Source organism: Schistocerca americana, chromosome 7, assembly GCF_021461395.2.
Source record: "Schistocerca americana isolate TAMUIC-IGC-003095 chromosome 7, iqSchAmer2.1, whole genome shotgun sequence".
In the NCBI taxonomy this organism is placed as follows: Eukaryota; Metazoa; Arthropoda; class Insecta; order Orthoptera; family Acrididae; genus Schistocerca; species Schistocerca americana.
The window spans coordinates 8258179-8402357 of record NC_060125.1 but is presented as its reverse complement, the minus strand read 5'-3'; positions in this window follow the sequence as shown (position 1 = coordinate 8402357).

The following is a 144179-nucleotide window of genomic DNA, read 5'->3' as shown; positions in this document are numbered from 1 at the left end:
CGATGCAATTTCTGTGTTTCATCGTCAATATGAAGGTCAGATTGATACAGTAAACCTGAGGTGAAGCATCGGATTCTATAACTAGTGTCACAGGAATGGTTCAAAACATAGACAGTAAGATGAATCAGTTTTCTTGTACTTAAGTCGGCATTGTGATTTTTGTATTTAATTCCGATGCAATTTCTGTGTTTCATTGTCAATAAGAAGGTCAGAGGGATACAATAACCCTGAAGCGAAGCATCGGAATCTATAACTAGAGTCACAGGAATGCTTCAAAACAAAGACAGTAAGAAGAGTCAGTTTTCTTGTACTTAAGTCTTCATTGCGCGTTTTCTATTCAGTTCCGATGCAATTTCTGTGTTTCATCGTCAATAGGACAGTCAGAGGGATACAGTAAACCTGAAGAGAAGCAACGGAATCTATAACTAGTGTCACAGGAATGGTTCAAATCATAGACAGTAAGATGAGCCAGCCTTCTTGTACTCGAGTCGGCATAGTGCATTTTGTATGTAATTCCGATGGAATTTCTGTGTTTCATCGCCAATAAGGAGGTCAGAGTAATAGAGTGAACCTGAAGTGAATCATCGGAATCTATAACTAGTGTCACAGGAATGGTTCAAACATAGACAGTAAGAAGAGCCACTCTTCTTGTACTTGATTCGGCATTGTGCCTTTTGTATTTAATTCCGATGCAATTTCTGTGTTTCATCGTCAATAAGAAGGTCAGAGGGATACAGTAAACCTGAAGTGAAGCATCGCATCGGAATCTATAACTAGTGTCACAGGAATGGTTCAAAAGATAGACAGTAAGAAGAGTCAGTTTTCTTGTACTTAAGTCGGCATTGTGCCTTTTGTATAGAATTCCGATGCAATTTCTGTGTTTCATCGTCAATAAAATGGTCAGGGGGATACAGTAAACCTGAAGTGAAGCATCGAAATCTATAACTAGTGTCACAGGAATGGTTCAAAACATAGAAAGTAAGAAGAGTCAGTTTTCTTGTACCTAAGTCGGCATTGTGCCTTTTGTATTTAATTCCGATGGAATTTCTGTGTTTCATCGTCAAAAAGAAGGTCAGAGGGATACAGTAAACCCGAAGTGAAGCATCGGAACCTATAACTAGTGTCACAGGAACGGTTCAAAACATAGACAGTAAGAAGAGTCAGTCTTCTTGTACTTAAGTTGACATTGTTCCTATTGCATTTAATTCCGATGCAATTTCTGTGTTTCATCGGCAATAAGAAAGTCAGAGGGATACAGTAAACCTGAAGTGAAGCATCGGAATCTATAAATAGTGTCACAGAAATGGTTCAAATCATAGACAGTAAGAAGAGTCAGTTTTCTTGTACTTAAGTCGGGATTGTGCCTTTTGTATTTAATTCTGATGCAATTTCTGTGTCTCATCGTCAACAATAAGGTCAGAGGGATACAGTAAACATGAAGTGAAGCATCGGAATCTATTACTAGTGTCACAGGAATGGTTCAAAACAAAGACAGTAAGAAGAGTCAGTTTACTTGTACTTATGTCGGCATTGTGCCTTTTGTATTTAATTCCGATGCAATTTCAGTGTTTCATCGTCAATATGAAGGTAAGAGGGATACAGTAAACCTGAGGTGAAGCATCGGAATCTATAACTAGTGTCACAGGAATGGTTCAATACATAGACAGTAAGATCAGTCAGTTTTCTTGTACTTAAGTCGGCATTGTGATTTTTGTATTTAATTCCGATGCAATTTCTGTGTTTCATATCAATAATAAGGTCAGAGGGATACAATAAACCTGAAATGAAGCATCGGAATCTTAAACTAGTGTCAGAGGAATGGTTCAAAACATAGACAGTAAGAAGAGCCAGTTTTCTTGTACCTAAGTCGGCATTGTGCCTTTTGTATAAAATTCCGATGCAATTTCTGTGTTTCATCGTCAATAAGAAGATCAGAGGGATACAGTAAACCTGAAGTAAAGCATCGGAATCTATAACTAGTGTCACAGGAATCTTTCAAAACATAGACAGTAAGAAAAGTCAGTTTTCTTGTACTTAAGTCGGCATTGTGCCTTTTGTATAGAATTCCGATGCAATTTCTGTGTTTCGTCGTCAATAAGAAGGTCAGAGGGATACAGTAAACCTGAAGTGAAGCATCGGAATCTATAACTAGTGTCACAGGAATGGTTCAAACATAGACAGTAAGAAGAGTTGGTTTTCTTGTACTTAGGTCGGCATTGTGCCCTTTGTATTTAATTCCGATGCAATTTCTGTGTTTCATCGTCAATAAGAAGGTCGGAGGGATACAGTAAACTTGAAGTGAAGCATCGGAATCTGTATATAGTGTCACAGGAATGGTTCAAAACATAGAGAGTAAGAAGAATCAGTTTTCTTGTACTTAAGTAGGCATTGTGCCTTTTCTATTGAATTCCGATGCATATTCTGTGTTTCGTCGTCAATAAGAAGGTCAGAGGGATACAGTAAACCTGAAGTGAAGAATCGGAGTCTATAACTAGTGTCACAGGAATGGTTCAAATCATAGACAGTAAGAAGAGTCAGTTTTCTTGTACTTAAGTCGGCATTGTTCCTTTTCTACTTAATTCCGATGCAATTTCTGTGTTTCATCGTCAATAAGAAGGTCAATGGGATACAGTAAACCTGAAATGAAGCATCGGAATCTATACCTTGTGTCACAGGAGTAATTCAAAACATAGACAGTAAGAAGAGTCAGTTTTCCTGTTCTTAAGTCGGCATTGTGCGTTTTGTATTTAATTCCGACGCAATTTCTGTGTTTCATCGTCAATAAGAAGGTCAGAGGGATACAGTAAACCTGAAGTGAAGCATCGGAATCTATAACTAGTGTCACAGGAATGGTTCAAAAGATAGACAGTAAGAAGAGTCAGTTTTCTTGTACTTAAGTCGGCATTGTGCCTTTTGTATAGAATTCCGATGCAATTTCTGTGTTTCATCGTCAATAAGAAGGTCTGAGGGATACAGTAAACCTGAAGTGAAGCATCGAAATCTATAAGTAGTGTCACAGGAATGGTTCAAAACATAGACAGTAAGAAGAGTCAGTTTTCTTGTACTTAATTCGGCATTGTGCCTTTTGTATTTAATTCCGATGCAATTTCTGTGTTTCATCGTCAATAAGAAGGTCAGAGGGATACAGTAAACCTGAAGTGAAGCATCGGAAACTATAACTAGTGTCACAGGAATGGTTCAAAACATAGACAGTAAGAGGAGTCAGTCTTCTTGTACTTAAGTCGGCATTGTTCCTATTGCATTTAATTCCGATGCAATTTCTGTGCTTCATCGCCAATAAGAAAGTCAGAGGGATACAGTAAACCTGAAGTGAAGCATCGGAATCTATAACTAGTGTCACAGGAATGGTTCAAAACATAGAAAGTAAGAAGAGTCAGTTTTCTTGTACTTAAGTCGGGATTGTGCTTTTTGTATTTAATTCTGATGCAATTTCTGTGTCTCATCGTCAACAATAAGGTCAGAGGGATACAGTAAACCCGAAGTGAAGCATCGGAATCTATTACTAGTGTCACAGGAATGGTTCAAAACAAAGACAGTAAGAAGAGTCAGTTTTCATGTACTTATGTCGGCATTGTGCCTTTTGTATTTAATTCCGATGAAATTTCTGTGTTTCATCGCGAATAAGAAGGTCATAGGAATACAGTAAACCTGATGTGAAGCATCGGAATCTATAACTAGTGTCCCAGGAATGGTTAAAAACATAGACAGTAAGAAGGGTCAGTTTTCTTGTACTTCAGTTGGCATTGTGCCTTTTCTATTTAATTCCGATGAAATTTCTGCGTTTCATCGTCAATAAGAAGGTCAGAGGGATACAGTAAACCTGAAGTGAAGGATCGGAATCTATAACTAGTGTCACAGGAATGGTTCAAAACATAGACAGTAAGATGAATCAGTTTTCTTGTACTTAAGTCGGCATTGTGATTTTTGTATTTAATTCCGATGCAATTTCTGTGTTTCATTGTCAATAAGAAGGTCAGAGGGATACAATAACCCTGAAGCGAAGCATCGGAATCTATAACTAGAGTCACAGGAATGGTTCAAAACAAAGACAGTAAGAAGAGTCAGTTTTCTTGTACTTAAGTCGGCATTGCGCGTTTTCTATTCAGTTCCGATGCAATTTCTGTGTTTCATCGTCAATAGGACAGTCAGAGGGATACAGTAAACCTGAAGTGAAGCATCGGAATCTATAACTAGTGTCACAGGAGTAGTTCAAAACATAGACAGTAAGATGAATCAGTTTTCTTGTCCTTAAGTCGGCATTGTGCCATTTGTATTTCATTCCGATGCAATTTCTGTGTTTCATCGTCAATAAGAAGGTCAGAGGGATACAGTAATCCTGAAGTGAAGCATCGGAAACTATAACTAGTGTCACAGGAATGGTTCAAAACATAGACAGTAAAAAGTGTCAGTGTTCTTGTACTTATGTCGGCATTGTGCCTTTTCTATTTAATTCCGATGCTACTTCTGTGTTTCATCGTCAATAAGAATGTCAGAGGGATACAGTAAACCTGAAGAGAAGCAACGGAATCTATAACTAGTGTCACAGGAATGGTTCAAATCATAGACAGTAAGATGAGCCAGCCTTCTTGTACTCGAGTCGGCATAGTGCATTTTGTATGTAATTCCGATGGAATTTCTGTGTTTCATCGCCAATAAGGAGGTCAGAGTAATAGAGTGAACCTGAAGTGAATCATCGGAATCTATAACTAGTGTCACAGGAATGGTTCAAACATAGACAGTAAGAAGAGCCACTCTTCTCGTACTTGATTCGGCATTGTGCCTTTTGTATTTAATTCCGATGCAATTTCTGTGTTTCATCGTCAATAAGAAGGTCAGAGGGATACAGTAAACCTGAAGTGAAGCATCGCATCGGAATCTATAACTAGTGTCACAGGAATGGTTCAAAAGATAGACAGTAAGAAGAGTCAGTTTTCTTGTACTTAAGTCGGCATTGTGCCTTTTGTATAGAATTCCGATGCAATTTCTGTGTTTCATCGTCAATAAAATGGTCAGGGGGATACAGTAAACCTGAAGTGAAGCATCGAAATCTATAACTAGTGTCACAGGAATGGTTCAAAACATAGAAAGTAAAAAGAGTCAGTTTTCTTGTACCTAAGTCGGCATTGTGCCTTTTGTATTTAATTCCGATGGAATTTCTGTGTTTCATCGTCAAAAAGAAGGTCAGAGGGATACAGTAAACACGAAGTGAAGCATCGGAACCTATAACTAGTGTCACAGGAACGGTTCAAAACATAGACAGTAAGAAGAGTCAGTCTTCTTGTACTTAAGTTGACATTGTTCCTATTGCATTTAATTCCGATGCAATTTCTGTGTTTCATCGGCAATAAGAAAGTCAGAGGGATACAGTAAACCTGAAGTGAAGCATCGGAATCTATAAATAGTGTCACAGAAATGGTTCAAATCATAGACAGTAAGAAGAGTCAGTTTTCTTGTACTTAAGTCGGGATTGTGCCTTTTGTATTTAATTCTGATGCAATTTCTGTGTCTCATCGTCAACAATAAGGTCAGAGGGATACAGTAAACATGAAGTGAAGCATCGGAATCTATTACTAGTGTCACAGGAATGGTTCAAAACAAAGACAGTAAGAAGAGTCAGTTTACTTGTACTTAAGTCGGCATTGTGCCTTTTGTATTTAATTCCGATGCAATTTCAGTGTTTCATCGTCAATATGAAGGTAAGAGGGATACAGTAAACCTGAGGTGAAGCATCGGAATCTATAACTAGTGTCACAGGAATGGTTCAATACATAGACAGTAAGATGAGTCAGTTTTCTTGTACTTAAGTCGGCATTGTGATTTTTGTATTTAATTCCGATGCAATTTCTGTGTTTCATATCAATAATAAGGTCAGAGGGATACAATAAACCTGAAATGAAGCATCGGAATCTTAAACTAGTGTCAGAGGAATGGTTCAAAACATAGACAGTAAGAAGAGCCAGTTTTCTTGTACCTAAGTCGGCATTGTGCCTTTTGTATAAAATTCCGATGCAATTTCTGTGTTTCATCGTCAATAAGAAGATCAGAGGGATACAGTAAACCTGAAGTAAAGCATCGGAATCTATAACTAGTGTCACAGGAATCTTTCAAAACATAGACAGTAAGAAAAGTCAGTTTTCTTGTACTTAATTCGGCATTGTGCCTTTTGTATAGAATTCCGATGCAATTTCTGTGTTTCGTCGTCAATAAGAAGGTCAGAGGGATACAGTAAACCTGAAGTGAAGCATCGGAATCTATAACTAGTGTCACAGGAATGGTTCAAACATAGACAGTAAGAAGAGTCGGTTTTCTTGTACTTAGGTCGGCATTGTGCCCTTTGTATTTAATTCCGATGCAATTTCTGTGTTTCATCGTCAATAAGAAGGTCGGAGGGATACAGTAAACTTGAAGTGAAGCATCGGAATCTGTATATAGTGTCACAGGAATGGTTCAAAACATAGAGAGTAAGAAGAATCAGTTTTCTTGTACTTAAGTAGGCATTGTGCCTTTTCTATTGAATTCCGATGCATATTCTGTGTTTCGTCGTCAATAAGAAGGTCAGAGGGATACAGTAAACCTGAAGTGAAGCATCGGAAACTATAACTAGTGTCACAGGAATGGTTCAAAACATAGACAGTAAGAGGAGTCAGTCTTCTTGTACTTAAGTCGGCATTGTTCCTATTGCATTTAATTCCGATGCAATTTCTGTGCTTCATCGCCAATAAGAAAGTCAGAGGGATACAGTAAACCTGAAGTGAAGCATCGGAATCTATAACTAGTGTCACAGGAATGGTTCAAAACATAGAAAGTAAGAAGAGTCAGTTTTCTTGTACTTAAGTCGGGATTGTGCTTTTTGTATTTAATTCTGATGCAATTTCTGTGTCTCATCGTCAACAATAAGGTCAGAGGGATACAGTAAACCCGAAGTGAAGCATCGGAATCTATTACTAGTGTCACAGGAATGGTTCAAACAAAGACAGTAAGAAGAGTCAGTTTTCATGTACTTATGTCGGCATTGTGCCTTTTGTATTTAATTCCGATGAAATTTCTGTGTTTCATCGCGAATAAGAAGGTCATAGGAATACAGTAAACCTGATGTGAAGCATCGGAATCTATAACTAGTGTCACAGGAATGGTTCAAATCATAGACAGTAAGAAGAGTCAGTTTTCTTGTACTTAATTCGGCATTGTTCCTTTTCTACTTAATTCCGATGCAATTTCTGTGTTTCATCGTCAATAAGAAGGTCAGAGGGATACAGTAAACCTGAAGTGAAGCATCGGAAACTATAACTAGTGTCACAGGAATGGTTCAAAACATAGACAGTAAGAGGAGTCAGTCTTCTTGTACTTAAGTCGGCATTGTTCCTATTGCATTTAATTCCGATGCAATTTCTGTGCTTCATCGCCAATAAGAAAGTCAGAGGGATACAGTAAACCTGAAGTGAAGCATCGGAATCTATAACTAGTGTCACAGGAATGGTTCAAAACATAGAAAGTAAGAAGAGTCAGTTTTCTTGTACTTAAGTCGGGATTGTGCTTTTTGTATTTAATTCTGATGCAATTTCTGTGTCTCATCGTCAACAATAAGGTCAGAGGGATACAGTAAACCCGAAGTGAAGCATCGGAATCTATTACTAGTGTCACAGGAATGGTTCAAACAAAGACAGTAAGAAGAGTCAGTTTTCATGTACTTATGTCGGCATTGTGCCTTTTGTATTTAATTCCGATGAAATTTCTGTGTTTCATCGCGAATAAGAAGGTCATAGGAATACAGTAAACCTGATGTGAAGCATCGGAATCTATAACTAGTGTCCCAGGAATGGTTAAAAACATAGACAGTAAGAAGAGTCAGTTTTCTTGTACTTCAGTTGGCATTGTGCCTTTTCTATTTAATTCCGATGAAACTTCTGCGTTTCATCGTCAATAAGAAGGTCAGAGGGATACAGTAAACCTGAAGTGAAGGATTGGAATCTATAACTAGTGTCACAGGAATGGTTCAAAACATAGACAGTATGAAGAGTCAGTTTTTTGGACTTAAGTCGGCATTGTGCCATTTGTATTTATTTCCGATGAAATTTCTGTGTTTCATCGTCAATAAAAAGGTCAGAGGGATACAGTAAACCTGAAGTGAAGCATCGGAATCTATAACTAGTGTCACAGGAATGGTTCAATGCATAGACAGTAAGAAGAGTCAGTTTACTTGTACTTAAGTCGGCATTGTGCCTTTTGTATTTAATTCCGATGCAATTTCTGTGTTTCATCGTCAATATGAAGGTCAGAGTGATACAGTAAACCTGAAGTGAAGCATCGGAATCTATAACTAGTGTCACAGGAATGGTTCAAAAGATAGACAGTAAGAAGAGTCAGTTTTCTTGTACTTAAGTCGGCATTGTGCCTTTTGTATAGAATTCCGATGCAATTTCTGTGTTTCATCGTCAATAAGAAGGTCTGAGGGATACAGTAAACCTGAAGTGAAGCATCGAAATCTATAAGTAGTGTCACAGGAATGGTTCAAAACATAGACAGTAAGAAGAGTCAGTTTTCTTGTACTTAATTCGGCATTGTGCCTTTTGTATTTAATTCCGATGCAATTTCTGTGTTTCATCGTCAATAAGAAGGTCAGAGGGATACAGTAAACCTGAAGTGAAGCATCGGAAACTATAACTAGTGTCACAGGAATGGTTCAAAACATAGACAGTAAGAGGAGTCAGTCTTCTTGTACTTAAGTCGGCATTGTTCCTATTGCATTTCATTCCGATGCAATTTCTGTGCTTCATCGCCAATAAGAAAGTCAGAGGGATACAGTAAACCTGAAGTGAAGCATCGGAATCTATAACTAGTGTCACAGGAATGGTTCAAAACATAGAAAGTAAGAAGAGTCAGTTTTCTTGTACTTAAGTCGGGATTGTGCTTTTTGTATTTAATTCTGATGCAATTTCTGTGTCTCATCGTCAACAATAAGGTCAGAGGGATACAGTAAACCCGAAGTGAAGCATCGGAATCTATTACTAGTGTCACAGGAATGGTTCAAAACAAAGACAGTAAGAAGAGTCAGTTTTCATGTACTTATGTCGGCATTGTGCCTTTTGTATTTAATTCCGATGAAATTTCTGTGTTTCATCGCGAATAAGAAGGTCATAGGAATACAGTAAACCTGATGTGAAGCATCGGAATCTATAACTAGTGTCCCAGGAATGGTTAAAAACATAGACACTAAGAAGGGTCAGTTTTCTTGTACTTCAGTTGGCATTGTGCCTTTTCTATTTAATTCCGATGAAATTTCTGCGTTTCATCGTCAATAAGAAGGTCAGAGGGATACAGTAAACCTGAAGTGAAGGATCGGAATCTATAACTAGTGTCACAGGAATGGTTCAAAACATAGACAGTATGAAGAGTCAGTTTTTTGGACTTAAGTCGGCATTGTGCCATTTGTATTTATTTCCGATGAAATTTCTGTGATTCATCGTCAATAAAAAGGTCAGAGGGATACAGTAAACCTGAAGTGAAGCATCGGAATCTATAACTAGTGTCACAGGAATGGTTCAATGCATAGACAGTAAGAAGAGTCAGTTTACTTGTACTTAAGTCGGCATTGTGCCTTTTGTATTTAATTCCGATGCAATTTCAATGTTTCATCGTCAATATGAAGGTCAGAGTGATACAGTAAACCTGAGGTGAAGCATCGGAATCTATAACTAGTGTCACAGGAATGGTTCAATACGTAGACAGTAAGATGCGTCAGTTTTCTTGTACTTAAGTCGGCATTGTGATTTTTGTATTTAATTCCGATGCAATTTCTGTGTTTCATTATCAATAAGAAGGTCAGAGGGACACAATAAACCTGAAATTAGGCATCGGAATCTTTAACTAGTGTCAGAGGAATGGTTCAAAACATAGACAGTAAGAAGAGCCAGTTTTCTTGTACCTAAGTCGGCATTGTGCCTTTTGTATAGAATTCCGATGCAATTTCTGCGTTTCATCGTCAATTAGAAGATCAGAGGGATACAGTAAACCTGAAGTGGAGCATCGCAATATATAACTAGTGTCACAGGAATGGTTCAAAACATAGACAGTAAGAAGAATCAGTTTTCTTGTAATTAAGTAGGCATTGTGCCTTTTCTATTGAATTCCGATGCAATTTCTGTGTTTCGTCGTCAATAAGAAGGTCAGAGGGATACAGTAAACCTGAAGTGAAGCATCGGAATCTATAACTAGTGTCACAGGAATGGTTCAAATCATAGAGAGTAAGAAGAGTCAGTTTTCTTGTACTTAAGTCGGCATTTTGCCTTTCCTATTTAATTCCGATGCAATTTCTGTGTTTCATCGTCAATAAGAAGGTCAATGGGATACAGTAAACCTGAAGTGAAGCCTCGGAATCTATAACTTGTGTCACAGGAGTGGTTCAAAACATAGACAGTAAGAAGAGTCAGTTTTCCTGTTCTTAAGTCGGCATTGTGCGTTTTGTATTTAATTCCGATGCAATTTCTGTGTTTCATCGTCAATAAGAAGGCAGAGGGATACAGTGAACCTGAAGTGCAGCATCGGAATCTATAACTAGTGTCACAGGAATGGTTCAAAACATAGACAGTAAGATGAACCAGCCTTCTTGTACTTGAGTCGTCATTGTGCCTTTTGTATTTAATTCCGATGCAATTTCTGTGTTCATCGTCAATAAGAAGGTCGGAGGGATACAGTAAACCTGAAGTGAAGCATCGGAATCTATAACTAGAGTCACAGGAATGGTTGAAAACATAGACAGTAAGAAGAATCAGTTTTCTTGTACTTAAGTAGGCATTGTGCCTTTTGTATTGAATTGCGATGCAATTTCTGCGTTTCGTCCACAATAAGAAGGTGAGAGGGATACAGGAAACCTGAAGTGAAGCATCGCAATCTATAACTAGTGTCACAGGAATGGTTCAAAACATAGACAGTAAGAAGAGTCAGTTTTCTTGTACTTAAGTCGGCATTGTGCCTTTTCTATTGAATTCCGATGCAATTTCTGTGTTTCGTCGTCAATAAGAAGGTCAGAGCGATACAGTAAACCTGAAGTGAAGCATCGGAATCTATAACTAGTGTCAGAGGATTGGTTCAAAACATAGACAGTAAGAAGAGTCAGTTTACTTGTACTTATGTCGGCATTGTGGCATTTGTATTTAATTCCGATGCAATTTCTGTGTTTCAGCGTCAATAGGTAGGTCAGAGGGATACAGTAAACCTGAAGTGAAGCATCGGAATCTATAACTAGTGTCACAGGAATGGTTCAAAACATAGACAGTAAGAAGAGTCAGTTTTCTTGTACTTAACCCGGCATTTTACCTTTTCTATTTAAGTCCGATGCAATTTCTGTGTTTCGTCATGAATAAGAATGTCCAAGGGATACAGTAAACCTGAAGTGAAGCATCGGAATCTAAAACCGGTCTCACAGGAAAGGTTCAAAACATAGACAGTAAGAAGAGCCAGTCTTCTTGTACTTGAGTCTGCATTGTGCCTTTTGTATTTAATTCCTATGCAATTTCTGTGTTTCATCGTCAATCAGACGGTCAGAGGGATACAGTAAACCTGAAGTGAAGCATCGGAATGTATAACTAGTGTCACAGGAATGGTTCAAAACATTGACAGTAAGTAAAGTCAGTTTTCTTGTACTTAAGTCGGCATAGTGCCATTTATATTTAATTCCGATGCAATTTCTGTGTTTCGTCGTCAATAAGAATGGCCAAGGGATACAGTAAACCTGAAGTGAAGCATCGGAATCTAAAGCCGGCCTCATAGGAAAGGTTCAAAACATAGACAGAAAGAAGAGCCAGTCTTTATGTACTTGAGGCGGCATTGTGCCTTTTGTATTTAATTCCGATGCAATTTCTGTGATTCATCGTCAATAAGAAAGTCAGAGGGATACAGTAAACCTGAAGTGAAGCATTGGAATATATAGCTAGTGTCACAAGAATGGTTCAAAACGTAGACAGTAAGAAGAATCAGTCTTCTTGTACTTAAGTCAGCATTGTGTCTTTTGTATTTAATTCCGAAGCAATTTCTGTGTTTCATCGTCAATAAGAAGGTCAGAGGGATACAGTAAACCTGAAGTGAAGCTTCGAAATCTATAACTAGTGTAACAGGAATGGTTCAAAACAGAGGCAGTAAGAAGAGTCAGTTTGCTTGTACTTAAGTCGGCATTGTGCCTTTCCTATTTAATTCCGATGCAATTTCTGTGTTTCATCGTCAATAAGAAGGTAGGAAGGATACAGTAAACCTGAAGTGAAGCATCGGAATCTATAACTAGTGTCACAGGAATGGTTCAATACATAGACAGAAAAAAAGAGTCAGTTTTCTTGTACTTAAGTAGGCATTGTGCTATTTGTATTTAATTCCAATGCAATTTCTGTGTTTCATCTTCAATAAGAAGGTCCAAGGGATACAGTAAACCTGAAGTCAAGCATCGGAATCTAAAAGTGGTCTCAAAGGAAAGGTTCAAAACATATACAGTAAGAAGAGCCAGCATTCCTGTACTTGAATCGTCTAGGTGCCTTTTGTATTTATTTCCGATGCAATTTCTCTGTTTCATCGTCAATAAGAAGGTCGGAGGGATACAGTAAACCTGAAGTGAAGCATAGGAATCCATATCTAGTAGCACAGGAATGTTTCAAAGCATAGACAGTAAGAAGTGTCAGTTTTCCTATAATTAAGTCGGCATTGTGCCTTTTGTATTTAATTCCAATGTAATTTCTGTGTTTCATCGTCAATAAGAAGGTCAGAGGGATACAGTAAACCTGAAGTGATGCATCGGAATCTATGACTAGTGTCACAGGAATGGTTCAACAATGACAGTAAGAAGAGTCAGTTTTCTTATACTTAATCCGGCATTGTGCCATTTCTATTTAATTCCGATGCAATTTCTGTGTTTCGTCGTGAATCAGAAGGTCCAAGGGATACAGTAAACCTAAAGTGAAGCATCGGAATCTATAACTTATGTCACAGGAATGTTTCAAAATATAGACAGTAAGAAGAGTCAGTTATCTTGTACTTAAGTCGGCATTGTGCATTTTCTATAGAATTCCGATGCAATTTCTGTGTTTCTTCGTCAATAAGAAGGTAAGAGGGATACAGTAAACCTGAAGTGAAGCATCGGAATCTATAACTAGTGTCAGAGGAATGGTTCAAAACATAGACTGTAAGAAGAGTCAGTTTACTTGTACTTAAGTCGGCATTGTGCCTTTAGTATTTAATTCCAATGCAATATCTGTGTTTCATCGTCAATGGGTAGGTCAGAGTGATACAGTAAACCTGAAGTGAAGCATCGGAATCAATAACTAGTGTCACAGGAATGGTTCAAAACATAGACAGTAAGAATAGTCAGTTTTCTTGTACTTAACCCGGCATTGGACCTTTTCTACTTAATTCCGATGCAATTTCTGTGATTCGTCGTGAATAAGAAGGTCCAAGGGATACAGTAAACCGTAAGTGAAGCATAGAAATCTAAAACCGGTCTCACAGGAAAGGTTCAAAACATAGACAGTAAGAAGAGCCAGTCTTCTGGTACTTGAGTCTGCATTTTGGCTTTTGTATTTAATTCCGATGCAATTTCTGTGTTTCATCGTCAATCAAACGGTCAGAGGGATACAGTAAACCTGAAGTGTAGCATCGGAATCTATAACTAGTGTCAGAGCAATGGTTCAAAACATAGACAGTAAGAAGGGTCAGTTTTCTTGTACTTAGGTAGGCATTGTGCCTTTTCTATTTAATTCCTATGCAATTTCTGTGTTTCGTCGTCAATAAGAGTGGCCAAGGGATACAGTAAACTTGAAGTGAAGCATCGGAATCTAAAACTGGTCTCATAGGAAAGGTTCAAAGCATAGACAGTAAGAAGAGCCAGTCTTTTTGTACTTGAGGCGGCATTGTGCCTTTTGTATTTATTTCCGATGCAATTTCTCGGTTTCATCGTCAATATGAAGGTCAGAGGGATACAGTAAACCTGAAGTGAAGCATAGGAATCCATATCTAGTGTCACAGGAATGTTTCAAAGCATAGACAGTAAGAAGTGTCACTTTTCCTATAATTAAGTCGGCTTTGTGGCTTTTGTATTTAATTCCGATGTAATTTCTGTGTCTCATCGTCAATAAGAAGGTCAGAGGGATATAGTAAACCTTTAGTGATGCATCGGAATCTATAACTAGTGTCACAGGAATGGTTCAAAACAATGACAGTAAGAAGAGTCAGTTTTCTTGTACTTAATCCGGCATTGTACCATTGCTATTTAATTCCGATGCAATTTCTGTGTTTCGTCGTGAATCAGAAGGTCCAAGGGATACAGTAAACCTGAAGTGAAGCATCGGAATCTAAAACTGGTCTCACGGGAAAGTTTCAAAACATAGGCAGTAAGAGGGGCCAGTCTTCTTGTACTTGAGTCTGCATTGTACCTTTTGTATTTAATTCCGATGCAATTTCTGTGTTTCATCGTCAATAAGACGGTCAGAGGGATACAGTAAACCTGAAGTGAAGCATTGGAATCTATAACTAGTGTCACCGGAATGGTTCAAAACATAGACAGTAAGAAGAGTCAGTTTTCTTGTACTTAAGTCGGCATTGTGCCTTTTCTATGTAATTCCGATGCAATTTCTGTGTTTCGTCGTCAATAAGAGGGGCCAAGGGATACAGTAAACCTGAAGTGAAGCATCGGAATCTAAAACCGACCTCATAGGAAAGGTTCAAAACTTAGACAGTAAGAGGAGCCAGTCTTTTTGTACTTCAGTCGGCATTGTGAATTTTGTATTTAATTCCGATGCAATTTCAGTGTTTCATCGTCAATAAGAAAACCAGAGGGATACAGTAAACCTGAAGTGAAGCATCGGAATCTATAACTAGAGTCACAGGAATGGTTCAAATCATAGACGGTAAGAAGAATCAGTTTTCTTGTGCTTAAGTAGGCATTGTGCCTTTTGTATTGAATTGCGATGCAAATTCTGCGTTTCGTCCTCAATAAGAAGGTGAGAGGGATACAGGAAACCTGAAGAGAAGCATCGGAATCTAATACCGGTCTCACAGGAAAGGTTCAAAGCATAGACAGTAAGAAGAGCCAGTCTTCCTGTACTTGAGTCTGCATTGTGCCTTTTGTATTTAATTCCTATGCAATTTCTGTGTTTCATCGTCAATCAGACGGCCAGAGGGATACAGTAAACCTGAAGTGAAGCATCGGAATGTGTAACTAGTGTCACAGGAATGGTTCAAAACATAGACAGTAAGTAAAGTCAGTTTTCTTGTACTTAAGTCGGCATTGTGCCTTTTATATTTAATTCCGATGCAATTTCTGTGTTTCGTCGTTAATAAGAATGGCCAAGGGATACAGTAAACCTGAAGTGAAGCATCGGAATCTAAAACCGGCCTCATAGGATAGGTTCAAAACTTAGACAGTAAGAAGAGCCAGTCTTTTTGTACTTGAGGCGGCATTGTGCCTTTTGTATTTAATTCCGATGCAATTTCTGTGTTTCATCGTCAATAAGAAAGTCAGAGGGATACAGTAAACCTGAAGTGAAGCATTGGAATATATAGCTAGTGTCACAGGAATGGTTCAAAACGTAGACAGTAAGAAGAATCAGTCTTCTTGTACTTAAGTCGGTATTGTGCCTTTTGTATTTAATTCCGAAGCAATTTCTGTGTTTCATCGTCAATAAGAAGGTCAGAGGGATACAGTAAACTTGAAGTGAAGCATCGGAATCTATAACTAGTGTAACAGGAATGGTTCAAAACATAGACAGTAAGAAGAGTCAGTTTTCTTGTACTTAAGTCTGCATTGTGCCTTTTCTATTTAATTCCGATGCAATTTCTGTGTTTCATCGTCAATAAGAAGGTAGGAGGGATAGAGTAAACCTGAAGTGAAGCACCGGAATCTATAACTAGTGTCACAGGAATGGTTCAAAACATAGACAGTAAAAAAGAGTCAGTTTTCTTGTACTTAAGTAGGCATTGTGCCTTTTGTATTTAATTCCGATGCAATTTCTGTGTTTCATCGTCAATGAGAAAGTCAGAGGGATACAGTAAACCTGAAGTGAAGCATAGGAATCCATATCTAGTGTCACAGGAATGTTTCAAAGCATAGACAGTAAGAAGTGTCAGTTTTCCTATAATTAAGTCGGCATTGTGCCTTTTGTATTTAATTCCAATGTAATTACTGTGTTTCATCGTCAATAAGAAGGTCAGAGGGATACAGTAAACCTGAAGTGAAGCATCGGAATCTATAACTAGTGTCACAGGAATGGTTCAAAACATAGACAGTAAGAAGAGTCAGTTTTCTTGTACTTAACCCGGCATTGTGCCTTTTCTATTTAATTCCGATAAAATTTCTGTGATTCATCATCAATAAGAAGGTCAGAGGGATACAGTAAACCTGAAGTGATGCATCGGAATCTATAACTAGTGTCACAAGAATTGTTCAAAACATAGACAGTAAGAAGAGTCAGATTTCTTGTACTTAAGTCGGCATTGTGCCTTTTGTATAGAATTCCATTGTAATTTCTGTGTTTCATCGTCAATAAGAAGGTCAGAGGGATACAGTTAACCTGAAGTGAAGCATCGGAATCTATAACTAGTGTCACAGGAATGGTTCATAGCATAGACAGTCAGAAGAGTCAGTTTTCTTATACTTAAGTCGGCATTGTGGATTTTGTATTTAATTCCGATGCAATTTCAGTGGTTCGTCGTCAATAAGAAGGTCCAAGGGATACAATAAACCTGAAGTGAAGCATCGGAATCGAAAGCCGGTCTCACAGGATAGGTGCAAAACGTAGACATTAAGAAGAGCCAGTCTTCTTGTACTTGAGTCGGCATTGTGCCTATTGTATCTAATTCCGATGCAATTTCTGTGTTTCATCGTCACTAAGAAGGTCAGAGTGATACAGGAAAACTGATGTGAAGCATCGGAATCTGTAACTAATGTCACAGGAATGGTTCAAAACATAGACAGTAAGAAGAGTCAGTTTTCTGGTACTTAAGTGGCATTGTGCCTTTTGTATTTAATTCCAATGCAATTTCTGTGTTTCATCGTCAATAAGAAGGTCAGAGGGATACAGTTAACCTGAAGTGAAGCATCGGAATCTATAACTAGTGTCACAGGAATGGTTCATAGCATAGACAGTAAGAAGAGTCAGTTTTCTTATACTTAAGTCGGCATTGTGGATTTTGTATTTAATTCCGATGCAATTTCTGTGTTTCGTCGTCAATAAGAAGGTCCAAGGGATACAGTAAACCTGAAGTGAAGCATCGGAATCTAAAACCGGTCTCACACGAAAGGTTTATAACATAGACAGTAAGAAGAGCCAGTCTTATTGTACTTGAGTCGGCATTGTGCTTTTTGTATTTAATTCCGATGCAATTTCTGTGTTTCATCGTCAATAAGAAGGTCAGAGTGATACAGTAAACCTGAAGTGAAGCATCGTAATCTATAACTAGTATCACAATAATAGTTCAAACATAGACAGTAAGGAGAGTTAGTCTTCTAGTCCTTAAGTCGGCATTGTGCCTTTTCTTTGTATTCCGATGCAATTTCTGTGTTTCATCGTCATTAAGAAAGTCAGAGGGATACAGTAAACCTGAAGTGAAGCATCGGAATCTATAACTAGTGTCACAGGAATGGTTCAAAACATAGACAGTAAGAAGAGTCAGTTTTCTTGTTCTTAAGTCGGCATTTTGCCTTCTCTATTTAATTCCGTTGCAATTTCTGTGTTTCGTCGTCAATAAGAAGGTCCAAGGGATACAGTTAACCTGAAGTGAAGCATCGGAATCCATAACTAGTGTCACAGGAATGGTTCAAAACAAAGACAGTAAGAAGAGTCAGTCTTCTTGTAATTAAGCCGGCATTGTGCCTCTTGTATATAATTCCGATGCAATTTCTGTGTTTCATCGTCAATATGAAGGTCAGAGGGATACAGTAAACCTGAATTGATGCATCGGAATCTATAACTAGTGTCACAGGAATGGTTCAAAACATGGACAGTAAGAAGAGCCAGTCTTCTTGTACTTGAGTCGTCATTGCGCCTTTTGGATTTAGTTCCGATGCATTTTCTGTGTTTTATCGTCAACAAGAAGGTCAGAGTGATAACGTAAACCTGAAGTGAAGCATCGTAATCTATAACTAGTGTCACAGGAGTAGTTCAAAACATAGACAGTAAGGAGTGTCAGTCTTCTAGTACTTAATTCGGCATTGTGCCTTTTGTTTGTATTCCGATGCAATTTCTGTGTCTCATCGTCATTAAGCAGATCAGAGGGATACAGTAAACCTGAAGTGAAGCTTCGGAATCTATAACTAGTGTCACAGGAATGGTTCAAGGCATAGACAGTAAGAAGAGTCAGTTTTCTTATACTTAAGTCGGTATTGCGCCTTTTGTGTTTAATTCCGATGCAATTTCTGTGTTTCATCGTCAATAAGAAGGTGAGAGGGATACAGTAAACCTGAAGTGAAGCATCGGAATCTATAACTAGTGTCACGGGAATGGTTCAAAACATAGACAGTAAGAAGAGCCAGTCCTCTTGTACTTGAGTCGGCATTGTGCCTTTAGAAATTAATTCTGATGCAATTTCTGTGTTTCATCGTCAATAAGAAGGTCAGAGGGATGCAGTAAACCTGAAGTGAAGCATCGGAATCTATAACTAGTGACACAGGAATGGTTCAACACAAAGACTGTAAGATGAGCCAGTCTTCTTGTACTTAAGTCAGCATTGTGCCTCTTTTATATAATTCCGGTGCAATTTCTGTGTTTCATCGTTAATATGAAGCTCAGAGGGATACAGTAAACCTGAAGTGAAGCATTGGAATCTATAACTAGTGTCACAGAAATGGTTCAAAACATAGACGGTAAGAAGAGTCAGTCTTCCTGTACTTAAGTCGGCATTGGGCCTTTTGTATTTAATTCCGATGCAATTTCTGTGTTTCACCGGCAATAAGAAGTTCCAAAGGATACAGTAAACCTGAAGTGAAGCATCGGAATCTATAACTAGTGCCACAGGAATGGTTCAAAACTTAGAGAGTGAGAACAGTCAGTCCTTTTGTCCTTAAGTCGGCATTGTGCCTCTTGTATTTAATTCCAATGCAATTTCTGTGTTTCATCGTCAATACGTAGGACAGAGGGATACAGTAAACCTGAAGTGAAGCATCGGAATGTAATATCGGTCTCACAGAAAAGGTTCAAATCATAGACAGTAAGAAGAGCCAGTCTTCTTGTACTTGAGTCGGCATTGTGCCTTTAGAATTTAATTCGGATGCAATTTCTGTGTTTCATCGTCAATAAGAAGGTCAGAGGGATGCAGTAAACCTGAAGTGAAGCATCGGAATCTATAACTAGTGTCAATGGAATGGTTCAACACAAAGATTGTAAGAAGAGTCAGTTTTCTTGTACTTAAGTCGGCATTATGCATTTCTATTTAATTACGATGCAATTTCTGTGTTTCGTCGTCAATAAGAACGTCCAAGGGATACAGTAAACCTGAAGTGAAGCATCGGAATCTAAAACAGGTCTCACAGGAAAGGTTCCAAACATAGACAGTAAGAAGCGCCAGTCCTCTTGTACTTGAGTCGGCATTGTGCCTTTTGTATTTAATTAAGACGCAATTTCTGTGTTTCATCGTCAATAAGAAGGTCAGAGGGATACAGTAAACCTGAAGTGAAGCATCGGAATCTATAACTAGAGTCACAGGAATGGTTCAAAACATAGCGAGTAAGAATAGTCAGTCTTTTTGTACTTAAGTCGGCATTGTGCCTTTTGTATTTAATTCCAATGCAATTTCTGTGTTTCATCGTCAATAAGAAGGTCAGAGGGATACAGTAAACCTGAAGTGAAGCATCGGAATCTATAACTAGTGTCACAGGAATGGTTCAAAACATAGAGAGTAAGAATAGTCAGTCTTTTTGTACTTAAGTCGGCATTGTGCTTTTTCTATTTAATTCCGATGCAATTTCTGTGCTTCATCGTCAATAAGAAGGTCAGAGGGATACGGTAAACCTGAAGTGAAGCATCGGAATCTATAACTAGTGTCACAGGAGTGGTTCAAAACATAGACGGTAAGAAGAGTCTCTCTTCCTGTACTGAAGTCGGCATTGTGGTTTTTGTATTTATTTAAGTTGCAATTTCTGTGTTTCATCGTCAATAAGAAGGTCAGAGGGATACAGCAAACCTGAAGTGAAGCATCGGAATCTATAACTAGTGTCACAGGAGAGGTTCAAACATAGACAGTAAGAAGAGCCATTCTTCTTGTACTTGAGTCGGCATTGTGCATTTTGTATTTCATTCCGATGCAATTTCTGTGTTTCATCGTCATTAAGACGGTCAGAGGGATACAGTAAACCTGAAGTGAAGCATCGGTATCTATAACTAGTATCACAGGAATGGTTCAAAAAATAGGCGGTAAGAAGAGTCAGTCTTCCTGTACTCAAGTCGGCATTGTGCCTTTTGCATTTAATTAAGATGCTATTTCTGTGTTTCATCGTCAATAAGAAGGTCAGAGGGATACAGTTAACCTGAAGTGAAGCATCGGAATCCATAACTAGTGTCACAGGAATGGTTCAAAACAAAGACAGTAAGAAGAGTCAGTCTTCTTGTAATTAAGCCGGCATTGTGCCTCTTGTATATAATTCCGATGCAATTTCTGTGTTTCATCGTCAATATGAAGGTCAGAGGGATACAGTAAACCTGAATTGATGCATCGGAATCTATAACTAGTGTCACAGGAATGGTTCAAAACATGGACAGTAAGAAGAGCCAGTCTTCTTGTACTTGAGTCGTCATTGCGCCTTTTGGATTTAGTTCCGATGCATTTTCTGTGTTTTATCGTCAACAAGAAGGTCAGAGTGATAACGTAAACCTGAAGTGAAGCATCGTAATCTATAACTAGTGTCACAGGAGTAGTTCAAAACATAGACAGTAAGGAGTGTCTGTCTTCTAGTACTTAATTCGGCATTGTGCCTTTTGTTTGTATTCCGATGCAATTTCTGTGTCTCATCGTCATTAAGCAGATCAGAGGGATACAGTAAACCTGAAGTGAAGCTTCGGAATCTATAACTAGTGTCACAGGAATGGTTCAAGGCATAGACAGTAAGAAGAGTCAGTTTTCTTATACTTAAGTCGGTATTGCGCCTTTTGTGTTTAATTCCGATGCAATTTCTGTGTTTCATCGTCAATAAGAAGGTGAGAGGGATACAGTAAACCTGAAGTGAAGCATCGGAATCTATAACTAGTGTCACGGGAATGGTTCAAAACATAGACAGTAAGAAGAGCCAGTCCTCTTGTACTTGAGTCGGCATTGTGCCTTTAGAAATTAATTCTGATGCAATTTCTGTGTTTCATCGTCAATAAGAAGGTCAGAGGGATGCAGTAAACCTGAAGTGAAGCATCGGAATCTATAACTAGTGACACAGGAATGGTTCAACACAAAGACTGTAAGATGAGCCAGTCTTCTTGTACTTAAGTCAGCATTGTGCCTCTTTTATATAATTCCGGTGCAATTTCTGTGTTTCATCGTTAATATGAAGCTCAGAGGGATACAGTAAACCTGAAGTGAAGCATTGGAATCTATAACTAGTGTCACAGAAATGGTTCAAAACATAGACGGTAAGAAGAGTCAGTCTTCCTGTACTTAAGTCGGCATTGGGCCTTTTGTATTTAATTCCGATGCAATTTCTGTGTTTCACCGGCAATAAGAAGTTCCAAAGGATACAGTAAACCTGAAGTGAAGCATCGGAATCTATAACTAGTGCCACAGGAATGGTTCAAAACTTAGAGAGTGAGAACAGTCAGTCCTTTTGTCCTTAAGTCGGCATTGTGCCTCTTGTATTTAATTCCAATGCAATTTCTGTGTTTCATCGTCAATACGTAGGTCAGAGGGATACAGTAAACCTGAAGTGAAGCATCGGAATGTAATATCGGTCTCACAGAAAAGGTTCAAATCATAGACAGTAAGAAGAGCCAGTCTTCTTGTACTTGAGTCGGCATTGTGCCTTTAGAATTTAATTCCGATGCAATTTCTGTGTTTCATCGTCAATAAGAAGGTCAGAGGGATGCAGTAAACCTGAAGTGAAGCATCGGAATCTATAAGTAGTGTCAATGGAATGGTTCAACACAAAGATTGTAAGAAGAGTCAGTTTTCTTGTACTTAAGTCGGCATTATGCATTTCTATTTAATTACGATGCAATTTCTGTGTTTCGTCGTCAATAAGAACGTCCAAGGGATACAGTAAACCTGAAGTGAAGCATCGGAATCTAAAACCGGTCTCACAGGAAAGGTTCCAAACATAGACAGTAAGAAGCGCCAGTCCTCTTGTACTTGAGTCGGCATTGTGCCTTTTGTATTTAATTAAGACGCAATTTCTGTGTTTCATCGTCAATAAGAAGGTCAGAGGGATACAGTAAACCTGAAGTGAAGCATCGGAATCTATAACTAGAGTCACAGGAATGGTTCAAAACATAGAGAGTAAGAATAGTCAGTCTTTTTGTACTTAAGTCGGCATTGTGCCTTTTGTATTTAATTCCAATGCAATTTCTGTGTTTCATCGTCAATAAGAAGGTCAGAGGGATACAGTAAACCTGAAGTGAAGCATCGGAATCTATAACTAGTGTCACAGGAATGGTTCAAAGCATAGGCAGTAAGAAGAATCAGTTTTCTTATACTTAAGTCGGCATTGTGCCTTTTGTATTTAATTCCGATGCAATTTCTGTGTTCCATCGTCAAGAAGAAGGTCAGAGGGATACAGCAAACCTGAAGTGAAGCATCGGAATCTAAAATCGGTATCACAGGATAGGTTCAAAACATAGACAGTAAGAAGAGCCAGTCTTCTTGTACTTGAGTCGGCATTGTGCCTTTTGGATTTAATTCCGATGCAATTTCTGTGTTTCATCGTCAACAAGAAGGTCAGAGTGATACAGTAAACCTGAAGTGAAGCATCGTAATCTATAACTAGTGTTACAGGAGTAGTTCAAATCATAGACAGTAAGGAGAGTCAGTCTCCTAGTACTTAAGTCGGCATTGTGCCTTTTGTTTGTATTCCGAAGCAATTTCTGTGTCTCATCGTCATTAAGAAGGTCAGAGGGATACAGTAAACCTGAAGTGAAGCATCGGAATCTATAACTAGTGTCACAGGAGTAGTTCAAAACATAGTTAGTAAGGAGAGTCAGTTTAGTAGTACTTATGTCGGCATTGTGCTTTTGTTGGTATTCCGATGCAATTTCTGTGTTTCATCGTCATTAAGAAGGTCAGAAGGATACAGTAAACCTGAAGTGAAGCATCGGAATCTATAACTAGTGTCACAGGAATGGTTCAAAGCATAGGCAGTAAGAAGAATCAGTTTTCTTATACTTAAGTCGGCATTGTGCCTTTTGTATTTAATTCCGATGCAATTTCTGTGTTTCATCATCAATACGAAGATCAGAGAGATACAATATAGCTGAAGTGATGCATCGGAATCTATAACTAGTGTCACAGGAATGGTTCAAAACAAAGACTGTGAGAAGAGTCAGTTTTCTTGTACTTAAGTCGGAATTGTGCTTTTCTATTTAATTCCGATTCAATTTCTTTGTTTCGTCGTCAATAAGAAGGTCCAAGGGATACAGTAAACCTGAAGTGAAGCATCGGAATCTATAACCGGTCTCACAGGAAAGGTTCAAAACATAGGCAGTAAGAAGAGCCAGTCCTCTTGTACTTGCATCGGCATTGTGCCTTTTGTATTTAATTCCGATGCAATTTCTGTGTTTGATCGTCAATAAGAAGGTCAGAAGGATACAATAAACCTAAAGTGAAGCATCGGAATCTATGACTAGTGTCACAGGAATGGTTCAGAACATAGACGGTAAGAAGAATCAGTCTTCCTGTACTTAAGTCTGCATTGTGCCCTTTGTATTTAATTAAGATGCAATTTCTGTGTTTCATCGTCAATAAGAAGGTCAGAGGGATACAGTAACCCTGAAGTGATGCATCGGAATCTATAACTAGTGCCACAGGAATGGTTCAAAACATAGACAGCAAGAAGAGTCAGCTTTCTTGTACTTAACACGGCATTGTGCTTTTCTATTTAATTCCGATTCAAATTCTATATTTCGTCGTCAATAAGAAGGTCCAAGGGATACAGTAAACCTAAAGTCATGCATAGGAATCAAAAACTGGATTCATGGGATAGGTTCAAAACAGAGACAGTAAGAAGAGCCAGTCTTCTTGTACTTGAGTCGGCATTGTGCCTTTTGTATTTAATTCCGATGCAATTTATGTGTTTCGTCGTCAATGAGAAGGTCAGAGGGAAACAGTAAACCTGCAGTGAAGCATCGGAATCTATAACTAGTGTCACAGGAATGGTTCAAAGCATAGACCGTAAGAAGAGTCAGTTTTCTTATACTTAAGTCGGCATTGTGCCTTTTGTATTTAATTCCGATGCAATTTCTGTGTTGCATCATCAATACGAAGGTCAGAGGGATGCAAAAAACCCGAAGTGATGCATCGGAATCTATAACTAGAGTCACAGGAATGGTTCAACACATAGACAGTAAGAAGAGTCAGTTTTCTTGTACTTAAGTCGACATTGTGCCTTTTCTATTTAATTCCGATGCAGTTTCTGTGTTCCGTCGTCAATAAGAAGGTCCAAGGGATGCAGCAAACCTGAACTGAAGCATCGGAATCTAAAACCGGCCTCACAGGAAAGCTTCAAAACATAGACAGTAAGAAGAGCCAGTCCTCTTGTACTTGAGTCGGCATTGTGCCTCTTGTATTTAATTCCAATGCAATTTCTGTGTTTGATCGTCAATAAGAAGGTCAGAGGGATGCAGTAAACCTGAAGTGTAGCATCGGAATCTATAACTAGTGTCACAGGAATGGTTCAAAACATAGACGGTAAGAAGAGTCAGTCTTCCTGTACTTAAGTCGGCATTGTGCCTTTTGTATTTAATTAAGATGCAATTTCTGTGTTTCATCGTCAATAAGAAGGTCAGAGGGATACAGTAAACCTGAAGTGAAGCATCGGAATCTATAACTAGTGTCACAGGAATGGTTCAAAACATAGACAGTAAGATGAGTCAGTCTTCTTGTACTTAAGTCAGCATTGTGCCTCTATTATATAATTCCGATGCAATTTCTATGTTTCATCGTCAATATGAAGCTCAGAGTGATACAGTAAACCTGAAGTGAAGCATTGGAATCTATATCTAGTGTCACAGGAATGGTTCAAATCATAGACAGAAAGAAGAGCCAGTCTTCTTGTACTTGAGTCGGCATTGTGCCTTTTGTATTTAAATCCGATGCAATTTCTGTGTTTCATCGTCAATAAGAAGGTCAGAGGGATACAGTAAACCTGAAGTGAAGCATCGGAATTTATAACTAGTGTCACAGGAATGGTTCAAAACATAGACAGTAACAAGAGTCAGTTTTCTTGTACTTAAGTCGGCATTGTGCCTTTTGTATTTAATTCTGATGCAGTTTCTGTGTTTCATCGACAATAAGAAGGTCAGAGGAATACAGTAAACCTGAAGTGAAGCATCGGAATCTGTAACTAGTGTCACAGGAATGGTTCAAAGCATAGACAGTAAGAAGAGTCAATTTTCTTATAATTAAGTCATCCTTGTGCCTTTTATATTTAATTCCGATGCGATTTCTGTGTTTCATCGTCAATAAGAAGGTCAGAGGGATACAGTAACCCTGAAGTGATGCATCGGAATCTGTAACTAGTGTTACAGGAATGGTTCAAAACATAGACAGTAAGAAGAGTCAGTTTTCTTGTACTTAAGTCGACATTGTGCCTTTTCTACTTAATTTCGATGCAGTTTCTGTGTTTCTTCGTCAATAAGAAGGTCCCAGGGATGCAGGTAACCCGAACTCAAGAATCGGAATCTAAAACCGGCCTCACAGGAAAGGTTCAAAACGTAGACAGTAAGAAGAGCCAGTCCTCTTGTACTTGAGTCAGCATTGTGCCTTTTGTATTTAATTACGATGCAATTTCTGTGTTTGATCTTCAATAAGAAGGTCTGAGGGATGCAGAAAACCTGAAGTGAAGCATCGGAATCTATAACTAGTTTCACAGGAATGGTTCAAAACATAGACGGTAAGAAGAGTCAGTCTTCACGTACTTATGTCGGCATTGTGCCTTTTGTATTTAATTAAGATGCAATTTCTGTGTTTCATCGTCAATAAGAAGGTCAGAGGGATACAGTAAACCTGAAGTGAAGCATCGGAATCTATAACTAGTGTCACAGTAATGGTTCAAAACATAGACAGTAGGAAGAGTCAGTCTTCTAGTACTTGAGTCGGCATTGGTCCTTTTGAATTTAATTCCGATGCAATTTCTGTGTTTCGTCATCAATAAGAAGGTCCAAGGGAAACAGTAAACCTAAAGTGAAGCAACGGAATCTAAAACCGGCCACACCGGATGGGTTCAAAACATAGAGAGTAAGAAGAGTCAGTCTTTTTGTACTTAATTCGGCATTGTGCCTTTTGTGTATAATTCCAATGCAATTTCTGTGTTTCATCGTCAATACGTAGGTCAGAGGGATCCAGTAAACCTGAAGTGAAGCATCGGAATCTATAACTAGTGTCACAGGAATGGTTCAAAACATAAACAGTAAGAAGAGTCAGTTTACTTGTACTTAAGTCGGGATTGTGGATTTCTATTTAATTCCGATGCAATTTCTGTGTTTCGTCGTAAATATGAAGGTCCAAGGGATACAGTTAACCTGAAGTGAAGCATCAGAATCTAAAACCGGTCTCACAGTAAAGGTTAAAAACATAGACAGTAAGAAGAGCCTGTCCTCTTGTACTTGAGTCTGCATTGCGCCTTTTGTATTTAATTCCGATGCAATATTTGTGATTGATCGTCAATAAGAGGGTGAGAAGGATACAGTAAACCTGAAGTGAAGCATCGTAATCTATAACTAATGTCACAGGAATGGTTCAAAACATAGATAGTAAGAAGACTCAGTCTTCTTGTACTTAAGTCGGCATTGTGCCTCTTGTATATAATTCCGATGCAATTTCTGTGTTTCATCGTCAATATAAAGGTCAGAGGGATACAGTAAACCTGAAGGGAAGCATCGGAATCTATAACTAGTGTCACAGGAATGGTTCAAAACATAGACAGTAAAAAGAGCCAGTCTTCTTGTACTTAAGTCGGCATTGTGCCTTTTGTATTTAATTCCGATGCAATTTCTGTGTTTCATCGTCAATAAGAAGGTCAGAGGGATACAGTAAACCTGAAGTGGAGCATCGGAATCTATAACTAGTGTCAGAGGAATGGTTCAAAGCATAGACAGTAATAAGATTCAGTTTTCTTATAATTAAGTAGGCATGGTGCCTTTTGTATTTAATTCCGATGCAACTTCTGTGTTTCATCGTCAATATGAACGTCAGAGGGATGCAGTAAGCCTGAAGTGATGCATCGGAATCTACAACTAGTGTCAATGGAATGGTTCAAAACATAGACAGTAAGAAGAGTCAGTTTTCTTGTACTTAACCAGGCATTGTGCCTTTTCTATTTAATTCCGATGCAATTTCTGTGTTTCGTTGTCAATAAGAAGGTCCAAGGGATACAGTAAACCTGAAGTGAAGCATCGGAATCTAAATCCGGTCTCACAGGAAAGGTTCAAAACATAGACAGTAAGAAGAGCCAGTCTTCTTGTACTTGAGTTGGCATTGTGCCTTTTGTATTCAATTCCGATGCAATTTCTGTGTTTCATCGTCAATAAGAAGGTCAGAGGGATACAGTAAACCCGAAGTGAAGCATCGGAATCTAAAACCGGTCTCACAGGAAAGGATCAAAACATATACAGTAAGAAGACCCAGTCTTCTTGTACTTGATTCGGCTTTGTGCCTTTAGTATTTAATTCCGATGCAATTTCTGTGTTTCATCGTCAATAAGAAGGTCAGAGTGATATAGTAAACCTGAAGTGAAGCATCGTAATCTGTAACTAGTGTCACAGGAATAGTTCAAACCATAGACAGTAAGGAGATTCAGTCTTCTAGTACTTAAGTCGGCATTGTGCCTTTTGTTTGTATTCCGATGCAATATCTGTGTTTCATCGTCATTAAGAAGGTCAGAGGGATACAGTATACCTGAAGTGAAGCTTCGGAATCTAAAACTAGTGTCACAGGAATGGTTCAAAACATAGACAGTAGGAAGAGCCAGTCTTCTTGTACTTGAGTCGGCATTGTGCCTTTTGTATTTAATTCCGAGGCAATTTCTGTGTTTCATCGTCAATAAGAAGGGCATAGGGATACAGTAAACCTGAAGTGAAGCGTCGGAATCTATTACTAGTGTCACAGGAATGGTTCAAAACATAGACAGTAAGAAGAGTCAGTTTTCTTGTTTTTAAGTCGGTATTGTGCCTTTTCTATTTAACTCCGATGCAATTTCTGTGTTCCGTCGTCGATAAGAAGGTCCAAGGGATACAGTAAACCTGAAGTCAAGCATCGGAATCTAAAACTGGTCTCACAGAAAGGTTCAAATCATAGACAGTGAGAAGAGCCCGTCTTCTTGTACTGGAGTCGGCATTGTGCCTTTTGTATTTAATTCCGATGCAATTTATGTGTTTCATCGTCAGTAAGAAGGTCGGAGGGCTACAGTAAACCTGAAGTGAAGCATCGGAATCTATAACTAGTGTCACAGGAATGGTTCAAAACATAGACAGTAAGAAGATTTATTCTTCTTGTACTTAAGTCGGCATTGTGCCTCTTGTATCTAATTCCGATGCAATTTCTGTGTTTCATCATCAATATGAAGGTCAGAGGAATACAGTAAACCTGAAGTGAAGCATAGGAATCTAAAACTAGTGTCACAGGAATGGTTCAAAACATAGACAGTAGGAAGAGCCAGTCTTCTTGTACTTGAGTCGGCATTGTGCCTTTTGTATTTAATTCCGAGGCAATTTCTGTGTTTCATCGTCAATAAGAAGGTCAGAGATATACAGTAAACCTGAAGTGAAGCATCTGAATCTATATCTAGTGTCACAGGAATGATTCAAAACATAGACAATAGGAAGAGTCAGTTTTCTTCTACTTAAGTCGGCATTGTGCCTTTTGTATTTAAGTCCGATGCAATTTCTGTGTTTCATCATCAATACGAAGGTCAGAGAGATACAATATAGCTGAAGTGATGCATCGGAATCTATAACTAGCGTCACAGGAATGGTTCAAAACAAAGACTGTAAGAAGAGTCAGTTTTCTTGTACTTAAATCGGCATTGTGCTTTTCTATTTAATTCCGATGCATTTTCTGTGTTTCGTCGTAAATAAGAAGGTCCAAGGGATACAGTATACCTGAAGTGAAGCATTAGAATCTATAACCGGTCTCACAGGAAAGGTTCAAAACATAGGCAGTAAGAAGAGCCAGTCCTCTTGTACTTGAGTCGGCATTGTGCCTTTTGTATTTAATTTCGATGAAATTTCTGTGTTTGATCGTCAAAAAGAAGGTCAGAAGGATACAATAGACCTGAAGTGAAGCATCGGAATCTATAACTAGTGTCACAGGAATGGTTCAAAACATAGACGGTAAGAAGAATCAGTCTTCCTGGACTTAAGTCTGCATTGTGGCCTTTGTATTTAATTAAGATGCAATTTCTGTGTTTCATCGTCAAAATGAAGGTCAGAGGGATACAGTAACCCTGAAGTGATGCATCGGAATCTATAACTCGTGTCACAGGAATGGTTCAAAAAATAGACAGTAAGAAGAGTCAGTTTTCTTGTACTTAACACGGCATTGTGCTTTTCTATTCAATTCCGATGCAATTTCTGTATATCATCGTCAATAAGAAGCTCCAAGGGATACAGTAGACCTGAAGTCATGCATAGGAATCAAAAACTGGATTCACGGGAAAGGTTCAAAACATAGACAGTAAGAAGAGCCAGTCTTCTTGTACTTGAGTCGGCATTGTGCCTTTTGTATTTAATTCCGATGCAATTTATGTGTTTCGTCGTCAATAAGAAGGTCAGAGGGAAACAGTAAACCTGCAGTGAAGCATCGGAATCTATAACTAGTGTCACAGGAATGGTTCAAAGCATAGACCGTAAGAAGAGTCACTCTTCTTGTACTTAAGTCGGCTTTGTGCCTTTTGTATTTAATTCTGATGCAGTTTCTGTGTTTCATCGACAATAAGAAGGTCAGAGGGATACAGTAAACCTGAAGTGAAGCATCGGAATCTGTAACTAGTGTCACAGGAATGGTTCAAAGCATAGACAGTAAGAAGAGTCAGTTTTCTTATAATTAAGTCGGCCTTGTGCCTTTTATATTTAATTCCGATGCAATTTCTGTGTTTCATCGTCAATAAGAAGGTCAGAGGGATACAGTAACCCTGACGTGATGCATCGAAATCTGTAACTAGTGTCACAGGAATGGTTCAAAACATAGACAGTAAGAAGAGTCAGTTTTCTTGTACTTAAGTCGACATTGTGCTTTTTCTATTTAATTGCGATGCAGTTTCTGTGTTTCGTCGTCAATAAGAAGGTCCAAGGGATGCAGTAAACCCAAACTGAAGCATCGGAATCTAAAACCGGCCTCACAGGAAAGGTTCAAAACATAGACAGTAAGAAGAGCCAGTCCTCTTGTACTTGAGTCGGCATTGTGCCTTTTGTATTTAATAACGATGCAATTTCTGTGTTTGATCTTCAATTAGAAGGTCAGAGGGATGCAGAAAACCTGAAGTGAAGCATCGGAATCTATAACTAGTGTCACAGGAATGGTTCAAAACATAGACGGTAAGAAGAGTCAGTCTTCCTGTACTGATGTCGGCATTGTGCCTTTTGTATTTAATTAAGATGCAATTTCTGTGTTTCATCGTCAATAAGAAGGTCAGAGGGATACAGTAAACCTTAAGTGAGGCATCGGAATCCATAACTAGTGTGACAGTAATGGATCAAAACATAGACAGTAGGAAGAGTCAGTTTTCTTATAATTAAGTCGGCCTTGTGCCTTTTATATTTAATTCCGATGCAATTTCTGTGTTTCATCGTCAGTAAGAATGTCAGAGGGATACAGTAAACCAGAAGTGAAGCATCGGAATCTATAACTAGTGTGACAGGAATGGTTCAAAACATAGAGAGTAAGAAGAGTCAGTCTTTTTGTACTTAAGTCGGCATTGTGCCTTTTGTATTTAATTCCAATGCAATTTCTGTGTTTCATCGTCAATACGTAGGTCAGAGGGATCCAGTAAACCTGAAGTGAAGCATCGGAATCTATAACTAGTGTCACAGGAATGGTTCAAAACATAGACAGTAAGAAGAGTCAGTTTACTTGTAGTAAAGTCGGCATTTTGCCTTTTGTATTTAATTCCGATGCAATTTCTGTGTTTCATCGTCAATAAGAAGGTCAGAGGGATGCAGTAAACCTGAAGTGAAGCATCGGAATCTATAACTAGTGTCACGGGAATGGTTCATAACATAGACAGTAAGAAGAGTCAGTCTTCCTGTACTTAAGTCGGCATTGTGCCTTTTGTATTTAATTCCGTTGCGTTTTCTGTGTTTCATCGTCAGTAAGATGGTCAGAGGGTTACAGTAAACCTGAAGTGAAGCATTGGAATCTATAACTAGTGTCACAGGGATGGTTCACAACTTAGACAGTAAGAAGAGTAAGTTTACTTATACGTAGGTCGGCAATGTGGCTTTTGTATTTAATTCCGATGCCGTTTCTGTGTTTCGTCGTCAATAATAAGGTCCAAGGGATACAGTAATTATAAAGTGAAGCAACGGAATCTAAAACCGGTCTCACAGGAAAGGTTGAAAACATAGACAGTAAGAAGAGCCAGTCCTCTTGTACTTGAGTCGGCATTGCGCCTTTTGTATTTAATTCCGATGCAATATCTGTGATTGATCGTCAATAAGAGGGTGAGAAGGATACAGTAAACCTGAAGTGAACAATCTGACTCTATAACTAGTGTCACAGGAATGGTCCAAAACATAGACAATAGGAAGAGTCAGTCTTCTAGTACTTAAGTCGGCATTGTGCCTTTTGTATTTATTTCCGATGCAATTTCTGTGTTTCATCGTCAATAAGAAGGGCATAGGGATACAGTAAACCTGAAGTGAAGCGTCGGAATCTATTACTAGTGTCACAGGAATGGTTCAAAACATAGACAGTAAGAAGAGTCAGTTTTCTTGTACTTAAGTCGGCATTGTGCCTTTTGATTTTAATTAAGATGCAATTTCTGTGTTTCATCGTCAATAAGAAGGTCAGAGGGATACAGTAAACCTGATGTGAAGCATCGGAATCTATAACTAGTGTCACTGGAATGGTTCAAGACATAGACAGTAAGAAGAGTCAGTATTCTCGTACTTGAGTTCTCATTGTGCCTTTTGTATTTAATTCCGATGCAATTTCTGTGTTTCATCGTCAATAAGACGGTCGGAGGGATACGGTAAACCTGAAGTGAAGCATCGGAATCTATAACTAGTGTCATAGGAATGGTTCAAAACATACAGAGTAAGAAGAGTCAGTCATTTTGTACTTAAGTCGGCATTGTGCCTTTTGTATTTAATTACATTGCAATTTCTGTGTTTCATTGTCAATACGAAGGTCAGAGGGGTACAGGAAACCTGAAGTGAAGCATCGGAATCTATAACTAGTGTCACAGGAATGGATCAAAACAAAGACAGTAAGAAAGGTCAGTCTTCTTGTACTTAAGTCGGCATTGTGCCTTTTGTATTTAATTCCGATGCAATATCTGTGTTTCATCGTCAATAAGAAGATCAGAGGGATACAGTAAGCCTGAAGTGAAGCATCGGAATCTATAACTAGTGTCAGAGGAATGGTTCAAATCATAAACAGTAAGAAGCGTAAGTTTTCTTGTACTTAAGACGGCATTGTGCCTTTTGTATTTAATTCCGATGCAATTTCTGTGTTTCATCGTCAATATGAAGGTCGGAGGGATACAGTAAACCAGAATTGGAGCATCGCAATCTATAACTAGTGCCACAGGAATGGTTCAAAACACAAACAGTAAGAAGAGTCATTTTTCTTGTACTTAAGTCGGCATTGTGCCTTTTGTATTTAATTCCGATACAATTTCTGTGTGTCATCGTCAATACGTAGATCGGAGGGATACAGTAAACCTGAAGTGAAACATCGGAATCTATAACTAGTGTCACAGGAATGCTTCAAAGCATAGACAGTAAGAAGAGTCAGTTTTCTAATAATTAAGTTGGCATTGTGCCTTTAGTATCTAATTCCGATGCAATTTCTGAGTTTCACCGTCAATAAGAAGGTCAGAGGTATACAGTAACCCTGAAGTGAAGCATCGGAATCTATAACTAGTGTCACAGGAATGGATCAAAACAAAGACAGTAAGAAAGGTCAGTCTTCTTGTACTTAAGTCGGCATTGTGCCTTTTGTATTTCATGCCGATGAAATTTCAGTGTTTCATCGTCAATAAGAATGTCAGAGGGATACAGTAAACCTGAAGTGAAGCATCGGAATCTGTAACTAGTGTCACAGGAATGGTTCAAAACATAGACAGTAAGAAGAGTCAGTTGTCTTTTACTTAAGTCCTCATTGTGCCTTTTGTATTTAATTCCGATGCAATTTCTGTGTTTCATCGCCAATTTGAAGGTCAGAGGGATACAGTAAACCTGAAGTGAAGCATCGTAATCTGTAACTAGTGTCGCAGGAATGGTTCAAAACATTGACAGTAAGTAGAGTCAGTTAACTTGTACTTTATTCGGCATTGTGCCTTTTGTATTTCATTCCGATGCAATTTCTGTGTTTCATCGTCAACAAGAAGGTCAGAGGGATACAGTAAGCCTGTAGTGAAGCATCGGAATCTATAACTAGTGTCACAGGAATGGTTCAAAACATAGACAATAAGAAGAGTCAGTATACTTGTACTTAAGTTGGCATTGTGCGTTTTGTGTTCATTCCGAAGCAATATCTGTGTTTCATCGTCAATAAGAAGGTCAGAGGGATACAGTATTCCTGAAGTGAGGCATCGGAATCTACAACTAGTGTCACAGGAATGGTTCAAACCATAAACAGTAAGAAGCGTCAGTTTTCTTGTACTTAAGACGGCATTGAGCCTTTTGTATTTAATTCCGATGCAATTTCTGTGTTTCATCGTCAATATGAAGGTCAGAGGGATACAGTAAACCAGAACTGGAGCATCGCAATCTATAACTAGTGTCACAGGAATGGTTCAAAGCATAGACCGTAAGAAGAGTCACTCTTCTTGTACTTAAGTCGGCATTGTGCCTTTTGTATTTAATTCTGATGCAGTTTCTGTGTTTCATCGACAATAAGAAGGTCAGAGGGATACAGTAAACCTGAAGTGAAGCATCGGAATCTGTAACTAGTGTCACAGGAATGGTTCAAAGCATAGACAGTAAGAAGAGTCAGTTTTCTATTAATTAAGTCGGCCTTGTGCCGCTTATATTTAATTCCGATGCAATTTCTGTGTTTCATCGTCAATAAGAAGGTCAGAGGGATACAGTAACCCTGACGTGATGCATCGAAATCTGTAACTAGTGTCACAGGAATGGTTCAAAACATAGACAGTAAGAAGAGTCAGTTTTCTTGTACTTAAGTCGACATTGTGCTTTTTCTATTTAATTGCGATGCAGTTTCTGTGTTTCGTCGTCAATAAGAAGGTCCAAGGGATGCAGTAAACCCAAACTGAAGCATCGGAATCTAAAACCGGCCTCACAGGAAAGGTTCAAAACATAGACAGTAAGAAGAGCCAGTCCTCTTGTACTTGAGTCGGCATTGTGAATTTTGTATTTAATAACGATGCAATTTCTGTGTTTGATCTTCAATTAGAAGGTCAGAGGGATGCAGGAAACCTGAAGTGAAGCATCGGAATCTATAACTAGTGTCACAGGAATGGTTCAAAACATAGACGGTAAGAAGAGTCAGTCTTCCTGTACTGATGTCGGCATTGTGCCTTTTGTATTTAATTAAGATGCAATTTCTGTGTTTCATCGTCAATAAGAAGGTCAGAGGGATACAGTAAACCTGAAGTGAAGCATCGGAATCCATAACTAGTGTCACAGTAATGGATCAAAACATAGACAGTAGGAAGAGTCAGTTTTCTTATAATTAAGTAAGCCTTGTGCCTTTTATATTTAATTCCGATGCAATTTCTGTGTTTCATCGTCAATAAGAAGGTCAGAGGGATACAGTAATCCAGAAGTGAAGCATCGGAATCTATAACTAGTGTGACAGGAATGGTTCAAAACATAGAGAGTAAGAAGAGTCAGTCTTTTTGTACTTAAGTCGGCATTGTGCGTTTTGTATTTAATTCCAATGCAATTTCTGTGTTTCATCGTCAATACGTAGGTCAGAGTGATCCAGTAAACCTGAAGTGAAGCATCGGAATCTATAACTAGTGTCACAGGAATGGTTCAAAACATAGACAGTAAGAAGAGTCAGTTTACTTGTAGTAAAGTCGGCATTTTGCCTTTTGTATTTAATTCCGATGCAATTTCTGTGTTTCATCGTCAATAAGAAGGTCAGAGGGATGCAGTAAACCTGAAGTTAAGCATTGGAATCTATAACTAGTGTCACGGGAATGGTTCATAACATAGACAGTAAGAAGAGTCAGTCTTCCTGTACATAAGTCGGCATAGTGCCTTTTGTATTTAATTCCGATGCGTTTTCTGTGTTTCATCGTCAGTAAGATGGTCAGAGGGTTACAGTAAACCTGAAGTGAAGCATTGGAATCTATAACTAGTGTCACAGGAATAGTTCACAGCTTAGACAGTAAGAAGAGTAAGTTTACTTATACGTAGGTCGGCATTGTGGCTTTTGTATTTAATTGCGATGCCGTTTCTGTGTTTCGTCGTCAATAAGAAGGTCCAAGGGATACAGTAAACATAAAGTGAAGCATCGGAATCTAAAACCGGTCTCACAGGAAAGGTTGAAAACATAGACAGTAAGAAGAGCCAGTCCTCTTGTACTTGAGTCGGCATTGCGCCTTTTGTATTTAATTCCGATGCAATATCTGTGTTTCATCGTCAATAAGAAGATCAGAGGGATAGAGTAAGCCTGAAGTGAAGCATCGGAATCTATAACTAGTGTCAGAGGAATGGTTCAAAACATAAACAGTAAGAAGCGTCAGTTTTCTTGTACTTAAGGCGGCATTGTGCCTTTTGTATTTAATTCCGATGCAATTTCTGTGTTTCATCGTCAATATGAAGGTCAGAGGGATACAGTAAACCAGAATTGGAGCATCGCAATCTATAACTAGTGTCACAGGAATGGTTCGAAACATAAACAGTAAGAAGAGTCAGTTTTCTTGTACTTAAGTCGGCAATGTGCCTTTTGTATTTAATTCCAGTGCAATTTCTGTGTTTCATCGTCAATAAGAAGGTCAGAGGGATGCAGTAAACCTGAAGTGAAGTATCGGAAACTATAACTAGTGTCACAGGAATGGTTCGAAACATAGACAGTAAGAAGAGTCAGTTATCTTGTACTTAAGTCGGCATTGTGCCATCTGTATTTAATTCCGATACAATTTCTGTGTTTCATCGTCAAAAAGAAGGTCAGAGGGATACAGTAAACCTGAAGTGAAGCATCGGAATCTATAACTAGTGTCACAGGAATGGTTAAAACATAGACAGTAAGAAGAGTCAGTTTTCTCGTACTTAAGTCGGCATTGTGCCTTTTGTATTTAATTCCGATACAATTTCTGTGTGTCATCGTCAATACGTAGATCGGAGGGATACAGTAAACCTGAAGTGAAGCATCGGAATCTATAACTAGTGTCACAGGAATGGTTCAAAACATAGACATTAAGAAGAGTGAGTCTTCTTGTACTTAAGTCGGCATTGTGCGTTTTGTATTTAATTCCTATGCAATTTCTGTGTTTCATCGTCAATAAGATGTTCAGAGGGTTACAGTAAACCTAAAGTGAAGCATCGGAATCTATAACTAGTGTCACAGGAATGGTTCAAACATAGACAGTTAGAAGAGTCAGTTTACTTGTACGTAAGTCGACATTGTGCCTTTTGTATTTAATTCCGATGCAATTTCTGTGATTCATCGTCAATAAGAAGGTCAGAGGGATACAGTATACATGAAGCATCGGAATCTATAACTAGTGTCACAGGAATGCTTCAAAGCATAGACAGTAAGAAGAGTCAGTTTTCTAATAATTAAGTTGGCATTGTGCCTTTAGTATCTAATTCCGATGCAATTTCTGAGTTTCATCGTCAATAAGAAGGTCAGAGGGATACAGTAACCCTGAAGTGAAGCATCGGAATCTAAAACCGGTCTCACAGGAAAGGTTCAAAACATAGACAGTAAGAAAAGCCAATCTTCTTGTAATTTAGTCGGCATTGTGCCTTTTGCATTTAATTCCGATGCAATTTATGTGTTTCATCGTCAATATGACGGTCAGAGGGATACAGCAAACCAGAAGTGAAGCATCGGAATCCATAACTAGTGTCACAGGAATGGTTCAAAACATAGACAGTAAGAAGAGTCAGATTTCTTGTACTTAAGTCGGCATTGTGCCTTTTGTATTTCATGCCGATGAAATTTCTGTGTTTCATCGTCAATAAGAATGTCAGAGGGATACAGTAAACCTGAAGTGAAGCATCGGAATCTGTAACTAGTGTCACAGGAATGGTTCAAAACATAGACAGTAAGAAGAGTCAGTTGTCTTTTACTTAAGTCCTCATTGTGCCTTTTGTATTTAATTCCGATGCAATTTCTGTGTTTCATCGTCAATTTGAAGGTCAGAGGGATACAGTAAACCTGAAGTGAAGCATCGTAATCTGTAACTAGTGTCGCAGGAATGGTTCAAAACATTGACAGTAAGTAGAGTCAGTTTACTTCTACTTTATTCGGCATTGTGCCTTTTGTATTTAATTCCGATGCAATTTCTGTGTTTCATCGTCAACAAGAAGGTCAGAGGGATACAGTAAGCCTGTAGTGAAGCATCGGAATCTATAACTAGTGACACAGGAATGGTTCAAAACATAGACAATAAGAAGAGTCAGTATACTTGTACTTAAGTTGGCATTGTTCGTTTTGTGTTCATTCCGAAGCAATATCTGTGTTTCATCGTCAATAAGAAGGTCAGAGGGATACAGTATTCCTGAAGTGAGGCATCTGAGTCTACAACTAGTGTCACAGGAATGGTTCAAAACATAAACAGTAAGAAGCGTCAGTTTTCTTGTACTTAAGACGGCATTGTGCCTTTTGTATTTAATTCCGATGCAATTTCTGTGTTTCATCGTCAATATGAAGGTCAGAGGGATACAGTTAACCAGAACTGGAGCATCGCAATCTATAACTAGTGTCACAGGAATGGTTCAAAACATAAACAGTAAGAAGAGTCAGTTTTCTTGTACTTAAGTCGGCAATGTGCCTTTTGTATTTAATTCCGATGCAATTTCTGTGTTTCATCGTCAATAAGAAGGTCAGAGGGATGCAGTAAACCTGAAGTGAAGCATCGTAATCTATAACTAGTGTCGCAGGAATGGTTCAAAACATTGACAGTAAGTAGAGTCAGTTTACTTGTACTTAATTCGGCATTATGCCGTTTGTATTTAATTCCGATGCAATTTCTGTGTTTTATCGTCAACAAGAAGGTCAGAGGGATACAGTAAGCCTGTAGTGAAGCATCGGAATCTATAACTAGTGTCACAGGAATGGTTCAAAACATAGACAATAAGAAGAGTCTGTATACTTGTACTTAAGTTGGCATTGTGCGTTTTGTGTTCATTCCGATGCAATATCTGTGTTTCATCGTCAATACGAAGGTCAGAGGGATACAGTATTCCTGAAGTGAGGCATCGGAATCTATAACTAGTGACACAGGAATGGTTCAAACCATTGACAATAAGAAGAGTCAATTTTCTTGTACTTAAGTCGGCATTATGCCTTTTGTATATAATTCCGATGCAAAGTCTGTGTTTCATCGTCAATACGAAGGTCAGAGGGATACAGTGAACCTGAAGTGAAGCATCGGAATCTGTAACTAATGTCACAGGAATGGTTCAAAACATAGACAGTAAGAAGAGTCAGTCTTCTTGTAATTAAGTCGGCATTGTGCCTATTGTATTCAATTCCTATGCAATTTCTCTGTTTCATCGTCAATAAGAAGCTCAGAGGGATACAGTAAAACTGAAGTAAAGCATCGGAATCTATAACTAGTGTCACAGGAATGGTTCAAAGCATAGACAGTAAGAAGAGTCAGTTTTCTTATAATTAAGTCGGCATTGTGCCTTTTGTAATTAATTCCGATGCAATTTCTGTGTTTCATCGTCAATAAGACGGTCAGAGTGATACAGCAAACCTGAAGTGAAGCATCGGAATCTATAAATAGTGTCACAGGAATGGTTCAAAACATAGACAGTATGAGGAGTCAGTTTTCTTGTATTTAAGTCTGCATTGTGCCTTTTCTATATAATTCCGATGCAATTTCTGCGTTTCGTCGTCAATAAGAAGGGCGAAGGGATACAGTGAACCTGAAGTGAAACATCGGAATCTAAAACCGGTCTCACAGGAAAGGTTCAAAACATAGACGGTAAGAAGAGATAGTCTTCTTGTACTTGAGTCGGCATTGTGCCTTTTGTATTTAATTCCGATGCAATTTCTGTGTTTCATCGTCAATAAGAAGCTCAGAGGAATACAGTAAAACTGAAGTGAAGCATGGGAATGTATAACTAGTGTCACAGCAATGGTTCAAAGCATAGACAGTAAGAAGAGTCAGTCTTCTTTTACTTAAGTCGGCATTGTGCCTTTTGTAAGTAATTCCGATGCAATTTCTGTGTTTCGTCGTCAATAAGAAGGTCAGAGGGATACAGTAGGCCTGTAGTGAAGCATCGGCATCTATAACTAGTGTCACAGGAATGGTTCAAAACATAGTCAGTAAGAAGAGTCATTTTACTTGTACTTAAGTTGGCATTGTGCGTTATGTGTTTCACTCCGATGCAATTTCTGTGTTTCATCGTCAAAACGAAGGTCAGAGGGATACAGTGAACCTGAGGTGAAGCATCGGAATCTATAACTAGTGTCACATAAATGGTTCACAACATAGACAGTAAGAAGAGTCAGTCTTCTTGTACTTAAGTCGGCATTGTTCCTTTTGTATTCAATTCCGATGCAATTTCTCTGTTTCATCGTCAATAAGAAGGTCAGAGGGTTACAGTAAACCTGAAGTGAAGCATCGGAATCTATATCTAGTGTCACACAAATGGTTCAAATCATAGACAGTAAGAAGAGTCAGTTTACTTGTACTTAAGTCGGCATTGTGCCTTTTGTATTAAATTCCGATGCAATTTCTGTGATTGATCGTCAATAAGAAGGTCAGAGGGATACAGTAAACCTGAAGTGAAGCATCGGAATCTATAACTAGTGTCACAGGAATTGTTCAAAGCATAGACAGTAAGAAGAGTCAATTTTCTTATAATTAAGTCGCCATTGTGCCTTTTGTATTTAATTCCGATGCAATTTCTGTGTTTCATCGTCAATAAGACGGTCAGAGTGATACAGCAAACCTGAAGTGAAGCATCGGAATCTATAACTAATGTCACAGGAATGTTTCAAAACATAGACAGTAAGAGGAGTTAGTTTTTTTGAATTTAAGTCGGCATTGTGCTATTTTTATATAATTCCGATGCAATTTTTGTGTTTCGTCGTCAATAAGAAGGGCCAAGGGATACAGTAAACCTGAAGTGAAGCATCGGAGTCTAAAACCGGTCTCACAGGAAAGGTTCAAAACATAGACAGTAAGAAGAGCTAGTCTTCTTGTAGTTGAGTCGGCATTGTGACTTTTGTATTTCATTCCGATGCAATGTCTGTGTCTCATCGTCAATAAGAAGGTCAGAGAGATACAGGAAACCTGAAGTGAAGCATCGGAATCTATAACTAGTGTCACAGGAATGGTTCAAAACATAGACAGTAAGAAGAGTCAGTTTTCTTGTACTTAAGTCGACATTGTGCTTTTTCTATTTAATTGCGATGCAGTTTCTGTGTTTCGTCGTCAATAAGAAGGTCCAAGGGATGCAGTAAACCCAAACTGAAGCATCGGAATCTAAAACCGGCCTCACAGGAAAGGTTCAAAACATAGACAGTAAGAAGAGCCAGTCCTCCTTTACTTGAGTCGGCATTGTGCCTTTTGTATTTAATAACGATGCAATTTCTGTGTTTGATCTTCAATTAGAAGGTCAGAGGGATGCAGAAAACCTGAAGTGAAGCATCGGAATCTATAACTAGTGTCACAGGAATGGTTCAAAACATAGACGGTAAGAAGAGTCAGTCTTCCTGTACTGATGTCGGCATTGTGCCTTTTGTATTTAATTAAGATGCAATTTCTGTGTTTCATCGTCAATAAGAAGGTCAGAGGGATACAGTAAACCTTAAGTGAGGCATCGGAATCCATAACTAGTGTCACAGTAATGGATCAAAACATAGACAGTAGGAAGAGTCAGTTCTCTTATAATTAAGTCGGCCTTGTGCCTTTTATATTTAATTCCGATGCAATTTCTGTGTTTCATCGTCAATAAGAATGTCAGAGGGATACAGTAAACCAGAAGTGAAGCATCGGAATCTATAACTAGTGTGACAGGAATGGTTCAAAACATAGAGAGTAAGAAGAGTCAGTCTTTTTGTACTTAAGTCGGCATTGTGCCTTTTGTATTTAATTCCAATGCAATTTCTGTGTTTCATCGTCAATACGTAGGTCAGAGGGATCCAGTAAACCTGAAGTGAAGCATCGGAATCTATAACTAGTGTCACAGGAATGGTTCAAAACATAGACAGTAAGAAGAGTCAGTTTACTTGTAGTAAAGTCGGCATTTTGCCTTTTGTATTTAATTCCGATGCAATTTCTGTGTTTCATCGTCAATAAGAAGGTCAGAGGGATGCAGTAAACCTGAAGTGAAGCATCGGAATCTATAACTAGTGTCACGGGAATGGTTCATAATATAGACAGTAAGAAGAGTCAGTCTTCCTGTACTTAAGTCGGCATTGTGCCTTTTGTATTTAATTCCGTTGCGTTTTCTGTGTTTCATCGTCAGTAAGATGGTCAGAGGGTTACAGTAAACCTGAAGTGAAGCATTGGAATCTATAACTAGTGTCACAGGGATGGTTCACAACTTAGACAGTAAGAAGAGTAAGTTTACTTATACGTAGGTCGGCAATGTGGCTTTTGTATTTAATTCCGATGCCGTTTCTGTGTTTCGTCGTCAATAATAAGGTCCAAGGGATACAGTAATTATAAAGTGAAGCAACGGAATCTAAAACCGGTCTCACAGGAAAGGTTGAAAACATAGACAGTAAGAAGTGCCAGTCCTCTTGTACTTGAGTCGGCATTGCGCCTTTTGTATTTAATTCCGATGCAATATCTGTGATTGATCGTCAATAAGAGGGTGAGAAGGATACAGTAAACCTGAAGTGAACAATCTGACTCTATAACTAGTGTCACAGGAATGGTCCAAAACATAGACAATAGGAAGAGTCAGTCTTCTAGTACTTAAGTCGGCATTGTGCCTTTTGTATTTAATTCCGATGCAATTTCTGTGTTTCATCGTCAATAAGAAGGGCATAGGGATACAGTAAACCTGAAGTGAAGCGTCGGAATCTATTACTAGTGTCACAGGAATGGTTCAAAACATAGACAGTAAGAAGAGTCAGTTTTCTTGTACTTAAGTCGGCATTGTGCCTTTTGATTTTAATTAAGATGCAATTTCTGTGTTTCATCGTCAATAAGAAGGTCAGAGGGATACAGTAAACCTGATGTGAAGCATCGGAATCTATAACTAGTGTCACTGGAATGGTTCAAGGCATAGACAGTAAGAAGAGTCAGTATTCTCGTACTTGAGTTCTCATTGTGCCTTTTGTATTTAATTCCGATGCAATTTCTGTGTTTCATCGTCAATACGACGGTCGGAGGGATACGGTAAACCTGAAGTGAAGCATCGGAATCTATAACTAGTGTCATAGGAATGGTTCAAAACATACAGAGTAAGAAGAGTCAGTCATTTTGTACTTAAGTCGGCATTGTGCTTTTTGTATTTAATTACATTGCAATTTCTGTGTTTCATTGTCAATACGAAGGTCAGAGGGGTACAGGAAACCTGAAGTGAAGCATCGGAATCTATAACTAGTGTCACAGGAATGGATCAAAACAAAGACAGTAAGAAAGGTCAGTCTTCTTGTACTTAAGTCGGCATTGTGCCTTTTGTATTTAATTCCGATGCAATATCTGTGTTTCATCGTCAATAAGAAGATCAGAGGGATACAGTAACCCTGAAGTGAAGCATCGGAATCTATAACTAGTGTCACAGGAATGGATCAAAACAAAGACAGTAAGAAAGGTCAGTCTTCTTGTACTTAAGTCGGCATTGTGCCTTTTGTATTTCATGCCGATGAAATTTCAGTGTTTCATCGTCAATAAGAATGTCAGAGGGATACAGTAAACCTGAAGTGAAGCATCGGAATCTGTAACTAGTGTCACAGGAATGGTTCAAAGCATAGACAGTAAGAAGAGTCAGTTGTCTTTTACTTAAGTCCTCATTGTGCCTTTTGTATTTAATTCCGATGCAATTTCTGTGTTTCATCGTCAATTTGAAGGTCAGAGGGATACAGTAAACCTGAAGTGAAGCATCGTAATCTGTAACTAGTGTCGCAGGAATGGTTCAAAACATTGACAGTAAGTAGAGTCAGTTAACTTGTACTTTATTCGGCATTGTGCCTTTTGTATTTAATTCCGATGCAATTTCTGTGTTTCATCGTCAACAAGAAGGTCAGAGGGATACAGTAAGCCTGTAGTGAAGCATCGGAATCTATAACTAGTGTCACAGGAATGGTTCAAAACATAGACAATAAGAAGAGTCAGTATACTTGTACTTAAGTTGGCATTGTGCGTTTTGTGTTCATTCCGAAGCAATATCTGTGTTTCATCGTCAATAAGAAGGTCAGAGGGATACAGTATTCCTGAAGTGAGGCATCGGAATCTACAACTAGTGTCACAGGAATGGTTCAAACCATAAACAGTAAGAAGCGTCAGTTTTCTTGTACTTAAGACGGCATTGAGCCTTTTGTATTTAATTCCGATGCAATTTCTGTGTTTCATCGTCAATATGAAGGTCAGAGGGATACGGTAAACCAGAACTGGAGCATCGCAATCTATAACTAGTGTCACAGGAATGGTTCAAAGCATAGACCGTAAGAAGAGTCACTCTTCTTGTACTTAAGTCGGCATTGTGCCTTTTGTATTTAATTCTGATGCAGTTTCTGTGTTTCATCGACAATAAGAAGGTCAGAGGGATACAGTAAACCTGAAGTGAAGCATCGGAATCTGTAACTAGTGTCACAGGAATGGTTCAAAGCATAGACAGTAAGAAGAGTCAGTTTTCTATTAATTAAGTCGGCCTTGTGCCGCTTATATTTAATTCCGATGCAATTTCTGTGTTTCATCGTCAATAAGAAGGTCAGAGGGATACAGTAACCCTGACGTGATGCATCGAAATCTGTAACTAGTGTCACAGGAATGGTTCAAAACATAGACAGTAAGAAGAGTCAGTTTTCTTGTACTTAAGTCGACATTGTGCTTTTTCTATTTAATTGCGATGCAGTTTCTGTGTTTCGTCGTCAATAAGAAGGTCCAAGGGATGCAGTAAACCCAAACTGAAGCATCGGAATCTAAAACCGGCCTCACAGGAAAGGTTCAAAACATAGACAGTAAGAAGAGCCAGTCCTCTTGTACTTGAGTCGGCATTGTGCCTTTTGTATTTAATAACGATGCAATTTCTGTGTTTGATCTTCAATTAGAAGGTCAGAGGGATGCAGAAAACCTGAAGTGAAGCATCGGAATCTATAACTAGTGTCACAGGAATGGTTCAAAACATAGACGGTAAGAAGAGTCAGTCTTCCTGTACTGATGTCGGCATTGTGCCTTTTGTATTTAATTAAGATGCAATTTCTGTGTTTCATCGTCAATAAGAAGGTCAGAGGGATACAGTAAACCTGAAGTGAAGCATCGGAATCCATAACTAGTGTCACAGTAATGGATCAAAACATAGACAGTAGGAAGAGTCAGTTTTCTTATAATTAAGTAAGCCTTGTGCCTTTTATATTTAATTCCGATGCAATTTCTGTGTTTCATCGTCAATAAGAAGGTCAGAGGGATACAGTAACCCAGAAGTGAAGCATCGGAATCTATAACTAGTGTGACAGGAATGGTTCAAAACATAGAGAGTAAGAAGAGTCAGTCTTTTTGTACTTAAGTCGGCATTGTGCGTTTTGTATTTAATTCCAATGCAATTTCTGTGTTTCATCGTCAATACGTAGGTCAGAGGGATCCAGTAAACCTGAAGTGAAGCATCGGAATCTATAACTAGTGTCACAGGAATGGTTCAAAACATAGACAGTAAGAAGAGTCAGTTTACTTGTAGTAAAGTCGGCATTTTGCCTTTTGTATTTAATTCCGATGCAATTTCTGTGTTTCATCGTCAATAAGAAGGTCAGAGGGATGCAGTAAACCTGAAGTGAAGCATTGGAATCTATAACTAGTGTCACGGGAATGGTTCATAACATAGACAGTAAGAAGAGTCAGTCTTCCTGTACATAAGTCGGCATTGTTCCTTTTGTATTTAATTCCGATGCGTTTTCTGTGTTTCATCGTCAGTAAGATGGTCAGAGGGTTACAGTAAACCTGAAGTGAAGCATTGGAATCTATAACTAGTGTCACAGGAATGGTTCACAGCTTAGACAGTAAGAAGAGTAAGTTTACTTATACGTAGGTCGGCATTGTGGCTTTTGTATTTAATTCCGATGCCGTTTCTGTGTTTCGTCGTCAATAAGAAGGTCCAAGGGATACAGTAAACATAAAGTGAAGCATCGGAATCTAAAACCGGTCTCACAGGAAAGGTTGAAAACATAGACAGTAAGAAGAGCCAGTCCTCTTGTACTTGAGTCGGCATTGCGCCTTTTGTATTTAATTCCGATGCAATATCTGTGTTTCATCGTCAATAAGAAGATCAGAGGGATAGAGTAAGCCTGAAGTGAAGCATCGGAATCTATAACTAGTGTCAGAGGAATGGTTCAAAACATAAACAGTAAGAAGCGTCAGTTTTCTTGTACTTAAGGCGGCATTGTGCCTTTTGTATTTAATTCCGATGCAATTTCTGTGTTTCATCGTCAATATGAAGGTCAGAGGGATACAGTAAACCAGAATTGGAGCATCGCAATCTATAACTAGTGTCACAGGAATGGTTCGAAACATAAACAGTAAGAAGAGTCAGTTTTCTTGTACTTAAGTCGGCAATGTGCCTTTTGTATTTAATTCCAATGCAATTTCTGTGTTTCATCGTCAATAAGAAGGTCAGAGGGATGCAGTAAATCTGAAGTGAAGTATCGGAAACTATAACTAGTGTCACAGGAATGGTTCGAAACATAGACAGTAAGAAGAGTCAGTTATCTTGTACTTAAGTCGGCATTGTGCCATCTGTATTTAATTCCGATACAATTTCTGTGTTTCATCGTCAAAGAGAAGGTCAGAGGGATACAGTAAACTTGAAGTGAAGCATCGGAATCTATAACTAGTGTCACAGGAATGGTTAAAACATAGACAGTAAGAAGAGTCAGTTTTCTCGTACTTAAGTCGGCATTGTGCCTTTTGTATTTAATTCCGATACAATTTCTGTGTGTCATCGTCAATACGTAGATCGGAGGGATACAGTAAACCTGAAGTGAAGCATCGGAATCTATAACTAGTGTCACAGGAATGGTTCAAAACATAGACATTAAGAAGAGTGAGTCTTCTTGTACTTAAGTCGGCATTGTGCGTTTTGTATTTAATTCCTATGCAATTTCTGTGTTTCATCGTCAATAAGATGTTCAGAGGGTTACAGTAAACCTAAAGTGAAGCATCGGAATCTATAACTAGTGTCACAGGAATGGTTCAAACATAGACAGTTAGAAGAGTCAGTTTACTTGTACGTAAGTCGACATTGTGCCTTTTGTATTTAATTCCGATGCAATTTCTGTGTTTCATCGTCAATAAGAAGGTCAGAGGGATACAGTAAACATGAAGCATCGGAATCTATAACTAGTGTCACAGGAATGCTTCAAAGCATAGACAGTAAGAAGAGTCAGTTTTCTAATAATTAAGTTGGCATTGTGCCTTTAGTATCTAATTCCGATGCAATTTCTGAGTTTCATCGTCAATAAGAAGGTCAGAGGGATACAGTAACCCTGAAGTGAAGCATCGGAATCTAAAACCGGTCTCACAGGAAAGGTTCAAAACATAGACAGTAAGAAAAGCCAATCTTCTTGTAATTTAGTCGGCATTGTGCCTTTTGCATTTAATTCCGATGCAATTTATGTGTTTCATCGTCAATATGACGGTCAGAGGGATACAGCAAACCAGAAGTGAAGCATCGGAATCCATAACTAGTGTCACAGGAATGGTTCAAAACATAGACAGTAAGAAGAGTCAGATTTCTTGTACTTAAGTCGGCATTGTGCCTTTTGTATTTCATGCCGATGAAATTTCTGTGTTTCATCGTCAATAAGAATGTCAGAGGGATACAGTAAACCTGAAGTGAAGCATCGGAATCTGTAACTAGTGTCACAGGAATGGTTCAAAACATAGACAGTAAGAAGAGTCAGTTGTCTTTTACTTAAGTCCTCATTGTGCCTTTTGTATTTAATTCCGATGCAATTTCTGTGTTTCATCGTCAATTTGAAGGTCAGAGGGATACAGTAAACCTGAAGTGAAGCATCGTAATCTGTAACTAGTGTCGCAGGAATGGTTCAAAACATTGACAGTAAGTAGAGTCAGTTTACTTCTACTTTATTCGGCATTGTGCCTTTTGTATTTAATTCCGATGCAATTTCTGTGTTTCATCGTCAATACGAAGGTCAGAGGGATACAGTATTCCTGAAGTGAGGCATCGGAATCTATAACTAGTGACACAGGAATGGTTCAAACCATTGACAATAAGAAGAGTCAATTTTCTTGTACTTAAGTCGGCATTATGAATTTTGTATATAATTCCGATGCAAAGTCTGTGTTTCATCGTCAATACGAAGGTCAGAGGGATACAGTGAACCTGAAGTGAAGCATCGGAATCTGTAACTAATGTCACAGGAATGGTTCAAAACATAGACAGTAAGAAGAGTCAGTCTTCTTGTACTTAAGTCGGCATTGTGCCTATTGTATTCAATTCCTATGCAATTTCTCTGTTTCATCGTCAATAAGAAGCTCAGAGGGATACAGTAAAACTGAAGTAAAGCATCGGAATCTATAACTAGTGTCACAGGAATGGTTCAAAGCATAGACAGTAAGAAGAGTCAGTTTTCTTATAATTAAGTCGGCATTGTGCCTTTTGTAATTAATTCCGATGCAATTTCTGTGTTTCATCGTCAATAAGACGGTCAGAGTGATACAGCAAACCTGAAGTGAAGCATCGGAATCTATAACTAGTGTCACAGGAATGGTTCAAAACATAGACAGTATGAGGAGTCAGTTTTCTTGTATTTAAGTCTGCATTGTGCCTTTTCTATATAATTCCGATGCAATTTCTGCGTTTCGTCGTCAATAAGAAGGGCGAAGGGATACAGTGAACCTGAAGTGAAACATCGGAATCTAAAACCGGTCTCACAGGAAAGGTTCAAAACATAGACAGTAAGAAGAGATAGTCTTCTTGTACTTGAGTCGGCATTGTGCCTTTTGTATTTAATTCCGATGCAATTTCTGTGTTTCATCGTCAATAAGAAGCTCAGAGGAATACAGTAAAACTGAAGTGAAGCATGGGAATGTATAACTAGTGTCACAGCAATGGTTCAAACATAGACAGTAAGAAGAGTCAGTCTTCTTTTACTTAAGTCGGCATTGTGCCTTTTGTAAGTAATTCCGATGCAATTTCTGTGTTTCGTCGTCAATAAGAAGGTCAGAGGGATACAGTAGGCCTGTAGTGAAGCATCGGCATCTATAACTAGTGTCACAGGAATGGTTCAAAACATAGTCAGTAAGAAGAGTCATTTTACTTGTACTTAAGTTGGCATTGTGCGTTATGTGTTTCACTCCGATGCAATTTCTGTGTTTCATCGTCAAAAAGAAGGTCAGAGGGATACAGTGAACCTGAGGTGAAGCATCGGAATCTATAACTAGTGTCACATAAATGGTTCACAACATAGACAGTAAGAAGAGTCAGTCTTCTTGTACTTAAGTCGGCATTGTTCCTTTTGTATTCAATTCCGATGCAATTTCTCTGTTTCATCGTCAATAAGAAGGTCAGAGGGTTACAGTAAACCTGAAGTGAAGCATCGGAATCTATAACTAGTGTCACACAAATGGTTCAAATCATAGACAGTAAGAAGAGTCAGTTTACTTGTACTTAAGTCGGCATTGTGCCTTTTGTATTAAATTCCGATGCAATTTCTGTGATTGATCGTCAATAAGAAGGTCAGAGGGATACAGTAAACCTGAAGTGAAGCATCGGAATCTATAACTAGTGTCACAGGAATTGTTCAAAGCATAGACAGTAAGAAGAGTCAATTTTCTTATAATTAAGTCGCCATTGTGCCTTTTGTATTTAATTCCGATGCAATTTCTGTGTTTCATCGTCAATAAGACGGTCAGAGTGATACAGCAAACCTGAAGTGAAGCATCGGAATCTATAACTAATGTCACAGGAATGTTTCAAAACATAGACAGTAAGAGGAGTTAGTTTTTTTGAATTTAAGTCGGCATTGTGCTATTTTTATATAATTCCGATGCAATTTTTGTGTTTCGTCGTCAATAAGAAGGGCCAAGGGATACAGTAAACCTGAAGTGAAGCATCGGAGTCTAAAACCGGTCTCACAGGAAAGGTTCAAAACATAGACAGTAAGAAGAGCTAGTCTTCTTGTAGTTGAGTCGGCATTGTGACTTTTGTATTTCATTCCGATGCAATGTCTGTGTCTCATCGTCAATAAGAAGGTCAGAGAGATACAGGAAACCTGAAGTGAAGCATCGGAATCTATAACTAGTGTCACAGGAATGGTTCAAAACATAGACAGTAAGAGGAGTTAGTTTTTTTGAATTTAAGTCGGCATTGTGCTATTTCTATATAATTCCGTTGCAATTTTTGTGTTTCGTCGTCAATAAGAAGGGCCAAGGGATACAGTAAACCTGAAGTGAAGCATCGGAGTCTAAAACCGGTCTCACAGGAAAGGTTCAAAACATAGACAGTAAGAAGAGCTAGTCATCTTGTAGTTGAGTCGGCATTGTGCCTTTTGTATTTAATTCCGATGCAATTTCTGTGTTTCATCGTCAATAAGAAGGTCAGAGGGATACAGGAAACCTAACGTGAAGCATCGGAATCTATAACTAGTGTCCTAGGAATGGTTGAAAGCATAGACATTAAGAAGAATCAGTTTTCTTGTACTTAAGTCGGCATTGTTCCTTTTGTATTTAATTCCGATGCAATTTCTGAGTTTCATCGTCAATAAGAAGGTCAGAGGGATACAGTAAACCTGAAGTGATGCATCGGAATCAATAACTAGCGTCACAGGAATGGTTCAAAACATAGACAGTAAGAAGAGTCAGTTTACTTGTACTTAAGTCGGCATTAAGCCATTTTGTATTAAATTCCGATGCAATTTCTGTGTTTCATCGTCAATAAGAATTTCACAGGGATACAGTAAACCTGAAGAGAAGCATCGGAATCTATAACTAGCGTCACAGGAGTGGTTCAAAACATAAACAGTAAGAAGCGTCAGTTTTCTTGTACTTAAGTCGGCATTGTCCCTTTTGTATTTAATTCCGATGCAATTTCTGTGTTTCATCGTCAATAAGAACGTCAGAGGGATACAGTAAACCTGAAGTGAAGCATCGGAATCTATAACTAGTGTCACAGGAATGGTTCAATACACGGACAGTAAGAGGATTCAGTTTCCTTGTATTTAAGTCGGCATTGTGCCTTTTGTATTTAATTCCGATGCAATTTCTGTGTTTCATCGTCAATAAGGTCAGAGGGATACAGTAAACCTGAAATGAAGAATCGGAATCTATAACAAGTGTCACAGGAATGGTTCAAAATATAGACAGTAGGAAGAGTCAGTTTTTTTGTACTGAAGTCGGCATTGTGCCTTTTGTATTTAATTTCGATGCAATTTCTGTGTTTCATCGTCAATAAGAAGGTCAGAGGGATACAGTAAACCTGAAGTGAAGTATCGGCATCTATAACTAGTGTCACAGGAATGGTTCAAGACATAGACAGTAAGAAGGGTCAGTTTTCTTGTACTTAAGCCCGCATTGTGCCTTTTGTATTTAATTTCGATGCAATTTCTGTGTTTCATCGTCAATAAGATGGTCAGAGGGATACAGTAAACCTGAAGTGAAGCATCGGAATCTATAACTAGTGTCACAGGAATGGTTAAAAACATAGAGAGTGTGAAGAGTCAGTTTTCTTGTACTTAAGTCGTAATTGTGCCCTTTGTATTTAATTCCGATGCAATTTCTGTGTGTCATCATCAATAAGAAGGTCAGAGGGATACAATAAACCTGAGGTGAAGCAACGGAATCTGTAACTAGTGTCACAGGAATGGTTCAAACCATAGACAGAGAGAAGAGTCAGTTTACTTGTACTTAAGTCGGCATTGTGCCTTTTGTATTTAATTCCGATGCAATTTCTGTCTTTCATCGTCAATAAGAAGGTCAGAGGGATACAGTTAACCTGAAGTGAAGCATCGGAATCTAAAACCGGTCTCACAGGAAAGGTTCAAAACATAGACAGTAAGAAGAGCCAGTCTTCTTGTACTTGACTCGGCATTGTGCCTTTTGTATTTAATTCCGATGCAATTTCTGTGTTTCATCGTCAATAAGAAGCTCAGAGGAATACAGTAAAACTGAAGTGAAGCATCGGAATGTATAACTAGTGTCACAGCAATGGTTCAAAGCATAGACAGTAAGAAGAGTCAGTCATCTTTTACTTAAGTCGGCATTATGCCTTTTGTATTTAATTCCGATGCAATTTCTGTGTTTCGTCGTCAATAAGAAGGTCAGAGGGATACAGTAAGCCTGTAGTGAAGCATTGGCATCTATAACTAGTGTCACAGGAATGGTTCAAAACATAGTCAGTAAGAAGAGTCAGTTTACGTGTACTTAAGTTGGCATTGTGCCTTTTGTATTTAATACCGATGCAATTTCTGTGTTTCATCGTCAAAAAGAAGGTCAGAGGGATACAGTGAACCTGAAGTGAAGCATCGGAATCTATAACTAGTGTCACACGAATGGTTCAAAACATAGACAGTAAGAAGAGTCAGTCTTCTTGTACTTAAGTCGGCATTGTTCCTTTTGTATTCAATTCCGATGCAGTTTCTTTGTGTCATCGTCAATACGAAGGTCAGAGGGTTACAGTAAACCTGAAATGAAGCATCGGAATCTATAACTAGTGTCACACAAATGGTTCAAAGCATAGACATTAAGAAGAATCAGTTTCCTTGACCTGAAGTCGGCATGGTGCCTTTTCTATTTAATTCCGATGCAATTTCGGTGTTTCGTCGTCAATATGAAAATCCAAGAGATACAGTAAACCAGAAGTCAAGCTCCGGAATCTAAAACTGGTCTCACAGGAAAGGTTCAAAACATAGGCATTAAGAAGAGCCAGTCTACTTGTACTTGAGTGTGCATTGTGCCTTTTGTATTTAATTCCGATGCAATTTCTGTGTTTGATCGTCAATAAGAAGGTCAGAGGGATACAGTAAACCTTAAGTGAAGCATCGGAATCTGTAACTAGTGTCACAGGAATGGTTCAAAGCATTTACAGCATGAAGGGTCAGTTTTCTTATAATTCAGTCGTCATTGTGCCTTTTGTATTTACTTCCGATGCAAATTCTGTGTTTCATCGACAATAAGACGGTCAGAGTGATACAGGAAATCTGAAGTGAAACATCGGAATCTATAACTAGTGTCACAGGAATGGTTCAAATCATAGACACTAAGAAGAATCAGTTTTCTTGACCTTAAGTCGGCATTGTGCCTTTTCTATTTAATTCCGTTGCAATCTCTGTGTTTCGTCGTCAATATGAAAATCCAAGGGATACAGTAAACCAGAAGTCAAGATTCGGAATCTAAAACTGGTCTCACAGGAAAGGTTCAAAACATAGACAGTAAGAAGAGCTAGTCTTCTTGTACTTGAGTGTGCATTGTGCCTTTAGTATTAAATTCCGATGCAATTTCTGTGTTTGATCGTCAATAAGAAGCTCAGAGGGATACAGTAAAACTGAAGTGAAGCATCGGAATGTATAACTAGTGTCCTAGGAATGGTTCAAAGCATAGACAGTGAGAAGAGTCAGTTTTCTTGTACTTAAGTCGGCATTGTTCCTTTTGTATTTAATTCCGATGCAATTTCTGAGTTTCATCGTCAATAAGAAGGTCTGAGGGATACAGTAAACCTGAAGTTATGCATCGGAATCAATAACTAGTGCCACAGGAATGGTTCAAATCATAGACAGTAAGAAGAGTCAGTTTACTTGTAGTTAAGTGGGCATTGTGCGTTATGTGTTTCACTCCGATGCAATTTCTGTGTTTCATCGTCAATAAGAAGGTCAGAGGGATACAGTATTCCTGAAGTGAGACATCGGTATCTATAACTAGTGTCACAGGAATGGTTTAAAACATAGACAATAAGAAGAGTCAATTTTCTTGTACTGAAGTCGGCATTGTGCCTTTTGTATATAATTCCGATGCAATTTCTGGGTTTCGTCGTCAATAAGACGGTCAGAGTGATACAGCAAACCTGAAGTGAAGCATCGGAATCTATAACTAGTGTCACAGGAATGTTTCAAAACATAGACACTAAGAGGAGTCAGTTTTCTTGAATTTAAGTTGGCATTGTGGGTTTTCTATATAATTCCGATGCAATTTTTGTGTTTCGTCGTCAATAAGCAGGGCCAAGGGATACAGTAAACCTGAAGTGAAGCATCGGAATCTAAAACCGGTCTCACAGGAAAGGTTCAAAACATAGACAGTGAGAAGAGCTAGTCTTCTTGTAGTTGAGTCGGCATTGTGACTTTTGTATTTAATTCCGATGCAATTTCTGTGTTTCATCGTCAATAAGAAGGTCAGAGGGATACAGTGAACCTGAAGTGAAGCATCGGAATCTATAACTAGTGTCACAGGAATGGTTCAAAACATAGACAGTAAGAAGAGTCTGTCTTCTTGTACTTAAGTCGGCATTGTACCTTTTGTATTCAATTCCGATGCAATTTCTCTGTTTCATCGTCAATAAGAGGGTCAGAGGCTTACAGTAAACCTGAAGTGAAGCATCGGAATCTACAATTAGTGTCACACAAATGGTTCAAATCATAGACAGCAAGAAGAGTCAGTTTACTTGTACTTAAGTCGGCATTGTGCCTTTTGTATTTAATTCCGATGCAATTTCTGTGTTTGATCGTCAATAAGAAGGTCAGAGGCATACAGTAAATCTTATGTGAAGCATCGGAATCTATAACTAGTGTCACAGGAATGGTTCAAAGCATACACAGCATGAAGGGTCAGTTTTCTTATAATTCAGTCGGCATTGTGCCTTTTGTATTTAATTCCTATGCAAATTCTGTGTTTCATCGTCAATAAGACGGTCAGAGTGGTACAGCAAACCTGAAGTGAAGCATCGGAATCTATAACTAGTGTCACAGGAATAGTTCAAAACATAGACAGTAAGAGGAGTCAGTTTTCTTGTATTTCAGTCGGCATTGTGCCTTTTCTATATATTTCCGATGCAATTTCTGTGTTTCGTCGTCAATAAGAAGGGCCAAGGGATACAGTAAACCTGAAAAGAAGCATCGGAATCTTAAACCGGTCTCACAGGAAAGGTTCAAAACATAGACAGTAAGAAGAGCTAGTCATCTTGTAGTTGAGTCGGCATTGTGCCTTTTGTATTTAATTCCGATGCAATTTCTGTGTTTCATCGTCAATAAGAAGGTCAGAGGGATACAGGAAACCTGAAGTGAAGCATCGGAATCTATAACTAGTGTCCTAGGAATGGTTGAAAGCATAGACATTAAGAAGAATCAGTTTTCTTGTACTTAAGTCGGCATTGTTCCTTTTGTATTTAATTCCGATGCAATTTCTGAGTTTCATCGTCAATAAGAAGGTCAGAGGGATACAGTAAACCTGAAGTGATGCATCGGAATCAATAACTAGTGTCACAGGAATGGTTCAAAACATAGACAGTAAGAAGAGTCAGTTTACTTGTACTTAAGTCCGCATTAAGCCATTTTGTATTAAATTCCGATGCAATTTCTGTGTTTCATCGTCAATAAGAAGCTCAGAGGAATACAGTAAAACTGAAGTGAAGCATTGGAATGTATAACTAGTGTCACAGCAATGGTTCAAAGCATAGACAGTAAGAAGAGTCAGTCTTCTTTTACTTAAGTCGGCATTATGCCTTTTGTATTTAATTCCGATGCAATTTCTGTGTTTCGTCGTCAAAAAGAAGGTCAGAGGGATACAGTAAGCCTGTAGTGAAGCATTGGCATCTATAACTAGTGTCACAGGAATGGTTCAAAACATAGTCAGTAAGAAGAGTCAGTTTACGTGTACTTAAGTTGGCATTGTGCCTTTTGTATTTAATTCCGATGCAATTTCTGTGTTTCATCGTCAAAAAGAAGGTCAGAGGGATACAGTGAACCTGAAGTGAAGCATCGGAATCTATAACTAGTGTCACACGAATGGTTCAAAACATAGACAGAAAGAAGAGTCAGTCTTCTTGTACTTAAGTCGGCATTGTTCCTTTTGTATTCAATTCCGATGCAATTTCTCTGTGTCATCGTCAATACGAAGGTCAGAGGGTTACAGTAAACCTGAAATGAAGCATCGGAATCTATAACTAGTGTCACACAAATGGTTCAAAGCATAGACATTAAGAAGAATCAGTTTTCTTGACCTGAAGTCGGCATGGTGCCTTTTCTATTTAATTCCGATGCAATTTCGGTGTTTCGTCGTCAATATGAAAATCCAAGAGATACAGTAAACCAGAAGTCAAGCTCCGGAATCTAAAACTGGTCTCACAGGAAAGGTTCAAAACATAGGCATTAAGAAGAGCCAGTCTACTTGTACTTGAGTGTGCATTGTGCCTTTTGTATTTAATTCCGATGCAATTTCTGTGTTTGATCGTCAATAAGAAGGTCAGAGGGATACAGTAAACCTTAAGTGAAGCATCGGAATCTATAACTAGTGTCACAGGAATGGTTCAAAGCATTTACAGCATGAAGGGTCAGTTTTCTTATAATTCAGTCGTCATTGTGCCTTTTGTATTTACTTCCGATGCAAATTCTGTGTTTCATCGTCAATAAGACGGTCAGAGTGATACAGGAAACCTGAAGTGAAACATCGGAATCTATAACTAGTGTCACAGGAATGGTTCAAATCATAGACACTAAGAAGAATCAGTTTTCTTGACCTTAAGTCGGCATTGTGCCTTTTCTATTTAATTCCGATGCAATTTCGGTGTTTCGTCGTCAATATGAAAATCCAAGGGATACAGTAAACCAGAAGTCAAGCTTCGGAATCTAAAACTGGTCTCACAGGAAAGGTTCAAAACATAGACAGTAAGAAGAGCAAGTCTTCTTGTACTTGAGTGTCCATTGTGCCTTTAGTATTAAATTCCGATGCAATTTCTGTGTTTGATCGTCAATAAGAAGCTCAGAGGGATACAGTAAAACTGAAGTGAAGCATCGGAATGTATAACTAGTGTCCTAGGAATGGTTCAAAGCATAGACAGTGAGAAGAGTCAGTTTTCTTGTACTTAAGTCGGCATTGTTCCTTTTGTATTTAATTCCGATGCAATTTCTGAGTTTCATCGTCAATAAGAAGGTCTGAGGGATACAGTAAACCTGAAGTTATGCATCGGAATCAATAACTAGTGCCACAGGAATGGTTCAAATCATAGACAGTAAGAAGAGTCAGTTTACTTGTAGTTAAGTGGGCATTGTGCGTTATGTGTTTCACTCCGATGCAATTTCTGTGTTTCATCGTCAATAAGAAGCTCAGAGGGATACAGTAAAACTGAAGTGAAGCATCGGAATGTATAACTAGTGTCCTAGGAATGGTTCAAAGCATAGACAGTGAGAAGAGTCAGTTTTCTTGTACAGAAGTCGGCATTGTGCTTTTTGTATATAATTCCGATGCAATTTCTGTGTTTCGTCGTCAAAAAGACGGTCAGAGTGATACAGCAAACCTGAAGTGAAGCATCGGAATCTATAACTAGTGTCACAGGAATGTTTCAAAACATAGACACTAAGAGGAGTTAGTTTTCTTGAATTTAAGTCGGCATTGTGGGTTTTCTATATAATTCCGATGCAATTTTTGTGTTTCGTCGTCAATAAGAAGGGCCAAGGGATACAGTAAACCTGAAGTGAAGCATCGGAATCTAAAACCGGTCTCACAGGAAAGGTTCAAAACATAGACAGTGAGAAGAGCCAGTCTTCTTGTACTTGAGTCGGCATTGTGCCTTTTGTTTATAATTCCTTTGCAATCTCTGTGTTTCATCGAAAATAAGGCGGGCAGAGGGATACACCAAACCTGAAGTGAAGCATCGGAATCTATAACTAGTTCACAGGAATGGTTCAAAACATAGACAGTAAGAAGAGTCAGTTTTCTTGTACTCAAGTAGGCATTGTGCCTTTTCTATTTAATTCCGATGAACTTTCTGTGTTTCGTCGTCAATAAAAAGGGCCAAGGGATACAGTAAACCTGAAGTGAAGCATCGGAATCTAAAACCTGTCTCACAGGAAATGTTCAAAACATAGACAGTAAGAAGAGCCAGTCTTCTTGTACTTAAGTCGGCATTGTGCCTTTTGTTTGTATTCCGATGCAATTTCAGTATTTCATCGTCAATAAGAAGGTCAGAGGGATACAGTGAACCTGAAGTGAAGCATCGGAATCTATAACTAGTGTCACAGGAATGGGTCAAAACACAGACAGTAAGAAGAGTCTGTCTTCTTGTACTTAAGTCGGCATTGTACCTTTTGTATTCAATTCCGATGCAATTTCTCTGTTTCATCGTCAATAAGAGGGTCAGAGGCTTACAGTAAACCTGAAGTGAAGCATCGGAATCTATAATTAGTGTCACACAAATGGTTCAAATCATAGACAGTAAGAAGAGTCAGTTTACTTGTACTTAAGTCGGCATTGTGCCTTTTGTATTTAATTCCGATGCAATTTCTGTGTTTGATCGTCAATAAGAAGGTCAGAGGGACACAGTAAACCTTAAGTGAAGCATCGGAATCTATAACTAGTGTCACAGGAATGGTTCAAAGCATACACAGCATGAAGGGTCAGTTTTCTTAAAATTCAGTCGGCATTGTGCCTTTTGTATTTAATTCCGATGCAAATTCTGTGTTTCATCGTCAATAAGACGGTCAGAGTGATACAGCAAACCTGAAGTGAAACATCGGAATCTATAAATAGTGTCACAGGAATGGTTCAAAACATAGACAGTAAGAGGAGTCAGTTTTCTTGTATTTCAGTCGGCATTGTGCCTTTTCTATATATTTCCGATGCAATTTCTGTGTTTCGTCGTCAATAAGAAGGGCCAAGGGATACAGTAAACCTGAAGTGAAGCATCGGAATCTTAAACCGGTCTGTCAGGAAAGGTTCAAAACATAGACAGTAAGAAGAGCTAGTCTTCTTGTAGTTGAGTCGGCATTGTGCCTTTTGTATTTAATTCCGATGCAATTTCTGTGTTTCATCGTCAATAAGAAGGTCAGAGGGATACAGGAAACCTGAAGTGAAGCATCGGAATCTATAACTAGTGTCACAGGAATGGTTGAAAGCATAGACATTAAGGAGAATCAGTTTTCTTGTCCTTAAGTCGGCATTGTGTCTTTTCTATTTAATTCCGATGCAATTTCTGTGTTTCGTCGTCAATATGAAAATCCAAGGGATACAGTAAACCAGAAGTCAAGCTTCGGAATGTAAAACTGGTCTCACAGGAAAGTTTCAAAACATAGACAGTAAGAAGAGCCAGTCTTCTTGTACTTGAGTGTGCATTGTTCCTTTTGTATTTAATTCCGATGCAATTTATGAGTTTCATCGTCAATAAGAAGGTCAGAGGGATACAGTAAACCTGAAGTGATGCATCGGAATCAATAACTAGTGTCACAGGAATGGTTCAAAACATAGACAGTAAGAAGAGTCAGTTTACTTGTACTTAAGTCGGCATTGTGCCATTTTGTATTAAATTCCGGTGCAATTTCTGTGTTTCATCGTCAATAAGAAGGTCACAGGGATACAGTAAACCTGAAGAGAAGCATCGGAAACTATAACTAGTGTCACAGGAGTGGTTCAAAACATAAACAGTAAGAAGCGTCAGTTTTCTTGTACTTAAGTCGGCATTGTGCCTTTTGTATTTAATACCGATGCAATTTCTGTGTTTTATCGTCAATAAGAACAGCAGAGGGATACAGTAAACCTGAAGTGAAGCATCGGAATCTATAACTAGTGTCACAGGAATGGTTCAATACACGGACAGTAAGAGGATTCAGTTTCCTTGTATTTAAGTCGGCATTGTGCCTTTTGCATTTAATTCCGATGCAATATCTGAGTTTCATCGTCAATAAGAAGGTCAGAGGGATACAGTAAACCTGAAGTGATGCATCGGAATCAATAACTAGTGTCACAGGAATGGTTCAAAACATAGACAGTAAGAAGAGTCAGTTTTCTTGTACTTAAGCCCGCATTGTGCCTTTTGTACTTAATTTCGATGCAATTTCTGTGTTTCATGGTCAATAAAAAGGTCAGAGGGATACAGTAAACCTGAAGTGAAGCATCGGAATCTATAACTAGTGTCACAGGAATGGTTAAAAACATAGAGAGTAAGAAGAGTCAGTTTTCTTGTACTTAAGTCGGCATTGTGCCCTTTGTATTTAATTCCGATGCAATTTCTGTGTGTCATCATCAATAAGAAGGTCAGAGGGTCACAATAAACCTGAGGTTAAGCAACGGAATCTGTAACTAGTGTCACAGGAATGGTTCAAACCATAGACAGAGAGAAGAGTCAGTTTACTTGTACTTAAGTCGGCATTGTGCCTTTTGTATTTAATTCCGATGCAATTTCTGTCTTTCATCGTCAATAAGAAGGTCAGAGGGATACAGTTAACCTGAAGTGAAGCATCGGAATCTAAAACCGGTCTCACAGGAAATGTTCAAAACATAGACAGTAAGAAGAGCCAGTCTTCTTGTACTTAAGTCGGCATTGTGCCTTTTGTTTGTATTCCGATGCAATTTCAGTACTTCATCGTCAATAAGAAGGTCAGAGGGATACAGTGAACCTGAAGTGAAGCATCGGAATCTATAACTAGTGTCACAGGAATGGTTCAACACACAGACAGTAAGAAGAGTCTGTCTTCTTGTACTTAAGTCGGCATTGTACCTTTTGTATTCAATTCCGATGCAATTTCTCTGTTTCATCGTCAATAAGAGGGTCAGAGGCTTACAGTAAACCTGAAGTGAAGCATCGGAATCTATAATTAGTGTCACACAAATGGTTCAAATCATAGACAGTAAGAAGAGTCAGTTTACTTGTACTTAAGTCGGCATTGTGCCTTTTGTATTTAATTCCGATGCAATTTCTGTGTTTGATCGTCAATAAGAAGGTCAGAGGGACACAGTAAACCTTAAGTGAAGCATCGGAATCTATAACTAGTGTCACAGGAATGGTTCAAAGCATACACAGCATGAAGGGTCAGTTTTCTTATAATTCAGTCGGCATTGTGCCTTTTGTATTTAATTCCGATGCAAATTCTGTGTTTCATCGTCAATAAGACGGTCAGAGTGATACAGCAAACCTGAAGTGAAACATCGGAATCTATAAATAGTGTCACAGGAATGGTTCAAAACATAGACAGTAAGAGGAGTCAGTTTTCTTGTATTTCAGTCGGCATTGTGCCTTTTCTATATATTTCCGATGCAATTTCTGTGTTTCGTCGTCAATAAGAAGGGCCAAAGGATACAGTAAACCTGAAGTGAAGCATCGGAATCTTAAACCGGTCTCTCAGGAAAGGTTCAAAACATAGACAGTAAGAAGAGCTAGTCTTCTTGTAGTTGAGTCGGCATTGTGCCTTTTGTATTTAATTCCGATGCAATTTCTGTGTTTCATCGTCAATAAGAAGGTCAGAGGGATACAGGAAACCTGAAGTGAAGCATCGGAATCTATAACTAGTGTCACAGGAATGGTTGAAAGCATAGACATTAAGGAGAATCAGTTTTCTTGTCCTTAAGTCGGCATTGTGTCTTTTCTATTTAATTCCGATGCAATTTCTGTGTTTCGTCGTCAATATGAAGATCCAAGGGATACAGTAAACCAGAAGTCAAGCTTCGGAATGTAAAACTGGTCTCACAGGAAAGTTTCAAAACATAGACAGTAAGAAGAGCCAGTCTTCTTGTACTTGAGTGTGCATTGTTCCTTTTGTATTTAATTCCGATGCAATTTATGAGTTTCATCGTCAATAAGAAAGTCAGAGGGATACAGTAAACCTGAAGTGATGCATCGGAATCAATAACTAGTGTCACAGGAATGGTTCAAAACATAGACAGTAAGAAGAGTCAGTTTACTTGTACTTAAGTCGGCATTGTGCCATTTTGTATTAAATTCCGATGCAATTTCTGTGTTTCATCGTTAATAAGAAGGTCACAGGGATACAGTAAACCTGAAGAGAAGCATCGGAATCTATAACTAGTGTCACAGGAGTGGTTCAAAACATAAACAGTAAGAAGCGTCAGTTTTCTTGTACTTAAGTCGGCATTGTGCCTTTTGTATTTAATCCCGATGCAATTTCTGTGTTTTATCGTCAATAAGAACAGCAGAGGGATACAGTAAACCTGAAGTGAAGCATCGGAATCTATAACTAGTGTCACAGGAATGGTTCAATACACGGACAGTAAGAGGATTCAGTTTCCTTGTCTTTAAGTCGGCATTGTGCCTTTTGTATTTAATTCCGATGCAATATCTGAGTTTCATCGTCAATAAGAAGGTCAGAGGGATACTTTAAACCTGAAGTGATGCATCGGAATCAATAACTAGTGTCACAGGAATGGTTCAAAACATAGACAGTAAGAAGAGTCAGTTTTCTTGTACTTAAGCCCGCATTGTGCCTTTTGTACTTAATTTCGATGCAATTTCTGTGTTTCATGGTCAATAAAAAGGTCAGAGGGATACAGTAAACCTGAAGTGAAGCATCGGAATCTATAACTAGTGTCACAGGAATGGTTAAAAACATAGAGAGTAAGAAGAGTCAGTTTTCTTGTACTTAAGTCGGCATTGTGCCCTTTGTATTTAATTCCGATGCAATTTCTGTGTGTCATCATCAATAAGAAGGTCAGAGGGATACAATAAACCTGAGGTGAAGCAACGGAATCTGTAACTAGTGTCACAGGAATGGTTCAAACCATAGACAGAGAGAAGAGTCAGTTTACTTGTACTTAAGTCGGCATTGTGCCTTTTGTATTTAATTCCGATGCAATTTCTGTCTTTCATCGTCAATAAGAAGGTCAGAGGGATACAGTTAACCTGAAGTGAAGCATCGGAATCTAAAACCGGTCTCACAGGAAATGTTCAAAACATAGACAGTAAGAAGAGCCAGTCTTCTTGTACTTAAGTCGGCATTGTGCCTTTTGTTTGTATTCCGATGCAATTTCAGTATTTCATCGTCAATAAGAAGGTCAGAGGGATACAGTGAACCTGAAGTGAAGCATCAGAATGTATAACTAGTGTCACAGGAATGGTTCAACACACAGACAGTAAGAAGAGTCTGTCTTCTTGTACTTAAGTCGGCATTGTACCTTTTGTATTCAATTCCGATGCAATTTCTCTGTTTCATCGTCAATAAGAGGGTCAGAGGCTTACAGTAAACCTGAAGTGAAGCATCGGAATCTATAATTAGTGTCACACAAATGGTTCAAATCATAGACAGTAAGAAGAGTCAGTTTACTTGTACTTAAGTCGGCATTGTGCCTTTTGTATTTAATTCCGATGCAATTTCTGTGTTTGATCGTCAATAAGAAGGTCAGAGGGACACAGTAAACCTTAAGTGAAGCATCGGAATCTATAACTAGTGTCACAGGAATGGTTCAAAGCATACACAGCATGAAGGGTCAGTTTTCTTATAATTCAGTCGGCATTGTGCCTTTTGTATTTAATTCCGATGCAATTTCTGTGTTTCATCGTCAATAAGAAGGTCACAGGGATACAGTAAACCTGAAGAGAAGCATCGGAATCTATAACTAGTGTCACAGGAGTGGTTCAAAACATAAACAGTAAGAAGCGTCAGTTTTCTTGTACTTAAGTCGGCATTGTGCCTTTTGTATTTAATTCCGATGCAATTTCTGTGTTTTATCGTCAATAAGAACAGCAGAAGGATACAGTAAACCTGAAGTGAAGCATCGGAATCTATAACTAGTGTCACAGGAATGGTTCAATACACGGACAGTAAGAGGATTCAGTTTCCTTGTATTTAAGTCGGCATTGTGCCTTTTGTATTTAATTCCGATGCAATATCTGAGTTTCATCGTCAATAAGAAGGTCAGAGGGATACTTTAAACCTGAAGTGATGCATCGGAATCAATAACTAGTGTCACAGGAATGGTTCAAAACATAGACAGTAAGAAGAGTCAGTTTTCTTGTACTTAAGCCCGCATTGTGCCTTTTGTACTTAATTTCGATGCAATTTCTGTGTTTCATGGTCAATAAAAAGGTCAGAGGGATACAGTAAACCTGAAGTGAAGCATCGGAATCTATAACTAGTGTCACAGGAATGGTTAAAAACATAGAGAGTAAGAAGAGTCAGTTTTCTTGTACGTAAGTCGGCATTGTGCCCTTTGTATTTAATTCCGATGCAATTTCTGTGTGTCATCATCAATAAGAAGGTCAGAGGGATACAATAAACCTGAGGTGAAGCAACGGAATCTGTAACTAGTGTCACAGGAATGGTTCAAACCATAGACAGAGAGAAGAGTCAGTTTACTTGTACTTAAGTCGGCATTGTGCCTTTTGTATTTAATTCCGATGCAATTTCTGTCTTTCATCGTCAATAAGAAGGTCAGAGGGATACAGTTAACCTGAAGTGAAGCATCGGAATCTAAAGCCGGTCTCACAGGAAAGGTTCAAAACATAGACAGTAAGAAGAGCCAGTCTTCTTGTACTTGACTCGGCATTGTGCCTTTTGTATTTAATTCCGATGCAATTTATGTGTTTCATCGTCAATAAGAAGCTCAGAGGAATACAGTAAAACTGAAGTGAAGCATCGGAATGTATAACTAGTGTCACAGCAATGGTTGAAAGCATAGACAGTAAGAAGAGTCAGTCTTCTTTTACTTAAGTCGGCATTATGCCTTTTGTATTTAATTCCGATGCAATTTCTGTGTTTCGTCGTCAATAAGAAGGTCAGAGGGATACAGTAAGCCTGTAGTGAAGCATCGGCATCTATAACTAGTGTCACAGGAATGGTTCAAAACATAGTCATTAAGAAGAGTCAGTTTACTTGTACTTAAGTTGGCATTTTGCCTTTTGTATTTAATTCCGATGCAATTTCTGTGTTTCATCGTCAAAAAGAAGGTCAGAGGGTTACAGTAAACCTGAAATGAAGCATCGGAATCTATAACTAGTGTCACACAAATGGTTCAAAGCGTAGACATTAAGAAGAATCAGTTTTCTTGACCTGAAGTCGGCATGGTGCCTTTTCTATTTAATTCCAATGCAATTTCGATATTTCGTCGTCAATATGAAAATCCAAGAGATACAGTAAACCAGAAGTCAAGCTTCGGAATCTAAAACTGGTCTCACAGGAAAGGTTCAAAACATAGACATTAAGAAGGGCCACTCTTCTTGTACTTGAGTGTGCATTGTGCCTTTTGTATTTAATTCCGATGCAATTTCTGTGTTTGATCGACAATAAGAAGCTCAGAGGGATACAGTTAAACTGAAGTGAAGCATCGGAGTGTATAACTAGTGTCCTAGGAATGGTTTAAAGCATAGACAGTAAGAAGAGTCAGTTTTCTTGTACTTAAGTCGGCATTGTTCCTTTTGTATTAATTCCGATGCAATTTCTGAGTTTCATCGTCTATAAGAAGGTCAGAGGGATACAGTAAACCTGAAGTGATGCATCGGAATCAATAACTAGTGTCACAGGAATGGTTCAAAACATAGACAGTAAGAAGAGTCAGTTTACTTGTACCTAAGTCGGCATTGTGCCATTTTGTATTTGATTCCCATGCAATTTCTGTGTTTCATCGTCAATAAGAAGGTCACAGGGATACAGTAAACCTGAAGAGAAGCATCGGAATCTATAACTAGTGTCACAGGAGTGGTTCAAAGCATAACAGTAAGAAGCGTCAGTTTTCTTGTACTTAAGTCGGCATTGTGCCTTTTGTATTTAATTCCGATGCAATTTTTGAATTTCATCGTCAATAAGAAGGTCAGAGGGATACAGTAAACCTGAAGTGAAGCATCGGAATCCAAAACCGGTCTCACAGGAAAAGTTCAAAACATAGACAGTAAGAAGAGCCAGTCTTCTTGTACTTGAGTCGGCATTGTGCCTATTGTATTTAATTCCGATGCAATTTCTGTGTTTCGTCGTCAAAAAGAAGGTCAGAGGGATACAGTGAACCTGAAGTGAAGCATCGGAATCTATAACTAGTGTCACAGGAATGGTTCAAAACATAGACAGTAAGAAGAGTCAGTCTTCTTGTACTTAAGTCGGCATTGTTCCTTTGGTATTCAATTCCGATGCAATTTCTCTGTTTCATCGTCAATAAGAAGGTCAGAGGGTTACAGTAAACCTGAAGTGAAGCATCGGATTCTATAACTAGTGTCACACAAATGGTTCAAATCATAGACTGTAAGAAGAGTCAGTTTACTTGTACTTAAGTCGGCATTGTGCCATTTGTATTTAATTCCGATGCAATTTCTGTGTTTCATCGTCAATAAGAAGGTCAGAGGGATACAGTAAACCTGAAGTGAAGCATCGGAATCTATAACTAGTGTCACAGGAATGGTTCAAAGCATAGACAGTAAGAAGAGTTAGTTTTCTTATAATTAAGTCGGCATTGTGCTTTTTCTATATAATTCCGATGCAATTTTTGTGTTTCGTCGTCAATAAGAAGGGCCAAGTGATACAGTAAACCTTAAGTGAAGCATCGGAGTCTAAAACCGGTCTCACAGGAAAGGTTCAAAACATAGACAGTAAGAAGAGCTAGTCTTCTTGTAGTTGAGTCGGCATTGTGCATTTTTCATTTAATTCCGATGCAATTTCTGTGTTTGACCGTCAATAAGAAGCTCAGAGGGATACAGTAAAACTGAAGTGAAGCATCGGAATGTATAATTAGTGTCCTAGGAATGGTTCAATGCATAGACAGAAAGAAGAGTCAGTTTTCTTGTACTTATGTCGGTATTGTGCCTTTTGTATTTAATTCCGATGCAATTTCTGAGTTTCCTCGTCAATAAGAAGGTCAGAGGGATACAGTAAACCTCAAGTGATGCATCGGAATCAATAACTAGTGTCGCAGCAATGGTTCAAACCATAGACAGTAAGAAGAGTCAGTTTACTTGTCCTTAAGTCGGCATTGTGCCATTTTGTATTTAATTCCGATGCAATTTCTGTGTTTCATTTTCAATAAGAAGGTCAGAGGGATACAGTAAACATGAAGTGAAGCATCGTAATCTATACCTAGTGTCACAGGAATTGTAAAAAGGCATAGACAGAAAGAAGAGTCAGTTTTTTTATAATTAAGTCGGAATTGTGCCTTTTGTATTTAATCTCGATGCAATTTCTGTGTTTCATCGTCAATAAGAAGGTCAGAGGGATACAGTTACCCTGAAGTGATGCATCGGAATCTATAACTAGTGTCACAGGAATGGTTCAAATCATAGACAGTAAGAAGAGTCGGTTTTCTTGTACTTAACCTGGCATTGTGCCTTTTCTATTTAAATCCGATGCAATTTCTGTGTTTCGTCGTTAATAAGAAGGAGCAAGGGATACAGTAAACCTGAAGTGAAGCATCGGAATCTAAAACCGGTCTTACAGGAAAGGTTCAAAACATAGACAGTAAGAAGAGCCAGTCTTCTTGTATTTGAGTCGGCATTGTGCCTTTTGTTTATAATTCCTTTGCAAATTCTGTGTTTCATCGACAATAAGACGGGCAGAGGGATACAGCAAACCTGAAGTAAAGCATCGGAATCTATAACTAGTTCACAGGAATGGTTCTAAACATAGACAGTACTAAGAGTCAGTCTTCTTAAACTTAAGTCGGCATTGTACCTTTTGTATTCAATTCCGATGCAATTTCTCTGTTTCATCGTCAATAAGAAGGTCAGAGGGTTATAGTAAACCTGAAGTGAAGCATCGGAATCTATAATTAGTGTCACACAAATGGTTCAAATCATAGACAGTAAGAAGAGTCAGTTTACTTGCACTTAAGTCGGCATTGTGCCTTTTGTATTTAATTCCGATGCAATTTCTGTGTTTGATCGTCAATAAGAAGGTCAGAGAGATACAGTAAACCCTAAGTGAAGCATCGGAATCTATAACTAGTGTCACAGGAATGGTTCAAAGCATACACAGCATGAAGGGTCAGTTATCTTATACTTCAGTCGGCATTGTGCCTTTTGTATTTAATTCCGATGCAAATTCTCTGTTTCATCGTCAATAAGACGGTCAGAGTGATACAGCAAACCTGAAGTGAAGCATCGGAATCTAAAACCGGTCTCACAGGAAAGGTCAAAACATAGACAGTAAGAAGAGCTAGTCTTCTTGTAGTTGAGTCGGCATTGTGCCTTTTGTATTTAATTCCGATGCAATTTCTGTGTTTCATCGTCAATAAGAAGGTCAGAGGGATACAGGAAACTTGAAGTGAAGCATCAGAATCTATAACTAGTGTCACAGGAATGGTTCAAAGCATAGACATTAAGATAAATCAGTTTTCTTGACCTTAAGTCGGCATTGTGCCTCTTCTATTTAATTCTTATGCAATTTCTGTGGTTCGTCGTCAATATGAAAATCCAAGGGATACAGTAAACCAGAAGACAAGCTTCGGAATCTAAAACTTATCTCACAGGAAAGGTTCAAAACATAGACGGTAAGAAGAGCCAGTCTTCTTGTACCTCAGTGTGCATTGTGCCTTTTGTATTTAATTCCGATGCAATTTCTGTGTTTGATCGTCAATAAGAAGCTCAGAGGGATACAGTAAAACTGAAGTGAAGCATCGGAATGTATAACTAGTGGCCTAGGAATGGTTCAAAGCATAGACAGTAAGAAGAGTCAGTTTTCTTGTACTTAAGTCGGCATTGTTCCTTTTGTATTTAATTCCGATGCAATTTCTGAGTTTCATCGTCTATAAGAAGGTCAGAGGGATACAGTAAACCTGAAGTGATGCATCGGAATCAATAACTAGTGTCACAGGAATGGTTCAAATCATAGACAGTAAGAAGAGTCGGTTTTCTTGTACTTAACCTGGCATTGTGCCTTTTCTATTTAAATCCGATGCAATTTCTGTGTTTCGTCGTTAATAAGAAGGTGCAAGGGATACAGTGAACCTGAAGTGAAGCATCGGAATCTATAATTAGTGTCACAGGAATGGTTCAAAACATAGACAGTAAGAAGAGTCAGTCTTCTTGTACTTAAGTCGGCATTGTTCCTTTTGTATTCAATTCCGATGCAATTTCTCTGATTCATCGTCAATAAGAAGGTCAGAGGGTTACAGTACACCTGAAGTGAAGCATCGGAATCTATAACTAGTGTCACACAAATGGTTCAAATCATAGACAGTAAGAAGAGTCAGTTTACTTGTACTTAAGTCGGCATTGTACCTTTTGTATTCAATTCCGATGCAATTTCTCTGTTTCATCGTCAATAAGAAGGTCAGAGGGTTACAGTAAACCTAAAGTGAAGCATCGGAATCTATAATTAGTGTCACACAAATGGTTCAAATCATAGACAGTAATAAGAGTCAGTTTACTTGCACTTAAGTCGGCATTGTGCCTTTTGTATTTAATTCCGATGCAATTTCTGTGTTTGATCGTCAATAAGAAGGTCAGAGAGATACAGTAAACCTTAAGTGAAGCATCGGAATCTATAACTAGTGTCACAGGAATGGTTCAAAGCATACACAGCATGAAGGGTCAGTTATCTTATAATTCAGTCGGCATTGTGCCTTTTGTATTTAATTCCGATGCAAATTCTCTGTTTCATTGTCAATAAGACGGTCAGAGTGATACAGCAAACCTGAAGTGAAGCATCGGAATCTAAAACCGGTCCCACAGGAAAGGTCAAAACGTAGACAGTAAGAAGAGCTAGTCTTCTTGTAGTTGAGTCGGCATTGTGCCTTTTGTATTTAATTCCGATGCAATTTCTGTGTTTCATCGTCAATAAGAAGGTCAGAGGGATACAGGAAACTTGAAGTGAAGCATCGGAATCTATAACTAGTGTCACAGGAATGGTTCAAAGCATAGACATTAAGAAGAATCAGTTTTCTTGACCTTAAGTCGGCATTGTGCCTCTTCTATTTAATTCTTATGCAATTTCTGTGGTTCGTCCTCAATATGAAAATCCAAGGGATACAGTAAACCAGAAGACAAGCTTCGGAATCTAAAACTGGTCTCACAGGAAAGGTTCAAAACATAGACGGTAAGAAGAGCCAGTCTTCTTGTACCTGAGTGTGCATTGTGCCTTTTGTATTTAATTCCGATGCAATTTCTGTGTTTTATCGTCAATAAGAAGCTCAGAGGGATACAGTAAAACTGAAGTGAAGCATCGGAATGTACAACTAGTGGCCTAGGAATGGTTCAAAGCATAGACAGTAAGAAGAGTCAGTTTTCTTGTACTTAAGTCGGCATTGTTCCTTTTGTATTTAATTCCGATGCAATTTCTGAGTTTCATCGTCTATAAGAAGGTCAGAGGGAACAGTAAACCTGAAGTGATGCATCGGAATCAATAACTAGTGTCACAGGAACGGTTCAAATCATAGACAGTAAGAAGAGTCGGTTTTCTTGTACTTAACCTGGCATTGTGCCTTTTCTATTTAAATCCGATGCAATTTCTGTGTTTCGTCGTTAATAAGAAGGTGCAAGGGATACAGTGAACCTGAAGTGAAGCATCGGAATCTATAACTAGTGTCACAGGAATGGTTCAAAACATAGACAGTAAGAAGAGTCAGTCTTCTTGTACTTAAGTCGGCATTGTTCCTTTTGTATTCAATTCCGATGCAATTTCTCTGATTCATCGTCAATAAGAAGGTCAGAGGGTTACAGTACACCTGAAGTGAAGTGACACACAAATGGTTCAAATCATAGACAGTAAGAAGAGTCAGTTTACTTGTACTTAAGTCGGCATTGTGCCTTTTGTACTTAATTCCGATGCAATTTCTGTGTTTCATCGTCAATAAGAAGGTCAGAGGGATACAGTAAACCTGAAGCGAAGCATCGGAATCTATAACTAGTGTCACATGAATGGTTCAAAGCATAGACAGTGAGAAGAGTCAGTTTTCTTATAATTAAGTCGGCATTGTGCCATTTGTATTTAATTCCGATGCAATTTCTGTGTGCGTCGTCAATAAGACGGTCAGAGTGATACAGCAAACCTGAAGTGAAGCATCGGAATCTATAACTAGTGTCACAGGAATGGTTCAAAACATAGACAGTAAGAGGAGTCAATTTTCTTGAATTTAAGTCGGCATTGTGCTTTTTCTATATAATTCCGATGCAATTTTTGTGTTTCGTCGTCAATAAGAAGGGCCAAGGGATACAGTAAACCTGAAGTGAAGCATCGGAATCTAAAACGGGTCTCACTGGAAAGGTTCAAAACATAGACAGTAAGAAGAGCTAGTCTTCTTGTAGTTGAGTCGGCATTGTGACTTTTGTATTTCATTCCGATGCAATTTATGTGTTTCATCGTCAATAAGAAGGTCAGAGAGATACAGGAAACCTGAAGTGAAGCATCGGAATCTATAACTAGTGTCACAGGAATGGTTCAAATCATAGCCATTAAGAAGAATCTGCTTTCTTGACCTTAAGTCGGCATTGTGCATTTTCTATTTAATTCCGATGCAATTTCTGTGTTACGTCGTCAATATGAAAATCCAAGGGATACAGTAAACCAGAAGTCAAGCATCGGAATCTAAAACTGGTCTCACAGGAAAGGTTCAAAACATAGACAGTAAGAAGAGCCAGTCTACTTGTACTTGAGTGTGCATTGTGCCTTTTACATTTAATTCCGATGCAATTTCTGTGTTTGATCGTCAATAAGAAGCTCAGAGGGATACAGTAAACCTCAAGTGATGCATCGGAATCAATAACTAGTGTCGCAGGAATGGTTCAAACCATACACAGTAAGAAGAGTCAGTTTGCTTGTACTTAAGTCGGCATTGTGCCATTTTGTATTTAATTCCGATGCAATTTCTGTGTTTCATTTTTAATAAGAAGGTCAGAGGGATACAGTAAACCTGAAGTGAAGCATCGTAATCTATTCCTAGTGTCACAGGAATTGTAAAAAGGCATAGACAGAAAGAAGAGTCAGTTTTTTTATAATTAAGTCGGCATTATGCCTTTTGTATTTAATCTGGATGCAATATCTGTGTTTCATCGTCAATAAGAAGGTCAGAGGGATACAGTTACCCTGAAGTGATGCATCGGAATCTATAACTAGTGTCACAGGAATGGTTCAAATCATAGACAGTAAGAAGAGTCGGTTTTCTTGTACTTAACCTGGCATTGTGCCTTTTCTATTTAAATCCGATGCAATTTCTGTGTTTCGTCGTTAATAAGAAGGTGCAAGGGATACAGTAAACCTGAAGTGAAGCATCGGAATCTAAAACCGGTCTTACAGGAAAGGTTCAAAACATAGACAGTAAGAAGAGCCAGTCTTCTTGTACTTGAGTCGGCATTGTGCCTTTTGTTTATAATTCCTTTGCAAATTCTGTGTTTCATCGACAATAAGACGGGCAGAGGGATACAGCAAACCTGAAGTAAAGCATCGGAATCTATAACTAGTTCACAGGAATGGTTCTAAACATAGACAGTACTAAGAGTCAGTCTTCTTGTACTTAATCCGGCATTGTACCTTTTGTATTCAATTCTGATTCAATTTCTCTGTTTCATCGTCAATAAGAAGGTCAGAGCGTTACAGTAAACCTGAAGTGAAGCATCGGAATCTATAATTAGTGTCACACAAATGGCTCAAATCATAGACAGTAAGAAGATTCAGTTTACTTGTACTTAAGTCGGCATTGTGCCTTTTGTATTTAATTCCGATGCAATTTCTGTGTTTGATCGTCAATAAGAAGGTCAGAGGGATACAGTAAACCTTAAGTGAAGCATCGGAATCTATAACTAGTGTCACAGGAATGGTTCAAAGCATACACAGCATGAAGGGTCAGTTTTCTTATAATTCAGTCGGCATTGTGCCTTTTGTATTTAATTCCGATGCAAATTCTCTGTTTCATCGTCAATCAGACGGTCAGAGTGATACAGCAAACCTGAAGAGAAGCATCGGAATCTATAACTAGTGTCACAGGAATGGTTCAAAACATAGACAGAAAGAGGAGTCAGTTTTCTTGTATTTGAGTCGGCATTGTGCCTCTTCTATATATTTCCGATGCAATTTCTGTGTTTCGTCGTCAATAAGAAGGGCGAAGGGATACAGTAAACCTGAAGTAAAACATCGGAATCTAGAACCGGTCTCACAGGAAAGGTCAAAACATAGACAGTATGAAGAGCTAGTCTTCTTGTAGTTGAGTCGACATTGTGCCTTTTGTATTTAATTCCGATGCAATTTCTGTGTTTGATCGTCAATAAGAAGCTCAGAGGGATACAGTAAAACTGAAGTGAAGTATCGGAATGTATAACTAGTGTCCTAGGAATGGTTCAAAGCATAGACAGTAAGAAGAGTCAGTTTTCTTGTACTTAAGTCGGCATTGTTCCTTTTGTATTTAATTCCGATGCAATTTCTGAGTTTCATCGTCTATAAGAAGGTCAGAGGGATACAGTAAACCTGAAGTGATGCATCGGAATCAATAACTAGTGTCACAGGAATGGTTCAAATCATAGACAGTAAGAAGAGTCGGTTTTCTTGTACTTAACCTGGCATTGTGCCTCTTCTATTTAAATCCGATGCAATTTCTGTGTTTCGTCGTTAATAAGAAGGTGCAAGGGATACAGTAAACCTGAAGTGAAGCATCGGAATCTAAAACCGGTCTTACAGGAAAGGTTCAAAACATAGACAGTAAGAAGAGCCAGTCTTCTTGTACTTGAGTCGGCATTGTACCTTTTGTTTATAATTCCTTTGCAAATTCTGTGTTTCATCGACAATAAGACGGGCAGAGGGATACAGCAAACACGAAGTAAAGCATCGGAATCTATAACTAGTTCACAGGAATGGTTCTAAACATAGACAGTACTAAGAGTCAGTCTTCTTGTACTTAAGTCGGCATTGTACCTTTTGTATTCAATTCCGATGCAATTTCACTGTTTCATCGTCAATAAGAAGGTCAGAGGGTTACAGTAAACATGAAGTGAAGCATCGGAATCTATAATTAGTGTCACACAAATGGTTCAAATCATAGACAGTAAGAAGAGTCAGTTTACTTGTACTTAAGTCGGCATTGTGCCTTTTGTATTTAATTCCGATGCAATTTCTGTGTTTGATCGTCACTAAGAAGGTCAGAGGGATACAGTAAACCTTAAGTGAAGCATCGGAATCTATAACTAGTGTCACAGGAATGGTTCAAAACACAGACAGTAAGACGATTCTGTTTCCTTGTATTTAAGTCGGCATTTTGCCTTTTGTATTTAATTCCGTTGCAATTTCGGTGTTTCATCGTCAATAAGGTCAGAGGGATACAGTAAACCTTAAGTGAAGCATCGGAATCTATAACTAGTGACACAGGAATGGTTCAAAGCATACACAGCATGAAGGGTCAGTTTTCTTATAATTCAGTCGGCATTGTGCCTTTTGTATTTAATTCCGATGCAAATTCTCTGTTTCATCGTCAATAAGACGGTCAGAGTGATACAGCAAACCTGAAGTGAAGCATCGGAATCTATAACTAGTGTCACAAGAATGGTTCAAAACATAGACAGTAAGAGGACTCAGTTTTCTTGTATTTCAGTCGGCATTGTGCCTTTTCTATATATTTGCGATGCAATTTCTGTGTTTCGTCGTCAATAAGAAGGGCCAAGGGATACAGTAAACCTGAAGTGAAGCATCGGAATCTAAAACCGGTCTCACAGGAAAGGTCAAAACATAGACAGTAAGAAGAGCTAGTCTTCTTGTAGTTGAGTCGGCATTGTGCCTTTTGTATTTAATTCCGATGCAATATCTGTGTTTCATCGTCAATAAGAAGGTCAGAGGGATACAGTAAACCTGAAGTGAAGCATCAGAATCTGTAACTAGTGTCACAGGAATGGTTCAAAACATAGACAGTAAGAAAGGTCAGTCTTCTTGTACTTAAGTCGGCATAGTGCCTTTTGTATTTAATTCCGATGCAATATCTGTGTTTCATCGTCAATAAGAAGATAAGAGGGATACAGTAAACCTGAAGTGAAGCATCGGAATCTATAACTAGGGTCACAGGAATGGTTCAAACATAGACAGTAAGAAGAGTCAGTTTCCGTGTGCTTGAGTCGGCATTGTACCTTTTCTATTTAATTCCGATGCAATTTCTGTGTTTCGTCGTCAATAAGAAGGTCCCAGGGATAGAGTAAACCTGCAGTGAAGCATTGGAATCTAAAGCCAGTCTCACAAGAAAGGTTCAAAACATAGACAGTAAGAAGAGCCAGTTTTCTTGTACTTAATACGGCATTGTGTATTCTGTATTCTATTCCGATGCAATTTCTGTGTTTCATCGTCAATAAGAGTGTCAGAGGGATGCAGTATACCTGAAGTGAAGTATCGGAATCTATAACTAGTGCCACAGGAATGGTTCAAAACATAGACAGTAAGAAGAGTCAGTCATCTTGTACTTAAGTCGGCATTGTGCATTTTGTTTGTATTCCGATGCATTTTCTGTGTTTGATCGTCAATAAGAAGGTCAGAGGGCTACAGTAAACCTGAAGTGAAGCATCGGAATCTATAACTAGTGTCACAGGAATGGTTCAAAACATAGACAGTAAGAAGAGTCAGATGTCTTGTACTGAAGTCGGCATTGTGCCTACTGTATATAATGCCGATGAAATATCTGTGTTTCATCGTCAATATGAAGGTCAGAGGGATACAGTAAACCTGAAGTGAAGCATCGGAATCTATAACTAGTGTCACAGGAATTGTTCAAAGCATAGACAGTAAGAAGAGTCAGTTTTCTTATAATTAAGTCGGCATTGTGCCTTTTGTATTTAATTCCGACGCAATTTCTGTGTTTCATCGTCAATAAGACGGTCAGAGTGATACAGCAAACCTAAAGTGAAGCATCGGAATCTATAACTAGTGTCACAGGAATGGTAAAAACATAGAAAGAAAGAGGAGTCAGGTTTCATGTAATTAAGTCGGTATTGTGCCTTATCTATATAATTCCGATGTAATTTCTGTGTTTCGTAGTCAATAAGAAGGGCCAAGGGATACAGTAAACCTGAAGTGAAGCATCGGAATCTAAAACCGGTCTCACAGGAAAGGTTCTAAACATAGACACTAAGAAGAGCCAGTCTTATTGTACTTGAGTCGGCATTGTGCCTTTTGTATTTAATTCCGATGCGATATCTGTGTTTCTTCGACAATTAGAAGGTCAGAGGGATACAGTAAACCTGAAGTGAAACATCGGAATCTAGAACTAGTGTCACAGGAATGGTTCAAAATATAGACATTATTTAGAATCAGTTTTCTTGACTTTAAGTCGGCATTGTGCCTTGTCTATTTAATTCCGATGCAATTTCTGTGTTTCGTCGTCAATATGAAGGTCCAAGGGATACAGTAAACCTGAAGTGAAGCATCGGAATCTGAAGCTGGTCTCACAGGAAAGGTTCGAAACATAGACAGTAAGAAGAGAAAGTCTTCTTGTACTTGAGTGTGCATTGTGCCTTTTGTATTTAATTCCGAGGCAATTTCTGTGTTTGATCGTCATTAAGAAGCTCAGAGGGATACAGTTAAACTGAAGTGAAGCATCGGAATGTATAACTAGTGTCACAGGAATGGTTCAAAGCATAGACAGAAAGAGGAGTCAGTTTTCTTGTACTTAAGTCGGCATTGTGCGTTTTTTATTTAATTCCGAAGCAATTTCTGTGTTTCATCGTCAATAATAAGGTCGGAGGGATACAGTAAACCTGAAGTGATACATCGGAAACTATAACTAGTCTCACAGGAATGGTTCAAAACATAGGCAGTAAGAAGAGTCAGTTTTCATGTACTTAAGACGGCATTGTGCCTTTTCTTTTTAATCCCGATGAGTTTCTGTGTTTCGTCGTCGTTAAGAAGGTCCAAGGGATATAGTAAACCTGAAGTGAGGCATTGGAATCTAAAACCGGTCTCACAGGAAAGGTTCTAAACATAGACAGTAAGAAGAGCCCGTCTTCTTGTACTTGAGTCGGCATTGTGCTTTTCTATTTAATTCCGATGCAATTTCTGTGTTTCGTCGTCAATAAGAAGGTCAGAGAGGTACAGTGAACATGAAGTGAAGCATCGGAATCTATAACTAGTGACACAGGAATCGTTAAAACCATACACATTAAGAAGAGTCAGTTTTCTTGTACTTAAGTCGGCAATGTGCCTTTTGTATCCAATTACGAAGCAATTTCTGTGCTTCATCGTCAATAAGAAAGTCAGAGGGATACAGTAAACCTGAAGTGAAGCATAGGAATCTATAACTAATGGCTCAGGAATGGTTCAAAACACAGACAGTGAGAAAGGTCCGTCTTCTTGTACATAAGTCGGCATTGTGGGTTTTGTATCTAATTCCGATGCAATATCTGTGTTTCATCGTCTATATGAAGGTCAGACGGATACAGTAAACCTGAAGTGAAGCATCGGAATCTATAACTAGTGTCACAGGAATGGTTCAAAGCATAAACAGTAAGAAGCGTCAGTTTTCTTGTACTTATGTCGGCATTGTGCCTTTTGTATTTAATTCCGATGCAATTTCTGTGTTTCATCGTCAATAAGAAGGTCATAGGGATTCAGTAAACCTGAAGTGAAGCATCGGAATCTATAACTAGTGTCACAGGAATGGTTCAAATGTAGACATTAAGAAGAGTCAGTTTTCTTGTACTTAAGTCGGCATTGTGCCTTTTGTATTTAATTAAAATGCAATTCCTGTGGTTCATCGTCAATAAGAAGGTCAGAGGGATACAGTAAACCTGAAGTGAAGCATCGGAATCTATAACTAGTGTCACTGGAATGGTTCAGAACATAGACAGTATGAAGAGCAGTCTTCTTGTACTTAAGTCGGCATTGTGCCTCTTGTATATAATTTCGATGAAATATCTGTGTTTCATGGTCAATATGAAGGTCAGAAGGATACAGTAAACCTGAAGTGAAGCATCGGAATCTATAACTAGTGACACAGGAATGGTTCAAAACATAGACAGTAAGAAGAGCCAGTCTTCTTGTACTTGAGTCGGCATTGTGCCTTTTGTATTTAATTCCGATGCAATTTTTGTGTTTCATCGTCAATAAGACGGTCGGAGGGATACAGTAAACCTGAAGTGAAGCATCAGAATCTATAACTAGTGTCACAGGATTGGTTCAAAACATAGACAGTAAGAAGAGGCAGTCATCTTGTACTTAAGTCGGCATTGTGCATTTTGTTTGTATTCCGATGCAATTTCTGTGTTTGATCGTCAATAAGAAGGTCAGAGGGATGCAGTAAACCTGAAGGGAAGCATCAGAATCTATAACTAGTGTCACAGGAATGGTTCAAAACATAGACAGTAAGAAGAGCCAGTCCTCTTGTACTTGAGTCGGCATTGTGCCTTTTGTATTTAATGCCGATGCTATTTCTGTGTTTCATCGTCAATAAGAAGGTCAGAGGGATGCAGTAAACCTGAAGTCAAGCATCGGAATCTATAACTAGTGTCACAGGAATGGTTCAAAACATAGACAGTAAGAAGAGTCAGTCATCTTGCACATAAGTCGGCATTGTGCATTTTGTTTGTATTCCGATGCAATTTCTGTGTTTGATCGTCAAGAAGAAGATCAGAGGGCTACAGTAAACCTGAAGTGAAGCATCGGAATCTATAACTAGTGTCACAGGAATGGTTAAAACATAGGAAGAAAGAGGAGTCAGGTTTTATGTATTTAAGTCGGCATTGTGCCTTATCTATATGATTCCCATGCAATTTCTGTGTTTCGTCGTCAATAAGAAGGTCAGAGGGATACAGTGAACCTGAAGTGAAGCATCGGAATCTATAACTAGTGTCACAGGAATGGTTCAAAACATAGACAGTAAGAAGAGTCAGTCTTCTTGTACTTAAGTCGGCATTGTTCCTTTTGTATTCAATTCCGATGCAATTTCTCTGTTTCATCGTCAATAAGAAGGTCAGAGGGTTACAGTAAACCTGAAGTGAAGCATCGGAATCTATAACTAGTGTCACACAAATGGTTCAAATCATAGGCAGTAAGAAGAGGCAGTTTACTTATAATTAAGTCGGCATTGTGCCATTTGTATTTAATTCCGATGCAATTTCTGTGTTTCGTCGTCAATAAGACGGTCAGAGTGATACAGCAAACCTGAAGTGAAGGATCGGAATCTATAACTAGTGTCACAGGAATGGTTCAAAACATAGCCATTAAGAAGAATCAGTTTTCTTGACCTTAAGTCGGCATTGTGCCATTTTGTATTTAATTCCGATGCAATTTCTGTGTTTCATTTTCAATAAGAAGGTCAGAGGGATACAGTAAACCTGATGTGAAGCATCATAATCTATACCTAGTGTCACAGGAATTGTAAAAAGGCATAGACAGAAAGAAGAGTCAGTTTTTTATAGTTAAGTCGGCATTGTGCCTTTTGTATTTAATCTCGATGCAATTTCTGTGTTTCATCGTCAATACGAAGGTCAGAGGGATACAGTTACCCTGAAGTGATGCATCGGAATCTATAACTAGTGTCACAGGAATGGTTCAAATCATAGACAGTAAGAAGAGTCGGTATTCTTGTACTTAACCTGGCATTGTGCCTTTTCTATTTAAATCCGATGCAATTTCTGTGTTTCTTCGTTAATAAGAAGGTGCAAGGGATACAGTATACCTGCAGTGAAGCATCGGAATCTAAAACCGGTGTTACAGGAAAGGTTCAAAACATAGACAGTAAGAAGAGCCAGTCTTCTTGTACTTGAGTCGGCATTGTGCCGTTTGTTTATAATTCCTTTGCAAATTCTGTGTTTCATCGACAATAAGACGGGCAAAGGGATACAGCAAACCTGAAGTAAAGCATCGGAATCTATAACTAGTTCACAGGAATGGTTCTAAACATAGACAGTACTAAGAGTCAGTCTTCTTGTACTAAAGTCGGCATTGTACATTTTGTATTCAATCCCGAAGCAATTTCTGTGTTTGATCGTCAATAAGAAGGTCAGAGGGATACAGTAAACCTTAAGTGAAGCATCAGAATCTATAACTAGTGACACAGGAATATTTCAAAGCATACACAGCATGAAGGGTCAGTTTTCTTATAATTCAGTCGGCATTGTGCCTTTTGTATTTAATTCCGATGCAAATTCTCTGTTTCATCGTCAATAAGACGGTCAGAGTGATACAGCAAACCAGAAGTGAAGCATCGGAATCTATAACTAGTGTCACAGGAATGGTTCAAAACATAGACAGTAAGAGGAGTCAGTTTTCTTGTATTTCAGTCGGCATTGTGCCTTTTCTATATATTTGCGATGCAATTTCTGTGTTTCGTCGTCAATAAGAAGGGCCAAGGGATACAGTAAACCTGAAGTGAAGCATCGGAATCTAAAACCGGTCTCACAGGAAAGGTCAAAACATAGACAGTAAGAAGAGCTAGTCTTCTTGTAGTTGAGTCGGCATTGTGCCTTTTGTATTTAATTCCGATGCAATATCTGTGTTTCATCGTCAATAAGAAGGTCAGAGGGATACAGTAAACCTGAAGTGAAGCATGAGGATCTGTAACTAGTGTCACAGGAATGGTTCAAAACATAGACAGTAAGAAAGGTCAGTCTTCTTGTACTTAAGTCGGCATAGTGCCTTTTGTATTTAATTCCGATGCAATATCTGTGTTTCATCGTCAATAAGAAGATAAGAGGGATACAGTAAACCTGAAGTGAAGCATCGGAATCTATAACTAGGGTCACAGGAATGGTTCAAACATAGACAGTAAGAAGAGTCAGTTTCCGTGTGCTTGAGTCGGCATTGTACCTTTTCTATTTAATTCCGATGCAATTTCTGTGTTTCGTCGTCAATAAGAAGGTCCCAGGGATAGAGTAAACCTGCAGTGAAGCATTGGAATCTAAAGCCAGTCTCACAAGAAAGGTTCAAAACATAGACAGTAAGAAGAGCCAGTTTTCTTGTACTTAATACGGCATTGTGCATTCTGTATTCTATTCCGATGCAATTTCTGTGTCTCATCGTCAATAAGAAAGTCAGAGGGATGCAGTATACCTGAAGTGAAGTATCGGAATCTATAACTAGTGCCACAGTAATGGTTCAAAACATAGACAGTAAGAAGAGTCAGTCATCTTGTACTTAAGTCGGCATTGTGCATTTTGTTTGTATTCCGATGCAATTTCTGTGTTTGATCTTCAATAAGAAGGTCAGAGGGCTACAGTAAACCTGAAGTGAAGCATCAGAATCTATAACTAGTGTCACAGGAATGGTTCAAAACATAGACAGTAAGAAGGGTCAGATGTCTTGTACTGAAGTCGGCATTGTGCCTACTGTATTTAATGCCGATGAAATATCTGTGTTTCATCGTCAATATTAAGGTCAGAGGGATACAGTAAACCTGAAGTGAAGCATCGGAATCTATAATTAGTGTCACAGGAATTGTTCAAGGCATAGACAGTAAGAAGAGTCAGTTTTCTTATAATTAAGTCGGCATTGTGCCTTTTGTATTTAATTCCGACGCAATTTCTGTGTTTCATCGTCAATAAGACGGTCAGAGTGATACAGCAAACCTAAAGTGAAGCATCGGAATCTATAACTAGTGTCACAGGAATGGTAAAAACATAGAAAGAAAGAGGAGTCAGGTTTCATGTAATTAAGTCGGTATTGTGCCTTATCTATATAATTCCGATGCAATTTCTGTAATTCGTAGTCAATAAGAAGGGCCAAGGGATACAGTAAACCTGAAGTGAAGCATCGGAATCTAAAACCGGTCTCACAGGAAAGGTTCTAAACATAGACACTAAGAAGAGCCAGTCTTATTGTACTTGAGTCGGCATTGTGCCTTTTGTATTTAATTCCGATGCAATATCTGTGTTTCTTCGACAATAATAAGGTCGGAGGGATACAGTAAACCTGAAGTGAAACATCGGAATCTAGAACTAGTGTCACAGGAATGGTTCAAAACATAGACAGTAAGAAGAGTCAGATGTCTTGTACTGAAGTCGGCATTGTGCCTACTGTATTTAATGCCGATGAAATATCTGTGTTTCATCGTCAATATTAAGGTCAGAGGGATACAGTAAACCTGAAGTGAAACATCGGAATCTAGAACTAGTGTCACAGGAATGGTTCAAAATATAGACATTATTTAGAATCAGTTTTCTTGACTTTAAGTCGGCATTGTGCCTTGTCTATTTAATTCCGATGCAATTTCTGTGTTTCGTCGTCAATATGAAGGTCCAAGGGATACAGTAAACCTGAAGTCAAGCATCGGAATCTGAAGCTGGTCTCACAGGAAAGGTTCGAAACATAGACAGTAAGAAGAGAAAGTCTTCTTGTACTTGAGTGTGCATTGTGCCTTTTGAATTTAATTCCGAGGCCATTTCTGTGTTTGATCGTCATTAAGAAGCTCAGAGGGATACAGTTAAACTGAAGTGAAGCATCGGAATGTATAACTAGTGTCACAGGAATGGTTCAAAGCATAGACAGAAAGAGGAGTCAGTTTTCTTGTACTTAAGTCGGCATTGTGCGTTTTTTATTTAATTCCGATGCAATTTCTGTGTTTCATCGTCAATAATAAGGTCGGAGGGATACAGTAAACCTGAAGTGATACATCGGAAACTATAACTAGTCTCACAGGAATGGTTCAAAACATAGGCAGTAAGAAGAGTCAGTTTTCATGTACTTAAGACGGCATTGTGCCTTTTCTTTTTAATCCCGATGAATTTCTGTGTTTCGTCGTCGTTAAGAAGGTCCAAGGGATATAGTAAACCTGAAGTAAGGCATTGGAATCTAAAACCGGTCTCACAGGAAAGGTTCTAAACATAGACAGTAAGAAGAGCCCGTCTTCTTGTACTTGAGTCGGCGTTGTGCTTTTCTATTTAATTCCGATGCAATTTCTCTGTTTCGTCGTCAATAAGAAGGTCAGAGAGGTACAGTGAACATGAAGTGAAGCATCGGAATCTATAACTAGTGACACAGGAATCGTTAAAACCATAGAAAGTAAGAAGAGTCAGTTTTCTTTTACTTAAGTCGGCAATGTGCCTTTTGTATCCAATTCCGAAGCAATTTCTGTGTTTCATCGTCAATAAGAAAGTCAGAGGGATACAGTAAACCTGAAGTGAAGCATCGGAATCTATAACTAATGGCTCAGGAATGGTTCAAAACATAGACAGTAAGAAAGGTCCGTCTTCTTGTACATAAGTCGGCATTGTGGGTTTTGTATCTAATTCCGATGCAATATCTGTGTTTCATCGTCTATATGAAGGTCAGACGGATACAGTAAACCTGAAGTGAAGCATCGGAATCTATAACTAGTGTCACAGGAATGGTTAAAAACATAGACAGTAAGAAGAGTCAGTTTCCTTGTACTTAAGTCGGCATAGTGCCTTTAGTATTTAATTCCGATGCAATTTCTGTGTTTCATCGTCTATAAGAAGGACACAGGGATACAGTAAACCTGAAGTGAAGCATCGGAATCTATAACTAGTGTCACAGGAATGGTTCAAAGCATAAACAGTAAGAAGCGTCAGTTTTCTTGTACTTAAGTCGGCATTGTGCCTTTTGTATTTAATTCCGATGCAATTTCTGTGTTTCATCGTCAATAAGAAGGTCATAGGGATTCAGTAAACCTGAAGTGAAGCATCGGAATCTATAACTAGTGTCACAGGAATGGTTCAAATGTAGACACTAAGAAGAGTCAGTTTTCTTGTACTTAAGTCGGCATTGTGCCTTTTGTATTTAATTAAAATGCAATTCCTGTGGTTCATCGTCAATAAGAAGGTCAGAGGGATACAGTAAACCTGAAGTGAAGCATCGGAATCTATAACTAGTGTCACTGGAATGGTTCAGAACATAGACAGTATGAAGAGCAGTCTTCTTGTACTTAAGTCGGCATTGTGCCTCTTGTATATAATTTCGATGAAATATCTGTGTTTCATGGTCAATATGAAGGTCAGAAGGATACAGTAAACCTGAAGTGAAGCATCGGAATCTATAACTAGTGACACAGGAATGGTTCAAAACATAGACAGTAAGAAGAGCCAGTCTTCTTGTACTTGAGTCGGCATTGTGCCTTTTGTATTTAATTCCGATGCAATTTTTGTGTTTCATCGTCAATAAGACGGTCGGAGGGATACAGTAAACCTGAAGTGAAGCATCAGAATCTATAACTAGTGTCACAGGATTGGTTCAAATCATAGACAGTAAGAAGAGTCAGTCATCTTGTACTTAAGTCGGCATTGTGCATTTTGTTTGTATTCCGATGCAATTTCTGTGTTTGATCGTCAGTATGAAGGTCAGAGGGATGCAGTAAACCTGAAGTGAAGCATCAGAATCTATAACTAGTGTCACAGGAATGGTTCAAAACATAGACAGTAAGAAGAGCCAGTCCTCTTGTACTTGAGTCGGCATTGTGCCTTTTGTATTTAATGCCGATGCAATTTCTGTGTTTCATCGTCAATAAGAAGGTCAGAGGGATGCAGTAAACCTGAAGTCAAGCATCGGAATCTATAACTAGTGTCACAGGAATGGTTCAAAACATAGAAAGTAAGAAGAGTCAGTCATCTTGCACTTAAGTCGGCATTGTGCATTTTGTTTGTATTCCGATGCAATTTCTGTGTTTGATCGTCAAGAAGAAGGTCAGAGGGCTACAGTAAACCTGAAGTGAAGCATCGGAATCTATAACTAGTGTCACAGGAATGGTAAAAACATAGGAAGAAAGAGGAGTCAGGTTTTATGTATTTAAGTCGGCATTGTGCCTTATCTATATGATTCCCATGCAATTTCTGTGTTTCGTCGTCAATAAGAAGGTCAGAGGGATACAGTAAACCTGAAGTCAAGCATCGGAATCTAAGACCGGTCTCACAGGAAAGGTTCTAAACATAGACAGTAAAAAGAGCCAGTCTTCGTGTACTTGAGTCGGCATTGTCCCTTTTGTATTTAACTCCGCTGCAATATCTGTGTTTCTTCGTCAATTAGAAGGTCAGAGGGATACAGTAAACCTGAAGTGAAACATCGGAATCTATAACTAGTGTAACAGGAATGGTTCAAATCATAGACATTAAGTAGAATCAGTTTTCTTGACTTTAAGTCGGCATTGTGCCTTTTCTATTTAGTTCCGATGCAATTTCTGTGTTTCGTCGTCAATATGAAGGTCCAAGGGATACAGTAAACCTGAAGTCAAGCATCGGAATCTAAAGCTGGTCTCACAGGAAAGGTTCGAAACATAGACAGTAAGAAGAGCCAGTCTTCTTGTACTTGAGTGTGCATTGTGCCTTTTGTATTTAATTCCGAGGTAATTTCTGTGTTTGATCGTCATTAAGAAGCTCAGAGGGATACAGTAAAACTGAAGTAAAGCATCGGAATGTATAACTAATGTCACAGGAATGGTTCAAAGCATAGACAGAAAGAGGAGTCAGTTTTCTTGTACTTAAGTCGGCATTGTGCGTTTTTTATTTAATTCCGATGCAATTTCTGTGTTTCATCGTCAATAATAAGGTCGGAGGGATACAGTAAACCTGAAGTGATGCATCGGAATCTATAACTAGTCTCACAGGAATGGTTCAAAACATAGACAGTAAAAAGAGTCAGTTTTCATGTACTTAAGTCGGCATTGTGCCTTTTCTGTTTAATCCCGATGAGTTTCTGTGTTTCGTCGTCAATAAGAAGGTCCAAGGGATATAGTAAACCTGAAGTGAAGCATTGGAATCTAAAACCGGTCTCACAGGAATGGTTCTAAACATAGACAGTAAGAAGAGCCCGTCTTCTTGTACTTGAGTCGGCATTGTGCTTTTCTATTTAATTCCGATGCAGTTTCTGTGTTTCGTCGTCAATAAGAAGGTCAGAGAGATACAGTGAACATGAAGTGAAACATCGGAATCTATAACTAGTGACACAGGAATGGTTAAAACCATAGACAGTAAGAAGAGTCAGTTTTCTTCTACTTAAGTCGGCATTGTGCCTTTTGTATTTAATTCCGATGCAATTTCTGCGTTTCATCGTCAATAAGAAGGTGAGAGGGATACAGTAAACCTGAAGTGAAGCATCGGAATCTATAACTAGTGTCACAGGAATGGTTCTAAACATAGGCAGTAAGAAGAGTCGGTTTTCTAGTACTTAAGCCGGCATTGTGCCTTTTCCATTTAATTCCGATGCAATTTCTGTGTTTCGTCGTCAATATGAAGGTCCAAGGATTACAGTAAGCTTGAAGTGAAGCATCGGAATCTAAAACCGGTCTCACAGGAAAGCTTCAAATCATAGACAGTAAGAAGAGCCAGTCTTCTTGTACTTGAGTCGGCATTGTGCCTTTTGTATTAAATTCCGGTGCAATTTCTGTGTTTCATCGTCAATAAGACGGTCAGAAGGATACAGTAAACCTGAGGTGAAACATCAGAATCTATAACTAGTGTCACAGGAATGGTTCAAACATAGACAGTAAGAAGAGTCAGTTTTCTTGTACTTAAGTCGGCAATGTGCCTTTTGTATCCAATTCCGATGCAATTTCTGTGCTTCATCGTCAATAAGAAAGTCAGAGGGATACAGTAAACCTGAAGTGAAGCATCGGAATCTATAACTAGTGTCTCAGGAATGGTTCAAAACATAGACAGTAAGAAAGGTCCGTCTTCTTGTACTTAAGTCGGCATTGTGGTTTTTGTATCTAATTCCGATGCAATATCTGTGTTTCATCGTCAATATGAAGGTCAGAGGGATACAGTTAACCTGAAGTGAAGCATCGGAATCTATAACTAGTGTCACAGGGGTGGTTCAAAACATAAACGGTAAGAAGCGTCAGTTTTCTTGTACTTATGTCGGCATTAGGCCTTTTGTATTTAATTCCGATGCGATTTCTGTGTTTCATCGTCAATAAGAAGGTCATAGGGATACAGTAAACCTGAAGTGAAGCATCGGAATCTATAACTAGTGTCACAGGAATGGTTCAAATATAGACACTAAGAAGAGTCAGTTTTCTTGTACTTAAGTCGACATTGTGCATTTTGTATTTAATTAAAATGCAATTTCTGTGTTTCATCGTCAATAAGAAGGTCAGAGGGATACAGTAAACCTGAAGTGTAGCATCGGAATCTATAACTAGTGTCACTGGAATGGTTCAGAACATAGACAGTGTGAAGAGTCAGTCTTCTTGTACTTAAGTCGGCATTGTGCCTCTTGTATATAATTTCGATGCAATATCTGTGTTTCATCGTCAATATGAAGGTCAGAGGGATTCAGTAAACCTGAAGTGAAGCATCGGAATCTATAACTAGTGTCACAGGAATGGTTCAAAACATAGACAGTAAGAAGAGCCAGTCCCCTTGTACTTGAGTCGGCATAGTGCCTTTTGTATTTAATTCCGATGCAATTTCTGTGTTTCATCGTCAATAAGACGGTCGGAGGGATACAGTAAACCTGAAGTGAAGCATCGGAATCCTTAACTAGTGTCACAGGAATGGTTCAAAACATAGACAGTAAGAAAGGTCAGTCTTCTTGTACATTAGTCTTTATTGTGCCTTTTGTATTTAATTCCGATGCAATATCTGTGTTTCATCGTCAATAAGAAGATCAGAGGGATACAGTAAACCTGAAGTGAAGCATCGGAATCTATAACTAGGGTCACAGGAATGGTTCAAACATAGATGGTAAGAAGAGTCAGTTTCCGTGTGCTTAAGTCGGCATTGTACCTTTTCTATTTAATTCCGATGCAATTTCTGTGTTTCGTCGTCAATAAGAAGGTCCCAGGGATAGAGTAAACCTGCAGTGAAGCATTGGAATCTAAATCTAGTCTCACAAGAAAGGTGCAAAACATAGACAGTAAGAAGAGCAAGTTTTCTTGTACTTAAGGCGGCATTGTGCCTTTTGTATTCTGTTCCGATGCAATTTCTGTGTTTCATCGTCAATAAGAAGGTCAGAGGGATGCAGTAAACCTGAAGTGAAGTATCGGAATCTATAACTAGTGCCACAGGATTGGTTCGAAGCATAGACTGTAAGAAGAGTCAGTTTTCTTGTACTTAAGTCGGCATTGTGCCACTTGTATTTAATTCCGATGCAATATCTGTTCTTCATCGTCAAAAAGAAGGTCAGAGGGATACAGTAAACCTAAAGTGAAGCATCGGAATCTATAACTAGTATCACAGGAATGGTTAAAATATAGACAGTAAGGAGAGTCAGTTTTCTTGTACTTAAGTCAGCATTGTGCCTTTTGTATTTAATTCCGACACAATTTCTGTGTGTCATCGTCAATACGTAGATCAGAGGGATACAGTAAACCTGAAGTGAAGCATCGGAATCTATAACTAGTGTCACAGGAATGGTTCAAAACATAGACAGTAAGAAGAGTCAGTTTTCTTGTACTTAAGTCGGCATTGTGCCTTTTGTATTTAATTCCGATGCAATTTCTGCGTTTCATCGTCAATAAGAAGGTGAGAGGGATACAGTAAACCTGAAGTGAAGCATCGGAATCTATAACTAGCGTCACAGGAATGGTTCTAAACATAGGCAGTAAGAAGAGTCAGTTTTCTAGTACTTAAGTCGGCATTGTGCCTTTTCCATTTAATTCCGATGCAATTTCTGTGTTTCGTCGTCAATACGAAGGTCCAAGGATTACAGTAAACCTGAAGTGAAGCATCGGAATCTAAAACCGGTCACACAGGAAAGCTTCAAATCATAGACAGTAAGAAGAGCCAGTCTTCTTGTACTTGAGTCGGCATTGTGCCTTTTGTATTAAATTCCGGTGCAATTTCTGTGATTCATCGTCAATAAGACGGTCAGAAGGATTCAGTAAACCTGAGGTGAAACATCAGAATCTATAACTAGTGTCACAGGAATGGTTCAAACATAGACAGTAAGAAGAGTCAGTTTTCTTGTACTTAAGTCGGCAATGTGCCTTTTGTATCCAATTCCGATGCAATTTCTGTGCTTCATCGTCAATAAGAAAGTCAGAGGGATACAGTAAACCTGAAGTGAAGCATCGGAATCTATAACTAGTGTCTCAGGAATGGTTCAAAACATAGACAGTAAGAAAGGTCCGTCTTCTTGTACTTAAGTCGGCATTGTGGTTTTTGTATCTAATTCCGATGCAATATCTGTGTTTCATCGTCAATATGAAGGTCAGAGGGATACAGTTAACCTGAAGTGAAGCATCGGAATCTATAACTAGTGTCACAGGGGTGGTTCAAAACATAAACGGTAAGAAGCGTCAGTTTTCTTGTACTTATGTCGGCATTAGGCCTTTTGTATTTAATTCCGATGCAATATCTGTGTTTCATTGTCCATAAGAAGATCAGAGGGATACAGTAAACCTGAAGTGAAGCATCGGAATCTATAACTAGGGTCACAGGAATGGTTCAAACATAGATGGTAAGAAGAGTCAGTTTCCGTGTGCTTAAGTCGGCATTGTACCTTTTCTATTTAATTCCGATGCAATTTCTGTGTTTCGTCGTCAATAAGAAGGTCCCAGGGATAGAGTAAACCTGCAGTGAAGCATTGGAATCTAAATCCAGTCTCACAAGAAAGGTTCAAAACATAGACAGTAAGAAGAGCAAGTTTTCTTGTACTTAAGGCGGCATTGTGCCTTTTGTAATCTATTCCGATGCAATTTCTGTGTTTCATCATCAATAAGAAGGTCAGAGGGATGCAGTAAACCTGAAGTGAAGTATCGGAATCTATAACTAGTGCCACAGGAATGGTTCGAAGCATAGACTGAAAGAAGAGTCAGTTTTCTTGTACTTAAGTCGGCATTGTGCCACTTGTATTTAATTCCGATGCAATAACTGTTCTTCATCGTCAAAAAGAAGGTCAGAGGAATACAGTAAACCTAAAGTGAAGCATCGGAATCTATAACTAGTGTCACAGGAATGGTTAAAATATAGACAGTATGGAGAGTCAGTTTTTTTGTACTTAAGTCAGCATTGTGCCTTTTGTATTTAATTCCTATACAATTTCTGTGTGTCATCGTCAATACGTAGATCAGAGGGATACAGTAAACCTGAAGTGAAGCATCGGAATCTATAACTAGTGTCACAGGAATGGTTCAAAACATAGACAGTAAGAAGAGTCAATTTTCTTGTACTTATATCGGCATTGAGCCTTCTGTATTTATTTCGGATGCAATTTCTGTGTTTCATCGTCAATAAGACGGTCACAGGGATACAGCAAACCTGAAGTGAAGCATCGGAATCCATAACTAGTGTCACAGGAGCGGTTCAAATCATAGACATTAAGAAGAGTCAGTTTACTTGTACTTAAGGCGGCATTGTGTCTTTTGTATTTAATTCCGATGCAATTTCTGTGTTTCATCGTCAATAAGAAGGTCAGAGGGATACAGTAAACCTGAAGTGAAGCATCGGAATCTATAACTAGAGTCACAGGAATGGTTCAAAGCATATACAGTAAGAAGTGTCAGTATTCTAATAATGAAGTCGGCATTGTGCCTTTTGTATTTAATTCCGATGCAATTTCTGAGTTTCATCGTCAATAAGAAGGTCAGAGGGATACAGTAACCCTGAAGTGATGCATTGGAATCTATAACTAGTGTCACAGGAAAGGTTCAAAGCATAGACAGTAAGAAGAGTCAGTTTTCTTTTACTTTACCCGGCATTGTGCCATTTCAATTTAATTCCGATGCAATTTCTGTGTCTCGTCGTCAATAAGAAGGTCCAAGGGACACAGTAAACCTGAAGTGAAGCATCGGAATCTAAAACCGGTCTCACAGGAATGGTTCAAAACATAGACAGTAAGAAGAGCGAATCTTTTTGTACTTGTGTCGGCATTGTGCCTTTTGTTTTTAATTCCGATGCAATTTCTGTGTTTCATCGTCAATAAGACGGTCACAGGGATACAGCAAACCTGAAGTGAAGCATCGGAATCTATAACTAGTGTCACAGGAATAGTTAAAACATAGACAGTAAGAAGAGTCAGTTTTCTTGTACTTAAGTCGGCATTGTTCCTTTTCTATTTAATTCCGATGCACTTTCTGTGTTTAGTCGTCAATAAGAAGGGCCAAGGTATACAGTAAACCTGAAGTGAAGCATCGGAATCTAAAACCGGTCTCACAGTAAAGGTTCAAAACATAGACAGTAACGAGAGCCAGTCTTCTTGAACTTGAGTCGGCATTGTGCCTTTTGTATTTAATTCCGATGCAATTTCTCTGTTTCATCGTCAATAAGAAGGTCAGCGGGATACAGTAAACCAGAAGTGAAGCATCGGTATCTATAACTAGTGTCATAGGATTGGCTCAAAACATAGGCAGGAAGAAGAGCCAGTCTTCTTGTACTTAAGTCGGCATTGTGCCTTTTGTTAGTATTCTGATGCAATTTCTATGTTTCATCGTCAATAAGAAGGTCAGAGGGATACAGTAAACCTGAAGTGAAGCATCGGAATCTATAACTAGTGTCACAGGAATGGTTCAAAACATAGACAGTGAGAAGAGTCAGTTTTCTTGTACATAAGTCGGCATTGTGCCTTTTGTATTTAATTACGATGCAATTTCTGTGTTTCATCGTCAATAAGATGGTCACAGGGATGCAGTAAACCTGAAGTGAAGCATCGGAATCTATAACTAGTGTCACAGGAGTGGTTCAAAACATAAACAGTAAGAAGCGTCAGTTTTCTTGTACGTAAGTCGGCATTGTGCCTTTTATTTTTAATTCCGATGCAATTTCTGTGTTTAGTCGTCAATAAGAAGGGCCAAGGGATACAGTGAACCTGAAGTGAAGCATCGGAATCTAAAACCGGTCTCACAGTAAAGGTTCAAAACATAGACAGTAAGGAGAGCCAGTCTTCTTTAACTTGAGTCGGCATTGTGCCTTTTGTATTTAATTCCGATGCAATTTCTCTGTTTCATCGTCAATAAGAAGGTCAGCGGGATACAGTAAACCAGAAGTGAAGCATCGGTATCTATAACTAGTGTCACAGGAATGGTTCAAAACATAGACAGTAAGAAGAGTCAGTTTTCTTGTACTTAAGTCGGCATTGTGCCTTTTGTATTTAATTCCGATGTAATTTCTGTGTTTAGTCTTCAAAAAGAAGGTCCAAGGGATTCAGTAATCCCGAAGTGAAGCGTCGGAATCTAAAACCGTTCCCACTGGAAAGCTTCAAAACATAGACAGTAAGAAGAGCCAGTCTTATTGTACTTGAGTCGGCATTGTGAGTTTTTTTTAATTCCGATGCAATTTCTGTGTTACATCGTCAATAAGACGGTCAGAGGGATACAGCAAACCTGAAGTGAATCATCGGAATCTATAACTAGTGTCACAGGAATGGTTCAAAACATAGACAGTAAGAAGGGTCAGTTTTCTTGTACTTAAGTCGGCATTGTGCCTTTTCTATTTAATTCCGATGCACTTTCTGTGTTTCGTCGTCAATAAGATGGGCCAAGGGATACAGTAAACCTGAAGTGAAGCATCGGAATCTAAAACCGGTCTCACAGGAAAGGTCAAATCATAGACAGTAAGAAGAGCCAGTCTTCTTGTTCTTGAGACGGCATTCTGCCTTTTGTATTTAATTGCGATGCAATTTCTGCGTTTCATCGTCAATAAGATGGTCAGAGGGATACAGTAAACCTGAAGTGAAGCATCGGAAGCTATAACTAGAGTCACAGGAATGGTTCAAAGCATAGACGGTAAGAAGAGTCAGTTTTCTAATAATTAAGTCGGCACTGTGCCTTTTGTATTTAGTTCCGATGCAATTTCTGTGTCTCATCGTCAATAAGAAGGTCAGAGGGATACAGTAACCCTGAAGTGAAGCATCGGAATCTATAACTAGTGTCACAGGAATGGTTCAAAACATAGACAGTAAGAAGAGTCAGTCTTCTTGTACTTAAGTCGGCATTGTGCATTTTGTTTGTATTCCGATGCAATTTCTGTGTTTGATCGTCAATAAGAAGGTCAGAGGGCTACAGTAAAATTGAAGTGAAGCATCGGAATCTATAACTAGTGTCACAGGAATGGTTCAAAACATAGACAGTAAGAAGGGTTAGTTTTCTTTTACTTAAGTGGGCTTTGGGCCTTTTGTATTTAATTCCGATGCCATTTCTGTGTTTCATCGTCAATGAGAAGGTCAGAGGGATACAGTAAACCTGAAGTGAAGCATCGGAATCTATAACTAGTGTCACAGGAATGGTTCAAAACATAGACAGTAAGAAGAGTCAGTTTTCTTGTACTTAAGTGGGCTTTGGGCCTTTTGTATTTAATTCCGATGCCATTTCTGTGTTTCATCGTCAATGAGAAGGTCAGATGGATACAGTAAACCTGAAGTGCATCATCGGAATCTATAACTAGAGTCACAGGAATGGTTCAAAGCATAGACAGTAAGAAGAGTCGATTTACTTGTACTTAAGTTGGCATTGTGAGTTTTGTATTTTATTCCGATGCAATTTCTGTGTTTCATCGTCAATAAGAAGGTCAGAGGGATGCAGTTAACCTGAAGTGAAGCATCGGAATCTGTAACTAGTGTCACAGGAACGGTTCAAAACATAGACAGTAAGAAGAGTCAATTTCCTTGTACTTATGTCGGTATGGCGCCTTTTGTATTTATTACGGATGCAATTTCTGTGTTTCATCGTCAATAAGAAGGTCAGGGGGCTACAGTAAACCTGAAGTGAAGCATCGGAATCTATAACTAGTGTCACAGGAGTGGTTCAAATCTTAGACAGTAAGAAGAGTCAGTTTACTTGTTCTTAAGGCGGCATTGTGCCTTTTGTATTTCATTCCGATGCAATTTCTGTGTTTCATCGTCAATAAGAAGGTCAGAGGGATACAGTAAACCTGAAGTGAAGCATCGGAAGCTATAACTAGAGTCACAGGAATGGTTCAAAGCATAGACGGTAAGAAGAGTCAGTTTTCGAATAATTAAGTCGGCATTGTGCCTTTTGTATTTAGTTCCGATGCAATTTCTGTGTTTCATCGTCAATAAGAAGGTCAGAGGGTTACAGTAACCCTGAAGTGATGCATTGGAATCTATAACTAGTGTAACAGGAATGGTTAAAAACATAGACAGTAAGAAGAGTCTGTTTTCTATTACTGAACCCGGCATTGTGCCTTTTCTATTTAATTCCGATGCAATTTCTGTGTTTCGTCGTCAATAAGAAGGTCCAAGGGATACAGTAAACCTGAAGTGAAGCATCGGAATCTAAAACCGGTCTCACAGGAAAGGTTCAAATTATAGACAGTAAGAAGAGCCAATCTTCTTGTACTTGTGTCGGCATTGTGCCTTTTGTTTATAATTCCGATGCAATTTCTGTGTTTCATCGTCAATAAGACGGTCAGAGGGATACAGTAATCCTGAAGTGAAGCATCGGAATCTATAACTAGTGTCACAGGATTTGTTCAAAACATGGACAGTAAGAAGAGTTAGTTATCTTGTACTTATGTCGGCATTGTGCCTTTTGTATATAATTGCGATGCAATTTCTGTGTTTCATCGTCAATAAGATCGTCACAGGGATGCAGCAAACCTGAAGTGAAGCATCTGAATCTATAACTAGTGTGACAGGAGTGGTTCAAAACATAAACAGTAAGAAGCTTCAGTTTTCTTGTACTTAAGTCGGCATTGTGCCTTTTGTATTTAATTACGATGCAATTTATGTGTTTCATATTCAATAGGAAGGTCATAGGGATAAAGTAATTCAGAAGTGAAGCATCGGAATCAATAACTAGTGTCACAGGAATGGTTCAAAGCATAGTCAGTAAGAAGAGTCAGTTTTCTTGTACTTAAGTCGGCATTGTGCCTTTTGTATTTAATTCCGATGCAATTTCTGTGTTTCATCGTCAATAAGACGGTCGGAGGGATGCAGTAAACCTGAAGTGAAGCATCGGAAACTATAACTAGTGTCACAGGAATGGTTCAAAACATAGAGAGTAAGAAGAGTCAGCCATTTTGTACTTAAGTCGGCATTGGGCCTTTTGTATTTAATTCCAATGCATTTTCTGTGTTTAGTCGTCAATAAGAAGGTCCAAGGGATTCAGTAAACCCGAAGTGAAGCATCGGAATCTAAAACCGTTCCAACTGGAAAGCTTCAAAACATAGACAGTAAGAAGAGCCGATCTTATTGTACTTGAGTCGGCATTGTGAGCTTTTTTTTAATTCCGATGCAATTTCTGTGTTACATCGTCAATAAGACGGTCAGAGGGATACAGCAAACCTGAAGTGAAGCATCGGAATCTATAACTAGTGTCACAGGAATGGTTCAAAACATAGACAGTAAGAAGGGTCAGTTTTCTTGTACTTAAGTCGGCATTGTGCCCTTTCTATTTAATTCCGTTGCACTTTCTGTGTTTCGTCGTCAATAAGATGGGCCAAGGGATACAGTAAACCTGAAGTGAAGCATCGGAATCTAAAACCGGTCTCACAGGAAAGGTCAAATCATAGACAGTAAGAAGAGCCAGTCTTCTTGTTCTTGAGGCGGCATTGTGCCTTTTGTATTTAATTGCGATGCAATTTCTGCGTTTCATCGTCAATAAGATGGTCAGAGGGATACAGTAAACCTGAAGTGAAGCATCGGAAGCTATAACTAGAGTCACAGGAATGGTTCAAAGCATAGACGGTAAGAAGAGTCAGTTTTCTAATAATTAAGTCGGCATTGTGCCTTTTGTATTTAGTTCCGATGCAATTTCTGTGTTTCATCGTCAATAAGAAGGTCAGAGGGATACAGTAACCCTGAAGTGAAGCATCGGAATCTATAACTAGTGTCACAGGAATGGTTCAAAACATAGACAGTAAGAAGAGTCAGTCTTCTTGTACTTAAGTCTTCATTGTGCATTTTGTTTGTATTCCGATGCAATTTCTGTGTTTGATCGTCAATAAGAAGGTCAGAGGGCTACAGTAAACCTGAAGTGAAGCATCGGAATCTATAACTAGTGTCACAGGAATGGTTCAAAACATAGACAGTAAGAAGGGTTAGTTTTCTTTTACTTAAGTGGGCTTTGGGCCTTTTGTATTTAATTCCGATGCCATTTCTGTGTTTCATCGTCAATGAGAAGGTCAGAGGGATACAGTAAACCTGAAGTGAAGCATCGGAATCTATAACTAGTGTCACAGGAATGGTTCAAAACATAGACAGTAAGAAGAGTCAGTTTTCTTGTACTTAAGTGGGCTTTGGGCCTTTTGTATTTAATTCCGATGCCATTTCTGTGTTTCATCGTCAATGAGAAGGTCAGATGGATACAGTAAACCTGAAGTGCATCATCGGAATCTATAACTAGAGTCACAGGAATGGTTCAAAGCATAGACAGTAAGAAGAGTCGATTTACTTGTACTTAAGTTGGCATTGTGAGTTTTGTATTTCATTCCGATGCAATTTCTGTGTTTCATCGTCAATAAGAAGGTCAGAGGGATGCAGTTAACCTGAAGTGAAGCATCGGAATCTGTAACTAGTGTCACAGGAATGGTTCAAAACATAGACAGTAAGAAGAGTCGATTTTCTTGTACTTATGTCGGTATGCGCCTTTTGTATTTATTACGGATGCAATTTCTGTGTTTCATCGTCAATAAGAAGGTCAGGGGGCTACAGTAAACCTGAAGTGAAATATCGGAATCTATAACTAGTGTCACAGGAGTGGTTCAAATCATAGACAGTAAGAAGAGTCAGTTTACTTGTTCTTAAGGTGCATTGTGCCTTTTGTATTTCATTCCGATGCAATTTCTGTGTTTCATCGTCAATAAGAATTTCAGAGGGATGCAGTAAACCTGAAGTGAAGCATCGGAAGCTATAACTAGAGTCACAGGAATGGTTCAAAGCATAGACGGTAAGAAGAGTCAGTTTTCGAATAATTAAGTCGGCATTGTGCCTTTTGTATTTAGTTCCGATGCAATTTCTGTGTTTCATCGTCAATAAGAAGGTCAGAGGGATACAGTAACCCTGAAGTGATGCATTGGAATCTATAACTAGTGTAACAGGAATGGTTAAAAACATAGACAGTAAGAAGAGTCTGTTTTCTATTACTGAACCCGGCATTTTGCCTTTTCTATTTAATTCCGATGCAATTTCTGTGTTTCGTCGTCAATAAGAAGGTCCAAGGGATACAGTAAACCTGAAGTGAAGCATCGGAATCTAAAACCGGTCTCACAGGAAAGGTTCAAAACATAGACAGTAAGAAGAGCCAATCTTCTTGTACTTGTGTCGGCATTGTGCCTTTTGTTTATAATTCCGATGCAATTTCTGTGTTTCATCGTCAATAAGACGGTCAGAGGGATACAGTAATCCTGAAGTGAAGCATCGGAATCTATAACTAGTGTCACAGGATTAGTTCAAAACATGGACAGTAAGAAGAGTTAGTTATCTTGTACTAATGTCGGCATTGTGCCTTTTGTATATAATTGCGATGCAATTTCTGTGTTTCATCGTCAATAAGATCGTCACAGGGATGCAGTAAACCTGAAGTGAAGCATCTGAATCTATAACTAGCGTGACAGGAGTGGTTCAAAACATAAACAGTAAGAAGCGTCAGTTTTCTTGTACTTAAGTCGGCATTGTGCCTTTTGTATTTAATTACGATGCAATTTATGTGTTTCATATTCAATAGGAAGGTCATAGGGATAAAGTAATTCTGAAGTGAAGCATCGGAATCAATAACTAGTGTCACAGGAATGGTTCAAAGCATAGTCAGTAAGAAGAGTCAGTTTTCTTGTACTTAAGTCGGCATTGTGCCTTTTGTATTTAATTCCGATGCAATTTCTGTGTTTCATCGTCAATAAGACGGTCGGAGGGATGCAGTAAACCTGAAGTGAAGCATCGGAAACTATAACTAGTGTCACAGGAATGGTTCAAAACATAGAGAGTAAGAAGAGTCAGTCATTTTGTACTTAAGTCGGCATTGGGCCTTTTGTATTTAATTCCAATGCATTTTCTGTGTTTTATCGTCAATAAGAAGGTCAGAGGGATACAGTAAACCTGAAGTGAAGCATCGGAATCTATAACTAGTGTCACAGGAACGGTTCAATACTTAGACAAAAAGAAAGGTCAGTCTTCTTGTACTTAATTCGGCTTTGTGCCATTTGTATTTAATTCCGATGCAATATCTGTGTTTCATCGTCAATAAGACGATCAAAGGGATGCAGTAAACCTGAAGTGAAGCATCGGAATCTATAACTAGGGTCACAGGAATGGTTCAAAACATAAACAGTAAGAAGCGTCAGTTTTCCTGTACTTAAGTCGGCATTGTGCCTTTTGTATTTAATTCCGATGCAATTTCTGTGTTTCATCGTCAATATGAAGGTCAGAGGGATACAGTAAGCCTGAAGGGAAGCATCGCAATCTATAACTAGTGTCATAGGAACAGTTCAATACATAGACAGTAAGAAGAGTCAGTTTTCTTGTACTTACGTCGGCATTGTGCCTTTTGTATTTAATTCCGATGCAATTTCAGTGTTTCATCGTCAATAAGAAGGTCAGAGGGATGCAGTAAACCTGAAGTGAAGCATAGGAATCTATAACTAGTGTCACAGGAATGGTTAAAACACAGACAGTAAGAAGAGTCAGTTTTATTGTACTTAAGTCGGGATTGTGCCATTTGTATTTAATTCCGATGCAATTTCTGTGTTTCATCGTCAAAAAGGATGTCAGAGGGATACAGTAAACCTGAAGTGAAGCATCGGAATCTATAACTAGTGCCACAGGAATGGTTAAAACATAGACACTAAGAAGAGTCAGTTTTCTTGTACTTAAGTCGGCATTGTGCCTTTCGTATTTAATTCCGATAAAATTTCTGTGTTTCATCGTAAATACGTAGATCAGAGGGATACACTAAACCTAAAGTGAAGCATCGGAATCTATAACTAGTGTCACAGGAATGGTTCAAAACATAGACAGTAAGAAGAGTCAGTTTACTTGTACACAATTTGGCATTGTGCCTTTTGTATTTAATTCCGATGCAATTTCTGTGTTTCATCGTCAATATGAAGGTCAGAGGGATACAGTAAACCTGAACTGAAGCATCGGAATCTATAACTAGTGTCACAGGAATGGTTCAAAACATAGACAGTAAGAAGAGTCATATTTCTTGTACTTAAGTCGGCATTGTGACTTTTCTATTTAATTCCGATGCACTTTCTGTGTTTCGTCGTCAATAAGAATGGCCAAGGGATACAGTAAACCTGAAGTGAAGCATCGGAATCTAAAACCGGTCTCACAGGAAAGGTTCAAAACATAGACAGTAAGAAGAGCCAGTCTTCTTGTACTTGAGTCGGCATTGTGAGTTTTTTTTTAATTCCGATGAAATTTCTGTGTTACATCGTCAATGAGACGGTCAGAGGGATACAGCAAAACTGAAGTGAAGCATCAGAATCTATAACAAGTGTCATAGGAATGGTTAAAAACATAGACAGTAAGAAGAGTCATATTTCTTGTACTTAAGTCGGCATTGTGACTTTTCTATTTAATTCCGATGCACTTTCTGTGTTTCGTCGTCAATAAGAATGGCCAAGGGATACAGTAAACCTGAAGTGAAGCATCGGAATCTAAAACCGGTCTCACAGGAAAGGTTCAATTCATAGACAGTTAGAAGAGCCAGTCTTCTTGTACTTGAGTCGGCATTGTGCCTTTTGTATTTAATTCCGATGCAATTTCTGTGTTTCATCGTCAATAAGAAGGTCAGAGGGATACAGTTAACCTGACGTGAAGCATCGGAAGCCATAACTAGAGTCACAGGAAAGGTTCAAAGCATAGACAGTAAGAAGAGTCAGTTTTCTAATAATTAAGTCGTCATTGTGATTTTTGTATTTAATTCCGATGCAATTTCTGTGTTTCATCGTGAATAAGAAAGTCAGAGGGATACAGTAACCCTTAAGTGATGCATTGGAATCTATAACTAGTGTCACAGGAATGGTTCAAAACATAGACAGTAAGAAGAGTCAGTTTTCTTTTACTTAACCCGGCATTGTGCCTTTCCTATTTATTTCCGATGCAATTTCTGTGTTTCGTCGTCAATAAGAAGGTCCAAGGGATACAGTAAACCTGAAGGGGAAGCATCGGAATCTAAAACCGGTCTCACAGGAAAGGTTCAAAACATAGGCAGTAAGAAGAGCCAATCTTCTTGTACTTGTGTCGGCATTGTGCCTTTTGTTTATAATTCCGATGCAATTTCTGTGTTTCATCGTCAATATGACGGTCAGAGGGATACAGCAAAGCTAAAGTGAAGCATCGGAATCTATAACTAGTGTCACAGGAATGGTTCAAAACATAGACAGTAAGAAGAGTCAGTTTTCTTGTACTTAAGTCGGCATTGTGCCCTTTCTATTTAATTCCGATGCACTTTCTGTGTTTCGTCGTCAATAAGAAGGGCCAAGGGAGACAGGAAACCTGAAGTGAAGCATCGGAATCTAAAACCGGTCTCACAGGAAAGGGCAAATCATAGACAGTAAGAAGAGCCAGTCTTCTTGTTCTTTAGTCGGCATTGTGCCTTTTGTATTTAATTGCGATGCAATTTCTGTGTTTCATCGTCAATAAGAAGGTCTGAGGGATACAGTAAACCTGAAGTGAAGCATCGGAATCAATAACTAGTGTCACAGGAATGGTTCAAAACATAGACAGTAAGAAGAGTCAGTCTTCTAGTACTTAAGTCGGCATTGTGCATTTTGTTTGTATTCCGATGCAATTTCTGTGTTTGATCGTCAATAAGAAGGTCAGAGGGCTACAGTAAACCTGAAGTGAAGCATCGGAATCTATAACTAGTGTCACAGGAATGCTTCAAAACATACAGAGTAAGAAGGGTTAGTTTTCTTGTACTTAAGTGGGCTTTGGGCCTTTTGTATTTAATTCCGATGCCATTTCTGTGTTTCATCGTCAATGAGAAGGTAAGAGGGATACAGTAAACCTGACGTGAAGCATCGGAATCTATAACTAGAGTCACAGGAATGGTTCAAAGCATAGACAGTAAGAAGAGTCAATTTACTTGTACTTAAGTTGGCATTGTGAGTTTTGTATTTCATTCCGATGCAATTTCTGTGTTTCATCGTCAATAAGAAGGTCAGAGGGATGCAGTTAACATGAAGTGAAGCATCGGAATCTGTAACTAGTTTCACAGGAATGGTTCAAAACATAGACAGTAAGAAGAGTCAATTTTCTTGTATATATGTCGGTATTGCGCCTTTTGTATTTATTACGGATGCAATTTCTGTGTTTCGTCGTCAATAAGAAGGTCAGAGGGCTACAGTAAACCTGAAGTGAAGCATCGGAATCTATAACTAGTGTCACAGGAGTGGTTCAAATCATAGACAGTAAGAAGAGTCAGTTTACTTGTTCTTAAGGCGGCATTGTGCCTTTTGTATTTATTTCCGTTGCATTTTCTGTGTTTCATCGTCAATAAGAAGGTCAGAGGGATACAGTAAACCTGAAGTGAAGCATCGGAAGCTATAACTAGAGTCACAGGAATGATTCAAAGCATAGACGGTAGGAAGAGTCAGTTTTCTAATAATTAAGTCGGCATTGTGCCTTTTGTATTTAGTTCCGATGCAATTTCTGTGTTTCATCGTCAATAAGAAGGTCAGAGGGATACAGTAGCCCTGAAGTGATGCATTGGAATCTATAACTAGTGTAACAGGAATGGTTAAAAACATAGACAGTAAGAAGAGTCTGTTTTCTTTTACTTAATCCGGCATTGTGCCTTTTCTATTTAATTCCGATGCAATTTCTGTGTTTCGTCGTCAATAAGAAGGTCCAAGGGATACAGTAAACCTGAAGTGAAGCATCGGAATCTAAAACCGGTCTCACAGGAAAGGTTCAAAACATAGACAGTAAGAAGAGCCTATTTTCTTGTACTTGTGTCGGCATTGTGCCTTTTTTTTATAATTCCGATGCAATTTCTGTGTTTCATCGTCATTATGACGGTCAGAGGGATACAGTAAACCTGAAGTGAAGCATCGGAATCTATAACTAGTGTCACAGGAATTGTTCAAAACCTGGACAGTAAGAAGAGTTAGTTATCTTGTACTTATGTCGGCATTGTGCCTTTTGTATATAATTGCGATGCAATTTCTGTGTTTCATCGTCAATAAAATCGTCACAGGGATGCAGTAAACCTGAAGTGAAGCATCTGAATCTATAACTAGTGTGACAGGAGTGGTTCAAAACATAAACAGTAAGAAGCGTCAGTTCTCTTGTTCTTAAGTCGGCATTGTGCCTTTTGTATTTAATTACGATGCAATTTATGTGTTTCATCGTCAATAGGAAGGTCATAGGGATAAAGTAAACCTGAAGTGAAGCATCGGAATCAATAACTAGTGTCACAGGAATGGTTCAAAACATAGTCAGTAAGAAGAGTCAGTTTTCTTGTACTTAAGTCGGCATTGTGCCTTTTGTATTTAATTCCGATGCAATTTCTGTGTTTCATCGTCAATAAGACGGTCGGAGGGATGCAGTAAACCTGAAGTGAAGCATCGGAAACTGTAACTAGTGTCACAGGAATGGTTCAAAACATAGAGAGTAAGAAGAGTCAGTCATTTTGTACTTAAGTCGGCATTGTGCCTTTTGTATTTAATTCCAATACATTTTCTGTGTTTTATCGTCAATAAGAGGATACAGTAAACCTGAAGTGAAGCATCGGAATCTATAACTAGTGTCATAGGAATGGTTCAATACATAGACAGTAAGAAGAGTCAGTTTTCTTGTACTTATGTCGGCATTGTGCCTTTTGTATTTAATTCCGATGCAATTTCTGTGTTTCATCGTCAATAAGAAGGTCAGAGGGATGCAGTAAACCTGAAGTGAAGCATAGGAATCTATAACTAGTGTCACAGGAATGGTTAAAACATAAACAGTAAGAATAGTCAGTTTTATTGTACTTAAGTCGGAATTGTGCCATTTGTATTTAATTCCGATGCAATTTCTGTGTTTCATCGTCAAAAGGAAGGTCAGAGGGATACAGTAAACCTGAAGTGAAGCATCGGAATCTATAACTAGTGCCACAGGAATGGTTAAAACATAGACACTAAGAAGAGTCAGTTTTCTTGTACTTAAGTCGGCATTGTGCCTTTCGTATTTAATTCCGATAAAATTTCTGTGTTTCATCGTAAATACGTAGATCAGAGGGATACACTAAACCTAAAGTGAAGCATCGGAATCTATAACTAGTGTCACAGGAATGGTTCAAAACATAGACAGTAAGAAGAGTCAGTTTTCTAATAATTAAGTCGGCATTGTGCCTTTTGTATTGAATTCCGATGCAATTTCTGTGTTTCATCGTCAATAAGAAAGTCAGAGGGATACAGCAAACCTAAAGTGAAGCATCGGAATCTATAACTAGTGTCACAGGAATGGTTCAAAACATAGACAGTAAGAAGAGTCAGTTTTCTTGTACTTAAGTCGGCATTGTTCCTTTTCTATTTAATTCCGATGCACTTTCTGTGTTTCGTCGTCAATAAAAAGGGCCAAGGGATACAGTAAACCTGAAGTGATGCATCGTAATCTAAAACCGGTCTAACAGGAAAGGTTCAAAACATAGACAGTAAGAAGAGCCAGTCTTCTTGAACTTGAGTCGGCATTGTGCCTTTTGTATTTAATTCTGATGCAATTTCTGTGTTTCATCGTCAATAAGAAGGTCAACGGGATACAGTAATCCAGAAGTGAAGCATCGGAATCTATAACTAGTGTCACAGGAATGGGTCAAAACATAGGCAGTAATAAGAGTCAGGCTTTTTGTACTTAAGTCGGCATTGTGCCTTTTGTTAGTATTCTAATGCAATTTCTGTGTTTCATCGTCAATACGAAGGTCAGAGGGATACAGTAAACCTGAACTGAAGCATCGGAATCTATAACTAGTGTCACAGGAATGGTTCAAAACATAGACAGTAAGAAGAGTCAGTCTTCTTGCACTTAAGTTGGCATTGTGCGTTTTGTACTTAATTCCGATGCAATTTCTGTGTTTCATCGTCAATAAGAAGGTCAGAGGGATACAGTAAACCCTGAAGTGATGCATCGGAATCTATAACTAGTGTCACAGGAATGGTTCAAAACATAGACTGTAAGAAGAGTCAGTTTTCTTGTACTTAAGTCGGCATTGTTCCTTTTCTATTTCATTCCGATGCAATTTCTGCGTTTCGTCGCCAATAAGAATGTCCAAGGGATACAGTAAACCTGAAGTGAAGCATCAGAATCTAAAACCGGTCTCACAGGAAAGGTTCAAAACATAGACAGTAAGAAGACCCAGTCTTCTTGTACTTGAGTCGGCATTGTGAGTTTTTTTTTAATTCCGATGCAATTTCTGTGTTACATCGTCAATGAGACGGTCAGAGGGATACAGCAAACCTAAAGTGAAGCATCAGAATCTATAACAAGTGTCACAGGAATGGTTAAAAACAAAGACAGTAAGAAGAGTCAGTTTTCCTGTACTTAAGTCGGCATTGTGCCTTTACTATTTAATTCCGATGCACTTTCTGTGTTTCGTCGTCAATAAGAAGGGCCAAGGGATACAGTAAACCTGAAGTGAAGCATCGGAATCTAAAACCGGTCTCACAGGAAAGGTTCAATTCATAGACAGTAAGAAGAGCCAGTCCTCTTGTACTTGAGTCGGCATTGTGCCTTTTGTATTTAATTCCGATGCAATTTCTGTGTTTCATCGTCAATAAGAAGGTCAGAGGGATACAGTTAACCTGAAGTGATGCATTGGAATCTATAACTAGTGTCACAGGAATGGTTCAAAACATAGACAGTAAGAAGAGTCAGTTTTCTTTTACCTAACCCGGCATTGTGCCTTTTCTATTTAATTCCGATTCACTTTCTGTGTTTCGTCGTCAATAAGAAGGGCCAAGGGATACAGTAAACCTGAAGTGATGCATCGGAATCTAAAACCGGTCTCACAGGAAAGGTTCAAAACATAGACAGTAAGAGGAGCCAGTCTTCTTGAACTTGAGTCATCATTGTGCCTTTTGTATTTAATTCTGATGCAATTTCTGTGTTTCATCGTCAATAAGAAGGTCAATGGGATACAGTAATCCAGAAGTGAAGCATCGGAATCTATAACTAGTGTCACAGGAATGGGTCAGAACATAGGCAGTAATAAGAGTCTGTCTTCTTGTACTTTAGTCGGCATTGTGCCTTTTGTTAGTATTCTGATGCAATTTCTGTGTTTCATCGTCAATATGAAGGTCAGAGGGATACAGTAAACCTGAAGTGAAGCATCGGAATCTATAACTAGTGTCTCAGGAATTGTTCAAAACATGGACAGTAAGAAGAGTTAGTTTTCTTGTACTTATGTCGGCATTGTGCCTTTTGTATATAATTGCGATGCAATTTCTGTGTTTCATCGTCAATAAAATGGTCAAAGGGATGCAGTAAACCTGAAGTGAAGCATCGGAATCTATAACTAGTGTCACAGGAGTGGTTCAAAACATAAACAGAAAGAAGCGTCAGTTTTCTTGTACTTAAGTCGGCATTGTGCCTTTTGTATTTAATTCCGATGCAATTTATGTGTTTCATCGTCAATATGAAGGTCATAGGGATAAAGTAATCCTGAAGTGAAGCATCGGAATCAATAACTAGTGTCACAGGAATGGTTCAAAACATAGTCAGTAAGAAGAGTCAGTTTTCTTGTACTTAAGTCGGCATTGTGCCTTTTGTATTTAATTGAGATGCAATTTCTGTGTTTCATCGTCATTAAGAGGATCAGAGGGATACAGTAAACCTGAAGTGAAGCATCGGAATCTGTAACTAGTGTCACTGGAATGGTTCAAAACATAGAGAGTAAGAAGAATCAGTCTTCTTGTACTTAAGTCGTCATTGTGCCTCTTGTATATAATTCCGATGCAATTTCTGTGTTTCATCGTCAATATAAAGGTCAGAGGGATACAGTAAACCTGAAGTGAAGCATCGGAACCTATAACTAGTGTCACAGAAATGGTTCAAGACACAGACAGTAAGAAGAGCCAGTCTTCTTGCACTTGAGTCGGCATTGTGCCTTTTGTATTTAATTCCTATGCAATTTCTGTGTTTCCCCGTCAATAAGACGGTCGGAGGGATACAGGAAACCTGAAGTGAAGCATCGGAAACTATAACTAGTGTCACAGGAATGGTTCAAAACATAGAGAGTAAGAAGAGTCAGTCAATTTGTACTTAAGCCGGCATTGTGCCTTTTGTATTTAATTCCAATGCATTTCCTGTGTTTTATCGTCAATAAGAAGGTCAGAGGGATACAGTAAAGCTGAAGTGAAGCATCGGAAACTATAACTAGTGTCACAGGAACGGTTCAATAGATAGACAGTAAGAAAGGTCAGTCTTCTTGTACTTAAGTCGGCAATGTGCCTTTCGTATTTAATTCCGATAAAATATCTGTGTGTCATCGAAAATACGTAGATCAGAGGGATACACTATACCTGAAGTGAAGCATTGGAATCTATAACTAGTGTCACAGGAATGGTTCAAAACATAGACAGTAAGAAGAGTCTGTTTACTTGTACTCAAGTCGGCATTGTGCCTTTTGTATTTAATTCCGATGCAATTTCTGTGTTTCATCGTCAATAAGAAGGTCAGAGGGATACAGTAAACCTTAAGTGAAGCATCGGAATCTGTAACTAGTGTCACAGGAATGGTTCAAAACATAGACAGTAAAAAGAGTCAGTCTTCTTGTACTTATGTCGGCATTGTGCGTTATGTATTTTATTCCGATGCAAATTCTGTGTTTCATCGTCAATAAGAAGGTCAGAGGGATACTTTAAACCCTGAAGTGATGCCACGGAATCTATAACTAGTGTCACAGGAATGGTTCAAGACATAGACTGTAAGAAAAGACAGTTTTCTTGTATTGAAGTCGGCATTGTGCCTTTTCTATTTACTTTCGATGCAATTTCTGTGTTTCGTCGTCAATAAGAAGATCCAAGGGATACAGTAAACCTGAAGTGAAGCATCGGAATCTAAAACCGGTCTCACAGGAAAGGTTCAAAACATAGACAGTAAGAAGAGCCAGTCTTCTTGTACTTGAGTCGGCATTGTGAGTTTTCTTTTAATTCCGATGCAATTTCTGTGTTACATCGTCAATAAGACTGTCAGAGGGATACAACAAACCCAAAGTGAAGCATCGGAATCTGTAACTAGTGTCACAGGAATGGTTAAAAACATAGACAGTAAGAAGAGTCAGTTTTCTTGTACTTAAGTCGGCATTGTGCCTTTTCTATTTAATACCGATGCACTTTCTGTGTTTCATCGTCAATAAGAAGGGCCATGGGATACAGTAAACCTGAAGTGAAGCATCGCAATCTAAAACCGGTCTCACAGGAAAGGTTCAAATCATAGACAGTAAGAAGAGCCAGTCTTCTTGTACTTGAGTCGGCATTGTGCCTTTTGTATTTAATTCCGATGCCATTTCTGTGTTTCATCGTCAATAAGAAGGTCAGAGGGATACAGTAAACCTGAAGTGAAGCATCGGAATCTATAACTAGTGTCACAGAAATTGTTCAAAACATAGACAGTAAGAAGAGTCAGTCTTCTTGTACTTATGTCGGCATTGTGCCTTTTGTTTGTATTCCGATGCAATTTCTGTGTTTGATCGTCAATAAGAAGGTCAGAGGAATACAGTAAACCTGAAGTGAAGCATCGGATTTTATAACTAGTGTCACAGGAATGGTTCAAAACATAGACAGTAAGAAGAGTCAGATTTCTTGTACTTAAGTCGGCATTGTGCCTTTTGTATTTAATTCCGATGCAATTTCTGTGTTTAATCGTCAATAAGAAGGTCAGAGGGATACAGTAAACCTGAAGTGAAGCATCGGAATCTATAACTAGTGTCACAGGAATGGTTCAAGACATAGACAGTAAGAAGAGTCCGTTTTCTTGTACTTAAGTGGGCATTGGGCCTTTTGTATTTTATTCCGATGCCATTTCTGTGTTTCATCGTCAATATGAATGTCAGAGGGATACAGTAAACCTGAAATGAAGCATCGGAATCTATAACTAGTGTCACAGGAATAGTTCAAATCATAGACAGTAAGAAGAGTCAGTTTACATGTACTTAATTCGGCATTGTGCCCTTTGTATTTAATTACGATGCATTTTCTGTGTTTCATCGTCAATAAGAAGGTCAGAGGGATACAGTAAACCTGATGTGAAGCATCGGAATCGATAACTAGTGTCACAGGAATGGTTCAAAGCATAGACAGTAAGAAGAGTCAGTTTACTTGTACATAAGTTGGCATTGTCAGTTTTGTATTTCATTCCCATGGAATTTCTGTGTTTTATTGTCAATAAGAAGTTCAGAGGGATACAGTAAACCTGAAGTGAAGCATCGGAATCTGTAACTAGTGTCACAGGAATGGTTCAAACATAGACAGTAAGAAGAGTCAATTTTCTTGTACTTAAGTCGGCATTGCGCCTTTTGTATTTAATTCGGATGCAATTTCTGTGTTTCATCGTCATTAAGAAGGTCAGAGGGCTACAGTAAACCTGAAGTGAAGCATCGGAATCTATAACTAGTGTCACAGGAATGGTTCAAATCATAGACTGTAAGAAGAGTCAGTTTACTTGTACTGAAGTCGGCATTGTGCCTTTTGTATTTAATTCCGATGCAATTTCTGTGTTTCATCGTCAATAAGAAGGTCAGAGGGATACAGTAAACCTGAAGTGAAGCATCGGAATCTATAACGAGAGTCACAGGAATGGTTCAAAGCATAGACAGTAAGAAGAGTCCGTTTTCTAATAATTAAGTTGGCATTGTGCCTTTTGTATTTAATTCCGATGCAATTTCTGTGTTTCATCGTCCATAAGAAGGTCAGAGGGATAGAGTAACCCTGAAGTGATGCAACGCAATTTATAAATAGTGTCACAGGAACGGTTCAAAACATAGACAGTAAGAAGAGTCAGTTTTCTTGTACTTAAGTGGGCTTTGGGCCTTTTGTATTTAATTCCGATGCACTTTTTGTGTTTCGTCGTCAATAAGAAGGGCCAAGGGATACAGTAAACCTGAAGTGAAGCATCGGAATCTAAAACCGGTCTCACAGGAAAGGTTCAAATCATAGACAGTAAGAAGAGCCAGTCTTCTTGAACTTGAGTCGGCATTGTGCTTTTGTATTTAATTCCGATGCAATTTTTGTGTTTCATCGTCAATACGAAGGTCGGAAGGGATACAGTAAACCTGAAGTGAAGCATCGGAATCTATAACTAGTGTCACAGGAATGGTTCAAATCATAGGCAGTAATAACAGTCAATCTTCTTGTACTTAAGTAGGCATTGTGCCTTTTGTTAGTATTCTGAAGCAATTTCTGTGTTTCATCGTCAATATGAAGGTCAGAGGGATACAGTAAACCTGAAGTGAAGCATCGGAATCTGTAACTTGTGTCACAGGAGTGGTTCAAAACATAAACAGTAAGAGGAGTCAGTTTTCTTGTACTTAAGTCGGCATTGTGCCTTTTGTATTTAATTCCGATGCAATTTCTGTGTTTCATCGTCAATAAGAAGGTCACAGGGATACAGTAAACCTGAAGTGAAGCATCGGAATCTATAACTAGTGTCACAGGAGTGGTTCAAAACATAAACAGTAAAAGGCGTCAGTTTTCTTGTACTTAAGTTGGCATTGTGCCTTTTGTATTTAATTCCGATGCAATTTCTAAGTTTCATCGTCAATAAGAAGGTCAGAGGGATACAGTAAACCTGAAGTGAAGCATCGGAATCTATAACTAGTGTCACAGGAATTGTTCAAATCATAGACAGTAAGAAGAGTCAGTTTACTTGTACTTAATTCGGCATTGTGCCTTTTGTATTTAATTACGATGCTATTTCTGTGTTTCATCGTCAATAAGAAGGTCAGAGGGATACAGTAAACCTGAAGTGAAGCATCGGAATCTATAACTAGTGTCACAGGAATGGTTCAAAGCATAGACAGTAAGACGAGTCAGTTTACCTGTACTTAAGTTGGCATTGTGAGTTTTGTATTTCATTCCGATGCTATTTCTGTGTTTCATCGTCAATAAGAAGGTCAGAGGGATACAGTAACCCTGAAGTGATGCATCGGAATCTATAACTATTGTCACGGGAATGGTCCAAAACACAAAAAGTAAGAAGCGTCAGTTTTCTTGTACTTAAGTCGGCATTGGGCCTTTTGTATTTAATTCCGAGGCAATTTCTGTGTTTCATCGTCAATAAGAAGGTCAGAAGGATACAGTAAACCTGAAGTGAAGCATCGGAATCTATAACTAGTGTCACAGGAATGGTTCAAAACGCAGACAGCAAGAAGAGTCAGTTTCCTTCTACTTAAGTCGGCATTGTGCCTTTTGTATTTAATTCCGATGCAATTTCTGTGTTTCATCGTCAATAAGGTCAGAGGGATACAGTAAACCTGAGATGAAGCATCGGAATCTATAACAAGTGTCACAGGAATGGTTCAAAGAATAGACAGTAAGAAGAGTCAGTTTTCTTGTACTTAAGTCGGCATTGTGCCTTTTATATTTAATTTCGATGCAATTTCTGTGTTTCATCGTCAATAAGAAGGTCAGAGGGATACTGTAAACCTGAAGTGAAGTATCGGCATCTATAAATAGTGTCACAGGAATGTTTCAAAACATAGACAGTAAGAGGAGTCAATTTTCTTGTACTAAAGTTGGCCTAGTGCCTTTTGTATTTAATTCCGATGCAATTTCTGTGTTTCATCGTCAATAAGAAGGTCAGAGGGATACAGTAAACCTGAAGTGAAGCATCGGAATCTATAACTAGTGTCACAGGAATGGTTAAAAACATAGAGAATAGGAAGAGTCAATTTTCTTGTACTTATGTCGGCGTTGTGCCTTTTGTATGTAATTGCGATGCAATTTCTGTTTGTCATCGTCAATAAGAAGGTCAGAGGGATACAGTATACCTGAAGTGGAGCATCGGAATCTATAACTAGTGTCACAGGAATGGTTAAAACCATAGACAGTAAGAAAAGTCAGTTTACTTGTACTTAAGTCGGCATAGTGCCTTTTGTATTTAATTCCCATGTAATTTCTGTGTTTCATCGTCAATAAGAAGGTCAGAGGGATACAGTAAACCTGAAGTGAAGCATCGGAATCTATAACTAGTGTGAAAGGAGATGTTCAAAACATAGACAGTAAGAAGAGTCAGATTTATTGTACTTAAGTCGGCATTGTGCCTTTTGTATTTAATGCCGATTAAATTTCTGTGTTTCATCGTCAATAAGAGGGTCAGAGGGATACAGTAATCCTGAAGTGAAGCATCGGAATCTATAACTAGTGTCACAGGAATGGTTCAAAACATAGACAGTAAGAAGAGTCAGTTTTCTTTTACTTAAGTCGGCATTGTGCCTTTCGTATTTAATTCCGATGCAATTTCTGTGTTTCATCGTCAATAAGAATGTCAGAGGGATACAGTAAACCAAAAGTGAAGCATCGGAAACTATAACTAGTGTCAAAGGAGATGTTCAAAACATGGACAGTAAGAAGAGTCAGATTTGTTGTACTTAAGTCGGCATTGTGCCTTTTGTATTTAATGCCGATTAAATATCTGTGTTTCATCGTCAATAAGAAGGTCAGAGGGATACAGTAAACCTGATGTGAAGCATCGGAATCTGTAACTAGTGTCACAGGAATGGTCCAAAACACAGTCAGTAAGAAGAGTCAGTTTTCTTTTACTTAAGTCGGCATTGTGCCTTTCGTATTTAATTCCGATGCAATTTCTGTGTTTCATCGTCAACAAGAAGGTCAGAGGGATACAGTATTCCTGAAGTGAGGCATCGGAATCTATAACTAGTGTCACAGGAATGGTTCAAAACATAGGCAATAAGAAGAATCAGTTTTCTTGTACTTAAGTCGGCATTGTGCCTTTTGTATATAATTCCGATGCAATTTCTATGTTTCATCGACAATAAGAAGGTCAGAGGGATACAGTGAACCTGAAGTGAAGCATCGGAATCTATAACCAGTGTCACAGGAATGGTTCAAAACATGGACAGTAAGAAGAGTCAGTCTTCTTGTACTTAAGTCGGCATTGTGCCTTTTGTAGTCAATTCCGATGCAATTTCTCTGTTACATAGTCAATACGAAGGTCAGAGGGTTACAGTAAACCTGAAGTGAAGCATCGGAATCTATAACCAGTGTCACACAAATGGTTCAAATCATAGACAGTAAGAAGAGTCAGTTTACTTGTACTTAAGTCGGCATTGTGCCTTTTGTATTTAATTCCGATGCAATTTCGGTGTTTCATCGTCAATAAGAATGTCAGAAGGATACAGTAAACCTGAAGTGAAGCATCGGAGTCTATAACTAGTGCCACAGGAATGGTTCAAAGCATAGACAGTAAGAAGAGTCAGTTTTACTATAATGAAGTCGGCATTGTGCCTTTTGTATTTAATTCCGATGCAATTTCTGTGTTTCATCGTCAATAAGACGGTCAGAGTGGTACAGCAAACCTGAAGTGAAGCATTGGAATCTATAACTAGTGTCACAGCAATGGTTCAAAACATAGACAGTAAGAGGAGTCAGTTTTCTTGTATTTAAGTCGGCATTGTGCCTTTTCTATATAATTCCGATGCAATATCTGTGTTACGTCGTCAATAAGAAGGGCCAAGGGATACAGTAAACCTGAAGTGAAGCATCTGAATCTAAAACCGGACTCACAGGAAAGGTTCAAAATATAGACAGTAAGAAGAGCCAGTCTTCTTGTACTTGAGTCGTCATTGTGCCTTTTGCATTTAATTCCGATGCAATTTCTGTGTTTCATCGTCAATAAGAAGGTCAGAGGGATACAGTAAACCTGAAGTGAAGCATCGGAATCTATAACTAGTGTCACAGGAATGGTTCAAAACATGGACACGAAGAAGAATTAGTTTTCTTGACCTTAAGTCGGCATTGTGCCTTTTCTATTTAATTCCGATGCAATTTCTGTGTTTCGTCGTCAATATGAAGGTCCAAGGGATACAGTAAACCTGAAGTCAAGCATCGGAATCTAAAACTGGTCTCACAGGAAAGGTTCAAAACATAGACAGTAAGAAGAGCCAGTCTTCTTGTACTTGAGTGTGCATTGTGCCTTTTGTATTTAATTCCGATGTTATTTCTGTGTTTGTTCGTCAATAAGAACCTCAGAGGGATACTGTAAACCTGAAGTGAAGCATCGGAATCTAAAACCGGACCCGCAGGAAAGGTTCAAAACATAGACAGTAAGAAGAGCCAGTATTCTTGTACTTGAGTCGGCATTGTGCTTTTCTATTTATTTCCGCAGCAATTTCTGTGTTTCGTCGTCAATAAGAAGGTCAGAACGATACAGGGAACCTGAAGTGATGCGTCGGAATCTATAACTGGTCTCAAAGGAATGGTTCAAAACATAAACCGTAAGAAGAGTCAGTTTTCATGTACTTAAGTCGGCATTGTGCCTTTTCTATTTAATTCCGATGCAGTTTCTGTGTTTCGTCGTCAATAAGAAGGTCCAAGGGATATAGTAAACCTGAAGTGAAGCATTGGTATCTAGAACCGGTCTCACAGGAAAGGTTCAAAACATAGACAGTAAGAAGAGTCAGTCTTCTTGTACTTAAGTCTGCATTGTGCCTTTTATATTTAATTTCGATGCAATTTCTGTGTCTCATCGTCAATAAGAAGGTCAGAGGGATACAGTATACCTGAAGGGAAGTATCGGCATCTATAACTAGTGTCACAGGAATGTTTCAAAACATAGACAGTAAGAAGAGTCAGTTTTCTTGTACTTAAGTTGGCATTGTGCCTTTTGTATTTAATTCCGATGCAATTTCTGTGTTTCATCGTCAATAAGAAGGTCAGAGGGATACAGTAAACCTGAAGTGAAGCATCGTAACCTATAACTAGTGTCACAGGAATGGTTAAAAGCATAGAGAGTAGGAAGAGCCAGTTTTCTTGTACTTAAGTCGGCATTATGCCTTTTGTATTTAATTCGGATGCAATTTCTGTGTGTCATCGTCAATAACAAGGTCAGAGGGATACAGTATACTTGAAGTGGAGCATCGGAATCTGTAACTAGTGTCACAGGAATGGTTAAAACCATAGACAGTAAGAAAAGTCAGTTTACTTGTACTTAAGTCGGCATAGTGCCTTTTGTATTTAATTCCCATGCAATTTCTGTGTTTCATCGTCAATAAGAAGGTCAGACGGATACAGTAAACCTGGACTGAAGCATCGGAATCTACAACTAGTGTCAAAGGAGATGTTCAAAACAGAGACAGTAAGAAGAGTGAGATTTGTTGCACTTAAGTCGGCATTGTGCCTTTTGTATTTAATGCCGATCCACTTTCTGTGTTTCGTCGTCAATAAGGAGGGCCAAGGGATACAGTAAACCTGAAGTGAAGCATCGGAATCTACAACTAGTGTCACAGGAGTGGTTCAAAACACAAACAGTAAGTAGCGTTAGTTTTCTTGTACTTAAGTTGGCATTGTGCCTTTTGTATTTAATTCCGAGGCAATTTCTGTGTTTCATCGTCTTTAAGAAGGTCAGAGGGATACAGTAAACCTGAAGTGAAGCATCGGAATCTATAACTAGTGTCACAGGAATGGTTCAAAACACAGACAGTAAGAAGAGTCAGTTTCCTTGTACGTAAGTCGGCATTGTGCCTTTTGTATTTAATTCCGATGCAATTTCGGTGTTTCATCGTCAATAAGGTCAGAGGGTACAGTAAACCTGAGATGAATCATCGGAATCTATAACAAGTGTCACAGGAATGGTTCAAAGTATAGACAGTAAGATGAGTCAGTTTTCTTGTACTTAAGTCGGCATTGTGCCTTTTATATTTAATTTCGATGCAATTTCTGTGTTTCATCGTCAATAAGAAGGTCAGAGGGATACAGTAAACCTGAAGTGAAGTATCGGCATCTATAACTAGTGTCACAGGAATGTTTCAAACATAGACAGTAAGAAGAGTCAGTTTTCTTGTACTTAAGTTGGTATTGTGCCTTTTGTATTTAATTCCGATGCAATTTCTGTGTGTCATCGTCAATAAGAAGGTCAGAGGGATACAGTATACCTGAAGTGGAGCATCGGAATCTATAACTAGTGTCACAGGAATGGTTAAAACCATAGACAGTAAGAAAAGTCAGTGTACTTGAACTTAACTCGGCATAGTGCCTTTTGTATTTAATTCCCATGTAATTTCTGTGTTTCATCGTCAATAAGAAGGTCAGAGGGATACAGTAAACCTGAAGTGAAGCATCGGAATCTATAACTAGTGTCAAAGGAGATGTTCAAAACATACACAGTAAGAAGAGTCAGATTTCTTGTACTTAAGTCGGCATTGTGCATTTTGTATTTAATGCCGATTAAATTTCTGTGTTTCATCGTCAATAAGAAGGTCAGAGGGATACAGTAAACCTGAAGTGAATCATCGGAATCTATAACTAGTGTCACAGGAATGGTTCAAAACATAGACAGTAAGAAGAGTATGTTTTCTTTTACTTAAGTCGACATTGTGCCTTTCGTATTTAATTCCGATGCAATTTCTGTGTTTCATCGTCAATAAGAAGGTCAGAGGGATACAGTAAACCTAAAGTGAAGCATCGGAATCTATAACTAGTGTCAAAGGAGATGTTCAAAACATGGACAGTAAGAAGTGTCAGATTTCTTGTACTTAAGTCGGCATTGTGCCTTTTGTATTTAATGCCGATTAAATTTCTGTGTTTCATCGTCAATAAGAGGGTCAGAGGGATACAGTAAACCTGAAGTGAAGCATCGGAATCTATAACTAGTGTCACAGGAAAGGTCCAAAACATAGACAGTAAGAAGAGTCAGTTTTCTTTTACTTAAGTCGGCATTGTGCCTTTCGTATTTAATTCCGATGCAATTTCTGTGTTTCATCGTCAATAAGAAGGTCAGAGGGATACAGTATTCCTGAAGTGAGGCATCGGAATCTATGACTAGTGTCACAGGAATGGTTCGAAACATAGGCAATAAGAAGAATCAATTTTCTTGTACTTGAGTCGGCATTGTGCCCTTTGTATATAATTCCGATGCAATTTCTATGTTTCATCGACAATAAGAAGTTCAGAGGGATACAGTGAACCTGAAGTGAAGCATCGAAATCTATAACTAGTGTCACAGGAATGGTTCAAAATATAGACAGGAAGAAGAGTCAGTCTTCTCGTACTTAAGTCGGCATTGTGCCTTTTGTATTCAATTCCGATGCAATTTCTCTGTTTCATCGTCAATACGAAGGTCAGAGGGTTACAGTAAACCTGAAGTGAAGCATCGGAATCTATAACTAGTGTCACACAAATGGTTCAAATCATAGACAGTAAGAAGAGTGAGTTTACTTGTACTTAAGTCGGCATTGTGCCTTTTATATTTAATTCCGATGCAATTTCTGTGTTTCATCGTCAATAAGAAGGTCAGAGGGATACAGTAAACCTAAAGTGAAGCATCGGAATCTATAACTAGTGTCAAAGGAGATGTTCAAAACATGGACAGTAGAAGAGTCAGATTTGTTGTACTTAAGTCGGCATTGTGCCTTTTGTATTTAATGCCGATTAAATTTCTGTGTTTCATCGTCAATAAGAAGGTCAGAGGGACACAGTAAACCTGATGTGAAGCATTGGAATCTATAACTAGTGTCACAGTAATGGTCCAAATCATAGTCAGTAAGAAGAGTCAGTTTTCTTTTACTTATGTCGGCATTGTGCCTTTCGTATTTAATTCCGATGCAATTTCTGTGTTTCATCGTCAACAAGAAGGTCAGAGGGATACAGTATTCCTGAAGTGAGGCAACGGAATCTATAACTAGTGTCACAGGAATGGTTCAAAACATAGGCAATAAGAAGTATCAATTTTCTTGTACTTAATTGGGCATTGTGCCTTTTGTATATAATTCCGATGCAATTTCTGTGTTTCATCGACAATAAGAAGGTCAGAGGGATACAGTGAATCTCAAGTGAAGCATCGGAATCTATAACTAGTGTCACAGGAATGGTTCAAAACATAGACAGTAAGAAGAGTCAGTCTTCTTGTACTTAAGTCGGCATTGTGCATTTTGTATTTAATTCCGATGCAATGTCGGTGTTTCATCGTCAATAAGAAGGTCAGAGGGATACAGTAAACCTGAAGTGAAGCATCGGAGTCTATAACTAGTGCCACAGGAATGGTTCAAAGCATAGACAGTAAGAAGAGTCAGTTTTATTATAATGTAGTCGGCATTGTGCCTTTTGTATTTAATTCCGATGCAATTTCTGTGTTTCATCGTCAATAAGACGGTCAGAGTGATACAGCAAACCTGAAGTGAAGCATCGGAATCTATAACTAGTGTCACAGGAATGGTTTATAACACGGACATTAAGAAGAATCAGTTTTCTTGAACTTAAGTCGGCATTGTGCCTTTTCTATTTAATTGCGATTCAATTTCTGTGTTTCGTCGTCAATATGAAGTTCCAAGGGATACAGTATACCTGAAGTCAAGCATCGGAATCTAAAACTGGTCTCACAAGAAAGGTTCAAAACATAGACAGTAGGAAGAGTCAGTTTCTTTGTACTTAAGTCGGCATTGTGCCTTTTGTATTTAATTCCGATGCAATTTCTGTGTTTCGTCGTCAATAAGGTCAGAGGGATACAGTAAACCTGAGATGAAGCATCGGAATCTATAACAAGTGTCACAGGAATGGTTCAAAGTATAGACAGTAAGAAGAGTCAGTTTTCTTGTACTTAAGTCGGAATTGGGCCTTTTATATTTAATTTCGATGCAATTTTTGTGTTTCATCGTCAATAAGATGGTCAGAGGGATACAGTATACCTGAAGTGAAGTATCGGCATCTATAACTAGTGTCACAGGAATGGTCAAAACCATAGACACTAAGAAAAGTCCGTTTACTTGTACTTAAGTCGGCATAGTGCCTTTTGTATTTAATTCCCATGCAATTTCTGTGTTTCATAATCAATAAGAAGGTCAGAGGGATACAGTAAAGCTGAAGTGAAGCATCGGAATCTATAACTAGTGTCACAGGAAAGGTTCAAAGCATAGACAGTAAGAAGATCCAGTCTTCTTGTACTTAGTTCGGCATTGTGCTTTTCTATTTAATTCGGATGCAATTTCTGTGTTTAATCGTCAATAAGAAGGTCAGAGGGATACAGTAAACCTAAAGTGAAGCATCGGAATCTATAACTAGTGTCAAAGGAGATGGTCAAAACATGGACAGTAGAAGAGTCAGATTTGTTGTACTTAAGTCGGCATTGTGCCTTTTGTATTTAATGCCGATTAAATTTCTGTGTTTCTTCGTCAATAAGAAGGTCAGAGGGATACAGTAAACCTGAAGTGAAGCATCGGAGTCTATAACTAGTGCCACAGGAATGGTTCAAAGCATAGACAGTAAGAAGAGTCAGTTTTACTATAATGAAGTCGGCATTGTGCCTTTTGTATTTAATTCCGATGCAATTTCTGTGTTTCATCGTCAATAAGACGGTCAGAGTGGTACAGCAAACCTGAAGTGAAGCATTGGAATCTATAACTAGTGTCACAGCAATGGTTCAAAACATAGACAGTAAGAGGAGTCAGTTTTCTTGTATTTAAGTCGGCATTGTGCCTTTTCTATATAATTCCGATGCAATATCTGTGTTACGTCGTCAATAAGAAGGGCCAAGGGATACAGTAAACCTGAAGTGAAGCATCTGAATCTAAAACCGGACTCACAGGAAAGGTTCAAAATATAGACAGTAAGAAGAGCCAGTCTTCTTGTACTTGAGTCGTCATTGTGCCTTTTGCATTTAATTCCGATGCAATTTCTGTGTTTCATCGTCAATAAGAAGGTCAGAGGGATACAGTAAACCTGAAGTGAAGCATCGGAATCTATAACTAGTGTCACAGGAATGGTTCAAAACATGGACACGAAGAAGAATCAGTTTTCTTGACCTTAAGTCGGCATTGTGCCTTTTCTATTTAATTCCGATGCAATTTCTGTGTTTCGTCGTCAATATGAAGGTCCAAGGGATACAGTAAACCTGAAGTCAAGCATCGGAATCTAAAACTGGTCTCACAGGAAAGGTTCAAAACATAGACAGTAAGAAAGGCCAGTCTTCTTGTACTTGAGTGTGCATTGTGCCTTTTGTATTTAATTCCGATGTTATTTCTGTGTTTGTTCGTCAATAAGAACCTCAGAGGGATACTGTAAACCTGAAGTGAAGCATCGGAATCTAAAACCGGACCCGCAGGAAAGGTTCAAAACATAGACAGTAAGAAGAGCCAGTATTCTTGTACTTGAGTCGGCATTGTGCTTTTCTATTTATTTCCGCAGCAATTTCTGTGTTTCGTCGTCAATAAGAAGGTCAGAACGATACAGGGAACCTGAAGTGATGCGTCGGAATCTATAACTGGTCTCAAAGGAATGGTTCAAAACATAAACAGTAAGAAGAGTCAGTTTTCATGTACTTAAGTCGGCATTGTGCCTTTTCTATTTAATTCCGATGCAGTTTCTGTGTTTCGTCGTCAATAAGAAGGTCCAAGGGATATAGTAAACCTGAAGTGAAGCATTGGTATCTAGAACCGGTCTCACAGGAAAGGTTCAAAACATAGACAGTAAGAAGAGTCAGTCTTCTTGTACTTAAGTCGGCATTGCGCCTTTTGTATTCAATTCCGATGCAATTTCTCTGTTTCATCGTCAATACGAAGGTCAGAGGGTTACAGTAAACCAGAAGTGAAGCATCGGAATGTATAACTAGTGTCACACAAATGGTTCAAATCATAGACAGTAAGAAGAGTCAGTTTACTTGTACTTAAGTCGGCATTGTGCCTTTTGTATTTAATTCCGATGCAATTTCGGTGTTTCATCGTCAATAAGAAGGTCAGAAGGATACAGTAAACCTGAAGTGAAGCATCGGAGTCTATAACTAGTGCCACAGGAATGGTTCAAGGCATAGACAGTAAGAAGAGTCAGTTTTATTATAATGAAGTCGGCATTGTGCCTTTTGTATTTAATTCCGATGCAATTTCTGTGTTTCATCGTCAATAAGAAGGTCAGAGGGATACATTAAACCTGAAGTGAAGCATCGGAATCTATAACTAGTGTCACAGGAATGGTTAAAAACATAGAGCATAGGAAGAGTCAGTTTTCTTGTACTTAAGTCGGCATTGTGCCATTTGTATGTAAATGCGATGCAATTTTTTGTGTCATCGTCAATAAGAAGGTCAGAGGGATACAGTATACCTGAAGTGGAGCATCGGAATCAATAACTAGTGTCAAAGGAGATGTTCAAAACATAGACAGTAAGAAGAGTCAGATTTCATGTACTTAAGTCGGCATTGTGCCTTTTGTATTTAATGCCGATTAAATTTCTGTGTTTCATCGTCAATAAGAAGGTCAGAGGGATACAGAAAAACCAGAAGTGAAGCATCGGAATCTATAACTAGTGTCACAGGAATGGTTCAAAACATAGACAGTAAGAAGAGTCAGTTTTCTTTTACTTAAGTCGGCATTGTGCCTTTCGTATTTAATTCCGATGCAATGTCTGTGTTTCATTGTGAATAAGAAGGTCAGAGGGATACAGTAAACCTAAAGTGAAGCATCGGAATCTATAACTAGTGTCAAAGGAGATGGTCAAAACATGGACAGTAGAAGAGTCAGATTTGTTGTACTTAAGTCGGCATTGTGCCTTTTGTATTTAATGCCGATTAAATTTCTGTGTTTCATCGTCAATAAGAAGGTCAGAGGGATACAGTAAACCTGATGTGAAGCATCGGAATCTATAACTAGTGTCACAGGAATTGTCCAAAACATAGTCAATAAGAAGAATCATTTTTCTTGTACTTAAGTCGGCATTGTGCCTTTTGTATTTAATTCCGAGGCAATTTCTGTGTTTCATCGTCAATAAGAAGGTCAGAGGGATACAGTAAACCTGAAGTGAAGCATCGGAACCTATAACTAGTTTCACAGGAATGGTTAAAACACAGACAGTAAGAAGAGTCAGTTTCCTTGTACTTAAGTCGGCATTGTGCCTTTTGTATTTAATTCCGATGCAATTTCTGTGTTTCATCGTCAATAAGGTCAGAGTGATACAGTAAACCTGAGATGAAGCATCGGAATCTATAACAAGTGTCACAGGAATGGTTCAAAGTATAGACAGTAAGAAGAGTCAGTTTTCTTGTACTTAAGTCTGCATTGTGCCTTTTATATTTAATTTCGATGCAATTTCTGTGTCTCATCGTCAATAAGAAGGTCAGAGGGATACAGTATACCTGAAGGGAAGTATCGGCATCTATAACTAGTGTCACAGGAATGTTTCAAAACATAGACAGTAAGAAGAGTCAGTTTTCTTGTACTTAAGTTGGCATTGTGCCTTTTGTATTTAATTCCGATGCAATTTCTGTGTTTCATCGTCAATAAGAAGGTAAGAGGGATACAGTAAACCTGAAGTGAAGCATCGTAACCTATAACTAGTGTCACAGGAATGGTTAAAAGCATAGAGAGTAGGAAGTGCCAGTTTTCTTGTACTTAAGTCGGCATTATGCCTTTTGTATTTAATTCGGATGCAATTTCTGTGTGTCATCGTCAATAACAAGGTCAGAGGGATACAGTATACTTGAAGTGGAGCATCGGAATCTGTAACTAGTGTCACAGGAATGGTTAAAACCATAGACAGTAAGAAAAGTCAGTTTACTTGTACTTAAGTCGGCATAGTGCCTTTTGTATTTAATTCCCATGCAATTTCTGTGTTTCATCGTCAATAAGAAGGTCAGACGGATACAGTAAACCTGGAGTGAAGCATCGGAATCTATAACTAGTGTCAAAGGAGATGTTCAAAACAGAGACAGTAAGAAGAGTGAGATTTGTTGCACTTAAGTCGGCATTGTGCCTTTTGTATTTAATGCCGATCCACTTTCTGTGTTTCGTCGTCAATAAGGAGGGCCAAGGGATACAGTAAACCTGAAGTGAAGCATCGGAATCTACAACTAGTGTCACAGGAGTGGTTCAAAACACAAACAGTAAGTAGCGTTAGTTTTCTTGTACTTAAGTTGGCATTGTGCCTTTTGTATTTAATTCCGAGGCAATTTCTGTGTTTCATCGTCTTTAAGAAGGTCAGAGGGATACAGTAAACCTGAAGTGAAGCATCGGAATCTATAACTAGTGTCACAGGAATGGTTCAAAACACAGACAGTAAGAAGAGTCAGTTTCCTTGTACGTAAGTCGGCATTGTGCCTTTTGTATTTAATTCCGATGCAATTTCGGTGTTTCATCGTCAATAAGGTCAGAGGGATACAGTAAACCTGAGATGAATCATCGGAATCTATAACAAGTGTCACAGGAATGGTTCAAAGTATAGACAGTAAGAAGAGTCAGTTTTCTTGTACTTAAGTCGGCATTGTGCCTTTTATATTTAATTTCGATGCAATTTCTGTGTTTCATCGTCAATAAGAAGGTCAGAGGGATACAGTAAACCTGAAGTGAAGTATCGGCATCTATAACTAGTGTCACAGGAATGTTTCAAACATAGACAGTAAGAAGAGTCAGTTTTCTTGTACTTAAGTTGGTATTGTGCCTTTTGTATTTAATTCCGATGCAATTTCTGTGTGTCATCGTCAATAAGAAGGTCAGAGGGATACAGTATACCTGAAGTGGAGCATCGGAATCTATAACTAGTGTCACAGGAATGGTTAAAACCATAGACAGTAAGAAAAGTCAGTGTACTTGAACTTAACTCGGCATAGTGCCTTTTGTATTTAATTCCCATGTAATTTCTGTGTTTCATCGTCAATAAGAAGGTCAGAGGGATACAGTAAACCTGAAGTGAAGCATCGGAATCTATAACTAGTGTCAAAGGAGATGTTCAAAACATACACAGTAAGAAGAGTCAGATTTCTTGTACTTAAGTCGGCATTGTGCATTTTGTATTTAATGCCGATTAAATTTCTGTGTTTCATCGTCAATAAGAAAGTCAGAGGGATACAGTAAACCTGAAGTGAATCATCGGAATCTATAACTAGTGTCACAGGAATGGTTCAAAACATAGACAGTAAGAAGAGTATGTTTTCTTTTACTTAAGTCGACATTGTGCCTTTCGTATTTAATTCCGATGCAATTTCTGTGTTTCATCGTCAATAAGAAGGTCAGAGGGATACAGTAAACCTAAAGTGAAGCATCGGAATCTATAACTAGTGTCAAAGGAGATGTTCAAAACATGGACAGTAAGAAGAGTCAGATTTTTTGTACTTAAGTCGGCATTGTGCCTTTTGTATTTAATGCCGATTAAATTTCTGTGTTTCATCGTCAATAAGAGGGTCAGAGGGATACAGTAAACCTGAAGTGAAGCATCGGAATCTATAACTAGTGTCACAGGAAAGGTCCAAAACATAGACAGTAAGAAGAGTCAGTTTTCTTTTACTTAAGTCGGCATTGTGCCTTTCGTATTTAATTCCGATGCAATTTCTGTGTTTCATCGTCAATAAGAAGGTCAGAGGGATACAGTATTCCTGAAGTGAGGCATCGGAATCTATGACTAGTGTCACAGGAATGGTTCGAAACATAGGCAATAAGAAGAATCAATTTTCTTGTACTTGAGTCGGCATTGTGCCCTTTGTATATAATTCCGATGCAATTTCTATGTTTCATCGACAATAAGAAGTTCAGAGGGATACAGTGAACCTGAAGTGAAGCATCGGAATCTATAACTAGTGTCACAGGAATGGTTCAAAATATAGACAGGAAGAAGAGTCAGTCTTCTCGTACTTAAGTCGGCATTGTGCCTTTTGTATTCAATTTCGATGCAATTTCTCTGTTTCATCGTCAATACGAAGGTCAGAGGGTTACAGTAAACCTGAAGTGAAGCATCGGAATCTATAACTAGTGTCACACAAATGGTTCAAATCATAGACAGTAAGAAGAGTCAGTTTACTTGTACTTAAGTCGGCATTGTGCCTTTTATATTTAATTCCGATGCAATTTCTGTATTTCATCGTCAATAAGAAGGTCAGAGGGATACAGTAAACCTAAAGTGAAGCATCGGAATCTATAACTAGTGTCAAAGGAGATGTTCAAAACATGGACAGTAGAAGAGTCAGATTTGTTGTACTTAAGTCGGCATTGTGCCTTTTGTATTTAATGCCGATTAAATTTCTGTGTTTCATCGTCAATAAGAAGGTCAGAGGGATACAGTAAACCTGATGTGAAGCATTGGAATCTATAACTAGTGTCACAGTAATGGTCCAAATCATAGTCAGTAAGAAGAGTCAGTTTTCTTTTACTTATGTCGGCATTGTGCCTTTCGTATTTAATTCCGATGCAATTTCTGTGTTTCATCGTCAACAAGAAGGTCAGAGGGATACAGTATTCCTGAAGTGAGGCAACGGAATCTATAACTAGTGTCACAGGAATGGTTCAAAACATAGGCAATAAGAAGTATCAATTTTCTTGTACTTAATTGGGCATTGTGCCTTTTGTATATAATTCCGATGCAATTTCTGTGTTTCATCGACAATAAGAAGGTCAGAGGGATACAGTGAATCTCAAGTGAAGCATCGGAATCTATAACTAGTGTCACAGGAATGGTTCAAAACATAGACAGTAAGAAGAGTCAGTCTTCTTGTACTTAAGTCGGCATTGTGCATTTTGTATTTAATTCCGATGCAATGTCGGTGTTTCATCGTCAATAAGAAGGTCAGAGGGATACAGTAAACCTGAAGTGAAGCATCGGAGTCTATAACTAGTGCCACAGGAATGGTTCAAAGCATAGACAGTAAGAAGAGTCAGTTTTATTATAATGTAGTCGGCATTGTGCCTTTTGTATTTAATTCCGATGCAATTTCTGTGTTTCATCGTCAATAAGACGGTCAGAGTGATACAGCAAACCTGAAGTGAAGCATCGGAATCTATAACTAGTGTCACAGGAATGGTTTATAACACGGACATTAAGAAGAATCAGTTTTCTTGAACTTAAGTCGGCATTGTGCCTTTTCTATTTAATTGCGATTCAATTTCTGTGTTTCGTCGTCAATATGAAGTTCCAAGGGATACAGTATACCTGAAGTCAAGCATCGGAATCTAAAACTGGTCTCACAAGAAAGGTTCAAAACATAGACAGTAGGAAGAGTCAGTTTCTTTGTACTTAAGTCGGCATTGTGCCTTTTGTATTTAATTCCGATGCAATTTCTGTGTTTCGTCGTCAATAAGGTCAGAGGGATACAGTAAACCTGAGATGAAGCATCGGAATCTATAACAAGTGTCACAGGAATGGTTCAAAGTATAGACAGTAAGAAGAGTCAGTTTTCTTGTACTTAAGTCGGAATTGGGCCTTTTATATTTAATTTCGATGCAATTTTTGTGTTTCATCGTCAATAAGAAGGTCAGAGGGATACAGTATACCTGAAGTGAAGTATCGGCATCTATAACTAGTGTCACAGGAATGGTCAAAACCATAGACACTAAGAAAAGTCCGTTTACTTGTACTTAAGTCGGCATAGTGCCTTTTGTATTTAATTCCCATGCAATTTCTGTGTTTCATCGTCAATAAGAAGGTCAGAGGGATACAGTAAAGCTGAAGTGAAGCATCGGAATCTATAACTAGTGCCACACGAAAGGTTCAAAGCATAGACAGTAAGAAGATCCAGTCTTCTTGTACTTAGTTCGGCATTGTGCTTTTCTACTTAATTCGGATGCAATTTCTGTGTTTAATCGTCAATAAGAAGGTCAGAGGGATACAGTAAACCTGAAGTGAAGCATCGGAACCTATAACTAGTGTCACAGGAGTGGTTCAAAACACAAACAGTAAGAAGCGTCAGTTTTCTTGTACTTAAGTCGGCATTGTGCCTTTTGTGTTTAATTCCGAGGCAATTTCTGTGTTTCATCATCAATTAGAGGGTCGGAGGGATACAGTAAACCTGAAGTGAAGCATCGGAATCTATAACTAGTGTCACAGGAATGGATCAAAGCATAGACAGTAAGAAGAGTCAGTTTTCTTGTATATAAGTCGGCATTGTGCCTTCTCTATAAAAATCCGATGCAATTTCTGTGTTTCGTCGTCAATAAGGGCCAAGACATACAGTAAACCTGAAGTGAAGCATCGGAATCTAAAACCGGACTCACAGGAAAGGTTCAAAACATAGACAGTAAGAAGAGCCAGTCTTCTTGTACTTGAGTCGACATTGTGCCTTATGTATTTAATTCCGATGCAATTTCTGTGTTTCGTCGTCAATAAGAAGGTCAGAGGGATACAGTAAATCTGAAGTGAAGCTTCGGAATCTATAAATAGTGTCACAGGAATAGTTCAAAACATAGACAGTAAGAAGAGGCAGTCTTCTTGTACTTAAGTCGGCATTGTGCCTTTCGTATTTAATTCCGATGCAATGTCTGTGTTTCATCGTCAATAAGAAGGTCAGAGGGATACAGTAAACCTAAAGTGAAGCATCGGAATCTATAACTAGTGTCAAAGGAGATGGTCAAAACATGGACAGTAGAAGAGTCAGATTTGTTGTACTTAAGTCGGCATTGTGCCTTTTGTATTTAATGCCGATTAAATTTCTGTGTTTCATCGTCAATAAGAAGGTCAGAGGGATACAGTAAACCTGATGTGAAGCATCGGAATCTATAACTAGTGTCACAGGAATGGTCCAAAACATAGTCAGTAAGAAGAGTCAGTTTTCTTTTACTTAAGTCGGCATTGTGCCTTTCGTATTTAATTCCGATGCAATTTCTGTGTTTCATCGTCAACAAGAAGGTCAGAGGGATACAGTATTCCTGAAGTGAGGCATCGGAATCTATAACTAGTGTAACAGGAATGGTTCAAAACATAGGCAATAAGAAGAATCATTTTTCTTGTACTTAAGTCGGGATTGTGCCTTTTGTATTTAATTCCGAGGCAATTTCTGTGTTTCATCGTCAATAAGAAGATCAGAGGGATACAGTAAACCTGAAGTGAAGCATCGGAACCTATAACTAGTTTCACAGGAACGGTTAAAACACAGACAGTAAGAAGAGTCAGTTTCCTTGTACTTAAGTCGGCATTGTGCCTTTTGTATTTAATGTCGATGCAATTTCTGTGTTTCATCGTCAATAAGGTCAGAGGGATACAGTAAACCTGAGATGAAGCATCGGAATCTATAACAAGTGTCACAGGAATGGTTCAAAGTATAGACAGTAAGAAGAGTCAGTTTTCTTGTACTTACGTCTGCATTGTGCCTTTTATATTTAATTTCGATGCAATTTCTGTGTCTCATCGTCAATAAGAAGGTCAGAGGGATACAGTATACCTGAAGGGAAGTATCGGCATCTATAACTAGTGTCACAGGAATGTTTCAAAACATAGACAGTAAGAAGAGTCAGTTCTCTTGTACTTAAGTTTGCATTGTGCCTTTTGTATTTAATTCCGATGCAATTTCTGTGTTTCATCGTCAATAAGAAGGTCAGAGGGATACAGTAAAACTGAAGTGAAGCATCGTAACCTATAACTAGTGTCACAGGAATGGTTAAAAGCATAGAGAGTAGGAAGTGCCAGTTTTCTTGTACTTAAGTCGGCATTATGCCTTTTGTATTTAATTCGGATGCAATTTCTGTGTGTCATCGTCAATAACAAGGTCAGAGGGATACAGTATACTTGAAGTGGAGCATCGGAATCTGTAACTAGTGTCACAGGAATGGTTAAAACCATAGACAGTAAGAAAAGTCAGTTTACTTGTACTTAAGTCGGCATAGTGCCTTTTGTATTTAATTCCCATGCAATTTCTGTGTTTCATCGTCAATAAGAAGGTCAGACGGATACAGTAAACCTGAAGTGAAGCATCGGAATCTATAACTAGTGTCAAAGGAGATGTTCAAAACAGAGACAGTAAGAAGAGTCGGATTTGTTGCACTTAACTCGGCATTGTGCTTTTGTATTTAATGCCGATTAAATTTCTATGTTTCATCGTCAATAAGAAGGTCAGAGGGATACAGTAAACCTGAAGTGAAGCATCGGAATCTATACCTAGTGTCACAGGAATGGTTCAAAACATAGACAGTAAGAAGAGTCAGTTTTCTTTTACTTAAGTCGGCATTGTGCCTTTCGTATTTGATTCCGATGCAATTTCTGTGTTTCATCGTCAATGAGAAGGTCAGAGGGATACAGTAAACCTGAAGTGAAGCATCGGAATCTATAACTAGTGTCAAAGGAGATGTTCCAATCATGGACAGTGAGAAGAGTCAGATTTCTTGTACTTAAGTCGGCATTGTGCCTTTTGTATTTAATTCCGATCCACTTTCTGTGTTTCGTCGTCAATAAGGAGGGCCGAGGGATACAGTAAACCTGAAGTGAAGCATCGGAATCTACAACTAGTGTCACAGGAGTGGTTCAAAACACAAACAGTAAGAAGCGTCAGTTTTCTTGTACTTAAGTTCGCATTGTGCCTTTTGTATTTAATTCCGATGCAATTTCTGTGTTTCGTCGTCAATAAGGTCAGAGGGATACAGTAAACCTGAGATGAAGCATCGGAATCTATAACAAGTGTCACAGGAATGGTTCAAAATATAGACAGTAAGAAGAGTCAGTTTTCTTGTACTTAAGTCGGAATTGGGCCTTTTATATTTAATTTCGATGCAATTTTTGTGTTTCATCGTCAATAAGAAGGTCAGAGGGATACAGTATACCTGAAGTGAAGTATCGGCATCTATAACTAGTGTCACAGGAATGGTTAAAACCATAGACAGTTAGAAAAGTCCGTTTACTTGTACTTAAGTCGGCATAGTGCCTTTTGTATTTAATTCCCATGCAATTTCTGTGTTTCATCGTCAATAAGAAGGTCAGAGGGATACAGTAAAGCTGAAGTGAAGCATCGGAATCTATAACTAGTGTCACAGGAAAGGTTCAAAGCATAGACAGTAAGAAGATCCAGTCTTCTTGTACTTAGTTCGGCATTGTGCTTTTCTATTTAATTCGGATGCAATTTCTGTGTTTAATCGTCAATAAGAAGGTCAGAGGGATACAGTAAACCTGAAGTGAAGCATCGGAACCTATAACTAGTGTCACAGGAGTGGTTCAAAACACAAACAGTAAGAAGCGTCAGTTTTCTTGTACTTAAGTCGGCATTGTGCCTTTTGTGTTTAATTCCGAGGCAATTTCTGTGTTTCATCATCAATTAGAGGGTCGGAGGGATACAGTAAACCTGAAGTGAAGCATCGGAATCTATAACTAGTGTCACAGGAATGGATCAAAGCATAGACAGTAAGAAGAGTCAGTTTTCTTGTATATAAGTCGGCATTGTGCCTTTTCTATAAAAATCCGATGCAATTTCTGTGTTTCGTCGTCAATAAGGGCCAAGACATACAGTAAACCTGAAGTGAAGCATCGGAATCTAAAACCGGACTCACAGGAAAGGTTCAAAACATAGACAGTAAGAAGAGACAGTCTTCTTGTACTTGAGTCGACATTGTGCCTTTTGTATTTAATTCCGATGCAATTTCTGTGTTTCGTCGTCAATAAGAATTTCAGAGGGATACAGTAAATCTGAAGTGAAGCTTCGGAATCTATAACTAGTGTCACAGGAATAGTTCAAAACATAGACAGTAAGAAGAGGCAGTCTTCTTGTACTTAAGTCGGCATTGTGCCTTTCGTATTTAATTCCGATGCAATGTCTGTGTTTCATCGTCAATAAGAAGGTCAGAGGGATACAGTAAACCTAAAGTGAAGCATCGGAATCTATAACTAGTGTCAAAGGAGATGGTCAAAACATGGACAGTAGAAGAGTCAGATTTGTTGTACTTAAGTCGGCATTGTGCCTTTTGTATTTAATGCCGATTAAATTTCTGTGTTTCATCGTCAATAAGAAGGTCAGAGGGATACAGTAAACCTGATGTGAAGCATCGGAATCTATAACTAGTGTCACAGGAATGGTCCAAAACATAGTCAGTAAGAAGAGTCAGTTTTCTTGTACTTAAGTCGGCATTGTGCCTTTTGTATTTAATTCCGAGGCAATTTCTGTGTTTCATCGTCAATAAGAAGGTCAGAGGGATACAGTAAACCTGAAGTGAAGCATCGGAACCTATAACTAGTTTCACAGGAATGGTTAAAACACAGACAGTAAGAAGAGTCAGTTTCCTTGTACTTAAGTCGGCATTGTGCCTTTTGTATTTAATTCCGATGCAATTTCTGTGTTTCATCGTCAATAAGGTCAGAGGGATACAGTAAACCTGAGATGAAGCATCGGAATCTATAACAAGTGTCACAGGAATGGTTCAAAGTATAGACAGTAAGAAGAGTCAGTTTTCTTGTACTTACGTCTGCATTGTGCCTTTTATATTTAATTTCGATGCAATTTCTGTGTCTCATCGTCAATAAGAAGGTCAGAGGGATACAGTATACCTGAAGGGAAGTATCGGCATCTATAACTAGTGTCACAGGAATGTTTCAAAACATAGACAGTAGGAAGAGTCAGTTTTCTTGTACTTAAGTTGGCATTGTGCCTTTTGTATTTAATTCCGATGCAATTTCTGTGTTTCATCGTCAATAAGAAGGTCAGAGGGATACAGTAAACCTGAAGTGAAGCATCGTAACCTATAACTAGTGTCACAGGAATGGTTAAAAGCATAGAGAGTAGGAAGTGCCAGTTTTCTTGTACTTAAGTCGGCATTATGCCTTTTGTATTTAATTCGGATGCAATTTCTGTGTGTCATCGTCAATAACAAGGTCAGAGGGATACAGTATACTTGAAGTGGAGCATCGGAATCTGTAACTAGTGTCACAGGAATGGTTAAAACCATAGACAGTAAGAAAAGTCAGTTTACTTGTACTTAAGTCGGCATAGTGCCTTTTGTATTTAATTCCCATGCAATTTCTGTGTTTCATCGTCAATAAGAAGGTCAGACGGATACAGTAAACCTGAAGTGAAGCATCGGAATCTATAACTAGTGTCAAAGGAGATGTTCAAAACAGAGACAGTAAGAAGAGTCGGATTTGTTGCACTTAAGTCGGCATTGTGCTTTTGTATTTAATGCCGATTAAATTTCTGTGTTTCTTCGTCAATAAGAAGGTCAGAGGGATACAGTAAACCTGAAGTGAAGCATCGGAATCTATACCTAGTGTCACAGGAATGGTTCAAAACATAGACAGTAAGAAGAGTCAGTTTTCTTTTACTTAAGTCGGCATTGTGCCTTTCGTATTTGATTCCGATGCAATTTCTGTGTTTCATCGTCAATGAGAAGGTCAGAGGGATACAGAAAACCTGAAGTGAAGCATCGGAATCTATAACTAGTGTCAAAGGAGATGTTCCAATCATGGACAGTGAGAAGAGTCAGATTTCTTGTACTTAAGTCGGCATTGTGCCTTTTGTATTTAATGCCGATCCACTTTCTGTGTTTCGTCGTCAATAAGGAGGGCCAAGGGATACAGTAAACCTGAAGTGAAGCATCGGAATCTACAACTAGTGTCACAGGAGTGGTTCAAAACACAAACAGTAAGAAGCGTCAGTTTTCTTGTACTTAAGTTGGCATTGTGCCTTTTGTATTTAATTCCGATGCAATTTCTGTGTTTCGTCGTCAATAAGGTCAGAGGGATACAGTAAACCTGAGATGAAGCATCGGAATCTATAACAAGTGTCACAGGAATGGTTCAAAATATAGACAGTAAGAAGAGTCAGTTTTCTTGTACTTAAGTCGGAATTGGGCCTTTTATATTTAATTTCGATGCAATTTTTGTGTTTCATCGTCAATAAGAAGGTCAGAGGGATACAGTATACCTGAAGTGAAGTATCGGCATCTATAACTAGTGTCACAGGAATGGTTAAAACCATAGACAGTTAGAAAAGTCCGTTTACTTGTACTTAAGTCGGCATAGTGCCTTTTGTATTTAATTCCCATGCAATTTCTGTGTTTCATCGTCAATAAGAAGGTCAGAGGGATACAGTAAACCTGAAGTGAAGCATCGGAATCTATAACTAGTGTCACAGGAAAGGTTCAAAGCATAGACAGTAAGAAGATCCAGTCTTCTTGTACTTAGTTCGGCATTGTGCTTTTCTATTTAATTCGTATTCAATTTCTGTGTTTAATCGTCAATAAGAAGGTCAGAGGGATACAGTAAACCTGAAGTGAAGCATCGGAACCTATAACTAGTGTCACAGGAGTGGTTCAAAACACAAACAGTAAGAAGCGTCAGTTTTCTTGTACTTAAGTCGGCATTGTGCCTTTTGTGTTTAATTCCGAGGCAATTTCTGTGTTTCATCATCAATTAGAGGGTCGGAGGGATACAGTAAACCTGAAGTGAAGCATCGGAACCTATAACTAGTGTCACAGGAATGGTTCAAAACACAGACAGTAAGAAGAGTCAGTTTCCTTGTACTTAAGTCGGCATTGTGCCTTTTGTATCTAATTCCGATGCAATTTCTGTGTTTCATCGTCAATAAGGTCAGAGGGATACAGTAAACCTGAGATGAAGCATCGGAATCTATAACAAGTGTCACAGGAATGGTTCAAAGTATAGACAGTAAGAAGAGTCAGTTTTCTTGTACTTAAGTTGGAAGTGTGCCTTTTGTATTTAATGACGATTGAATTTCTGTGTTTCATCGTCAATACGAAGGTCAGAGGGATACAGTAAACCTGAAGTGAAGCATCGGAATCTGTAACTAGTGTCACACAAATGGTTCAAATCATAGACAGTAAGAAGAATCAGTTTATTTGTACATAAGTCGGCATTGTGCTTTTTGTATTTAATTCCGATGCAATTTCGGTGTTTCATCGTCAATAAGAAGGTCAGAGGGATACAGAAAACCTGAAGTGAAGCATCGGAGACTATAACTAGTGCCACAGGAATGGTTCAAAACATAGACAGTAAGAAGTTTCAGTTGTATTAAAATTAAGTCGGCATTGTGCCTTTTGTATTTAATTCCGATGCAATTTCTGTGTTTCATCGTCAATAAGACGGTCAGAGTGATACAGAAAACCTGAAGTGAAGCATTTGGAATCTATAACTAGTGTCACAGCAATGGTTCAAAACATAGTCAGTAAGAGGAGTCAGTATTCTTGTATTTAAGTCGGCATTGTGCCTTTTCTATATAATTCCGATGCAATATCTGTGTTACGTCGTCAATAAGAAGAACCAAGGGATACAGTAAACCAGAAGTGAAGCATCGGAATCTAAAACCGGACTCACAGGAAAGGTTCAAAATATAGACAGTAAGAAGAGCCAGTCACCTTGTACTTGAGTCGTCATAGTGCCTTTTGTATTTAATTCCGATGCAATTTCTGTGATTCATCGTCAATAGGAAGGTCAGAGGGATACAGTAAACCTGAAGTGAAGCATCAGAATCTATAACTAGTGTCACAGGAATGGTTCAAAACATGGACATTAAGAAGAATCAGTTTTGTTGACCTTAAGTCGGCATTGTGCCTTTTCTATTTAATTCCGATGCAATTTCTGTGTTTCGTCGTCAATATGAAGGTCCACGGGATGCAGTAAACCTGAAGTCAAGCATCGGAATCTAAAACTGGTCTCACAGGAAAGGTTCAAAACATAGACAGTAAGACGAGTCAGTTTTCTTGTACTTGAGTCGTCATTGTGCCTTTTGTATTTAATTCCGATGCATTATCTGTGTTTCATCGTCAGTAAGAAGGTCAGAGGGATACAGTAAACCTGGAGTCAAGCATCGGAATCCAAAACTGGTCTCACATGAATGGTTCAAAACAAAGGCAGTAAGAAGAGCCAGTCTTTTTGTACTTGAGTCGTTATTGTGCCTTTTGTATTTAATTCCGATGCAATTTCTGTGTTTCATCGTCAATAAGAAGGGATACAGTAAACCTGAAGTGAAGCATCGGAGTCTATAACTAGTACCACAGGAGTGGTTCAAACCATAGGCAGTAAGAAGAGTCAGTTTTCTTATAATTAAGTCGGCATTGTTCCTTTTGTATTTAATTCCGATGCAATTTCTGTGTTTCATCGTCAATAAGACGGTCAGAGTGATACAGCAAACCTGAAGTGAAGCATCGGAATCTATAACTAGTGTCACAGCAATGGTTCAAAACATAGACAGTAAGAGGAGTCAGTTTTCTTGTATTTAAGTCGGCATTGTGCCTTTTCTATATAATTCCGATGCAATTGCTGTGTTTCGTCGTCAATAAGAAGGTCCAAGGTATACAGTAAACCTGAAGTGAAGCATCGGTATCTAAAACCGGACTCACAGGAAAGGTTCAAAACATAGACAGTAAGAAGAGCCAGTCTTCTTGTACTTGAGTCGTCATTGTGCCTTTTGAATTTAATTCCGATGCAATTTCTGTGTTTCATCGTCAATAAGAAGGCCAGAGGGATACAGTAAACCTGAAGTGAAGCATCGGAATCTTTAACTAGTGTCACAGGAATGGTTCAAAACATGGACATTAAGAAGAATCAGTTTTCTTGACCTTAAGTCGGCATTGTGCCTTTTCTATTAATTTCCGATGCAATTTCTGTGTTTCGTCGTCAATATGAAGGTCCAAGGGATACAGTAAACCTGAAGTCAAGCATCGGAATCTAAAACTGGTCTCACAGGAAAGGTTCAAATCATAGACAGTAAGAAGAGCCAGTCTTCTAGTACTTGAGTGTGCATTGTGCCTTTTGTATTTAATTCCGATGCAATTTCTGTGTTTGATCGCCAATAAGAAGCTCACAGGGATACAGTAAAACTGAAGTGAAGCATCGGAATGTGTATCTAGTGTCACAGGAATGGATCAAAGCATAGACAGTAAGAAGAGTCAGTTTTCTTGTACTTAAGTCGGCATTGTGCCTTTTGTATTTAATTCCGATGCAATATCTGTGTTTTATCGTCAATAAGAAGGTCAGAGGGATACAGTAAACCTGAAGTGATGCATCGGAATCTATAACTAGTCTCACAGGAATGGTTCAAAACATAGACAGTAAGAAGAGTCAGTTTTCATGTACTTAAGTCGGCATTGTGCCTTTTCCATTTAATTCCGATGCAGTTTCTGTGTTTCGTCGTCAATAAGAAGATCCAAAGGATATAGTAAACCTGAAGTGAAGCATTGGAATCTAAATCCGGTCTCACAGGAAAGGTTCAAAACATAGACAGTAAGAAGAGCCAGTCTTCTTGTACTTAAGTCGGCATTGTGCATTTTCTGTATAATTCCGATGCAATTTCTGTGTTTCATCGTCAGTAAGAAGGGATACAGTAAACCTGAAGTGAAGCATCGGAATCTATAACTAGTGCCACAGGAAATGTTCAAAGCATAGACAGTAAGAAGAGTCACTTTACTTATAATTAAGTCGGCATTGTGCTTTTTTTGTTTGATTCCGATGCAATTTCTGTGTTTCATCGTCAATAAGAAGGTGAAAGTGTTACAGTAAACCTGAAGTCAAGCATCGGAATCTATAACTAGTGTCACAGGAATTGTTCAAAACATAGACAGTAAGAAGAGTCAGTTTTCTTGTACTTATGTCGGCATTGTGCCTTTTCTATTTAATTCCGATGCAATTTCTGTGTTTCGTCGGCAATAAGAAGGTCCAAGGATTATAGTAAACCTGAAGCGATGCATCGGAATCTAAAACCGGTCCCACAGGAAAGGTTCAAATCATAGACAGTAAGAAGAGCCAGTCTTCTTGTACTTGAGTCCGCATTATGCCTTTTGTATTTAATTACGGTGCAATTTCTGTGTTTCATCGTCAATAAGACGGTCGTAGGGATACCATAAACCTGAAGTGGAGCATCGGAATCTATAACTAGTGTCACAGGAACTGTTCAAACATAGACTGCAAGAAGACTTAGTTTCCGTATGCTTATGTCGGCATTGTACCTTTTCTATTTAATTCCGATGCGATTTCTGTGTTTCGTCGTCAATAAGAAGGTCCAAAGAATACAGTAAACCTGTAGCGAAGCATCGGAATCTAAAACCGGTCTCACAGGAAAGGTTCAAAGCATAGACAGTAAGAAGAGCCAGTCTTCTTGTACTAGAGTCGGCATTGTGCCTTTTTATTTAATTCCGATGCAACTTCTGTGTTTCATCGTCAATAAGAAGGTCAAGAGGCATACAGTAAACCTGAAGTGAACCATCGGAATCTATAACTAGTGTCACAGGAATGGTTCAAACCATAGACAGTAAGAAGAGTCAGTCTTCTTGTACTTAGGTCGGCATTGTGCATTATGTTTGTATTCCGATGCAATTTCTGTGTTTCATCGTCAATAAGAAGGTCAGAGGGATAAAGTAAACCTGAAGTGATGCATCGGAATCTATAACTAGTCTCACAGGAATGGTTCAAAACATAGACAGTAAGAAGAGTCAGTTTTAATGTACTTAAGTCGGCATTGTGCCTTTTCTATTTAATTCCGATGCAGTTTCTGTGTTTCGTCGTCAATAAGAAGTGCAAGGGATACAGTAAACCTGAAGTGAAGCATTGGAATCTACAGCCGGTCTCACAGGAAAGGTTCAAAACATAGACAGTAAGAAGAGCCAGTAAACTTGTACTTGAGTCGGCTTTGTGCCTTTTGTATTTAATTCCGATGCAATTTCTATGTTTCATGGTCAATAAGACGGTCAGAGGTATACAGTAAACCTGAAGTGAAGCATCGTAATCTATAACTAGTGTCACAGGAGTGGTTCAAAACATAGACTGTAAGAAGAGTCAGTTTTCTTGTACCTAAGTCGGCATTGTGCTTATCTATTTAATTCCGATGCAATTTCTGTGTTTCGTCGTCAATACTAAGGTCCAAAGGATACAGTAAACCAGCAGTGAGGCTTTGGAATCTATAACTAGTGTCACAGGATTGGTTTAAAACATAGACAGTAAGAAGAATCAGTTTTCTTATACTTAAGTCGGCATTGTGCATTTTGTATTTAATTCCGATGCAATTTCTGTGTTTCCTCGATAATAAGAACGTCAGAGGGATACAGAAAACCTGAACTGAAGCATCGGAATCTATAACAAGTGTCACAGGAATGGTTCAAAGTATAGACAGTAAGAAGAGTCAGTTCTCTTGTACTTAAGTCGGAAGTGTGCCTTTTATATTTAATTTCGATGCAATTTCTGTGTTTCATCGTCAATAAGAAGGTCAGAGGGATACAGTATACCTGAAGTGAAGTATCGGCATCTATAACTAGTGTCACAGGAATGGTTACAACCATAGACAGTAAGAAAAGTCAGTTTACTTGTACTTAAGTCGGCATAGTGAATTTTGTATTTAATTCCCATGCAATTTCTGAGTTTCATCGTCAATAAGAAGGTCAGAGGGATACAGTAAACCTGAAGTGAAGCATCGGAATCTATAACTAGTGTCACAGGAATTATTCAAAACATAGACAGTAAGAAGAGTCAGTTTTCTTTTACTTAAGTCGGCATTGTGCCTTTCGTATTTAATTCCGATGCAATTTCTGTGTTTCGTCGTCAATGAGAAGGTCAGAGGGATACAGTAAACCTGAAGCGAAGCATCGGAATCTATAACTAGTGTCAAAGGTGATGTTCAAAACATGGACAGTAAGAAGAGTCAGATTTCTTGTACTTAAGTCGGCATTGTGCCTTTTGTATTTAATGACGATTGAATTTCTGTGTTTCATCGTCAATAAGAAGGTCAGAGGGATACAGTAAACCTGAAGTGAAGCATCGGAATCTATAACTAGTGTCACAGGATTGGTTTCTAAACATAGACAGTAAGAAGAGTTAGTTTTATTTTACTTAAGTCGGCATTGTGCCTTTTGTATTTAATTCCGATGCAATTTCTGTGTTTCATCGTCAATAAGAAGGTCAGAGGGATACAGTATTACTGAAGTGAGGCATCGGAATCTATAACTAGTGTCACAGGAATGGTTCAAAACATAGACAATAAGAAGAATCAATTTTCTTGTACTTAAGTCAGCATTGTGGCTTTTGTATATAATTCCGATGCAATTTCTATGTTTCATCGACAATAAGAAGGTCACAGGGATACAGTGAACCTGAAGTGAAGCATCGGAATCAATAACTAGTGTCACAGGAATGGTTCAAAACATAGACAGTAAGAAGAGTCAGTCTTCTTGTACTTAAGTCGGCATTGCGCCTTTTGTATTCAATTCCGACGCAATTTCTCTGTTTCATCGTCAATACGAAGGTCGGAGGGTTACAGTAAACCTGAAGTGAAGCATCGGAATCTGTAACTAGTGTCACACAAATTGTTCAAATCATAGACTGTAAGAAGAGTCAGTTTATTTGTACCTAAGTCGGCATTGTGCTTTTTGTATTTAATTCCGATGCAATTTCGGTGTTTCATCGTCAATAAGAAGGTCAGAGGGATACAGAAAACCTTAAGTGAAGCATCGGAGACTATAACTAGTGCCACAGGAATGGTTCAAAACATAGACAGTAAGAAGAGTCAGTTTTATTAAAATTAAGTCGGCATTGTGCCTTTTGTATTTAATTACGATGCAATTTCTGTGTTTCATCGTCAATAAGACGGTCAGAGTGATACAGAAAACCTGAAGTGAAGCATTTGGAATCTATAACTAGTGTCACAGCAATGGTTCAAAACATAGACAGTAAGAGGAGTCAGTATTCTTGTATTTAAGTCGGCATTGTGCCTTTTCTATATAATTCCGATGCAATATCTGTGTTACGTCGTCAATAAGAAGAACCAAGGGATACAGTAAACCAGAAGTGAAGCATCGGAATCTAAAACCGGACTCACAGGAAAGGTTCAAAATATAGACAGTAAGAAGAGCCAGTCTCCTTGTACTTGAGTCGTCATTGTGCCTTTTGTATTTAATTCCGATGCAATTTCTGTGATTCATCGTCAATAGGAAGGTCAGAGGGATACAGTAAACCTGAAGTGAAGCATCGGAATCTATAACTAGTGTCACAGGAATGGTTCAAAACATGGACATTAAGAAGAATCAGTTTTGTTGACCTTAAGTCGGCATTGTGCCTTTTCTATTTAATTCCGATGCAATTTCTGTGTTTCGTCGTCAATATGAAGGTCCACGGGATGCAGTAAACCTGAAGTCAAGCATCGGAATCTAAAACTGGTCTCACAGGAAAGGTTCAAAACATAGACAGTAGGAGGAGTCAGTTTTCTTGTACTTGAGTCGTCATTGTGCCTTTTGTATTTAATTCCGATGCATTATCTGTGTTTCATCGTCAGTAAGAAGGTCAGAGGGATACAGTAAACCTGAAGTCAAGCATCGGAATCCAAAACTGGTCTCACATGAATGGTTCAAAACATAGACAGTAAGAAGAGCCAGTCTTCTTGTAATTGAGTCGTTATTGTGCCTTTTGTATTTAATTCCGATGCAATTTCTGTGTTTCATCGTCAATAAGAAGGGATACAGTAAACCTGAAGTGAAGCATCGGAGTCTATAACTAGTACCACAGGAGTGGTTCAAACCATAGGCAGTAAGAAGAGTCAGTTTTCTTATAATTAAGTCGGCATTGTTCCTTTTGTATTTAATTCCGACGCAATTTCTGTGTTTCATCGTCAATAAGACGGTCAGAGTGATACAGCAAACCTGAAGTGAAGCATCGGAATCTATAACTAGTGTCACAGCAATGGTTCAAAACATAGACAGTAAGAGGAGTCAGTTTTCTTGTATTTAAGTCGGCATTGTGCCTTTTCTATATAATTCCGATGCAATTTCTGTGTTTCGTCGTCAATAAGAAGGTCCAAGGTATACAGTAAACCTGAAGTGAAGCATCGGTATCTAAAACCGGACTCACAGGAAAGGTTCAAAACATAGACAGTAAGAAGAGCCAGTCTTCTTGTACTTGAGTCGTCATTGTGCCTTTTGAATTTAATTCCGATGCAATTTCTGTGTTTCATCGTCAATAAGAAGGCCAGAGGGATACAGTAAACCTGAAGTGAAGCATCGGAATCTTTAACTAGTGTCACAGGAATGGTTCATAACATGGACATTAAGAAGAATCAGTTGTCTTGACCTTAAGTCGGCATTGTGCCTTTTCTATTTATTTCCGATGCAATTTCTGTGGTTCGTCGTCAATATGAAGGTCCAAGGGATACAGTAAACCTGAAGTCAAGCATCGGAATCTAAAACTGGTCTCACAGGAAAGGTTCAAATCATAGACAGTAAGAAGAGCCAGTCTTCTAGTACTTGAGTGTGCATTGTGCCTTTTGTATTTAATTCCGATGCAATTTCTGTGTTTGATCGCCAATAAGAAGCTCAGAGGGATACAGTAAAACTGAAGTGAAGCATCGGAATGTATAACTAGTGTCACAGGAATGGATCAAAGCATAGACAGTAAGAAGAGTCAGTTTTCTTGTACTTAAGTCGGCATTGTGCCTTTTAAATTTAATTCCGATGCAATATCTGTGTTTTATCGTCAATAAGAAGGTCAGAGGGATACAGTAAACCTGAAGTGATGCATCGGAATCTATAACTAGTCTCACAGGAATGGTTCAAAACATAGACAGTAAGAAGAGTCACTTTTCTTATAATTAAGTCGGCATTGTGCTTTTTTTGTTTGATTCCGATGCAATTTCTGTGTTTCATCGTCAATAAGAAGGTGAAAGTGTTACAGTAAACCTGAAGTCAAGCATCGGAATCTATAACTAGTGTCACAGGAATTGTTCAAAACATAGACAGTAAGAAGAGTCAGTTTTCTTGTACTTATGTCGGCATTGTGCCTTTTCTATTTTATTCCGATGCAATTTCTGTGTTTCGTCGGCAATAAGAAGGTCCAAGGATTACAGTAAACCTGAAGCGATGCATCGGAATCTAAAACCGGTCCCACAGGAAAGGTTCAAATCATAGACAGTAAGAAGAGCCAGTCTTCTTGTACTTGAGTCCGCATTGTGCCTTTTGTATTTAATTACGGTGCAATTTCTGTGTTTCATCGTCAATAAGGCGGTCGTAGGGATACAATAAACCTGAAGTGGAGCATCGGAATCTATAACTAGTTACACAGGAATGGTTCAAACATAGACTGTAAGAAGACTCAGTTTCCGTATGCTTATGTCGGCATGGTACCTTTTCTATTTAATTCCGATGCGATTTCTGTGTTTCGTCGTCAATAAGAAAGTCCAAAGAATACAGTAAACCTGTAGCGAAGCATCGGAATCTAAAACCGGTCTCACAGGAAAGGTTCAAAGCATAGACAGTAAGAAGAGCCAGTCTTCTTGTACTAGAGTCGGCATTGTGCCTTTTTATTTAATTCCGATGCAACTTCTGTGTTTCATCGTCAATAAGAAGGTCAAGAGGCATACAGTAAACCTGAAGTGAACCATCGGAATCTATAACTAGTGTCACAGGAATGGTTCAAACCATAGACAGTAAGAAGAGTCAGTCTTCTTGTACTTAGGTCGGCATTGTGCATTATGTTTGTATTCCGATGCAATTTCTGTGTTTCATCGTCAATAAGAAGGTCAGAGGGATAAAGTAAACCTGAAGTGATGCGTCGGAATCTATAACTAGTCTCACAGGAATGGTTCAAAACATAGACAGTAAGAAGAGTCAGTTTTAATGTACTTAAGTCGGCATTGTGCTTTTTCTATTTAATTCCGATGCAGTTTCTGTGTTTCGTCGTCAATAAGATGTGCAAGGGATACAGTAAACCTGAAGTGAAGCATTGGAATCTACAGCCGGACTCACAGGAAAGGTTCAAAACATAGACAGTAAGAAGAGCCAGTAAACTTGTACTTGAGTCGGCTTTGTGCCTTTTGTATTTAATTCCGATGCAATTTCTATGTTTCATGGTCAATAAGACGGTCAGAGGTATACAGTAAACCTGAAGTGAAGCATCGGAATCTATAACTAGTGTCACATGAGTGGTTCAAAGCATAGACTGTAAGAAGAGTCAGTTTTCTTGTACCTAAGTCGGCATTGTGCTTATCTATTTAATTCCGATGCAATTTCTGTGGTTCGTCGTCAATACTAAGGTCCAAAGGATACAGTAAACCAGCAGTGAGGCTTTGGAATCTATAACTAGTGTCACAGGATTGGTTAAAAACATAGACAGTAAGAAGAATCAGTTTTCTTATACTTAAGTCGGCATTGTGCATTTTGTATTTAATTCCAATGCAATTTCTGTGTTTCCTCGATAATAAGAACGTCAGAGGGATACAGAAAACCTGAACTGAAGCATCGGAATCTATAACTAATGTCACAGGAATGGTTCAAAACATAGAAAGTAAGAAAAGTGAGTTTTCTTGTACTTAAGTCGGCAATGTGCCTTTTGTATTTAATTCCGATGCAATGTCTGCGTTTCATCGTCAATAAGAAGGTCAGAGGGGTACAGTAAACCTGAAGTGAAGCATGGGAATCTATAACTAGTGTCACAGGAATGGTTAAAACCATAGACAGTAAGAAGAGTCAGTTTTGGTGTACTTAAGTCGGCATTGTGCCTTTTCTATTTAATTCCGATGCAATATCTGTGTTTCATCGTCAATAAGTAGGTCGGAGGGATACAATAAACGCGAAGTGAAACATAGGTATCTATAACTAGTGTCACAGGAAAGGTTCAAAGCATAGCCAGTTAGAAGAGTCAGTTTTCTTGTACTTAAGTTGGCATTGTGCCTTTTTTAATTAATTCCGATGCAATTTCTGTGTTACATCGTCAATAAGAAGGTCAGAGGGATACAGTAAAACCTGAAGTGAAGCACCGGAATCTATAACTAGTGTCACAGGAATGGTTAAAACCATAGACAGTAAGAAGAGTCAGTTTTCGTGTACTTAAGTCGGCATTGTGCCTTTTCTATTTAATTCCGATGCAATATCTGTGTTTCATCGTCAATAAGTAGGTCGGAGGGATACAGTAAACGTGAAGTGAAACATCGGAATCTATAACTAGTGTCACAGGAAAGGTTCAAAGCATAGACAGTAAGAATAGTCAGTTTTCTTGTACTTAAGACGGCAATGTGCCCTTTGTATTTAATTCCGATGCAATTTCTGTGTTTCATCGTCAATAAGAAGGTCAGAGGGATACAGTAAACCTGAAGTGAAGCATCGGAATCTATAACTAGTGTCACAGGAATGGTTAATACCATAGACAGTAAGAAGAGTCAGTTTTCTTGTACTTAAGCCGGCATTGTGGCTTTTGTATTTAATTCCGATGCAAATTCTGTGTTTCATGGTCAATAAGACTGTCAGAGGAATACAGTGGACCTGAAGTGAAGCATCGGAATTTATGTGTAGTGTCACAGGATTGGTTCAAAACATAGACAATAAGAAGAGTCAGTTTTCTTGTACTTAAGTCAGCATTGTGCCTTTTGTATTTAATTCCGATGCAATTTCTGTGTTTCATCGTCAATAAGAAGGTCAGAGGGATACAGTAAACCTGAAGTGATGCATCGGAATCTATAACTAATGTCACAGGAATGGTTCAAAACATAGCCAGTTAGAAGAGTCAGTTTTCTTGTACTTAAGTTGGCATTGTGCCTTTTTTAATTAATTCCGATGCAATTTCTGTGTTACATCGTCAATAAGAAGGTCAGAGGGATACAGTAAAACCTGAAGTGAAGCACCGGAATCTATAACTAGTGTAACAGGAATTGTTAAATCCATAGACAGTAAGAAGAGTCAGTTTACTTGTACTTAAGTCGGCATTGTGCCTTTTCTGTTTAATTCCGATGCAATTTCTGTGTTAGAACATCAATAAGAAAGTCGGAGGGGTACAGCAAACCTGAAGTGAAGCATCGGAATCTATAACTAGTGTCACAGGAATGGTTCAAAACATAGACAGTAAGAAGAGTCAGTTTTCTTGTACTTAAGTCGGCATTGTGCCTTTTGTTTGTATTCCGATGCAATTTCTGTGTTTCATCGTCAATAAGAAGGTCAGACGGATACAGTAAACCTGAAGTGAAGCATCGGAATCTATAACTAGTGTCACAGGAGTGGTTCAAATCATAGACAGTAAGAAGAGTCAGATTTCTTGTACTTAAGTCAGCATTGTGCCTTTTCTGTTTAATTCCGATGCAAATTCTGTGTTTCATCATCAATAAGAAGGTCGGAGGGGTACAGTTAACCTGAAGTGAAGCATCGGAATCTATAACTAGTGTCACAGGAATGGTTCAAAACATAGACAGTAAGAAGAGTCAGTTTTCTTGAACTTAAGTCCGCATTGTGCCTTTTGTATTTAATTCCAATGCAATTTCTGTGTTCCATCGTCAATAAGAAGGTCCAAGGGATTCAGTAAACCTGAAGTGAAGCATCGGAATCTATAACTAGTGTCACAGGAATGGTTCAAAGCATAGACAGCAAGAAGAGTCAGTTTTCTTAAAGTTAAGTCGGCATTGTGTCTTTTGTGTTTAATTCCGATGCAATTTCTGTGTTTCATCGGCAATAAGAAGATGAGAGGGATACAGTAAACCTGAAGTGAAGCATCGGAATCTATAACTAGTGTCACAGGAATGGTTCGAACCATAGACAGTAAGAAGAGTCAGTTTTCTAGAACTTAAGTCGACATTGTGCCTTTTCTATTTAATTCCGATGCAATTTCAGTGTTTCGTCGTCAATAAGAGGGTCCAAGGGATACAGTAAACCTGTAGTGAAGCATTGGGAATCTAAAACTGGTCTCACAGGAAAGGTTCAAACATAGACAGTAAGAAGAGCCAGTCTTCTTGTACTAGAGTCGGCATTGTGCCATTTGTATTTAATTCCTATGCAATTTCTGTGTTTCATCGTCAATAAGAAGGTCAGAGGCATACAGTAAACCTGAAGTGAACCATCGAAATCTATAACTAGTGTCACAGGAATGGTTCAAAGCATAGACAGTAAGAAGAGTCAGTCTTCTTGTACTTAAGTCGGCATTGTGCCTTTTGTTTGTATTCCGTTGCAATTTCTGTATTTTATCGTCAATAAGAAGGTCAGAGTGATAGAGTAAACCTGATGTGAAGCATCGGAATCTATAACTAGTGTCACAGGAGTGGTTCAAAACATAGACAGTAAGAAGAGTCTGTTTTCTTGTACTTACGTCGGCATTGTGCTTTTCTATTTAATTCCGATGCAATTTCTGTGTTTCGTCGTTAATAAGAAGGTCCAAGGGATACAGTAAACCTGAAGTGATGCATCGGAATCTATAACTAATGA